General features: G+C 41.3%; 3 protein-coding genes across 6 annotated transcripts in view; 1 reads left to right on the forward strand and 2 right to left on the reverse strand.

The window, feature by feature from the left end:
* Nucleotides 1-6,062: 6,062 nt before the first annotated feature.
* On the forward strand, nt 6,063-7,115 carry LOC311115176 (olfactory receptor 52L1-like; the record flags this gene model as incomplete). Its single annotated transcript, XM_084190382.1, has 1 exon — nt 6,063-7,115. The coding sequence occupies one exon, from the start codon at nt 6,063-6,065 to the stop codon at nt 7,113-7,115; it is 1,053 nt and encodes a 350-aa protein (XP_084046508.1).
* A 5,779-nt stretch (nt 7,116-12,894) lies between these two features.
* On the reverse strand, nt 12,895-105,815 carry LOC311115170 (beta-arrestin-1; the record flags this gene model as incomplete). Its single annotated transcript, XM_084190373.1, has 17 exons — nt 12,895-13,000; nt 47,711-47,759; nt 47,887-47,957; nt 48,184-48,207; nt 48,959-49,042; nt 49,842-49,979; nt 52,376-52,448; nt 52,822-52,906; nt 66,993-67,128; nt 72,557-72,624; nt 72,758-72,817; nt 73,137-73,333; nt 73,701-73,745; nt 75,764-75,824; nt 78,406-78,436; nt 105,316-105,364; nt 105,746-105,815. 17 exons carry the CDS (start codon nt 105,813-105,815, stop codon nt 12,895-12,897), a joined length of 1,347 nt encoding a protein of 448 aa, XP_084046499.1.
* Nucleotides 105,816-125,238: 19,423 nt separating this feature from the next.
* Nucleotides 125,239-144,179, reverse strand: part of LOC311115175 (protein Atg16l2-like) — a 97,494-nt gene continuing 78,553 nt past the window's right edge. For 3 of the 4 annotated variants that reach the window (XM_084190379.1, XM_084190378.1, XM_084190380.1), the window contains 2 exons: nt 131,163-131,264; nt 125,239-129,686 (listed from right to left, as the gene is read on the reverse strand). In XM_084190379.1, the coding sequence (XP_084046505.1) occupies nt 129,593-129,686; nt 131,163-131,264 (196 nt within the window). In that variant the 3' untranslated portion in view covers nt 125,239-129,592. Of the gene's footprint in view, nt 129,687-131,162; nt 131,265-141,610; nt 141,659-144,179 lie in introns of all 4 variants that reach the window. The other variant, XM_084190381.1, reaches the window with a different exon arrangement.

Here is a 144,179-nt window from a genome sequence, read left to right on the forward strand (position 1 = left end):
TCTCTCATCATGTTGGGTTAGGGTCAGGGTTAGGGATGGTCTCCCTACTCTCTCATCATGTTGGGTTAGGGTCAGGGTTAGGGATGGTCTCCCTACTCTCATCATGTTGGGTTAGGGTCAGGGTTAGGGATGGTCTCCCTACTCTCTCATCATGTTGGGTTAGGGTCAGGGTTAGGGATGGTCTCCCTACTCTCATCATGTTGGGTTAGGGTCAGGGTTAGGGATGGTCTCCCTACTCTCATCATGTTGGGTTTGGGTCAGGGTTAGGGATGGTCTCCCTACTCTTATCATGTTGGGTTAGGGATGATCTCCCTACTCTCTCATCATGTTGGGTTAGGGTCAGGGTTAGGGATGGTCTCCCTACTCTCATCATGTTGGGTTTGGGTCAGGGTTAGGGTCAGGGTTAGGGATGGTCTCCCTACTCTCTCATCATGTTGGGTTAGGGTCAGGGTTAGGGATGGTCTCCCTACTCTCTCATCATGTTGGGTTTGGGTCAGGGTTAGGGTCAGGGTTAGGGATGGTCTCCCTACTCTCTCATCATGTTGGGTTTGGGTCAGGGTTAGGGTCAGGGTTAGGGATGGTCTCCCTACTCTCTCATCATGTTGGGTTAGGGTCAGGGTTAGGGATGGTCTCCCTACTCTCTCATCATGTTGGGTTAGGGTCAGGGTTAGGGATGGTCTCCCTACTCTCTCATCATGTTGGGTTAGGGATGGTCTCCCTACTCTCTCATCATGTTGGGTTAGGGTCAGGGTTAGGGATGGTCTCCCTACTCTCTCATCATGTTGGGTTAGGGATGGTCTCCCTACTCTCATCATGTTGGGTTAGGGTCAGGGTTAGGGATGGTCTCCCTACTCTCATCATGTTGGGTTAGGGTCAGGGTTAGGGATGGTCTCCCTACTCTCTCATCATGTTGGGTTAGGGATGGTCTCCCTACTCTCATCATGTTGGGTTAGGGTCAGGGTTAGGGATGGTCTCCCTACTCTCATCATGTTGGGTTAGGGTCAGGGTTAGGGATGGTCTCCCTACTCTCATCATGTTGGGTTAGGGTCAGGGTTAGGGATGGTCTCCCTACTCTCATCATGTTGGGTTAGGGTCAGGGTTAGGGATGGTCTCCCTACTCTCATCATGTTGGGTTAGGGTCAGGTTTAGGGATGGTCTCCCTACTCTCTCATCATGTTGGGTTAGGGTCAGGGTTAGGGATGGTCTCCCTACTCTCTCATCATGTTGGGTTAGGGTCAGGGTTAGGGATGGTCTCCCTACTCTCATCATGTTGGGTTAGGGTCAGGGTTAGGGATGGTCTCCCTACTCTCATCATGTTGGGTTAGGGTCAGGGTTAGGGATGGTCTCCCTACTCTCATCATGTTGGGTTTGGGTCAGGGTTAGGGATGGTCTCCCTACTCTTATCATGTTGGGTTAGGGATGATCTCCCTACTCTCTCATCATGTTGGGTTAGGGTCAGGGTTAGGGATGGTCTCCCTACTCTCATCATGTTGGGTTTGGGTCAGGGTTAGGGTCAGGGTTAGGGATGGTCTCCCTACTCTCTCATCATGTTGGGTTAGGGTCAGGGTTAGGGATGGTCTCCCTACTCTCTCATCATGTTGGGTTTGGGTCAGGGTTAGGGTCAGGGTTAGGGATGGTCTCCCTACTCTCTCATCATGTTGGGTTTGGGTCAGGGTTAGGGTCAGGGTTAGGGATGGTCTCCCTACTCTCTCATCATGTTGGGTTAGGGTCAGGGTTAGGGATGGTCTCCCTACTCTCTCATCATGTTGGGTTAGGGTCAGGGTTAGGGATGGTCTCCCTACTCTCTCATCATGTTGGGTTAGGGTCAGGGTTAGGGATGGTCTCCCTACTCTCATCATGTTGGGTTAGGGTCAGGGTTAGGGATGGTCTCCCTACTCTCATCATGTTGGGTTAGGGTCAGGGTTAGGGATGGTCTCCCTACTCTCATCATGTTGGGTTAGGGTCAGGGTTAGGGATGGTCTCCCTACTCTCATCATGTTGGGTTAGGGTCAGGGTTAGGGATGGTCTCCCTACTCTCATCATGTTGGGTTAGGGTCAGGGTTAGGGATGGTCTCCCTACTCTCATCATGTTGGGTTAGGGTCAGGGTTAGGGATGGTCTCCCTACTCTCTCATCATGTTGGGTTAGGGTCAGGGTTAGGGATGGTCTCCCTACTCTCATCATGTTGGGTTAGGGTCAGGGTTAGGGATGGTCTCCCTACTCTCATCATGTTGGGTTAGGGATGGTCTCCCTACTCTCATCATGTTGGGTTAGGGTCAGGGTTAGGGATGGTCTCCCTACTCTCATCATGTTGGGTTAGGGTCAGGGTTAGGGATGGTCTCCCTACTCTCATCATGTTGGGTTAGGGTCAGGGTTAGGGATGGTCTCCCTACTCTCATCATGTTGGGTTAGGGTCAGGGTTAGGGATGGTCTCCCTACTCTCTCATGTTGGGTTTGGGTCAGGGTTAGGGATGGTCTCCCTACTCTCATCATGTTGGGTTAGGGTCAGGGTTAGGGATGGTCTCCCTACTCTCTCATCATGTTGGGTTAGGGTCAGGGTTAGGGATGGTCTCCCTACTCTCTCATGTTGGGTTTGGGTCAGGGTTAGGGATGGTCTCCCTACACTCATCATGTTGGGTTAGGGTCAGGGTTAGGGATGGTCTCCCTACTCTCTCATGTTGGGTTAGGGTCAGGGTTAGGGATGGTCTCCCTACTCTCTCATCATGTTGGGTTAGGGTCAGGGTTAGGGATGGTCTCCCTACTCTCATCATGTTGGGTTAGGGTCAGGGTTAGGGATGGTCTCCCTACTCTCATCATGTTGGGTTAGGGTCAGGGTTAGGGATGGTCTCCCTACTCTCTCATGTTGGGTTAGGGTCAGGGTTAGGGATGGTCTCCCTACTCTCATCATGTTGGGTTAGGGTCAGGGTTAGGGATGGTCTCCCTACTCTCTCATGTTGGGTTTGGGTCAGGGTTAGGGATGGTCTCCCTACTCTCATCATGTTGGGTTAGGGTCAGGGTTAGGGATGGTCTCCCTACTCTCATCATGTTGGGTTAGGGTCAGGGTTAGGGATGGTCTCCCTACTCTCATCATGTTGGGTTTGGGTCAGGGTTAGGGATGGTCTCCCTACTCTCATCATGTTGGGTTAGGGTCAGGGTTAGGGATGGTCTCCCTACTCTCATCATGTTGGGTTAGGGTCAGGGTTAGGGATGGTCTCCCTACTCTCTCATGTTGGGTTAGGGTCAGGGTTAGGGATGGTCTCCCTACTCTCATCATGTTGGGTTAGGGTCAGGGTTAGGGATGGTCTCCCTACTCTCTCATCATGTTGGGTTAGGGTCAGGGTTAGGGATGGTCTCCCTACTCTCTCATCATGTTGGGTTTGGGTCAGGGTTAGGGATGGTCTCCCTACTCTCATCATGTTGGGTTAGGGTCAGGGTTAGGGATGGTCTCCCTACTCTCATCATGTTGGGTTAGGGTCAGGGTTAGGGATGGTCTCCCTACTCTCATCATGTTGGGTTAGGGTCAGGGTTAGGGATGGTCTCCCTACTCTCATCATGTTGGGTTAGGGTCAGGGTTATGGATGGTCTCCCTACTCTCTCATGTTGGGTTTGGGTCAGGGTTATGGATGGTCTCCCTACTCTCTCATCATGTTGGGTTAGGGATGGTCTCCCTACTCTCATCATGTTGGGTTAGGGTCAGGGTTATGGATGGTCTCCCTACTCTCATCATGTTGGGTTAGGGTCAGGGTTAGGGATGGTCCCCCTACTCTCATCATGTTGGGTTAGGGTCAGAGTTATGGATGGTCTCCCTACTCTCTCATGTTGGGTTTGGGTCAGGGTTAGGGATGGTCTCCCTACTCTCTCATCATGTTGGGTTTGGGTCAGGGTTAGGGATGGTCTCCCTACTCTCTCATGTTGGGTTTGGGTCAGGGTTAGGGTCAGGGTTATGGATGGTCTCCCTACTCTCTCATGTTGGGTTAGGGTCAGGGTTAGGGTCAGGGTTAGGGATGGTCTCCCTACTCTCTCATGTTGGGTTAGGGTCAGGGTTAGGGATGGTCTCCCTACTCTCATCATGTTGGGTTTGGGTCAGGGCTAGGGATGGTCTCCCTACTCTCTCATGTTGGGTTAGGGTCAGGGTTAGGGATGGTCTCCCTACTCTCATCATGTTGGGTTTGGGTCAGGGTTAGGGTCAGGGTTAGGGATAGTCTCCTTTGTGTCTCCTGACCCAAACTGGTCAGACAGGTTTAGGGTTGCAAAGATACCAGTAATTTACCAAAGTTACCGGAATCTTCAGTCATTTTGGAGATTCATATATAGTATTCGTTTTTTTCATAGCTGTGTCCATATTGTCCATTAGGTTGTAGTAGATAGATCATATGGTTCAAGAGAAAATAGCCTGATTATTAATAAAAAAAAGGATCTAATCAACAATGGCAATATTTTCAATTAACCCTTCACTAAGCCCCACCCCAGAATTTTGGGAAACCCATTGCAATGCACCAATGGATAGCAACTGAGTCTGACACCTCAGACAAGCTCACGTTTAAATCGCATGAAAGCCAGTCAGGGCTATGGCAAAAAACAGAGTTTTCTTTTTTTTAAATGTTAAATAATTTAACCGTGCACCAGGAGTAATTTCTACAGTGATTCCTGAAATGCAGAGCGTGTTAGCTGGTTAGCTAACTCTGTCTCATTGACCACCAAACGTTGCTAACGCTAGCTAGCTAGCCAGCCACTTAATATAACTTGTTTTCTCTAAATGTATGTTAGCTAGCTAAGTTAGCAATGTTATGAATACAACTCCCATCTGCTGTCGACATCAGGATACGATTTGAGAGCATTAGTTAGCTCCAAAAGTGGATATAGCTTTCTTTGAATTCATGGCCATTCAGTGGTTAGCTACACTACAAACATAATTTTACCAGGTTCCTGTGAAGCAATTGACAGTCCACCACAACATACCCAAGAGTTTCCTGATTAGTAAGGGGTCATCTGTGTTTTATTTAATTGTGTATTAGAAACACAGTTTGAGATCATTGTGAGGGGATTTCGCCAGTGGTTGAATGGGGAATTGGGCTTCCAACTATTGACTTTTTTCATAACTTCCACCAGTTTGACAACAAAACATTGACAACAAATACATATTGACATAGTAAAATAAATAAAAGTATGTACAAAAATATAAAGGATATTTCATGCAGAAACCCTCATATTAAACACCAATGGTATTCACTAAGTTGATGGTTTTTATTTAGGATAATGTTTTACAGCTTTGTCATTCTATTTTTAAATCATCTTATTTAATTTGTTCATATATTTTCCATGTGATACGGCCTACGCAGACGGCCAGAGATCATTAGACACCTGTGATAATCTGACGTACCCAAAAAAAGACCACTACATGTCATCTTATTAAATTACAAATTAACCTTGAAAGTTACCCAAATTCTGGTAGTTTACTGGTAAACCTAGAAAGTTTCTAGTAATCCCTTTGCAACCCTAGACAGGTTACATCATCCGGCTCAAAGAACCATGATAAAGAACACTACTTAGTGGTGGGTGGAGTCAGAGAGAGGAGCTGGTTAAGGGACAATAATAACAGGTAATAATCAAAACCGTGCAGTAATACATTTACATTTACGTCATTTAGCAGACGCTCTTATCCAGAGCGACTTACAGTTAGTGCATACATTATTCTTATTTTTTTTTCATACTGGCCCCCCATGGGAATCGAACCCACACCCCTGGCGTTGCAAACGCCATGCTCTACCAACTAAGCTACCTCCCTGCCGGCCATTCCCTCCCCTACCCTGGACAACGCTGGGCCAATTGTGCGCCGCCCCATTGGTCTCCCGGTTGCGGCCGGCTACAGCAGAGCCTGGATACAATATATATACACGCTCAATATAAGAAGTCGAAGTTGTGTATGTTGTCTCATGGGATGTCTGGTTTGGGGTATAAAGACCAACGACCAAACAGCAGAAGAAAACAGAACAGCAGCAAGTGGGTTTATTACGGCATTTGTAAACCATTCATACATATCAGAGTATTGAAAATATTGTGTCAATGAAAACGTTGAAGTTTTACATAGTTTTTTTCTTTTCATCTCAATTAATTGGCAATACCCAAAGTGTAATGATTAAAGAATTCCAGGGAATAAATTTTTCACACAGTGAGTTCATCTTTGTGGGATTTCCAGAGATCTACGAGTACAGACATCAACTTTTCTTACCATTTTTCATTATCTACATTTTGGTCTTGGTGGGAAATTCTTTGTTGATCCACGTGATTAGAATTATGGAGAGCCTCCACAGCCCCATGTATATACTAATATGTGGCCTGGCGGCGGTGGACATTGTGGTGGCAACAGTCGTTATCCCCAACATGCTGCTCAGCTTTCTGTTTGACTGGAACGACATCTCCTTGGCCAGCTGTTTGACTCAGATGTTCTTCACTCACTTCCTCTCGTCAGTAGAGTCGACTATCCTCCTGGCCATGGCTCTGGACCGCTATGTGGCCATCTGCTTCCCTCTACGCTACGCTCGCGTCATCAACTCTGCCACGTTAGTCAGACTGTTGCTGTTCACTGTTATAAGGAGTGGTTCCATAATGTCCCTGCTTGTTGCGCTAGCTGGTTCTCTGTCTTTCTGTGGATCCAATGTGATCCACCACTGCTACTGTGACCACATGGCCCTGGTTAGCCTAGCATGTGGTAACACTGACAAGAATCATGCTATGGGATTGGCTGTGATTATCTGTTTTGTGGGAATGGATATTTGTGTCATTGTATTTTCCTACATGAAGATTCTGAATGTAGTGTTGAGGGCAGCAGCAGGGGAGGATAGATGGAAAGCCTTCCATACTTGTGGCACCCACCTTCTTGTAATAATGTGTTTCTATCTGGTGGGTACTGTTACTTTTCTGTCACGCAATCTGAATATTCAAATTCCAACTGATATCAATACTTTGCTAGGGGTGATGTATATTGCTCTACCAGCAAGTGTCAATCCAATTATCTATGGAGTCCGGACAAAGGAAATACGAAACCGCATTTTGAAAATGTTCAACACAAGAGTAAACAAAGTATTGACTGTCCAGGTTGCTACTGTAGAAATGTGATTATTTTCAAAGCTCTACTTTAGTTAGTGTTAGAGTTAGGGTTAGATATTTACGGTGCCTTCAGAAATTATTCACACCCTTGATTTTTTTCCACATTTTGTTGTGTTACAGCCTGAATTAAAAATTTATTAAATTGAGATTTTGTGTCACTGATCTACACACAATACCCCATTATGTAAAAGTGGAAATATGTTTTTAGACATTTGTACAAATTCATAGAAAAATGAAAAGCTGAAATATCTTGGGTCAATATTTACAAAACACTATATCCACTAATTTTTCACATTTGTGTTTTTTCATCAGAAATAATTGCTTATGGGTACGTTCATGTGTGTGTAAAATATTTTTGATGTGTATGAAGTTGTTTTTTTGTTAGTTGCTAAAACACTATACACAGAGTGTACAAAACATTAAGAATACCTTCCTAATATTGAATTTCACCCCACGTTGACTCCAATACTTCCCACAGTTGTATCAAGTTGGCTGAATGATGGACCATTCAGTTGTGTCCTTTGGGTAGTGGACCATTCTTGATACACACAGGAAACTGTTGAGTGTGAAAAACCCAGCAGCGTTGCAGTTCTTGACACAAACCGGTGAGCATCAATAAGGGATCATATCTTTCACCTGGTCAGTCTATTTCAAGGAAAGAGAAGGTGTTCTTAATGTTTTGTACACTCAATACACTCAGTGTTTAGCTGGAATGTTTAGCTGGAATGGTATCCTGTATATTTGACTGTGATATGTGGCTGTCCCACCTAGCTATCTTAAGATGAATGCACTAACTGTAAGTCGCTCTGGATAAGAGCATCTGCTAAAAATGACTAAAATGTGAAATGTAAAATGTTTTACTGTACTATTGAATCATACTTTTTTAACATTTAAATATTGATGTCATAAATGTATCATTTGTACATTTCCTTACTACAAATGTAGTTATTTGTTACATTTCACTGTGTAAAACCTAGCAGTACTACTTATTTCTCTGAGAGTGAGGCAGATATATAGCATTTAGCAAAGAAACATGATTATTTGTCTTTCTGAAATGAAACCATCAAGTGATAGATTTAATACAAATACATGTCTGTTATTGAACAACCTCATCCTATGATCAGATAGTGATCATTTCTTTAAACAATAAAAGCAAAACTACCAACATTTCTGAAAATGGATATATAGCGTTTTGGAATGAAACTCTTGAAGTATTCAACCCCTTTGTTATGGCAAGCCTAAATACGTTCAGGAGAAAAGATTTGCTTAACAAGTCACATAATAAGTTACATGGACTCACTCTGTGTGCAATAATAGTGTTTAACATGATTGTTTTAATGACTACCTCATCTCTGTACCCCACACATACAATTATCTGTAACGTCCCTCAGTCGAGCAGTGAATTTCAAACACAGATTTAACCACAAACACCTGGGAGGTTTTCCAATGCCTCTCAAAGAAGGGCACCTATTGGTAGATAAACAATTAAGAAATAAAAAAAGAAGACGCTGAATATCCCTTTGAGCATGGTGAAATTCATATTTACACTTTGGATGTTGTCTCAATACACCCAGTCACTACAATGATACTGGCGTCCTTCCTAACTCAGTTGCTGGAGAGGATAATGGGCAAATATTGTACAATCCAGGTTTGCAAAGCTCTTAGAGACTTACCCAGAAACACTTACAGCTGTATTCACTGCCTACGGTGATTCTAACATGTATTGACTCCGGCGGTTGAATACTTTATCTAATCAAGATATATTAGTGTTTGATTTCCATAGATTTTTATGTTGTTAAAATGTTCTTTCACTTTCAGAGTATTTTGTGTAGATCGTTGACAAAAAAAAAAAATCACAATTAAATTCATTTCAAGCCCACTTTGTAACACAATAAAATGTGGAAAAAGTAAAGGAGTGTGAATACTTTCTGAAGACACTGAGTACTTTGACATGATATTACAGTATGAAAATGACACAATTATACCTATATGACTAAAATTAACTAACTATCCCCCTTGCATTTGGCTTGTGTTTTGTCAGTTATGCCATGATCACAGTCACAACTCCCAATACTACTCCACCTGTTCCTTAATTAAAGAAACTGAAAGACAACAACAATATATGTTATTATTGTTATTATTATTATTATTATTATTATATGATACAAATGTGTTTACCACATTATACTATATGTGCAGTTAGATAACAAGCCAATTATTCTCACTCGTAAACAACTAAAAACAGGAGTGTACAGTGAACAGAATAAATGAGTGGAGAGTGTTTCTAAAGTCCCTCAGCTACCAGGATGTTCTAATAAGGCCAAAGCTAATGAGAGCAGACTGGCCACCAACGATAGTTTGTTAGCAGTGTGGGGATTATTGGTTACCGAGGGGATTGAACCTACCTTACAGACTGAGCAAGCTAATCTTACTACATACAGTAATTAGCGCCAGGAGTATTTTCCTGACCTCATGACCTGGCCAGGAAAAACTCTGAACCTTCATTATAGCCTGTAATTAGGACCCCAGAGTTTTCCCTGGTCAGGTGACATGGTCAGGAAAAACGTACTGTCTGGAAATATTATTATCAATGTCTGGAAATCTTATTATCGTAGATCATGGAAATCATATTATCGTAGATCGTAGAAATCGTATTATCGTAGATTGTGTAACTCTTATTATCGTAGATCGTGGAAATCGTATTATCATAGATCATGGAAATCATATTATCGTAGATCGTAGAAATCTTATTATCGTAGATCGTAGAAATCTTATTATCGTAGATCGTGGAACTCTTATTATCGTAGATCGTGGAAATCGTATTATCATAGGTCGTGGAAATCTTATTGTCGTAGATCGTGGAAATCTTATTATCGTAGATCATGGAAATCATATTATCGTAGATCGTGGAACTCTTATTATCGTAGATCGTGAAAATCGTATTATCATAGATCGTGGAAATCTTATTGTCGTAGATCGTGGAAATCTTATTATCGTAGATCATGGAAATCGTATTATCGTAGATCGTGGAAATCGTATGATCATAGATTCGTGGAAATCTTATTATCGTAGATCGTGGAAATCTTATTATCGTAGATCATGGAAATCATATTATCGTAGATTGTGGAAATCATAGATCGTGGAAATCTTATTATCATAGATTGTGGAAATCGTAGATCGTGGAAATCTTATTATCATAGATTGTGGAAATCGTAGATCGTGGAAATCTTATTATCGTAAATTGTGGAAATCGTAGATCATGGAAATCGTAGATCGAAAAAAATAAAAATGAGCTATGAGGTATACCAGGTAGCGACAAATATTATTTTATTAAAGATACAGTTGAACATACAGGTTTCTTCCTTCCCACCCTCACAAAAATGTAGTATGTCAATTTATGATAAAATAATAATAATAATAATAATACACATTTCAGGGTGGTTTTGATACCTCAATAAATAAACAATACATTTCTCTGAGGGCAACAAAAGCTTCTTGTGATTTAAAATCTATTTATTTAATAATTGAAAAAGACTGGACCCATCATGTATTGAGCATGGCACATGTTGGCATATTACATTAACTAACTACGGGTTACTAACCCTAACCCATTCAGTATTATCCTATCCTAACTACGGGTTACTAACCCTAACCCCTACAGTATTATCCTATCCTAACTACGGGTTACTAACCCTAACCCCTACAGTATTATCCTATCCTAACTACGGGTTACTAACCCTAACCCCTATCCTACATGTCCAATAAATCTACATTGCATTCTATCTGAACTGTAGATTTGGGGCTAGATTCTATCAGATCCGTGCTAACCGACACCCGCATAGCGGTTGTTTCGGCCGTGTCGGAGGCGGAACCGCATTAGAGCTGTCAAATCAACAAGCGGCTCCTGGCGTTATACCCAAAGCTGACATTGCTATTGGCTGCACGGAGTCGCATTGAGAAATCCCATGCAGCCTTGTTTACAAGTTCAAACACTGGAATGTGAGATAATAATCTACACCTCGATTAGACTGATAAAAATCTTCATTATTTCAATTAATGATTTTCAATGTGAGCATCATTATTTCTATAAAGCAATATACACTTTCTCGTTCGGAACTTCTAACTCGAGTTGGACGGGTGTGGCTTCCTGACAATGATCACAGGAGTAGCTCCTCACTGATTTGACAGCTTCAAAACAGCTCCACGTCCGTCACCGCCAAAACATCAGCTATGCGGGTGTCGGCTATCACCCGTTAACGCTTGATTTGATTGAATCTAGGCCTAACAAGCCATAGTATTTCAAGAGAGACCCGATCAACTTTAAATCGCCATACATTTGTTATAGGGGTAGTACAGTCTTTGCCAGTAGCATGCTAGAAAGAGGGTGGTGGGGCTGGATTCAATCCTTATCGCGGATCTGTTATATCTCGATAGAAATTGAAAGGCAATGTTGCCGCGTTCGAGGAGACTGAGATTCACGGTAAACGCTGCATATATCGTCTCAATCGGAAATGACCGTTCCATTTTAACGCTGATCTTCCGAGATATGGATTGAATCCAGCCCTTAATCTCCAGGTATTTCAACAGCAACAATTTAGCAAGGAGCATGTGTGCATTATGCATGATATTCCCAGCTCTTCAGCTCTCTGCTGGCTATGGGCTATCTGGCTCTTATAGAAAATATCAATTCCAATTGAAGCACATACTATACTATATATGTGATACATTATTATATAAAGTGTACTGTATGAACAACATAAAAAAAAAACAAATAGTAAATGGGCATAAAGTTTGAACTGTGTTTGAAAAGGAAATATATATATTGAAAAAAAAATATTGTCACATACACCAGATAGGTACAGTGTAATGTGTTGTTTTACAGGGTCAGCCATAGTAGTATGATAGGTGCAGTCCTGCTCTTGGGGTGAGGCAGTGGACTGTCCTGCTCTGTGCATTACTGTTATCAAGTCATTGGTTTAGGCAGTAGTTGTAGTCGTTTGTAGCAAATTCCAGTTTTCCTTACATATGAAGGCCAGAACTGTAGTAATTCTACAGTTACATTAAATATAATTTCAATACAAAGATGACTGTTCAATCCTAATGATACCATGTATAACAAAAGTCATTTAATATGCCTGTTCAGTCCTAATGATACCATGTATAACAAAAGTCATTTAATATGCCTGTTCAGTCCTAATGATACCATGTATAACAAAAGTCATTTAATATGCCTGTTCAGTCCTAATGATACCATGTATAACAAAAGTCATTTAATGTGCCTGTTCAGTCCTAATGATACCATGTATAACAAAAGTCATTTAATGTGCCTGTTCAATCCTAATGATACCATGTATAACAAAAGTCATTTAATGTGCCTGTTCAGTCCTAATGATACCATGTATAACAAAAGTCATTTAATGTGCCTGTTCAGTCCTAATGATACCATGTATAACAAAGTCATTAAATGTATGCTACTACTGGAGTGTATTTATCACAACTTTGTGCTGCTTTTAACAAGACCTCCTCCTTCTCCTCCATCCTCAGACCACGCCATGCCTAGGCTGCATTTCCTCTACACTTTTTCTCTCTAACATCTTTGCTGTACGGAGAAGACGAATGTGAACAAGAACAGGACAACGGCACCACTGTGAGTGTGTTTAAAGGGTCTCCCTGGACTCTAAAGGGCCTCTCTCTCTCTCTCTCTCTCTCTCTCTCTCTCTCTCTCTCCCCTCCGGTTACAGTAGCTCCTCTGTACCACAACACAGGAACAACACAGCATCTTCATCCTCTATCTGTGGTTCAGCTTGGGAGAGTCTGTACCCTCCTCATCCTCATCGTCTTTTGCTCCGATCAGCCGCTGCCGCGCAAAGTCCTCAAAGATGATGTCATCATCGCTGGAGAGAGGAAACTCAGTTAGTCAGGATCCTGACAATACTCAGAAGGCATAACTATACTTTAGGTGCATTAATGATTGATGGCAGACAGGGGGGAGACATTTTGATTCATGGCAGACAGGGGGGAGACATTTTGATTCATGGCAGACAGGAGGGAGACATTTTGATTCATGGCAGACATGGGGGAGAAATTTAGATTCATGAAAGACAGGGGGAGACACTTTGGTAGGAATTCTGCAAGAGTTGGTTATGGGCAAGAGGTGTTTAGTATAGCGCATTTGTTCAGAGTTGGTTAGTAAAGTGTTTTAGATCAGAGTTTGTTAGTAAAGTGTATTAGATCAGAGATGGTTAGTAAAGTGTATTAGATCAGAGTTTGTTAGTAAAGTGTATTAGATCAGTTGTTTAGTAAAGTGTATTAAATAAAATGTTTAGTAAAGTGTATTAGATCAGAGTTTGTTAGTAAAGTGTATTAGATCAGAGATGGTTAGTAAAGTGTATTAGATCAGTTGATTAGTAAAGTGTATTAGATCAGAGATAATTAGTAAAGTGTATTAGATCAGAGTTGGTAAGTAAAGTGTATTAGATCAGTTGGTTAGTAAAGTGTATTAGATCAGTTGGTTAGTAAAGTGTATTAGATCAGAGTTGGGTAGTAAAGTGTATTAGATCAGAGTTGGTTAGAAAAGTGTATTAGATCAGAGATGGTTAGAAAAGTGTATTAGATCAGTTGGTTAGTAAAGTGTATTAGATCAGTTGGTTAGTAAAGTGTATTAGATCAGTTGGTTAGTAAAGTGTATTAGATCAGAGTTGGGTAGTAAAGTGTATTAGATCAGAGTTGGTTAGAAAAGTGTATTAGATCAGAGATGGTTAGTAAAGTGTATTAGATCAGAGTTGGTTGGTAAAGTGTATTAGATCAGTTGGTTAGTAAAGTGTATTAGATCAGTTGGTTAGTAAAGTGTATTGATCAGTTGTTTAGTAAAGTGTATTAGATAAAATGTTTAGTAAAGTGTATTAGATCAGAGTTGGTTAGTAAAGTGTATTAGATCAGTTGGTTAGTAAAGTGTATTGATCAGTTGTTTAGTAAAATGTTTTAGATCAGAGATGGTTTGTAAAGTGTATTAGATCAGAGATGGTTAGTAAAGTGTATTAGATCAGTTGGTTAGTAAAGTGTATTGATCAGTTGGTTAGTAAAATGTATTAGATCAGAGTTTGTTAGTAAAGTGTATTATATCAGAGTTGGTTAGTAAAGTGTATTAGATCAGAGTTGGTTAGTAAAGTGTATTAGATCAGAGATGGTTAGTAAAGTGTATTAGATCAGTTGGTTAGTAAAGTGTATTAGATCAGTTGGTTAGTAAAGTATATTAGATCAGAGTTGGTTAGTAAAGTGTATTAGATCAGTTGGTTAGTAAAGTGTATTAGATAAAATGTTTAGTAAAGTGTATTAGATCAGAGATGGTTAGTAAAGTGTATTAGATCAGAGTTGTTTAGTAAAGTGTATTAGATCAGAGATGGTTAGTAAAGTGTATTAGATCAGTTGGTTAGTAAAGTGTATTAGATCAGTTGGTTAGTAAAGTGTTTTAGATAAAATGTTTAGTAAAGTGTATTAGATCAGAGATGGTTAGTAAAGTGTATTAGATCAGAGATGTTAGTAAAGTGTATTAGATCAGAGTTGGTTAGTAAAGTGTATTAGATCAGAGTTGGTTAGTAAAGTGTATTAGATCAGAGATGGTTAGTAAAGTGTATTAGATCAGTTGGTTAGTAAAGTGTATTAGATCAGTTGGTTAGTAAAGTGTATTAGATCAGAGTTGGTTAGTAAAGTGTATTAGATCAGTTGGTTAGTAAAGTGTATTAGATCAGTTGGTTAGTAAAGTGAATTAGATCAGAGATGGTTAGTAAAGTGTATTAGATCAGTTGGTTAGTAAAGTGTATTAGATCAGAGTTTGTTAGTAAAGTGTATTAGATCAGAGTTGGTTGGTAAAGTGTATTAGATCAGTTGGTTAGTAAAGTGTATTAGATCAGTTGGTTAGTAAAGTGTATTAGATCAGAGATGGTTAGTAAAGTGTATTAGATCAGAGTTGGTTAGTAAAGTGTATTAGATCAGAGTTGGTTGGTAAAGTGTATTAGATCAGTTGGTTAGTAAAGTGTATTAGATCAGTTGGTTAGTAAAGTGTATTAGATCAGTTGGTTAATAAAGTGTATTAGATCAGAGATGGTTAGTAAAGTGTATTAAATCAGAGTTGGTTGGTAAAGTGTATTAGATCAGTTGGTTAGTAAAGTGTATTAGATCAGTTGGTTAGTAAAGTGTATTAGATCAGAGATGGTTAGTAAAGTGTATTAGATCAGAGTTGGTTAGTAAAGTGTATTAGATCAGAGTTGGTTGGTAAAGTGTATTAGATCAGTTGGTTAGTAAAGTGTATTAGATCAGTTGGTTAGTAAAGTGTATTAGATCAGAGATGGTTAGTAAAGTGTATTAGATCAGAGTTGGTTAGTAAAGTGTAGTAGATCAGAGTTGGTTAGTAAAGTGTATTAGATCAGTTGGTTAGTAAAGTGTATTAGATCAGATATGGTTAGTAAAGTGTATTAGATCAGTTGGTTAGTAAAGTGTATTAGATCAGAGATGGTTAGTAAAGTGTATTAGATCAGAGATGGTTAGTAAAGTGTATTAGATCAGAGTTGGTTAGTAAAGTGTAGTAGATCAGAGTTGGTTAGTAAAGTGTATTAGATCAGAGATGGTTAGTAAAGTGTATTAGATCAGTTGGTTAGTAAAGTGTTTTAGATAAAATGTTTAGTAAAGTGTATTAGATCAGAGATGGTTAGTAAAGTGTATTAGATCAGAGATGTTAGTAAAGTGTATTAGATCAGAGTTGGTTAGTAAAGTGTATTAGATCAGAGTTGGTTAGTAAAGTGTATTAGATCAGAGATGGTTAGTAAAGTGTATTAGATCAGTTGGTTAGTAAAGTGTATTAGATCAGTTGGTTAGTAAAGTGTATTAGATCAGAGTTGGTTAGTAAAGTGTATTAGATCAGTTGGTTAGTAAAGTGTATTAGATCAGTTGGTTAGTAAAGTGAATTAGATCAGAGATGGTTAGTAAAGTGTATTAGATCAGTTGGTTAGTAAAGTGTATTAGATCAGAGTTTGTTAGTAAAGTGTATTAGATCAGAGTTGGTTGGTAAAGTGTATTAGATCAGTTGGTTAGTAAAGTGTATTAGATCAGTTGGTTAGTAAAGTGTATTAGATCAGAGATGGTTAGTAAAGTGTATTAGATCAGAGTTGGTTAGTAAAGTGTATTAGATCAGAGTTGGTTGGTAAAGTGTATTAGATCAGTTGGTTAGTAAAGTGTATTAGATCAGTTGGTTAGTAAAGTGTATTAGATCAGTTGGTTAATAAAGTGTATTAGATCAGAGATGGTTAGTAAAGTGTATTAAATCAGAGTTGGTTGGTAAAGTGTATTAGATCAGTTGGTTAGTAAAGTGTATTAGATCAGTTGGTTAGTAAAGTGTATTAGATCAGAGATGGTTAGTAAAGTGTATTAGATCAGAGTTGGTTAGTAAAGTGTATTAGATCAGAGTTGGTTGGTAAAGTGTATTAGATCAGTTGGTTAGTAAAGTGTATTAGATCAGTTGGTTAGTAAAGTGTATTAGATCAGAGATGGTTAGTAAAGTGTATTAGATCAGAGTTGGTTAGTAAAGTGCAGTAGATCAGAGTTGGTTAGTAAAGTGTATTAGATCAGTTGGTTAGTAAAGTGTATTAGATCAGATATGGTTAGTAAAGTGTATTAGATCAGTTGGTTAGTAAAGTGTATTAGATCAGAGATGGTTAGTAAAGTGTATTAGATCAGAGATGGTTAGTAAAGTGTATTAGATCAGAGTTGGTTAGTAAAGTGTAGTAGATCAGAGTTGGTTAGTAAAGTGTATTAGATCAGAGATGGTTAGTAAAGTGTATTAGATCAGTTGGGTAGTAAAGTGTATTAGATCAGAGATGGTTAGTAAAGTGTATTAGATCAGTTGGGTAGTAAAGTGTATTAGATCAGAGATGGTTAGTAAAGTGTATTAGATCAGAGTTGGTTAGTAAAGTGTAGTAGATCAGAGTTGGTTAGTAAAGTGTATTAGATCAGTTGGTTAGTAAAGTGTATTATATCAGAGTTGGTTAGTAAAGTGTATTAGATCAGAGATGGTTAGTAAAGTGTATTAGATCAGAGTTGTTTAGTAAAGTGTATTAGATCGGAGATGGTTAGAAAAGTGTATTAGATCAGAGTTGGTTAGTAAAGTGTATTAGATCAGAGATGGTTAGTAAAGTGTATTAGATCAGTTGGTTAGTAAAGTGTATTAGATCAGTTGGGTAGTAAAGTGTATTAGATCAGAGTTGGTTAGTAAAGTGTATTAGATCAGTTGGTTAGTAAAGTGTATTAGATCAGTTGTTTAGTAAAGTGTATTAGATCAGTTGTTTAGTAAAGTGTATTAGATCAGAGATGGTTAGTAAAGTGTATTAGATCAGTTGGGTAGTAAAGTGTATTAGATCAGAGATGGTTAGTAAAGTGTATTAGATCAGTTGGGTAGTAAAGTGTATTAGATCAGAGATGGTTAGTAAAGTATATTAGATCAGAGTTGGTTAGTAAAGTGTAGTAGATCAGAGTTGGTTAGTAAAGTGTATTAGATCAGTTGGTTAGTAAAGTGTATTATATCAGAGTTGGTTAGTAAAGTGTATTAGATCAGAGTTGGTTAGTAAAGTGTATTAGATCAGAGATGGTTAGTAAAGTGTATTAGATCAGAGTTGTTTAGTAAAGTGTATTAGATCAGAGATGGTTAGAAAAGTGTATTAGATCAGAGTTCGTTAGTAAAGTGTATTAGATCAGAGATGGTTAGTAAAGTGTATTAGATCAGTTGGTTAGTAAAGTGTATTAGATCAGTTGGGTAGTAAAGTGTATTAGATCAGAGTTGGTTAGTAAAGTGTATTAGATCAGTTGGTTAGTAAAGTGTATTAGATCAGTTGTTTAGTAAAGTGAATTAGATCAGAGATGGTTAGTAAAGTGTATTAGATCAGAGATGGTTAGTAAAGTGTATTAGATCAGAGTTGATTAGAAAAGTGTATTAGATAAAATGTTTAGTAAAGTGTATTAGATCAGAGATGGTTAGTAAAGTGTATTAGATCAGAGTTGTTTAGTAAAGTGTATTAGATCAGAGTTGGTTAGTAAAGTGTATTAGATCAGAGTTGGTTAGTAAAGTGTATTAGATCAGAGATGGTTAGTAAAGTGTATTAGATCAGTTGGTTAGTAAAGTGTATTAGATCAGTTGGTTAGTAAAGTGTATTAGATCAGAGATGGTTAGTAAAGTGTATTAGATCAGTTGGTTAGTAAAGTGTATTAGATCAGTTGGTTAGTAAAGTGTATTAGATCAGAGATGGTTAGTAAAGTGTATTAGATCAGTTGGTTAGTAAAGTGTATTGATCAGTTGTTTAGTAAAATGTTTTAGATCAGAGATGGTTTGTAAAGTGTATTAGATCAGAGATGGTTAGTAAAGTGTATTAGATCAGAGTTGGTTAGTAAAGTGTATTAGATCAGTTGGTTAGTAAAGTGTATTGATCAGTTGGTTAGTAAAATGTATTAGATCAGAGTTTGTTAGTAAAGTGTATTATATCAGAGTTGGTTAGTAAAGTGTATTAGATCAGAGTTGGTTAGTAAAGTGTATTAGATCAGAGATGGTTAGTAAAGTGTATTAGATCAGTTGGTTAGTAAAGTGTATTAGATCAGTTGGTTAGTAAAGTCTATTAGATCAGAGTTGGTTAGTAAAGTGTATTAGATCAGTTGGTTAGTAAAGTGTATTAGATAAAATGTTTAGTAAAGTGTATTAGATCAGAGATGGTTAGTAAAGTGTATTAGATCAGAGTTGTTTAGTAAAGTGTATTAGATCAGAGATGGTTAGTAAAGTGTATTAGATCAGTTGGTTAGTAAAGTGTATTAGATCAGTTGGTTAGTAAAGTGTTTTAGATAAAATGTTTAGTAAAGTGTATTAGATCAGAGATGGTTAGTAAAGTGTATTAGATCAGAGATGTTAGTAAAGTGTATTAGATCAGAGTTGGTTAGTAAAGTGTATTAGATCAGAGTTGGTTAGTAAAGTGTATTAGATCAGAGATGGTTAGTAAAGTGTATTAGATCAGTTGGTTAGTAAAGTGTATTAGATCAGTTGGTTAGTAAAGTGTATTAGATCAGAGTTGGTTAGTAAAGTGTATTAGATCAGTTGGTTAGTAAAGTGTATTAGATCAGTTGGTTAGTAAAGTGAATTAGATCAGAGATGGTTAGTAAAGTGTATTAGATCAGTTGATTAGTAAAGTGTATTAGATCAGAGTTTGTTAGTAAAGTGTATTAGATCAGAGTTGGTTGGTAAAGTGTATTAGATCAGTTGGTTAGTAAAGTGTATTAGATCAGTTGGTTAGTAAAGTGTATTAGATCAGAGATGGTTAGTAAAGTGTATTAGATCAGAGTTGGTTAGTAAAGTGTATTAGATCAGAGTTGGTTGGTAAAGTGTATTAGATCAGTTGGTTAGTAAAGTGTATTAGATCAGTTGGTTAGTAAAGTGTATTAGATCAGTTGGTTAGTAAAGTGTATTAGATCAGAGATGGTTAGTAAAGTGTATTAGATCAGAGTTGGTTGGTAAAGTGTATTAGATCAGTTGGTTAGTAAAGTGTATTAGATCAGTTGGTTAGTAAAGTGTATTAGATCAGAGATGGTTAGTAAAGTGTATTAGATCAGAGTTGGTTAGTAAAGTGTATTAGATCAGAGTTGGTTGGTAAAGTGTATTAGATCAGTTGGTTAGTAAAGTGTATTAGATCAGTTGGTTAGTAAAGTGTATTAGATCAGAGATGGTTAGTAAAGTGTATTAGATCAGAGTTGGTTAGTAAAGTGTAGTAGATCAGAGTTGGTTAGTAAAGTGTATTAGATCAGTTGGTTAGTAAAGTGTATTAGATCAGAGATGGTTAGTAAAGTGTATTAGATCAGTTGGTTAGTAAAGTGTATTAGATCAGAGATGGTTAGTAAAGTGTATTAGATCAGAGTTGGTTAGTAAAGTGTATTAGATCAGAGTTGGTTAGTAAAGTGTATTAGATCAGTTGGTTAGTAAAGTGTATTAGATCAGTTGGTTAGTAAAGTGTATTAGATCAGAGATGGTTAGTAAAGTGTATTAGATCAGAGTTGGTTAGTAAAGTGTATTAGATCAGTTGGTTAGTAAAGTGTATTAGATCAGAGATGGTTAGTAAAGTGTATTAGATCAGAGTTGGTTAGTAAAGTGTATTAGATCAGAGATGGTTAGTAAAGTGTATTAGATCAGAGATGGTTAGTAAAGTGTATTAGATCAGAGTTGGTTAGTAAAGTGTAGTAGATCAGAGTTGGTTAGTAAAGTGTATTAGATCAGAGATGGTTAGTAAAGTGTATTAGATCAGTTGGGTAGTAAAGTGTATTAGATCAGAGATGGTTAGTAAAGTGTATTAGATCAGTTGGGTAGTAAAGTGTATTAGATCAGAGATGGTTAGTAAAGTGTATTAGATCAGAGTTGGTTAGTAAAGTGTAGTAGATCAGAGTTGGTTAGTAAAGTGTATTAGATCAGTTGGTTAGTAAAGTGTATTATATCAGAGTTGGTTAGTAAAGTGTATTAGATCAGAGTTGGTTAGTAAAGTGTATTAGATCAGAGATGGTTAGTAAAGTGTATTAGATCAGAGTTGTTTAGTAAAGTGTATTAGATCAGAGATGGTTAGAAAAGTGTATTAGATCAGAGTTGGTTAGTAAAGTGTATTAGATCAGAGATGGTTAGTAAAGTGTATTAGATCAGTTGGTTAGTAAAGTGTATTAGATCAGTTGGGTAGTAAAGTGTATTAGATCAGAGTTGGTTAGTAAAGTGTATTAGATCAGTTGGTTAGTAAAGTGTATTAGATCAGTTGTTTAGTAAAGTGTATTAGATCAGTTGTTTAGTAAAGTGTATTAGATCAGAGATGGTTAGTAAAGTGTATTAGATCAGTTGGGTAGTAAAGTGTATTAGATCAGAGATGGTTAGTAAAGTGTATTAGATCAGTTGGGTAGTAAAGTGTATTATATCAGAGATGGTTAGTAAAGTGTATTAGATCAGAGTTGGTTAGTAAAGTGTAGTAGATCAGAGTTGGTTAGTAAAGTGTATTAGATCAGTTGGTTAGTAAAGTGTATTATATCAGAGTTGGTTAGTAAAGTGTATTAGATCAGAGTTGGTTAGTAAAGTGTATTAGATCAGAGATGGTTAGTAAAGTGTATTAGATCAGAGTTGTTTAGTAAAGTGTATTAGATCAGAGATGGTTAGAAAAGTGTATTAGATCAGAGTTCGTTAGTAAAGTGTATTAGATCAGAGATGGTTAGTAAAGTGTATTAGATCAGTTGGTTAGTAAAGTGTATTAGATCAGTTGGGTAGTAAAGTGTATTAGATCAGAGTTGGTTAGTAAAGTGTATTAGATCAGTTGGTTAGTAAAGTGTATTAGATCAGTTGTTTAGTAAAGTGAATTAGATCAGAGATGGTTAGTAAAGTGTATTAGATCAGAGATGGTTAGTAAAGTGTATTAGATCAGAGTTGGTTAGAAAAGTGTATTAGATAAAATGTTTAGTAAAGTGTATTAGATCAGAGATGGTTAGTAAAGTGTATTAGATCAGAGTTGTTTAGTAAAGTGTATTAGATCAGAGTTGGTTAGTAAAGTGTATTAGATCAGAGTTGGTTAGTAAAGTGTATTAGATCAGAGATGGTTAGTAAAGTGTATTAGATCAGTTGGTTAGTAAAGTGTATTAGATCAGTTGGTTAGTAAAGTGTATTAGATCAGAGATGGTTAGTAAAGTGTATTAGATCAGTTGGTTAGTAAAGTGTATTAGATCAGTTGGTTAGTAAAGTGTATTAGATCAGAGATGGTTAGTAAAGTGTATTAGATCAGTTGGTTAGTAAAGTGTATTAGATCAGAGATGGTTAGTAAAGTGTATTAGATCAGTTGGTTAGTAAAGTGTATTAGATCAGTTGGTTAGTAAAGTGTATTAGATCAGAGATGGTTAGTAAAGTGTATTAGATCAGTTGGTTAGTAAAGTGTATTAGATCAGTTGGGTAGTAAAGTGTATTAGATCAGAGATGGTTAGTAAAGTGTATTAGATCAGAGTTGGTTAGTAAAGTGTATTAGATCAGTTGGTTAGTAAAGTGTATTAGATCAGAGTTGGTTAGTAAAGTGTATTAGATCAGAGATGGTTAGTAAAGTGTATTAGATCAGTTGGTTAGTAAAGTGTATTAGATCAGTTGGTTAGTAAAGTCTATTAGATCAGAGTTGGTTAGTAAAGTGTATTAGATCAGTTGGTTAGTAAAGTGTATTAGATAAAATGTTTAGTAAAGTGTATTAGATCAGAGATGGTTAGTAAAGTGTATTAGATCAGAGTTGTTTAGTAAAGTGTATTAGATCAGAGATGGTTAGTAAAGTGTATTAGATCAGTTGGTTAGTAAAGTGTATTAGATCAGTTGGTTAGTAAAGTGTTTTAGATAAAATGTTTAGTAAAGTGTATTAGATCAGAGATGGTTAGTAAAGTGTATTAGATCAGAGATGTTAGTAAAGTGTATTAGATCAGAGTTGGTTAGTAAAGTGTATTAGATCAGAGTTGGTTAGTAAAGTGTATTAGATCAGAGATGGTTAGTAAAGTGTATTAGATCAGTTGGTTAGTAAAGTGTATTAGATCAGTTGGTTAGTAAAGTGTATTAGATCAGAGTTGGTTAGTAAAGTGTATTAGATCAGTTGGTTAGTAAAGTGTATTAGATCAGTTGGTTAGTAAAGTGAATTAGATCAGAGATGGTTAGTAAAGTGTATTAGATCAGTTGGTTAGTAAAGTGTATTAGATCAGTTGGTTAGTAAAGTGTATTAGATCAGAGATGGTTAGTAAAGTGTATTAGATCAGAGTTGGTTAGTAAAGTGTATTAGATCAGAGTTGGTTGGTAAAGTGTATTAGATCAGTTGGTTAGTAAAGTGTATTAGATCAGTTGGTTAGTAAAGTGTATTAGATCAGTTGGTTAGTAAAGTGTATTAGATCAGAGATGGTTAGTAAAGTGTATTAGATCAGAGTTGGTTGGTAAAGTGTATTAGATCAGTTGGTTAGTAAAGTGTATTAGATCAGTTGGTTAGTAAAGTGTATTAGATCAGAGATGGTTAGTAAAGTGTATTAGATCAGAGTTGGTTAGTAAAGTGTATTAGATCAGAGTTGGTTGGTAAAGTGTATTAGATCAGTTGGTTAGTAAAGTGTATTAGATCAGTTGGTTAGTAAAGTGTATTAGATCAGAGATGGTTAGTAAAGTGTATTAGATCAGAGTTGGTTAGTAAAGTGTAGTAGATCAGAGTTGGTTAGTAAAGTGTATTAGATCAGTTGGTTAGTAAAGTGTATTAGATCAGAGATGGTTAGTAAAGTGTATTAGATCAGTTGGTTAGTAAAGTGTATTAGATCAGAGATGGTTAGTAAAGTGTATTAGATCAGAGTTGGTTAGTAAAGTGTATTAGATCAGAGTTGGTTAGTAAAGTGTATTAGATCAGTTGGTTAGTAAAGTGTATTAGATCAGTTGGTTAGTAAAGTGTATTAGATCAGAGATGGTTAGTAAAGTGTATTAGATCAGAGTTGGTTAGTAAAGTGTATTAGATCAGTTGGTTAGTAAAGTGTATTAGATCAGAGATGGTTAGTAAAGTGTATTAGATCAGAGTTGGTTAGTAAAGTGTATTAGATCAGAGATGGTTAGTAAAGTGTATTAGATCAGAGATGGTTAGTAAAGTGTATTAGATCAGAGTTGGTTAGTAAAGTGTAGTAGATCAGAGTTGGTTAGTAAAGTGTATTAGATCAGAGATGGTTAGTAAAGTGTATTAGATCAGTTGGGTAGTAAAGTGTATTAGATCAGAGATGGTTAGTAAAGTGTATTAGATCAGTTGGGTAGTAAAGTGTATTAGATCAGAGATGGTTAGTAAAGTGTATTAGATCAGAGTTGGTTAGTAAAGTGTAGTAGATCAGAGTTGGTTAGTAAAGTGTATTAGATCAGTTGGTTAGTAAAGTGTATTATATCAGAGTTGGTTAGTAAAGTGTATTAGATCAGAGTTGGTTAGTAAAGTGTATTAGATCAGAGATGGTTAGTAAAGTGTATTAGATCAGAGTTGTTTAGTAAAGTGTATTAGATCAGAGATGGTTAGAAAAGTGTATTAGATCAGAGTTCGTTAGTAAAGTGTATTAGATCAGAGATGGTTAGTAAAGTGTATTAGATCAGTTGGTTAGTAAAGTGTATTAGATCAGTTGGGTAGTAAAGTGTATTAGATCAGAGTTGGTTAGTAAAGTGTATTAGATCAGTTGGTTAGTAAAGTGTATTAGATCAGTTGTTTAGTAAAGTGAATTAGATCAGAGATGGTTAGTAAAGTGTATTAGATCAGAGATGGTTAGTAAAGTGTATTAGATCAGAGTTGGTTAGAAAAGTGTATTAGATAAAATGTTTAGTAAAGTGTATTAGATCAGAGATGGTTAGTAAAGTGTATTAGATCAGAGTTGTTTAGTAAAGTGTATTAGATCAGAGTTGGTTAGTAAAGTGTATTAGATCAGAGTTGGTTAGTAAAGTGTATTAGATCAGAGATGGTTAGTAAAGTGTATTAGATCAGTTGGTTAGTAAAGTGTATTAGATCAGTTGGTTAGTAAAGTGTATTAGATCAGAGATGGTTAGTAAAGTGTATTAGATCAGTTGGTTAGTAAAGTGTATTAGATCAGTTGGTTAGTAAAGTGTATTAGATCAGAGATGGTTAGTAAAGTGTATTAGATCAGTTGGTTAGTAAAGTGTATTAGATCAGAGATGGTTAGTAAAGTGTATTAGATCAGTTGGTTAGTAAAGTGTATTAGATCAGTTGGTTAGTAAAGTGTATTAGATCAGAGATGGTTAGTAAAGTGTATTAGATCAGTTGGTTAGTAAAGTGTATTAGATCAGTTGGGTAGTAAAGTGTATTAGATCAGAGATGGTTAGTAAAGTGTATTAGATCAGAGTTGGTTAGTAAAGTGTATTAGATCAGTTGGTTAGTAAAGTGTATTAGATCAGAGATGGTTAGTAAAGTTTATTAGATCAGAGTTGGTTAGTAAAGTGTATTAGATCAGAGATGGTTAGTAAAGTGTATTAGATCAGAGTTGGTTAGTAAAGTGTATTAGATCAGAGATGGTTAGTAAAGTGTATTAGATCAGAGTTGGTTAGTAAAGTGTATTAGATCAGATATGGTTAGTAAAGTGTATTAGATCAGAGTTGGTTAGTAAAGTGTATTAGATCAGAGATGGTTAGTAAAGTGTATTAGATCAGAGTTGGTTAGTAAAGTGTATTAGATCAGAGATGGTTAGTAAAGTGTATTAGATCAGAGTTGGTTAGTAAAGTGTATTAGATCAGAGTTGGTTAGTAAAGTGTAGTAGATCAGAGTTGGTTAGTAAAGTGTATTAGATCAGTTGGTTAGTAAAGTGTATTAGATCAGAGATGGTTAGTAAAGTGTATTAGATCAGAGTTGGTTAGTAAAGTGTAGTAGATCAGAGTTGGTTAGTAAAGTGTATTAGATCAGTTGGTTAGTAAAGTGTATTAGATCAGAGATGGTTAGTAAAGTGTATTAGATCAGAGTTGGTTAGTAAAGTGTAGTAGATCAGAGTTGGTTAGTAAAGTGTATTAGATCAGTTGGTTAGTAAAGTGTATTAGATCAGAGTTGGTTAGTAAAGTGTATTAGATCAGAGTTGGTTAGTAAAGTGTATTAGATCAGAGTTGGTTAGTAAAGTGTATTAGATCAGAGTTGGTTAGTAAAGTGTATTAGATCAGTTGGTTAGTAAAGTGTATTAGATCAGAGTTGGTTAGTAAAGTGTATTAGATCAGAGTTGGTTAGTAAAGTGTATTAGATCAGAGATGGTTAGTAAAGTGTATTAGATCAGAGTTGTTTAGTAAAGTGTATTAGATCAGAGATGGTTAGAAAAGTGTATTAGATCAGAGTTGGTTAGTAAAGTGTATTAGATCAGAGATGGTTAGTAAAGTGTATTAGATCAGTTGGTTAGTAAAGTGTATTAGATCAGTTGGGTAGTAAAGTGTATTAGATCAGAGTTGGTTAGTAAAGTGTATTAGATCAGAGATGGTTAGTAAAGTGTATTAGATCAGTTGGTTAGTAAAGTGTATTAGATCAGTTGTTTAGTAAAGTGAATTAGATCAGAGATGGTTAGTAAAGTGTATTAGATCAGAGATGGTTAGTAAAGTGTATTAGATCAGAGTTGGTTAGAAAAGTGTATTAGATAAAATGTTTAGTAAAGTGTATTAGATCAGAGATGGTTAGTAAAGTGTATTAGATCAGTTGGTTAGTAAAGTGTATTAGATCAGTTGGTTAGTAAAGTGTATTAGATCAGAGTTGGTTAGTAAAGTGTATTAGATCAGAGTTGGTTAGTAAAGTGTATTAGATCAGAGATGGTTAGTAAAGTGTATTAGATCAGTTGGTTAGTAAAGTGTATTAGATCAGTTGGTTAGTAAAGTGTATTAGAACAGAGTTGGTTAGTAAAGTGTATTAGATCAGTTGGTTAGTAAAGTGTATTAGATCAGAGTTGGTTAGTAAAATGTATTAGATCAGTTGGTTAGTAAAGTGTATTAGATCAGTTGGTTAGTAAAGTGTATTAGATCAGAGTTGGTTAGTAAAGTGTATTAGATCAGTTGGTTAGTAAAGTGTATTAGATCAGTTGGTTAGTAAAGTGAATTAGATCAGAGATGGTTAGTAAAGTGTAGTAGATCAGAGATGGTTAGTAAAGTGTATTGATCAGTTGTTTAGTAAAATGTTTTAGATCAGAGATGGTTTGTAAAGTGTATTAGATCAGAGTTTGTTAGTAAAGTGTATTAGATCAGAGTTGGTTAGTAAAGTGTATTAGATCAGAGATGGTTAGTAAAGTGTATTAGATCAGAGTTGTTTAGTAAAGTGTATTAGATCAGAGATGGTTAGAAAAGTGTATTAGATCAGAGTTGGTTAGTAAAGTGTATTAGATCAGAGTTGGTTAGTAAAGTGTATTAGATCAGAGATGGTTAGTAAAGTGTATTAGATCAGTTGGTTAGTAAAGTGTATTAGATCAGTTGGGTAGTAAAGTGTATTAGATCAGAGTTGGTTAGTAAAGTGTATTAGATCAGTTGGTTAGTAAAGTGTAGTAGATCAGAGTTGGTTAGTAAAGTGTATTAGATCAGAGATGGTTAGTAAAGTGTATTAGATCAGTTGGGTAGTAAAGTGTATTAGATCAGAGATGGTTAGTAAAGTGTATTAGATCAGTTGGGTAGTAAAGTGTATTAGATCAGAGATGGTTAGTAAAGTGTATTAGATCAGAGTTGGTTAGTAAAGTGTAGTAGATCAGAGTTGGTTAGTAAAGTGTATTAGATCAGTTGGTTAGTAAAGCGTATTATATCAGAGTTGGCTAGTAAAGTGTATTAGATCAGAGTTGGTTAGTAAAGTGTATTAGATCAGAGATGGTTAGTAAAGTGTATTAGATCAGAGTTGTTTAGTAAAGTGTATTAGATCAGAGATGGTTAGAAAAGTGTATTAGATCAGAGTTGGTTAGTAAAGTGTATTAGATCAGAGATGGTTAGTAAAGTGTATTAGATCAGTTGGTTAGTAAAGTGTATTAGATCAGTTGGGTAGTAAAGTGTATTAGATCAGAGTTGGTTAGTAAAGTGTATTAGATCAGTTGGTTAGTAAAGTGTATTAGATCAGTTGTTTAGTAAAGTGTATTAGATCAGTTGTTTAGTAAAGTGTATTAGATCAGAGATGGTTAGTAAAGTGTATTAGATCAGTTGGGTAGTAAAGTGTATTAGATCAGAGATGGTTAGTAAAGTGTATTAGATCAGAGTTGGTTAGTAAAGTGTATTAGATCAGTTGGTTAGTAAAGTGTATTATATCAGAGTTGGTTAGTAAAGTGTAGTAGATCAGAGTTGGTTAGTAAAGTGTATTAGATCAGTTGGTTAGTAAAGTGTATTATATCAGAGTTGGTTAGTAAAGTGTATTAGATCAGAGTTGGTTAGTAAAGTGTATTAGATCAGAGATGGTTAGTAAAGTGTATTAGATCAGAGTTGTTTAGTAAAGTGTATTAGATCAGAGATGGTTAGAAAAGTGTATTAGATCAGAGTTCGTTAGTAAAGTGTATTAGATCAGAGATGGTTAGTAAAGTGTATTAGATCAGTTGGTTAGTAAAGTGTATTAGATCAGTTGGGTAGTAAAGTGTATTAGATCAGAGTTGGTTAGTAAAGTGTATTAGATCAGTTGGTTAGTAAAGTGTATTAGATCAGTTGTTTAGTAAAGTGAATTAGATCAGAGATGGTTAGTAAAGTGTAATAGATCAGAGATGGTTAGTAAAGTGTATTAGATCAGAGTTGGTTAGAAAAGTGTATTAGATAAAATGTTTAGTAAAGTGTATTAGATCAGAGATGGTTAGTAAAGTGTATTAGATCAGAGTTGTTTAGTAAAGTGTATTAGATCAGAGTTGGTTAGTAAAGTGTATTAGATCAGAGTTGGTTAGTAAAGTGTATTAGATCAGAGATGGTTAGTAAAGTGTATTAGATCAGTTGGTTAGTAAAGTGTATTAGATCAGTTGGTTAGTAAAGTGTATTAGATCAGAGATGGTTAGTAAAGTGTATTAGATCAGTTGGTTAGTAAAGTGTATTAGATCAGTTGGTTAGTAAAGTGTATTAGATTAGAGATGGTTAGTAAAGTGTATTAGATCAGTTGGTTAGTAAAGTGTATTAGATCAGAGATGGTTAGTAAAGTGTATTAGATCAGTTGGTTAGTAAAGTGTATTAGATCAGTTGGTTAGTAAAGTGTATTAGATCAGAGATGGTTAGTAAAGTGTATTAGATCAGTTGGTTAGTAAAGTGTATTAGATCAGTTGGGTAGTAAAGTGTATTAGATCAGAGATGGTTAGTAAAGTGTATTAGATCAGAGTTGGTTAGTAAAGTGTATTAGATCAGTTGGTTAGTAAAGTGTATTAGATCAGAGATGGTTAGTAAAGTGTATTAGATCAGAGTTGGTTAGTAAAGTGTATTAGATCAGAGATGGTTAGTAAAGTGTATTAGATCAGAGTTGGTTAGTAAAGTGTATTAGATCAGAGATGGTTAGTAAAGTGTATTAGATCAGAGTTGGTTAGTAAAGTGTATTAGATCAGAGATGGTTAGTAAAGTGTATTAGATCAGAGTTGGTTAGTAAAGTGTATTAGATCAGAGATGGTTAGTAAAGTGTATTAGATCAGAGTTGGTTAGTAAAGTGTATTAGATCAGAGATGGTTAGTAAAGTGTATTAGATCAGAGTTGGTTAGTAAAGTGTATTAGATCAGAGTTGGTTAGTAAAGTGTAGTAGATCAGAGTTGGTTAGTAAAGTGTATTAGATCAGTTGGTTAGTAAAGTGTATTAGATCAGAGATGGTTAGTAAAGTGTATTAGATCAGAGTTGGTTAGTAAAGTGTAGTAGATCAGAGTTGGTTAGTAAAGTGTATTAGATCAGTTGGTTAGTAAAGTGTATTAGATCAGAGATGGTTAGTAAAGTGTATTAGATCAGAGTTGGTTAGTAAAGTGTAGTAGATCAGAGTTTGTTAGTAAAGTGTATTAGATCAGAGATGGTTAGTAAAGTGTATTAGATCAGAGTTTGTTAGTAAAGTGTATTAGATCAGAGATGGTTAGTAAAGTGTTTTAGATCAGTTGGTTAGTAAAGTGTATTGATCAGTTGTTTAGTAAAGTGTGTTAGATAAAATGTTTAGTAAAGTGTATTAGATCAGAGATAGTTAGTAAAGTGTATTAGATCAGAGTTGTTTAGTAATGTGTATTAGATCAGAGATGGTTAGTAAAGTGTATTAGATCAGTTGTTTAGTAAAGTGAATTAGATCAGAGATGGTTAGTAAAGTGTATTAGATCAGAGTTTGTTAGTAAAGTGTATTAGATCAGAGTTGGTTAGTAAAGTGTATTAGATCAGTTGGTTAGTAAAGTGTATTAGATCAGTTGGTGAGTAAAGTGTATTGATCAGTTGTTTAGTAAAGTGTATTGATCAGTTGTTTAGTAAAATGTTTTAGATCAGATGGTTTGTAAAGTGTATTAGATCAGAGATGGTTAGTAAAGTGTATTAGATCAGAGTTGTTTAGTAATGTGTATTAGATCAGAGATGGTTAGTAAAGTGTATTAGATCAGTTGTTTAGTAAAGTGAATTAGATCAGAGATGGTTAGTAAAGTGTATTAGATCAGAGTTTGTTAGTAAAGTGTATTAGATCAGAGTTGGTTAGTAAAGTGTATTAGATCAGTTGGTTAGTAAAGTGTATTAGATCAGTTGGTTAGTAAAGTGTATTGATCAGTTGTTTAGTAAAGTGTATTAGATAAAATGTTTAGTAAAGTGTATTAGATCAGAGATAGTTAGTAAAGTGTATTAGATCAGAGTTGTTTAGTAATGTGTATTAGATCAGAGATGGTTAGTAAAGTGTATTAGATCAGTTGTTTAGTAAAGTGAATTAGATCAGAGATGGTTAGTAAAGTGTATTAGATCAGAGTTTGTTAGTAAAGTGTATTAGATCAGAGTTGGTTAGTAAAGTGTATTAGATCAGTTGGTTAGTAAAGTGTATTGATCAGTTGTTTAGTAAAGTGTATTAGATAAAATGTTTAGTAAAGTGTATTAGATCAGAGATGGTTAGTAAAGTGTATTAGATCAGAGTTGTTTAGTAATGTGTATTAGATCAGAGATGGTTAGTAAAGTGTATTAGATCAGTTGTTTAGTAAAGTGAATTAGATCAGAGATGGTTAGTAAAGTGTATTAGATCAGAGTTTGTTAGTAAAGTGTATTAGAACAGAGATGGTTAGTAAAGTGTATTAGATCAGAGTTGGTTAGTAAAGTGTATTAGATCAGTTGGTTAGTAAAGTGTATTAGATCAGTTGGTTAGTAAAGTGTATTAGATCGGAGTTGGTTAGTAACATGTATTATTTCAGAGATCATTAGTAAAGTGTATTAGATTAGAGATGGTTAGTAAAGTGTATTAGATCAGAGTTGTTTAGTAATGTGTATTAGATCAGAGATGGTTAGTAAAGTGTTTTCGATCGGAGTTGGTTAGTAAAATGTATTAGATCAGTTGGTTAGTAAAATGTATTAGATCAGAGATGTTAGTAAAGTGTATTAGATCAGAGTTGTTTAGTAAAGTGTATTAGATCAGAGTTGGTTAGTAAAGTGTATTAGATCAGAGATGGTTAGTAAAGTGTATTAGATCAGTTGGTTAGTAAAGTGTATTATATCAGAGTTGGTTAGTAAAATGTATTAGATCAGTTGGTTAGTAAAGTGTATTAGATCAGTTGGTTAGTAAAGTGAATTAGATCAGAGATGGTTAGTAAAGTGTATTAGATCAGAGTTTGTTAGTAAAGTGTATTAGATCAGAGTTGGTTAGTAAAGTGTATTAGATCAGAGTTGTTTAGTAAAGTGTATTAGATCAGAGATGGTTAGAAAAGTGTATTAGATCAGAGTTGGTTAGTAAAGTGTATTAGATCAGAGTTGGTTAGTAAAGTGTATTAGATCAGAGATGGTTAGTAAAGTGTATTAGATCAGTTGGTTAGTAAAGTGTATTAGATCAGTTGGGTAGTAAAGTGTATTAGATCAGAGTTGGTTAGTAAAGTGTATTAGATCAGTTGGTTAGTAAAGTGTATTAGATCAGTTGTTTAGTAAAGTGAATTAGATCAGAGATGGTTAGTAAAGTGTATTAGATCAGAGATGGTTAGTAAAGTGTATTAGATCAGAGTTGGTTAGTAAAGTGTATTAGATCAGAGTTGGTTAGTAAAGCGTATTAGATCAGTTGGTTAGTAAAGTGTATTAGATAAAATGTTTAGTAAAGTGTATTAGATCAGTTGGTTAGTAAAGTGTATTAGATCAGAGTTGGTTAGTAAAGTGTATTAGATCAGTTGGTTAGTAAAGTGTATTAGATCAGTTGGTTAGTAAAGTGAATTAGATCAGAGATGGTTAGTAAAGTGTATTAGATCAGAGTTTGTTAGTAAAGTGTATTAGATCAGAGTTGGTTAGTAAAGTGTATTAGATCAGAGATGGTTAGTAAAGTGTATTAGATCAGAGTTGTTTAGTAAAGTGTATTAGATCAGAGATGGTTAGAAAAGTGTATTAGATCAGAGTTGGTTAGTAAAGTGTATTAGATCAGAGTTGGTTAGTAAAGTGTATTAGATCAGAGATGGTTAGTAAAGTGTATTAGATCAGTTGGTTAGTAAAGTGTATTAGATCAGTTGGGTAGTAAAATTTATTAGATCAGAGTTGGTTAGTAAAGTGTATTAGATCAGTTGGTTAGTAAAGTGTATTAGATCAGTTGTTTAGTAAAGTGAATTAGATCAGAGATGGTTAGTAAAGTGTATTAGATCAGAGTTGGGTAGTAAAGTGTATTAGATCAGAGATGGTTAGTAAAGTGTATTAGATCAGAGATGGTTAGTAAAGTGTATTAGATCAGAGTTGGTTAGTAAAGTGTATTAGATCAAAGTTGGTTATTAAAGTGTATTAGATCAGAGATGGTTAGTAAAGTGTATTAGATCAGTTGGTTAGTAAAGTGTATTAGATCAGTTGGTTAGTAAAGTGTATTAGATCAGAGTTGGTTAGTAAAGTGTATTAGATCAGTTGTTTAGTAAAGTGTATTAGATCAGTTGTTTAGTAAAGTGAATTAGATCAGAGATGGTTAGTAAAGTGTATTAGATCAGTTGGTTAGTAAAGTGTATTGATCAGTTGTTTAGTAAAATGTTTTAGATCAGAGATGGTTTGTAAAGTGTATTAGATCAGAGATGGTTAGTAAAGTGTATTAGATCAGAGTTATTTAGTAAAGTGAATTAGATCAGAGATGGTTAGTAAAGTGTTTTAGATCAGAGTTTGTTAGTAAAGTGTATTAGATCAGAGATGGTTAGTAAAGTGTATTAGATCAGTTGGTTAGTAAAGTGTATTGATCAGTTGTTTAGTAAAGTGTGTTAGATAAAATGTTTAGTAAAGTGTATTAGATCAGAGATAGTTAGTAAAGTGTATTAGATCAGAGTTGTTTAGTAATGTGTATTAGATCAGAGATGGTTAGTAAAGTGTATTAGATCAGTTGTTTAGTAAAGTGAATTAGATCAGAGATGGTTAGTAAAGTGTATTAGATCAGAGTTTGTTAGTAAAGTGTATTATATCAGAGTTGGTTAGTAAAGTGTATTAGATCAGTTGGTTAGTAAAGTGTATTAGATCAGTTGGTGAGTAAAGTGTATTGATCAGTTGTTTAGTAAAGTGTATTGATCAGTTGTTTAGTAAAATGTTTTAGATCAGATGGTTTGTAAAGTGTATTAGATCAGAGATGGTTAGTAAAGTGTATTAGATCAGAGTTGTTTAGTAATGTGTATTAGATCAGAGATGGTTAGTAAAGTGTATTAGATCAGTTGTTTAGTAAAGTGAATTAGATCAGAGATGGTTAGTAAAGTGTATTAGATCAGAGTTTGTTAGTAAAGTGTATTAGATCAGAGTTGGTTAGTAAAGTGTATTAGATCAGTTGGTTAGTAAAGTGTATTAGATCAGTTGGTTAGTAAAGTGTATTGATCAGTTGTTTAGTAAAGTGTATTAGATAAAATGTTTAGTAAAGTGTATTAGATCAGAGATAGTTAGTAAAGTGTATTAGATCAGAGTTGTTTAGTAATGTGTATTAGATCAGAGATGGTTAGTAAAGTGTATTAGATCAGTTGTTTAGTAAAGTGAATTAGATCAGAGATGGTTAGTAAAGTGTATTAGATCAGAGTTTGTTAGTAAAGTGTATTAGATCAGAGTTGGTTAGTAAAGTGTATTAGATCAGTTGGTTAGTAAAGTGTATTGATCAGTTGTTTAGTAAAGTGTATTAGATAAAATGTTTAGTAAAGTGTATTAGATCAGAGATGGTTAGTAAAGTGTATTAGATCAGAGTTGTTTAGTAATGTGTATTAGATCAGAGATGGTTAGTAAAGTGTATTAGATCAGTTGTTTAGTAAAGTTAATTAGATCAGAGATGGTTAGTAAAGTGTATTAGATCAGAGTTTGTTAGTAAAGTGTATTAGATCAGAGATGGTTAGTAAAGTGTATTAGATCAGAGTTGGTTAGTAAAGTGTATTAGATCAGTTGGTTAGTAAAGTGTATTAGATCAGTTGGTTAGTAAAGTGTATTAGATCGGAGTTGGTTAGTAAAATGTATTATTTCAGAGATCATTAGTAAAGTGTATTAGATTAGAGATGGTTAGTAAAGTGTATTAGATCAGAGTTGTTTAGTAATGTGTATTAGATCAGAGATGGTTAGTAAAGTGTTTTCGATCGGAGTTGGTTAGTAAAATGTATTAGATCAGTTGGTTAGTAAAATGTATTAGATCAGAGATGTTAGTAAAGTGTATTAGATCAGAGTTGTTTAGTAAAGTGTATTAGATCAGAGTTGGTTAGTAAAGTGTATTAGATCAGAGTTGGTTAGTAAAGTGTATTAGATCAGTTGGTTAGTAAAGTGTATTATATCAGAGTTGGTTAGTAAAATGTATTAGATCAGTTGGTTAGTAAAGTGTATTAGATCAGTTGTTTAGTAAAGTGAATTAGATCAGAGATGGTTAGTAAAGTGTATTAGATCAGAGTTTGTTAGTAAAGTGTATTAGATCAGTTAGTTAGTAAAGTGTATTAAATCAGTTAGTTAAAAAAGTGTATTAGATCAGAGTTGGTTACTAAAGTGTATTAGATCAGAGTTGGTTAGAAAAGTGTATTAGATCAGTTGGTTAGTAAAGTGGATTATATCAGAGTTGGTTAGTAAAGTGTATTAGATCAGTTGTTTAGTAAAGTGTATTAGATCAGAGTTGGTTAGTAAAGTGTATTAGATCAGAGTTGGTTAGTAAAGTGTATTAGATCAGTTGGTTAGTAAAGTGTATTATATCAGAGTTGGTTAGTAAAATGTATTAGATCAGTTGGTTAGTAAAGTGTATTAGATCAGTTGTTTAGTAAAGTGAATTAGATCAGATATGGTTAGTAAAGTGTATTAGATCAGAGTTTGTTAGTAAAGTGTATTAGATCAGTTGGTTAGTAAAGTGTATTAAATCAGTTAGTTAAAAAAGTGTATTAGATCAGATATGGTTAGTATAGTGTATTAGATCAGAGTTGGTTAGTAAAGTGTATTAGATCAGAGTTGGTTAGAAAAGTGTATTAGATCAGAGATGGTTAGTAAAGTGTATTAGATCAGAGTTGGTTACTAAAGTGTATTAGATCAGAGTTGGTTAGAAAAGTGTATTAGATCAGTTGGTTAGTAAAGTGTATTAGATCAGAGTTGGTTAGTAAAGTGTATTAGATCAGAGTTGGTTAGTAAAGTGTTTTAGATCAGAGACGGTTAGTAAAGTGTATTAGATCAGTTGGTTAGTAAAGTGTATTAGATCAGAGATGATTAGTAAAGTGTATTAGATCCGTTGGTTAGTAAAGTGTATTAGATCAGAGTTGGTTGGTAAAGTGTATTAGATCAGAGTTGGTTAGTAAAGTGTATTAAATCAGAGTTGGTTAGTAAAGTGTATTAGATCAGAGATGGTTAGAAAAGTGGATTAGATCAGTTGGTTAGTAAAGTGGATTATATCAGAGTTGGTTAGTAAAGTGTATTATATCAGAGTTGGTTAGTAAAGTGTATTAGATCAGAGATGGTTAGAAAAGTGGATTAGATCAGTTGGTTAGTAAAGTGTATTAGATCAGAGATGGTTAGAAAAGTGGATTAGATCAGTTGGTTAGTAAAGTGGATTATATCAGAGTTGGTTAGTAAAGTGTATTAGATCAGAGTTGGTTAGTAAAGTGTATTAGATCAGAGTTGGTTAGTAAAGTGTATTAGATCAGAGTTGGTTAGTAAAGTGTATTAGATCAGAGATGGTTAGAAAAGTGTATTAGATCAGTTGGTTAGTAAAGTGGATTATATCAGAGTTGGTTAGTAAAGTGTATTATATCAGAGTTGGTTAGTGAAGTGTATTAGATCGGAGTTGGTTAGTAAAGTGTATTAGATCAGTTGGTTAGTAAAGTCCTCTGTAGCTCAATTGGTAGAGCACGGCGCTCGTAACGCCAGGGTAATATGTTCGATCCCCGGGACCACCCATAAGTAAAAATGTATGCACACATGACTAAGTCGCTTTGGATAAAAGCGTCTGCTAAATGGCATATTATTATTATTATATTATAAAGTGTATTAGATCGGAGTTGGTTAGTAAAGTGTATTAGATCAGATGGTTAGTAAAGTGTATTAACAACTGACTTCCGGCTACTGACAACTGACTTCCGATTGAACACGTGACTTCCGTCTCGCTTCCGCATTGTCTCCGTGCTGTTGTTGCTGTGCTGTCTGTTGCTACTTGGCTACCTGCCAAACTATTCACGTTTTACTTTTAATAAACGTTTAATCAATCTCTGTGTTCAACAAATTTACCAACTTTTTAGTTTTGTCCTCACTCATCTTTTTTCGTTAAACTTTTTCACCCCGGACGTTTATCCCGAGACAGAAGAGTCATTTTCCTGTGCGTTTTAGCTGCCAACTTTACGTTATTTTCCTTTTTTCCATCGCAACTTTTTTCCCTTATTCAACTTTTTCACTCCGGACGCTTTATCTGGACGTGGTTCATCAACATCTTCAACATCTTCAACAGCCGAAGCTAAGTAGTAACATTAACATGATGTCTTCTAATTGCCGTCGCTGTACTCATAATATACAGGAGAATTCTCGCCTTACGGCGAGAATAGCTGTGCTACAAGCCCAGCTTCAGACGCAATCGTTAGGCAAGGGCAATATCAGTGTAGGAAAGGAAGAAACAGCGTCTGTGCCACCAGTAAGTACAGACAGTAACGTTAGTATAAATCCCCCCGCACAGTCCCCGCAGCCGGACAACTTTCTCATGGCTTCTGGAGGGAAATACTGTTGGAATGCTCAACCGGTGTCGCTCATTCAGCCGACAGAAACCTTCAACCGGTTTTCCCCATTATGTAGCGAGTCGGAGTCTGAGTCTGAGTCTTCTCTAGTCTCTACTCCTCCCGTTACGGGGTCTGAGACTCCGAAGGCTCCCACCATTAGCTCTGACAAATTGAAAACCCTAGTCATTGGCGACTCCATTACCCGCAGTATTAGACTTAAAACGAATCACCCAGCGATCATACACTGTTTACCAGGGGGCAGGGCTACCGACGTTAAGGCTAATCTAAAGATGGTGCTGGCTAAAGCTAAAACTGGCGAGTGTAGAGAGTATAGAGATATTGTTATCCACGTCGGCACCAACGATGTTAGGATGAAACAGTCAGAGGTCACCAAGTGCAACATAGCTTCAGCGTGTAAATCAGCTAGAAAGATGTGTCGGCATCGAGTAATTGTCTCTGGCCCCCTCCCAGTTAGGGGAAGTGACGAGCTCTACAGCAGAGTCTCAGCACTTAATCGCTGGTTGAAAACTGTTTTCTGCCCCTCCCAAAAGATAACATTTGTGGATAATTGGCCCTCTTTCTGGGACTCACCCACAAACAGGATCAAGCCTGACCTGCTGAGGAGTGACGGACTCCATCCTAGCTGGAGGGGTGCTCTCCTCTTATCTACCAACATAGATAGGGCTCTAACTCCTCTAGCCCCACAGTGAAATAGGGTGCAGGCCAGGCAGCAGGCTGTTAGCCAACCTGCCAGCTTAGTGGAGTCTGCCAATAGCACAGTCAGTGTAGTCAGCTCAGCCATACCCATTGAGACTGTGTCTGTGCCTCGACCTAGGTTGGGCAAAACTAAACATGGTGGTGTTCACCCTAGCAATCTTATTAGGATAAAGACCTCCTCCATTCCTGCCATTATTGAAAGAGATTGTGATACCTCACATCTCAAAATAGGGTTACTTAATGTTAGATCCCTCACTTCAAAGGCAGTCATAGTCAATGAACTAATCACTGATCATAATCTTGATGTGATTGGCCTGACTGAAACATGGCTTAAGCCTGATGAATTTGCTGTGTTAAATGAGGCCTCACCTCCTGGTTACACTAGTGACCATATTCCCCGTGCATCCCGCAAAGGCGGAGGTGTTGCTAACATTTACGATAGCAAATTTCAATTTACAAAAAAAAAAATGGCGTTTTCATCTTTTGAGCTTCTAGTCATGAAATCTATGCAGCCTACTCAATCACTTTTTATAGCTACTGTTTACAGGCCTCCTGGGCCATATACAGCGTTCCTCTCTGAGTTTCCTGAATTCCTATCAGACCTTGTAGTCATAGCAGATCATATTCTAATTTTTGGTGATTTTAATATTCACATGGAGAAGTCCACAGACCCACTCCAAAAGTCTTTCGGAGCCATTATCGACTCAGTGGGTTTTGTCCAACATGTCTCTGGACCTACTCACTGCCACAGTCATACTCTGGACCTAGTTTTGTCCCATGGAATAAATGTTGTAGATCTTAATGTTTTTCCACAAAATCCTGGACTATCGGACCACCATTTTATTACGTTTGCAATCGCAACAAATAATCTGCTCAGACCCCAACCAAGGAGCATCAAAAGTCGTGCTATAAATTCTCAGACAACACAAAAATTCATTGATGCCCTTCCAGACTCCTTCTGCCTACCCAAGGACGTCAGAGGACAAAAATCAGTTAACCACTTAACTGAGGAACTCAATTTAACCTTGCGCAATACCCTAGATGCAGTTGCACCCCTAAAAACGAAAAACATTTGTCATAAGAAACTAGCTCCCTGGTATACAGAAAATACCCGAGCTTTGAAGCAAGCTTCCAGGAAATTGGAACGGAAATGGCGCCACACCAAACTGGAAGTCTTCCGACTAGCTTGGAAAGACAGTACCGTGCAGTACCGAAGAGCCCTCACTGCTGCTCGATCATCCTACTTTTCCAACTTAATCGAGGAAAATAAGAACAATCCAAAATTTCTTTTTGATACTGTTGCAAAGCTAACTAAAAAGCAGCATTCCCCAAGAGAGGATGGCTTTCACTTCAGCAGTGATAAATTCATGAACTTCTTTGAGGAAAAGATCATGACCATTAGAAAGCAAATTACGGACTCCTCTTTGAATCTGCGTATTCCTCCAGGGCTTAGCTGTCCTGGATCTGCACAGCTCTGCGAGGGCCTGGGATCGGGAGAGACACTTAAGTGTTTTAGTACTATATCTCTTGACACAATGATGAAAATAATCATGGCCTCTAAACCTTCAAGCTGCATACTGGATCCTATTCCTACTAAACTGCTGAAGGAGCTGCTTCCTGTGCTTGGCCCTCCTATGTTGAACATAATAAACAGCTCTCTATCCACCGGATGTGTACCAAACTCACTAAAAGTGGCAGTGATAAAGCCTCTCTTGAAAAAGCCAAACCTTGACCCGGAAAATATAAAAAACTATCGGCCTATATCGAATCTTCCATTCCTCTCAAAAATTTTAGAAAAAGCTGTTGCGCAGCAACTCACTGCCTTTCTGAAGACAAACAATGTATACGAAATGCTTCAGTCTGGTTTTAGACCCCATCATAGCACTGAGACTGCACTTGTGAAGGTGGTAAATGACCTTTTAATGGCGTCAGACCGAGGCTCTGCATCTGTCCTCGTGCTACTAGACCTTAGTGCTGCCTTTGACACCATCGATCACCACATTCTTTTGGAGAGACTGGAAACCCAAATTGGTCTACACGGACAAGTTCTGGCCTGGTTTAGATCCTACCTGTCGGAAAGATATCAGTTTGTCTCTGTGAATGGTCTGTCCTCCGACAAATCAACTGTACATTTCGGTGTTCCTCAAGGTTCCGTTTTAGGACCACTATTGTTTTCACTATATATTTTACCTCTTGGGGATGTTATTCGAAAACATAATGTTAACTTTCACTGCTATGCGGATGACACACAGCTGTACATTTCAATGAAGCATGGTGAAGCCCCAAAATTGCCCTCGCTAGAAGCCTGTGTTTCAGACATAAGGAAGTGGATGGCTGAAAACTTTTTACTTTTAAACTCGGACAAAACAGAGATGCTTGTTCTAGGTCCCAAGAAACAAAGAGATCTTCTGTTAAATCTGACAATTCATCTTGATGGTTGTAAAGTCGTCTCAAATAAAACTGTGAAGGACCTAGGCGTTACTCTTGACCCTGATCTCTCTTTTGACGAACATATCAAGACTGTTTCAAGGACAGCTTTTTTCCATCTACGTAACATTGCAAAAATCAGAAATTTTCTGTCCAAAAATGATGCAGAAAAATTAATCCATGCATTTGTTACTTCTAGGTTAGACTACTGCAATGCTCTATTTTCCGGCTACCCGGATAAAGCACTAAATAAACTTCAGTTAGTGCTAAATACGGCTGCTAGAATCCTGACTAGAACCAAGAAATTTGATCATATTACTCCAGTGCTAGCTTCCCTACACTGGCTTCCTGTTAAGGCAAGGGCTGATTTCAAGGTTTTACTGTTAACCTATAAAGCGTTACATGGGCTTGCTCCTACCTATCTTTCCGAGTTGGTCCTGCCGTACATACCAATACGTACGCTACGGTCACAAGACGCAGGCCTCCTAATTGTCCCTAGAATTTCTAAGCAAACAGCGGGAGGCAGGGCTTTCTCCTATAGATCTCCATTTTTATGGAACAGTCTGCCTACCCATGTGAGAGACGCAGACTCAGTCTCAACCTTTAAGTCTTTACTGAAGACTTATCTCTTCAGTAGGTCATATGATTGAGTGTAGTCTGGCCCAGGAGTGTGAAGGTGAACGGAAAGGCTGGAGCAACGAACAGCCCTTGCTGTCTCTGCCAGGCCGGTTCCCCTCTCCACTGGGGTTCTCTGCCTCTAACCCTGTTGCAGGGGCTGAGTCACTGGCTTGCTGGTGCTCTTTCATGCCGTCCCTGGGAGGGGTGCGTCACTTGAGTGGGTTGAGTTACTGACGTGATCTTCCTGTCTGGGTTGGCGCCCCCCCCTTGGTTTGTGCTGTGGTGGAGACCTCTGTGGGCTATACTCGGCCTTGTCTCAGGATTGTAAGTTGGTGGTTGGGGATATCCCTCTAGTGGTGCGGGGGCTGTGCTTTGGCGGAGTGGGTGGGGTTATATCCTTCCTGTTTGGCCCTGTCCGGGGGTTTCTTCGGATGGGGCCACAGTGTCTCCGGACCGCTCCTGTCTCAGCCTCCAGTATTTATGCTGCAGTAGTTTATGTGTCGGGGGGCTGGGGTTAGTTGGTTATACCTGGAGTACTTCTCCTGTCTTATCCAGTGTCCTGTGTGAATTTAAGTATGCTCTCTCTAATTCTCTCGTTCTCTCTTTCTCTCTGAGAACCTGAGCCCTAGGACCATACGTCAGGACTACCGGGCATGATGACACCTTGCTGTCCCCAGTCCGCCTGGCCTTGCTGCTATTCCAGTTTCAACTGTTCTGCCTGCGGCTACGAAACCCCTACCTGTCCCAGACCTGCTGTTTTCAACTCTTAATGATCGGCTATGAAAAGCCAACTGAGAGACCTGAGCCCTAGGACCATACGTCGGGACTACCGGCCGTGGTGACTCCTTGCTGTCCCCAGTCCGCCTGGCCTTGCTGCTATTCCAGTTTAAACTGTTCTGCCTGCGGTTATGGAACCCCTACCTGTCCCAGACCTGCTGTTTTCAAACTCTTAATGATCGGCTATGAAAAGCCAACTGAGATTTATTCCTGATTATTATTTGACCATGCTTGTCACTTATGAACATTTTTGAACATCTTGGCATGGTTCTGTTATAATCTCCACCCGGCACAGCCAGAAGAGGACTGGCCACCCCTCATAGCCTGGTTCCTCTCTAGGTTTCTTCCTAGGTTTTCGCCTTTCTAGGGAGTTTTTCCTAGCCACCGTGCTTCTACACCTGCATTACTAGCTGTTTGGGGTTTTAGGCTGGGTTTCTGTACAGCACTTCGAGATATTAGCTGATGTAAGAAGGGCTATATAAAATAAAATTGATTGATTGATTGATTAAATCAGTTAGTTAAAAAAGTGTATTAGATCGGAGTTGGTTAGTAAAGTGTATTAGATCAGATATGGTTAATAAAGTGTATTAGATCAGAGATGGTTAGTAAAGTGTATTAGATCAGTTGGTTAGTAAAGTGTATTAGATCAGAGATGGTTAGAAAAGTGTATTAGATCAGTTGGTTAGTAAAGTGTATTAGATCAGGGATGGTTAGTAAAGTGTATTAGATCAGAGTTGGTTAATAAAGTGTATTAGATCAGAGATGGTTAGTAAAGTGTATTAGATCAGAGATGGTTAGTAAAGTGTATTAGATCAGAGATGGTTAGTAAAGTGTATTAGATCAGAGTTGGTTAATAAAGTGTATTAGATCAGAGATGGTTAGTAAAGTGTATTAGATCAGTTGGTTAGTAAAGTGTATTAGATCAGAGATGGTTAGTAAAGTGTATTAGATCAGAGTTGGTTAATAAAGTGTATTAGATCAGAGTTGGTTAGTAAAGTGTATTAGATCAGGGATGGTTAGTAAAGTGTATTAGATCAGGGATGGTTAGTAAAGTGTATTAGATCAGAGTTGGTTAATAAAGTGTATTAGATCAGAGTTGGTTAGTAAAGTGTATTAGATCAGGGATGGTTAGTAAAGTGTATTAGATCAGATTTGGTTAATAAAGTGTATTAGATCAGAGTTGGTTAGTAAAGTGTATTAGATCAGGGATGGTTAGTAAAGTGTATTAGATCAGAGTTGGTTAATAAAGTGTATTAGATCAGAGTTGGTTAGTAAAGTGTATTAGATCAGGGATGGTTAGTAAAGTGTATTAGATCAGTTGGTTAGTAAAGTGTATTAGATCAGGGATGGTTAATAAAGTGTATTAGATCAGAGTTGGTTAGTAAAGTGTATTAGATCAGTTGGTTAGTAAAGTGTATTTAATCAGAGTTGGTTAGTAAAGTGTATTAGATCAGAGTTGGTTAGAAAAGTGTATTAGATCAGAGATGGTTAGAAAAGTGTATTAGATCAGTTGGTTAGTAAAGTGTATTAGATCAGGGATGGTTAGTAAAGTGTATTAGATCAGAGTTGGTTAGTAAAGTGTATTAGATCAGAGTTGGTTAGTAAAGTGTATTAGATCAGAGATGGTTAGTAAAGTGTATTAGATCAGTTGGTTAGTAAAGTGTATTAGATCAGAGATGATTAGTAAAGTGTATTAGATCCGTTGGTTAGTAAAGTGTATTAGATCAGAGTTGGTTGGTAAAGTGTATTAGATCAGAGATGGTTAGTAAAGTGTATTAGATCAGAGATGGTTAGAAAAGTGGATTAGATCAGTTGGTTAGTAAAGTGGATTATATCAGAGTTGGTTAGTAAAGTGTATTATATCAGAGTTGGTTAGTAAAGTGTATTAGATCAGAGTTGGTTAGTAAAGTGTATTAGATCAGAGTTGGTTAGTAAAGTGTATTAGATCAGAGATGGTTAGTAAAGTGTATTAGATCAGAGTTGGGTAGTAAAGTGTATTAGATCAGAGTTGGTTAGTAAAGTGTATTAGATCAGAGATGGTTAGTAAAGTGTATTAGATCAGTTGGTTAGTAAAGTGTATTAGATCAGAGATGGTTAGAAAAGTGTATTAGATCAGAGTTGGTTAGTAAAGTGTTTTAGATCAGAGTTGGTTAGTAAAATGTATTAGATCAGTTGGTTAGTGAAGTGTATTAGATCGGAGTTGGTTAGTAAAGTGTATTAGATCAGTTGGTTAGTAAAGTCCTCTGTAGCTCAATTGGTAGAGCACGGCGCTCGTAACGCCAGGGTAATATGTTCGATCCCCGGGACCACCCATAAGTAAAAATGTATGCACACATGACTAAGTCGCTTTGGATAAAAGCATCTGCTAAATGGCATATTATTATTATTATATTATAAAGTGTATTAGATCGGAGTTGGTTAGTAAAGTGTATTAGATCAGATGGTTAGTAAAGTGTATTAAATCAGTTAGTTAAAAAAGTGTATTAGATCGGAGTTGGTTAGTAAAGTGTATTAGATCAGATATGGTTAATAAAGTGTATTAGATCAGAGATGGTTAGTAAAGTGTATTAGATCAGTTGGTTAGTAAAGTGTATTAGATCAGAGTTGGTTAGTAAAGTGTATTTAATCAGAGTTGGTTAGAAAAGTGTATTAGATCAGAGATGGTTAGAAAAGTGTATTAGATCAGTTGGTTAGTAAAGTGTATTAGATCAGGGATGGTTAGTAAAGTGTATTAGATCAGAGTTGGTTAATAAAGTGTATTAGATCAGAGATGGTTAGTAAAGTGTATTAGATCAGAGATGGTTAGTAAAGTGTATTAGATCAGAGATGGTTAGTAAAGTGTATTAGATCAGAGTTGGTTAATAAAGTGTATTAGATCAGAGATGGTTAGTAAAGTGTATTAGATCAGTTGGTTAGTAAAGTGTATTAGATCAGAGATGGTTAGTAAAGTGTATTAGATCAGAGTTGGTTAATAAAGTGTATTAGATCAGAGTTGGTTAGTAAAGTGTATTAGATCAGGGATGGTTAGTAAAGTGTATTAGATCAGGGATGGTTAGTAAAGTGTATTAGATCAGAGTTGGTTAATAAAGTGTATTAGATCAGAGTTGGTTAGTAAAGTGTATTAGATCAGGGATGGTTAGTAAAGTGTATTAGATCAGATTTGGTTAATAAAGTGTATTAGATCAGAGTTGGTTAGTAAAGTGTATTAGATCAGGGATGGTTAGTAAAGTGTATTAGATCAGAGTTGGTTAATAAAGTGTATTAGATCAGAGTTGGTTAGTAAAGTGTATTAGATCAGGGATGGTTAGTAAAGTGTATTAGATCAGTTGGTTAGTAAAGTGTATTAGATCAGGGATGGTTAATAAAGTGTATTAGATCAGAGTTGGTTAGTAAAGTGTATTAGATCAGTTGGTTAGTAAAGTGTATTTAATCAGAGTTGGTTAGTAAAGTGTATTAGATCAGAGTTGGTTAGAAAAGTGTATTAGATCAGAGATGGTTAGAAAAGTGTATTAGATCAGTTGGTTAGTAAAGTGTATTAGATCAGGGATGGTTAGTAAAGTGTATTAGATCAGAGTTGGTTAGTAAAGTGTATTAGATCAGAGTTGGTTAGTAAAGTGTATTAGATCAGAGATGGTTAGTAAAGTGTATTAGATCAGTTGGTTAGTAAAGTGTATTAGATCAGAGATGATTAGTAAAGTGTATTAGATCCGTTGGTTAGTAAAGTGTATTAGATCAGAGTTGGTTGGTAAAGTGTATTAGATCAGAGATGGTTAGTAAAGTGTATTAGATCAGAGATGGTTAGAAAAGTGGATTAGATCAGTTGGTTAGTAAAGTGGATTATATCAGAGTTGGTTAGTAAAGTGTATTATATCAGAGTTGGTTAGTAAAGTGTATTAGATCAGAGTTGGTTAGTAAAGTGTATTAGATCAGAGTTGGTTAGTAAAGTGTATTAGATCAGAGATGGTTAGTAAAGTGTATTAGATCAGAGTTGGGTAGTAAAGTGTATTAGATCAGAGTTGGTTAGTAAAGTGTATTAGATCAGAGATGGTTAGTAAAGTGTATTAGATCAGTTGGTTAGTAAAGTGTATTAGATCAGAGATGGTTAGAAAAGTGTATTAGATCAGAGTTGGTTAGTAAAGTGTTTTAGATCAGAGTTGGTTAGTAAAATGTATTAGATCAGTTGGTTAGTGAAGTGTATTAGATCGGAGTTGGTTAGTAAAGTGTATTAGATCAGTTGGTTAGTAAAGTCCTCTGTAGCTCAATTGGTAGAGCACGGCGCTCGTAACGCCAGGGTAATATGTTCGATCCCCGGGACCACCCATAAGTAAAAATGTATGCACACATGACTAAGTCGCTTTGGATAAAAGCATCTGCTAAATGGCATATTATTATTATTATATTATAAAGTGTATTAGATCGGAGTTGGTTAGTAAAGTGTATTAGATCAGATGGTTAGTAAAGTGTATTAAATCAGTTAGTTAAAAAAGTGTATTAGATCGGAGTTGGTTAGTAAAGTGTATTAGATCAGATATGGTTAATAAAGTGTATTAGATCAGAGATGGTTAGTAAAGTGTATTAGATCAGTTGGTTAGTAAAGTGTATTAGATCAGAGTTGGTTAGTAAAGTGTATTTAATCAGAGTTGGTTAGAAAAGTGTATTAGATCAGAGATGGTTAGAAAAGTGTATTAGATCAGTTGGTTAGTAAAGTGTATTAGATCAGGGATGGTTAGTAAAGTGTATTAGATCAGAGTTGGTTAGTAAAGTGTATTAGATCAGAGTTGGTTAGTAAAGTGTATTAGATCAGAGATGGTTAAAAAAGTGTATTAGATCAGTTGGTTAGTAAAGTGTATTAGATCAGAGATGGTTAGTAAAGTGTATTTAATCAGAGTTGGTTAGTAAAGTGTATTAGATCAGAGTTGGTTAGTAAAGTGTATTAGATCAGAGATGGATAGAAAAGTGTATTAGATCAGTTGGTTAGTAAAGTGGATTATATCAGAGATGGTTAGAAAAGTGTATTAGATTAGTTGGTTAGTAAAGTGGATTATATCAGAGATGGTTGGTAAAGTGTATTAGATCCGTTGGTTATTAAAATGCATTGATTAGAAACTATACTGTTTAAGCAGTTTTAAAGCTCACAGTTCTTTATAAGTCTTTATAACCCATTCATATTGCATTACACATAGGTGGTTCAAAGAGAGCTGAAATCAAGATTACCACACAAGTATTTTGATTGTTTAATTACTGTAGGCGTATGCTCAGCTCAGTAAACGTCTTAGCTTATTCTGTTGTTGTTGTTTTGTTATTGTTGCTGTTATTTATGCCGGTATTCAATCCGATAGCGGATTTGGACAATGTATTATTTAAAGTGAATTTCCCATTGAACCGACATATAGTATGCAGCGTTTACCGTGAATGTGGTCTCTCCGCGAACGCAGGAACGTTGCCTTTAAAAACGTGCATCGCGGACAAACGCAATTGGATTGAATCCTGGCCATAGTCATTTACAGACAGTACAGGGCGTAGAAACATGTCAGCAACATCAAGTCCGAAACTGTATTATCAGCAGATCATTATGCAGGTCCATCAACCACACTAATGCTTCCAACAGCCTGAGAGCTACAGAAACCTGCCACGGCTACATCTCTTTCCTGCTGTCAGTCATTTAGATGGCTATAAAACAATAAAGAGGCGTGCTGGGAGAGACCACATTACATGAAAGAATATTGAATGTATTATTCATAATTGGGCCTTTCTGCTGGTTAATGTGCTTTGGCCAGAGACGGGCTGTTAGGTTGCATTGGGCCAGAGATGGGCTGTTACGTTGCATTGGCCAGAGACGGGCTGTTATAGAGAGGCAATGAAACAGGAGGAAGTGAAGCCATGTTTTATTGACGAGGACAAGTGGTGCAGCAGGCAGCAAGCAGCAGGCAGTAAGCAGCAGGCAGTAAGCTGAAGGCAGTAAACTGAAGGCAGCAAGCAGCAAGTGGCAGGCAGTAAGTGAAAGGCAGTAAGCTGCAGGCAGCAAGCAGCAGGCAGTAAGCTGAAGGCAGTAAGCAGCAGGCAGTAAGCAGCAGGCAGTAAGCAGCAGGCAGAAGGCAGTAAGCAGCAGGCAGTAAGCAGCAGGCAGAAGGCAGTAAGCAGCAGGCAGTAAGCAACAAGTAAAGGCAGCAACCAGCAAGGGCCAGTATGTTAGAGTGTCAGTCAGACAGACAGACAGACAGACAGACAGACAGACAGACCAGGGTAGAGCTGCTTACTTTGTGTCAAATTCTATCAAGTTTGTGTCTATTGGCTCCTCGTCTGCAGCTGAAATACAAGTAAATGAGCATTATAATTCACCATTTTAGACCAAGAAACGTTTTTGTTGATTGATTGATACAGAACGACATTGAAAACTTGTGAACTGAAAAATACTGTATGTGTAGATACATACCATCTCTGTAGATTGCATCTTCGATTGGTTTGGGATGCATTAGCGTAAAGGGGAGCTCAACATGGACATCACTGGAAAAGAAAATGAAACTACATGTAGATGAATGATGTATGATGAACAAACAAGTTTATGAATTAGCATTTCAATGTAGTATTATGTTACAGCTTGTATTATTACATCACAGTCTGCTCTGTATAACACGGAAATGTACATCTCTTCGGGCAAAACAAATAGCATTACAACTCTAGACAACAACATTGGCATGCAACATGTCATTACAGAAACATCTATGTTTACCTTGTTGCAAGATCTCCTAAGAGTCTGAAATCAATGAAACATTGTCAGTGTTTTTACCTCAGACAGCAATGCAGTCACATAACCATAGAATTAGGAATTAGAATACTAGAATGGATTCAGGGCTTTATTCAATCTGTATTGCTTCGATCACGCTGTAACGCTGAATTTCCACCAAACGGATTGAATAGAGCCATTAGACAAGTTGTAAATGCAACAAGTACTGATTTGTATCATATTATAACACTCACAGCTTTCCAAAAAAAACAACATTGAGTCATTTATGGTCTGTTTACATATATTTTAGAGACTATTTATACAGATTATTATTATTTTTATAAAACCGGTGTAAACTGTGTAAACTTTATAATTATATTATAATATTTTAGGTTGACAATACTAATACTAATATTCTACTACACAATTTTGATATATCAGATGCCTTATTTCTATTTTCCTGCATAAGTTAAATCAGGAAATGCATCACCTACTGTATGCCTGTACTGGCATTGCATTCATTGCAATTAGACTGGTTTGGATTTCTCCCTGACCACAATGGCTGCCATTTTCATACCATTCTAGAACTTTGAGAGTTGATGACGTTTCCCCTCTAGTAATTTAATAGGAGGTCTATGAACATAACCCTAACCCCCAGACACCAATAAAATAGGTTTAGGGTTATTAGGCAAAATGAACATACTGGTTCACAAACACCAAGACGTATGTTTAAACCCTAACCCTAACACTTAACACCAAGATGTATGTTTAAAGTGCATACCCGCCTCGAGACACAACAAGCTTCACTTTGACTTTGTAGGATACGATGATACCCAGGATCTCCTTGTTGGCTCCCTCTCTTAACCTGTTGATGGGACAAACAAAAAAAATCACTGACTGACATCATCTTCTGATTATCACCAAGCCCTTCATTCACCAGCTGGGATTCTGGAAACTGGTGGGATTGTTGGTGGGATTGTGGAAGCTGGTGGGATTGTGGAAGCTGGTGGGATTGTGGAAGCTGGTGGGATTGTGGAAGCTGGTGGGATTGTGGAAACTGGTGGGATTGTTGGTGGGATTGTGGAAGCTGGTGGGATTGTGGAAGCTGGTGGGATTGTGGAAGCTGGTGGGATTGTGGAAGCTGGTGGGATTGTTGGTGGGATTGTGGAAACTGGTGGAATTGTTGTATTCAGATGTGAACTGTATAATAGGAGAAGATATCGGACGACGACATGAAGACAATAATAGAGTCGAGCATATACATGATGTCTGAAGACAGTAAGCCTTAGGGTCAAGCATACACATGATGTCTGAAGACAGTAAGCCTTATTTCAGCTTTATACCTCCACAGTGGGGGAAACCTTAACATGACATAGCAGAGCATAGCATAGTATAGAATAGTATAGCATAGTATAACATATCGAATAAAATAGAATAGTATAACATAGTATAGCATAGTATAACATATCGAATAATATAGAATAGGATAACATAGTATAGCATAGTATAGTATAACATAGTATAGTATAACATAGTATAACATAGTATAGTATAACATAGTATATAATAACATAGTATAGTATAACATAGTATATAATAGTATAACATAGTATAGTATAGCATAGCACAGCATTGCATAAAATAGCATAACACATTGTACTCACAATGTACTAGAAGCCAGGTTTGTGTCCTCGTGCTTCAGTTTCCCATCCAACGCCAGACCACGTTTCTCCCGGTTGTTGTTGAGGAAGGGGGTGAGGGTGTAGACTTTACAAAACGTTGAACTTGGAGCCACCACGTCACTGGAACAACAATGATCAATCGTAATCAATAACACCAGATCAGTTACATGAGGTTGATGTACTGTACATGAAGATGGTTCTTTTCTGTGATGATGACTAATGCTTGGCCTGCTTTGTAATTTGTGTTTATGAAGGTTAACCAGGCATACCATCCAGCAATGTCTCAATCCTAAGAAAAACTATGACAATAATATTGTACAGTGGGGGAAAAAAGTATTTAGTCAGCCACAAATTGTGCAAGTTCTCCCACTTAAAAAGATGAGAGAGGCCTGTAATTTTCATCATAGGTACACGTCAACTATGACAGACAAAATGAGAAAAAAAAATCCAGAAATTCACATTGTAGGATTTTTTATGAATTTATTTGCAACTTATGGTGGAAAATAGTATTTGGTCAATAACAAAAGTTTCTCAATACCTTGTTATATACCCTTTGTTGGCAATGACACAGGTCAAACGTTTTTCTGTAAGTCTTCACAAGGTTTTCACACACTGTTGCTGGTATTTTGGCCCATTCCTCCATGCAGATCTCCTCTAGAGCAGTGATGTTTTGGGGCTGTCGCTGGGCAACACGGACTTTCAACTCCCTCCAAAGATTTTCTATGGGGTTGAGATCTGGAGACTGGCTAGGCCACTCCAGGACCTTGAAATGCTTCTTACGAAGCCACTCCTTCGTTGCCCGGGCGGTGTGTTTGGGATCATTGTCATGCTGAAAGACCCAGCCACGTTTCATCTTCAATGCCCTTGCTGATGGAAGGAGGTTTTCACTCAAAATCTCACGATACATGTCCCCATTCATTCTTTCCTTTACACGGATCAGTCGTCCTGGTCCCTTTGCAGAAAAACAGCCCCAAAGCATGATGTTTCCACCCCCATGCTTCACAGTAGGTATGGTGTTCTTTGGATGCAACTCAGCATTCTTTGTCCTCCAAACACGACGAGTTGAGTTTTTACCAAGAATTTCTATTTTGGTTTCATCTGACCATATGACATTCTCCCAATCCTCTTCTGGATCATCCAAATGCACTCTAGCAAACTTCAGACGGGCCTGGACATGTACTGGCTTAAGCAGGGGGACACGTCTGGCACTGCAGGATTTGAGTCCCTGGCGGCGTAGTGTGTTACTGATGGTAGGCTTTGTTACTTTGGTCCCAGCTCTCTGCAGGTCATTCACTAGGTCCCCCCGTGTGGTTCTGGGATTTTTGCTCACCGTTCTTGTGATCATTTTGACCCCACGGGTGAGATCTTGCGTGGAGCCCCAGATCGAGGGAGATTATCAGTGGTCTTGTATGTCTTCCATTTCCTAATAATTGCTCCCACAGTTGATTTCTTCAAACCAAGCTGCTTACCTATTGCAGATTCAGTCTTCCCAGCCTGGTGCAGGTCTACAATTTTGTTTCTGGTGTCCTTTGACAGCTCTTTGGTCTTGGCCATAGTGGAGTTTGGAGTGTGACTGTTTGAGGTTGTGGACAGGTGTCTTTTATACTGATAACAAGTTCAAACAGGTGCCATTAATACAGGTAACGAGTGGAGGACAGAGGAGCCTCTTAAAGAAGAATTTACAGGTCTGTGAGAGCCAGAAATATTGCTTGTTTGTAGGTGACCAAATACTTATTTTCCACCATAATTTGCAAATAAATTCATTAAAAATCCTACAATGTGATTGTCTGGAGAAATAAAAATCTCAATTTGTCTGTCATAGTTGACGTGTACCTATGATGAAAATTACAGGCCTCTCTCATCTTTTTAAGTGGGAGAACTTGCACAATTGGTGGCTGATAGTCCAGACAGCTTCTACCCCCGAGCCATAAGACTCCTGAACAGCTAATCATGGCTACCCGGACTATTTGCACTGCCCCCCCACCCCATCCTTTTACGCTGCTGCTACTCTGTTAATTATTTATGCATAGTCACTTTAACTCTACCCACATGTACATATTACTTCAACTACCTCAACTAGCCGGTGCCCCCGCACGTTGACTCTGCACCGGTACCCCCCTGTATATATAGCCTCCCTACTGTTATTTTATTTTACTTCTGCTCTTTTTTTCTCAACACTTTTTTTGTTGTTGTTTTATTTTTATGCACTGTTGGTTAAGGGCTGTAAGTAAGCATTTCACTGTAATGTCTGCACCTGTTGTATTCGGCACATGTGGCCAATAACATTTGATTTGATTTGATTTGACTAAATACTTTTTTCCCCCACTGTATCTCTATATCCAAATGTCAGATTAGTTATTGAAGACTGGCCTGGCCTACATGTCAGATGTCACAAGTCATTAGTTATTGAAGACTGGCCTGGCCTACATGTCAGATGTCACAAGTCATTAGTTATTGAAGACTGGCCTGGCCTACATGTCAGATGTCTGTATTATAAAGAAGGTAAAGAAACGTACTCTGTCTCCTCTGTTGCGACCGGGCATTTGTATTGTGCTGTGTTGAATAGGCAGATGTCTGCATACTGACGCACTGTGAATAGAAATTACAATACTTACAGATGTAGTATCTTAATTTGATCACTCTTTTGTTGCTGAGAATTTTCCTGAACCGCAGGAAATGCAGATGAGCTTCATGATTTACATTAATTCACTGAAAACCCACAATAATACATTGTTATATTAACAGTATTGCACTGTTCATGTAGACTACTTTTGTCTAGCTAATAGCCTAACCGCCGATAAGCAACATTATGGACTAAATGTTCAAATCCTATTGTTGCAGGATATTTCTGCTGTGACAATATTGGTCAAATTGAGATCCTACATATGTAGAACCTGTCAATGTTCTGAAAGAAACACACAGGATTACAGTAATTTGATTCTGAATTGTAGGTTGCAATAACCTGAAATCTTCATTTTCTTCACTGTCTTGTTGGTGTTGTTTGTGACGTGAACGTTGACACTGATAGGCTCCCCGTGGTAGTAGATCTGAAAGGAGAGATGCAAAAGACTCAATATTACTGTACCCCAACAAACACCCTCCTCCCCCCGAAAAAACAGTAGGCTGAGTAATGTAGAGTAATGTGGATTAACTCTGTATAATGTAGAGTAATATAGAGTAATATAGAGTAATGTAGAGTAATGTAGAGTAATGTAGAGTAATATAGAGTAATGTAGTATAATGTAGAGTAATGTAATATAATGTAGAGTAATGTAGAGTAATATAGAGTAATGTAGTATAATGTAGAGTAATGTAATATAATGTAGAGTACTGTAGTAAAATGTAGTAAAATGTATTATAATGAAGAGTAATGTGGAGTAATGTGGATTCATGTAGTATAATGTACTGTAATGTAGGGTAATGTCGAGTAATGTAGTATAATGTAGAGTAATGTAATATAATGTAGAGTACTGTAGTAAAATGTAGTAAAATGTATTATAATGAAGAGTAATGTGGAGTAATGTGGATTCATGTAGTATAATTGTCACACCCTGGCTCTGGGACTCTATTTGTTGAGCCAGGGTGTGTTTATTCTATGTGTGATATGTCTATGTTGGGGGTTCTAGGTTGTCTGTTTCTATGTTTGCCTGTGTGACTCCCAATCAGAGGCAACGAGTGTCAGCTGTCGGCTGGTTGTCTCTGGGAGCCATATTTAACTGTCTGTGTTTCACTTTGTGTTTGTGGGTTTTTGTTCCGTGTCGGTATTTGTTTACCGTGGACTTCACGAGTCGTGTTTTGTTTTGTATACTTTAACTAATTAAAGTCATGTTTGTTTCACACGCTGCGCCTTGGTCTACTCACTCCTACGACGATCGTGACAATAATGTACTGTAATGTAGGGTAATGTCGAGTAATGTAGTATAATGTAGAGTAATGTAATATAATGTAGAGTACTGTAGTAAAATGTAGTAAAATGTATTATAATGAAGAGTAATGTAGAGTAATGTGGATTAACGTATTCTAATGTACTGTGAGAAATTGAAAAAGTGTATGGTTGAGAGGGATGAGGCAAAAGGAATGGCAAATAGGTCTGGCTGTACAACCAATAAATAATGTGACTAAACTGAATAAAAAGAAGAAGAAACTACACTATGAAACATGGATAAACGACAAAGAATTACAGTAAAAAGCTTTGGAGCACCTTCAATGAAATTTTGGGGAAAAAGGCAAATTCAGCTCCATCATTCATTGAATCAGATGGCTCATTCATCACAAAACCGACTGATATTGCCAACTACTTTAATGATTTTTTCATTGGCAAAATTTGCAAACTCAGGCATGACATGCCAGCAACAAACGCTGACACTACACATCCAAGTATATCTGACCAAATTATGAAAGACAAGCGTTGTAATTTTGAATTCCGTAAACTGAGTGTGGAAGAGGTGAAATGACAAGCCACCTTGGTCTGACAACATGGATGGAAAATTACTGAGGATAATAGCGGACGATATTGCCACTCCTATTTGCCATATCTTCAATTTAAGCCTACTAGAAAGTGTGTTCCCTCAGGTCTGGAGGGTCATTCAGCTACCTGAGAATAGGAAAGCCCCCTTTACTGGCTCAAATAGCCGACCAATCAGCCTGTTACCAACCCTTAGTAAAGTTTTGGAAAAATGGTGTTTGACCAGATACAAACTTACACTACTGGTCAAAAGTTTTAGAACACCTAGTCATTCAATGATTTTTCTTTATTTTTACAATTTTCTACATCGTAGAATAATTGTGAAGACATCAAAACTATGAAATAACACATATGGAATCATGTAGTAACCAAAAAAAGTGTTAAGCAAATCAAAATATATTTGAGATTTGAGATTCTTCAAATAGCCATGATGACAGCTTTGCACACTCTTGGCATTCTCTCAACCAGCTTCATGAGGTAGTCACCTGGAATTCATTTCAATTAACAGGTGTGCCTTCTTAAAAGTGAATTTGTGGAATTTATTTCCTTCATAATGTGTTTGAGCCAATCAGTTGTGTTGTGACAAGGTAGGGGGGGATATACAGAAGATAGCCCTATTTGGTACAAGACCAAGTCCATATTATGGCAAGAACAGCTCAAACAAGCAAAGAGAAATGACAGTTCTATATCGTGGAGCTCCGCCCCATAGGGGAGCTCTGCTCCTAATGGTTTACCCTCTGCCCTAAGGCAGCAGCAGCCTGAGACAAAATTATGCACACACCTACAGCCAATAGGAGTACAGGTGTCCCTATAAGAGGGGACGCTTCCCCTCAATCAGCCTCCCTTTTTCTTCAGCGACTGGATGACTAGACTGAAGAGCCAAGAAGAGACGAAGCACGAAGACTCAGGACGAAAACGCCGTTGATATTCCAGTCATCAACGTCGTCTAAATGAGCACACCGGGTGATTTTCCCCCCCCAAAAGCTCTTTTCAGAGCTCAGTGCAGATGCACCTCCATGGCGGCCGGTGACCACCACGACTTATGTTTAGTGTGTTTGGGATCCCAGCATGCCAAGGAGGGCGTCTGCAGTCCCCCGAATTGCGCCTCCTGCGCCCTCCTTTCTTTAAAGGAGAGGAAGCAGCGTTGGGCGTTTTTCAGGGAGGACATCCCCCTTGAGGATGTGCTGTCGATACTAGCCTCTGCTTCAGAGGCGTCGTCCGACGGCGCAGACTCGGGGGAAGATGGGGATTTTGAGGAAGGGTCTGGCATTCCAATGGAACAGTCGGACCCCGTCCCTCATACTTTCAAGCCCCCCTTTCCTCTGGAGAGCGAGAGGGCTTGTAGTCCCTATAGCGAAGGGGATACGAGCTCTGAGAGATCAGAAGCTCTCTCTTTCGCTGCAGCCTCTCTGAGAGCGGATTTTCCGTGTCTCATTGAGAGAGCTGCTCAACGGCTGGCAATAAGCCTGCCCCCTCTTCCCTCCGCACCGGAGGTTGATATGATGGAGGGCGGTCCTTATTCCAGGCCGAGGAAGGCGGCAGAGCCAGTGGCTCCTGCCATGCCTTCTTTGGCTAGGTACGTTGGAGGCTCGGGGGAGGCACCTTTAGCGGCGCGTTCGCCTGTAAAAGCGTATCTCCCATTCACGAGAGTGGAAGGAAGGTTCCAGTGTCAGGGGATCCCCAGGTTAGAGAGCGCCATGGCGGCGTATCTCGTACCGGGTTCGAGCCCTTGGCCCTCTTCCAAGAAGGCCACGTTGCCATCCCAGAAGGACCGACTCACAGCGTCGCTGTTGGAGAAGTCTTTTGGGTTGGGAGCCCAAGCTGTAGCAGCAGCTAACAACATTGCCCTCTTGGCGGCCTCTCTGTCCCGTTTAACCACGGGTAAGACAGAGATGGCACCAGAGGAGGTGGAGGAGGCGTCCAGGATTTCTGGCGCCATACTCCACCTTACACAGGCGTCCGCAGTCTGCGCGGGGAGATCCATGGCCACTTCGGTGGTCGGGGAACGACACCTCTGGTTGTCTTTGACTTCCATGAAAGAGGCAGACAGGACGTCTCTCTTGAACGCCCCCCTCTCTGACGACGGCCTCTTTGGGGTCGCAGTCAAAGAGGCGACGGAGCGTTTTTCGAAGTTGGAGGAGGAGAAGAAGCAGTTGGCCAAGCACCTGCCGTTGGCAGGACGACTCGGCCCCCCTCCTCCCCAAAGGCCATCTACCTCCGCCCCTCTAAGTAGACCGGGATCTACGACGAGGCGGCGTAATCGGCATCATCCGGCGGCCACGAGCAGCAAGGGAGCGGGCTCGGCCCTCCCAGCAGCTACGGTAGCCCCACTACAGCCGGCGAGGGAGGTGACGAGGACGCCGACCTGGCCCTCCAAGGGAGGCAAGAGGAGGCGTACGTGACGGGACGCGGGGGAGAGGATGGAGGACGCATCGATGGTGTCGAACGCGCCCACTGTTCCCCCCCACCCTTCGGTTGAAGGGACGGGTGCTGATGTAAATGCTTTTGTTGATGTGTTTAATAAAGAGTTGGCTCCACCTGACTTTGTCAAAAAAGAGCCTCTTTTCCATAATACGTCCGAGAGCGTTCAAATCTCACCCTCTCTTCCTTACCACTCTAAGAGCCGTTCAGCCCACCGAGGGTGCGTTGCTGAACAGGCACTAAGAGTAGGTATCCAGAAGACCTCAATCAGGTCGTCACATCACACTTCACGTATAAGAAGTGCTTTACATAGAAGGCAGCAGTCCCGGTCAGATTCTGACATGAGGACGCAGCCGCTATTTGGGGATGGCGCACTAGTACAGACTAAGGTCTCCACTAGTACGAGCCAGACCCATGCTGCGTTCACGGAGGGCCCGATTACCGCGGTCACCAAGGTGCCCAGAGTATCGGCGCCCCCAGGCATTGTAACACAGCAGCTATCTGGGGACGGCGCATTATCGCAGACCAAGGTCTCGGTTAATGCGATTCAGACCCATGCTACGTTCACGGAGGGCAGGATTACTAGCGTTATGGGTATAACCAAAGTATCAGCTCCCCTGACAGAACGAGCCAGTACTCACCACACTGAGCGTGAATCAACCCACCAGGGGTGCAGAGTTGAACACACACAGAAGGTGAAAGTTAAGAAGGTATCAAGGCGCCGTCTTGTTTTACCTCATAGAGACCTCATACTACAGACTTCTAGGAGTACTGTAGTGAAGGGCTCTGATAGCGAATTGCAGTCACCTAAGATGACGCAATCGCTCGCTGGGGATGGTGCCCTGCCGCAGGCTGTGGCCTCGGTCAGCGCAATTCAGACCCGCGATGCGTTCAAGGAGGGCAGGAATACGACGGTTACGGGTTTAACTGAACGCATTTCCTCTCCCTTTCACGGGAGGCCCACCTTGGGCTGTTCCACCACTTCAATGTCGGGGAACAGTGGCGGTAAGGGCCATAGAGGAATACAGGTCCTTCCTACTGGATGCACCACAGCTTCGCGCCCAGCCACTTTCTCTGCATTGCTGGCAGTGGCGAAGAAGCTGCACCCTCTCACGCTGGCTAGAACAGACGTTGCAGAAGGGTTATGCTCTCCAATTCCACCGGACCCCACCCCCTTCAGGGGAGTGGTGGAGACGGTGATGAAGACGCCAGACAAAGTGGCCGCTCTGATGACAGAGATTACGGAACTTTTGGCGAAGGAGGCGGTGACAGTAGTTCCCCGGGAGCAAAGGAACAAAGGGCTATATTTGCCTTATTTCCTAGTGCCCAAAAAGACGGGAGGAGTGAGGCCGATTTTGGATTCACGCATTCTCAACGAGAGCATAACCAAACGGCCCTTCCGAATGCTAACGACAAAACGCCTGCTGGAATGTGTCCAGAAAGGGGATTTTTGTACGAGCATAGACCTAAAGGACGCGTACTTTCATGTGCCGGTTCAGCCGCGTCACAGGAAGTTTCTGCGGTTCGCCTTTCAAGGGGTGGCGTACGAATACACGAGGATGCCATTTGGGTATGCCCTGGCACCTCGCACATTTTCCAAGTGTGTGGAGGCGGCATTGGAACCGTTGCGTCGTCAGGGAATACGGCTACTAGCCTACCTGGACGACCTACTTGTTCTCGCCCCGTCAGCAGAGCTGGCGATCACTCACACAACACAGACAGTGATGCATCTCACAAGTCTGGGGTTTGCTGTGAATTGGAAAAAGAGCGCGCCCTGGCCCACTCATCAGATTGTCTACCTGGGGATACAGCTAGACACTGTGAGGATGAGGGCTCGAATTTCGGACCCCCGAAGGGTAGCCTTGTTGCTAGCCCTAAGGAAGTGTTGTCCGAATCACACGGTGACGGCGCTGTCGATCATGTCACTTTTGGGTCTCATGTCGTCAGCCCACTCTGTGGTTCCGCTGGGACTCCTGCACATGCGCAGGACGCAGCGATGGTTCGCCCAACTAAGACTAGACCCATTGCGTCAACGTCATCGGTTGGTGGTGGTTCCCCTCTCGCTCAGTGCAGACCTAAACTATTGGAGAAGCTCGCGCGTTCTCACGCACGGAGTCCCGATAGGAAAGGTGTCCTCTCACATCCCAGTATTCACGGATGCGTCCCTGACGGGATGGGGAGGGACATGTCAGACACAAGCGATAGGAGGTGTGTGGCCTCAATCAGGTCGTCACATCAACCTCCTGGAGTTGGAAACGGTTCGACTGGTTCTGACCCACTTCGCGTCTACCCTTCGGGGTCGCGATGTGCTGGTCTGGTCAGACAACCGGACCACAGTAGCCCACATAAATCGCCAGGGAGGAGTCAGGTCTCCTGCTCTCCATCGGGCGGCAGAGGAATTGTGGCTGTGGGCTCACGAGCACCTTCGCTCATTGAGAGCAGCACACATTCCGGGCTACTTGAACGTAGGAGCAGACCTCATGTCAAGAGGGGGTCCTCGAGACGACGAGTGGTGTCTGCATCCAGACATTGTTCTCCAGATTTGGGAACAATTCGGGAGAGCCGAGGTGGACCTATTCGCGTCACGCGTGAACGCGCAATGTCCTCTGTGGTTCTCTCTGAGGGAACAGGACGAACCGCCACTGGGAAGGGACGCCTTTGCGCACCAACCGTGGCCGAGAGTTCTCCTGTATGCATTCCCTCCGCTGTCCTGCATTCTCCCACTGCTAGCCAGGGTGAGGTCAGGGGGGCTGTCAGTGATACCGATAGCGCCCGATCGCCCGGGGGCTCTGTGGTTTGCGGAGATGAGTCAGATGTTGATTGCGCCACCTTGGCCAATTCCACATCGACGGGACGCGTTGTCTCAGGCGGCTGGCACGATAGGGAAATTGCCCATAATCGGCCAACCACTGAAGGCCTGGCTGCTGAGAGGGACAGGCTAGAACGCCGTGGGTTATCTGATGCGGTGATCAGGACCATACAGGGTTCACGTGCCAGTTCCACTTCTAAGATGTATGCCAGTAGATGGAACGTGTTTTCACGATGGTGTGTCACACAAAGTGTGGACCCCATGAGCTGTCAGGTGGAGAGTATTCTCTCTTTTCTGCAGCTCATGTTTGATAAGCAAAAATCGCCTGCCACGATTAGAGTGTTTGCAGCAGCGATTTCAGCTTGTCATGAGGGTTTTGGCAGAGACAATGTCTTTAGTCACCCTCTAGTGAAACGCTTCCTATTAGGAACGCGGCGACTTAGGCCAACACCTAGAGTCACGCTTCCTCAGTGGGATTTGGCTTTGGTACTCGAAGCGCTATGTAAGTCGCCGTTCGAGCCATTGAATCAAATACCCCTCAAGATGCTGTCTATCAAGACAGCACTGTTGCTCGCTTTGACTACAACTAAGCGGGTCAGTGATTTGTGTGCTCTTTCGACGAGACCTGACTGCCTGGCCATCAATGGTGACCTGAGCAGAGCAGTGTTACGTCCTAACCCGGCATTTGTGCCGAAGGTTATTAAGAGTTCATATAGGTCACAGACCGTGGAGCTGTGGGCTTTTTCTCCTCCTCCTCATAGAGAGAGGAGTGAGGAAAAGCTCCATCGCCTGTGCCCGGTACGCGCTTTGGCGTGTTACGTCGAGCGCACAGCAGCGATTAGGTCATCGCCTCAGTTGTTTGTGTGTCACGGTGCGGCTGCACTAGGTAGACCACTTTCAAAACAGAGGCTGTCTCACTGGCTTTGCGAAGGCATTGAGACAGCTTATGAGGTAGCAGGGCGGCAATTGCCTCAGGGTATCAGAGCTCACTCCACTCGTGGAGTAGCGGCTTCTACTGCCCTTTTTAGAGGAACGGGAGTAGAGGATATCTGTAGAGCAGCATCCTGGTCGACGCCGTCTCCATTTATCCGTTTCTATCTCTTAGATATGTCTTCCAATTCTCTGGCTCGATCTGTACTCAGCGTGGCTGAAGGGAGATCTTGAGCAAGAAGGAGAGGAGAAGCAGGACTGTGGACACAGGTTTCCATCAGGTCCGCTTTTGGTTAGGAAGACATGTCTTTAACAGATGTGTTTTCTAACTCTTTGGCTCGGTCTGTACTCAGCATAGCTGAAGGGAGATCTGGAGCTAGGAAGAGAGGGAAAAGCAGGACTATGGACTGGGTTTCCATCAGGTCCGCTTTGGATGAGAAAACATATTTTGTGGCATGAATCCTGACTGACAAGCTCAGTACAGTAGAGGCATGCGTGGATTAACAGAATATGAGGTCATCTATCTGCTCGCTCAGATAGTATGACTCATGTTTTGTTCCTGCCCACTAATCTCTGGGATTCCATTGAGTGAGTGAGGCGGTCTACCGCGTTCATAATGTAGAGTGACATTTGATGTCATTCCATTAGTGGTCGGTAGTGTTTTCACAGGATATTGAGGCACATCTATCTGCTAGTACAGATTAGTATGGCTTCTATTCTGGTGATCTGCCCACTAGTCATTGGCATTGCCATTGGACTAGGTGGGGCGGGTCTTTTAACCGATGACGCGGTATATTGTGACGCCCGTAGGGGTTTTTAGTTGCAGTACTGCGGGACTCGGTTACAGCCATTGCTGGGCCTGACTTTCTCGTTTTGATGGGAAGTGTTAGGTTCGGCAGGGAGTACATTTTGGAGCGCTACGCTCCGCCTTAAACCATTAGGAGCAGAGCTCCCCTATGGGGCGGAGCTCCACAATATAGAACGATTAGTTACCGGAGTGTAACTCCAGTTCTATGAGTGGAGCGGAGCCCCATAGGACTTAAGGCCCTGCCGACCCTCTCTAGTCTCGCTGAAGAAAAATATCTCGGGAGGCTGATTGAGGGGAAGCGTCCCCTCTTATAGGGACACCTGTACTCCTATTGGCTGTAGGTGTGTGCATAATTTTGTCTCAGGCTGCTGCTGCCTTAGGGCAGAGGGTAAACCATTAGGAGCAGAGCTCCCCTATGGGGCTCCGCTCCACTCATAGAACTGGAGTTACACTCCGGTAACTAATCGTCCATCATTACTTTAAGACATGAAGGTCAGTCAATACGGAACATTTCAAGAACTTTGAAAGTTTCTTCAAGTGCAGTCGCAAAAACCATCAAGCGCTATGATGAAACTGGCACTCATGAGGACCGCCACAGGAATGGAAGACCCATATTTACCTCTGCTGCAGAGGATAGGTTAATTAGAGTTTCCAGCCTCAGAAATTGCAACCCAAATAAATGCTTCACAGAGTTCAAGTAACAGACACATCTCACCTTTGAAATGTGGTTACGGGATTTAGGGAATGTAATCCATATGGAAAAGATTCGATACAACACCTCCAATAGAAGTCCATTGTTTTACAAAATATGGCAGCCGATACTGGATAAATGGTCTAGTCCCGCTTCATAACTGGGCTGACGATCTGCTGCTACTCTGTGCTGTACTCCACTCAATATTTATTTTTGGCTGAACTACACTGCTTGTAATGACTATATGCTGTCTTCTTATACACGTACCACCTAATAGGATTTTGTTTTATTTTGTGTATGTGTGAGTTAACTTTTGTTTTGTCCTCTAAACTGGCCATCCCATCCAACAGTACAATGAATGTCATTGTTTGTATTGCTGTCTCTTTTACTTTATTTTTATTGGAAAATAATAAACATATTATAAAAAAAACAAAACAGACACATCTCTACATAAACTGTTCAGAGGAGACTGTGTGAACCAGGCCTTCATGGTCGAATTGCTGCAAAGAAATCACTACTAAAGGACACCAATACAAAGAAGAGACTTCCTTGGGCCAAGAAACACGAGCAATGGACATTTGACTGGTGGAAATGTATCCTTTGGTCTGGAGCCCAAATTGGAGATTTTTGGTTCCAACCGCCGTGTCTTTGTGAGACGTGGTGTGGGGGAACGGATGATCTCCGCATGTGTATTTCTCACCGTAAAGCATGGAGGAGGAGGTATTATGGTGTGGGGGTGCTTTGCTGGTGATACTGTCTGTGATTTATTTAGAATTCAAGGCACACTTAACCAGCATGGCTACCACAGCATTCTGCAGCGATACGCCATTGTCACGGGGGTCTATGTCGTCCAAGTATGACCAAGGCGCAGCGTGTCCAAGAAACATGACTTTATTGTAGAATAAACGACAAAACAAAACAAGAACCGTAACGTCCTCAGTACACCGACTGAACTTGGAACAAAAACCCACAACCCTCATGAGAACACAAATAGTTTAAATATGGCTCCCAATCAGAGATAACGAGCCGACAGCTGACACTCGTTACCTCCGATTGGGAGTCACACGACACCACAATTAACTCACCCAAAACACAACCAACCGAATACACCCTATACAACAAACCCCACAACAAAACCCAACAAAACAAATACACCCTGGCTCAAATACAAAAGTCCCGGAGCCAGAGTGTCACAGCCATCCCATCTGGTTTGGGCTTAGTGGGACTATCATTTGTTTTTCAACAGGACAATGACCCAACACACCTTCAGGCTGTGTAAGGGCTATTTTACCAAGAAGGAGAGTGATGGAGTGCTGCATCAGATGACCTGGCCTCCACAATCCCCCGAACTCAACCAAATTGAGATGGTTTGGGATGAGTCAGACGGCAGAGTGAAGGAAAAGCAGCCAACAAGTGCTCAGCATATGTGGGAACTCCTTCAACAGTTGGAAAAGCATTCCAGGTGAAGCTGGTTGAGAGAATGCCAAGAGTGTGCAAAGCTGTCATCAAGGCAAAGGGTGGCTATTTGCAGAATCTCAAATCTCAAATCTATTTTGATTTGTTTAACACTTTTTTGGTTACTACATCATTCCATATGTGTTATTTCACAGTTTTGATGTCTTCACTATTATTCTACAATGTAGATAATAGTAAAAATAAAGAAAAACCCTTGAATGAGTAGGTGTTCTAAACCTTTTGACCGGTAGTGTATGTGTTATGATTTTACATCCCCTCATGTATTGTGGATAAAGAGTTACCTGTCTAACAGAACACAGAGGGTGTTCTTTAATGGAAGCCTCTCCAACATAATCCAGGTAGAATCAGGAGTTCCCCAGGGCAGCTGTCTAGGCCCCTTACTTTTTTCAATCTTTACTATTGACATGCCACTGGCTTTCAGTTAAGCAAGTGTGTCTACGTATGCGGATGACTCAACACTATACACGTCAGCTACTACAGCGACTAAAATGACTGCAACACTTAACAAAGAGCTGCAGTTAGTTTTGAAATGGGTGGCAATGAATAAGTTAGTACTAAATATTTCAAAAACTAAAATGTTACAGGAGGGGGTCGCAGTTCCGGAGCGTCCCACTAGGTGTCATCCTCCGACAACCTTAGGCACCTCCTCACTCACAGTCGGGACTAATCATCATCCTATTGGTGTCACCTGAGTCTATCGGTTCACCTTTTTATTTATGCCCTCACTTCCCTGTGTTCCCTTGCTCAGTTTTCTCTGCTAGTTTCTCTATGTCCAGCAGTACTACTCAGTGTCTGATCGGAGATCTATGTACAGGTACCAGAAGTGTTCTCTCTGTTACGTTATTTGTTTCAGTCTTAGGTAGTATTTCGTATTTTGGCTGTCAGCCGGTTTTTGGAGACTTATTTGCTCCACCTTTCTTTTATTGTGATAAGTCTGTTATTTTGTATTTTGGCTTCGGGACCACCAGTAAAGATCCTTGTTTCACCATCATGCCTACTGTATGTCCTGCACCGCACCTGGGTCACACCTCACCCCAACCCTTACAGAAAACTGAGCCAATATGGACCCAACGGAGGCAGCACAGTATCGGAGCGCATTGGCAACGCAGGGAGCCATGCTGAACCAGCACGACCGCAGCCTGCAACAGATCACCGAGAATCTCCGCCAGCTGACGATCGCCGTGCAGAGCTGGGTGGACATCCGACCAGCCCCGGCAGCCGGCAGAGCGGAAGCCGCGGAGTCTCCAGTCTCGCTTGCGATATCGCAGGAACCCTGCCTACCACCTCCGGAGAGGTATGACGGACGTCCAGAGGGCTGCAGGGAATTTCTCACCCAGTGTTCCCTGGTATTCAGCCTACAACCCTCCTCCTTCCCGACGGAGCAGGGCCGTGTGGCCTACATCATCACTCTGTTGATGGGTCGGGCCCTTTCCTGGGCTGCCGCGGAGTGGGAGAGCCAAACTCCGGCATGCTCCGACTCCTACCAATTCACCCGGGAGCTACGCAAGGTGTTCGACACCTCTCAGGTGGTGTTGGGGCACGAGGCCGAGAGGCGGCTCACGGCCTGTCGGCAGGGTGACCGTTCGGTGGCGGACTACTCCGTGGAGTTCCGGACCCGGGCTCGAGAGGCAGGATGGGAGGAGGCCGCCCTGGTCCTTTACGGACAATCGGCGTTATGAGAGGGCGCATGAGAGAGGGATGACGCAAGGCGTGCCTCCGCATCTCCCTATCAACCCGGAGGCTATCCGCCGATTCAGGGAGGAGACGCCTCAGGAGGAGGCTATGCAGCTGGGGGCGGCGCACTTGTCCAGGATGGAGAGGCAGAGGCGTCTGTGCCAGGGACGTTGCCTGTACTGCGGCCAGGCAGGTCACCACTGCGACTCATGCCCGGAGAAGACGGGAAGCCAGAACTGAAACCAAAACTCCAGAGACTCCCGGACTTTTCTCCCCGTCAGGGTTCAGTGGGCCCGCGCTGCGCGTCAGGCATATGCATTGGTGGATTCTGGGGCCGCGGGGCAGCAGAAAACCTGATGGACACGGGGCTGGCCCTAGGGTGGAGCGTTCCGTTACTCTCCCTCTCCGAGCCGGTTCCGGTCATGGGCCTGGACAGCCGGCCGTTGGGGTCGGGCTTCATCACCCGGCGCACTGTCCCCGTGCGTGTCCGGGTGGCGGGGGCGCTATGGGAGGATATCCAGTTTTTCATTGTGGACTCTCCGGAGTGTCCCCTCGTCCTCGGGCACCCCTGGCTGGTCGCCCACAAACCCCGGATAGGCTGGTCCACGGGGCGGCTCATCCTGAAGGGAGGCTCTGCCTCCGTCCTGTTCCGGTCTCCACCGACCACTCATCAGCCCAAACCACAGTCCCAGACCACCTACCAGTCCTCACCTCTTCCCCAGGTCCCACACTCCGAACCGTCTACTGCCCTAGCGGTGGTTGCCACCGGGAGGACGGCGGCTACAGACTCCGTCACCTGCCCAGACCTGGTAGGCATTCCCCGAGAGTATTGGGATCTGGGGGAGGTGTTTAGTAAGAGGCGTACCAAGGGCCTACCTCCTCACAGGCCTTACGACTGCGCTATCGATCTCCTGCCGGGCGCCATGCCCACACGAGGGCGATTGTTTGCCATTGTTCTGGCCGGAGACGCTGGCCATGAGGGAGTATATCGACGATGCACTCGTCGAGGGTCACATCCGTCCCTCTACCTTACCCGCCGGCGCGGGCTTCTTCTTCGTGGGGAAAAAGGACGGTGGGCAGCGGCCGTGCATTGATTACCGGGCGCTCAACGACATCACGGTTAAGAACCGCTACCCACTCCCCCTGATGACGACGGCATTCTAGTCATTGCAGGGAGCCCGGGTCTTCACCAAGCTGGACTCACGTAATGCCTACAACCTGGTGAGGATTCAGGAGGGGGATGAGTGGAAGACTGCTTTTAACACACCCAGTGGGCATTACGAGAACCAAGTCATAACGTTCGGTCTAGCCAACGCGCCTGCTGTGTTCTAGGCGTTGGTCAAAAACGTGCTTTGGCAGGAACTAATGGGGATCCATAATAAATACAATACAAAAATGTAATGTAATGTAGAGTAACGTGGATTAACATAGTATAATTTACTGTAATTTAGCGTAATGTAGTATAATGTACTGTAATGTAGGGTAATGTAGAATAATGTGGATTGATGTAGTATAGTGTGGAGCAATGTAGTATAATGTAGAGTAATGTGGACTAACATAGTATAATGTGGAGCAATGTAGTATAATGTAGAGTCATGTGGACTAACATAGTATAATATGGAGTAATGTAGTATAATGTACTGTAATGTAGGGTAATGTAGAGTAATGTGGATTGATGTAGAATAATGTGGAGCAATGTAGGGTAATGTGGAGCAATGTAGGGTAATGTAGAGTAATGTGGACTAACATAGTATAATGTGGAGCAATGTAGTATAATGAAGAGTAATGTAGTATAATGTAGTGTAATGTAGTGTGAAGTAGAGGTGTCCTCTACCGGCAGAAAAAAACATGTCCATCACCTCTTTGTCCAGTGAGGCCTCGAGGTGCAGTGGTTTGTCAGACATCAGGAACTGTCTGGTGGTCTCAGCCATGGGCTGAGGGCCAGGCTTCTCTGGGGCGTACTGGACCTTACGGATTACCAGGCGTACTGAGTTCCTGTTCATACACAAGGGTTAGGGTTAGACACACTGAGTTCCTGTTCAGACACAAGGGTTAGGGTTAGACACACTGAGTTCCTGTTCAGACACAACCACTGGAAATCAGGAAGTCAACTATGGCTATATTAAAACATTCACATTGACATTTATTCAAACGATTCACAAATATGCTTTTAAAATACATATTGAATAAATACTTTTGCTCTAGCCATATGCAATACTATATAGCAATATGCAGTTATTGGGGACCAATGCAATACTATATAGCAATATGCAGTTATTGGGGACCAATGCAATACTATATAGCAATATGCAGTTATTGGGGACCAATGCAATACTATATAGCAATATGCAGTTATTGGGGACCAATGCAATACTATATAGCAATATGCAGTTATTGGGGACCAATGCAATACTATATAGCAATATGCAGTTATTGGGGACCAATGCAATACTATATAGCAATATGCAGTTATTGGGGACCAATGCAATACTATATAGCAATATGGAGTTATTGGGGACCAATGCAATACTATATAGCAATATGCAGTTATTGGGGACCAATGCAATAATATATAGCAATATGCAGTTATTGGGGACCAATGCAATACTATATAGCAATATGCAGTTATTGGGGACCAATGCAATACTATATAGCAATATGCAGTTATTGGGGACCAATGCAATACTATATAGCAATATGCAGTTATTGGGGACCAATGCAATACTATATAGCAATATGGAGTTATTGGGGACCAATGCAATACTATATAGCAATATGCAGTTATTGGGGACCAATGCAATACTATATAGCAATATGCAGTTATTGGGGACTGTCACGAATACCGCCGAGGCTGCTCCTCCTCCTTGTTCGGGCAGGCTTCGGCGTTCGTCGTCCCCGGAGTACTAGCTGCCACCGTTTGATGTTTTCGATGTTTGTTTGGTCATGTCTAGTTTAGTGCACCTGTTTCGTATTCTGTCCTGATTATGTCACCTATAAGTTTCCCTGTGTTATGTTTTGTAGTTGTGTGTTATTGTCCGCCTGTCGTTTGGTGTCAAGGTTCGGTACTTTTGTGTTTAGAGTATTTTACGCATTGCGCGTATTAGTTCGCCTCCGGTGTTTTCGAGACCATTTACTTTGTATTTTGTTCATGAGTCTCAGTAAAGTCGTGTTGACTTATCCTCTGTGTCCTGCGCCTGACTTCACCACCGCATCCACATCAACAACGTGACAGAATAACACACCATTACCGAGTCGCTGGAGGATCGGGTCAGCTGCCAGAACGCCAGGATCCAGCAACTCGGATCCGCCATGCAAGAGGTCATGAACACCCTGCGCCGATGGGAGAGAGGAGGCTTGCCCACACCTCCTCCTGCCTCACCACCACCATCGGCCAGCCCCACCAGACCAGCTCCGGAGTCCAGTGGTATTCGGCTCTCGCTCCCGAGGGCATATGATGGCACCGCAGCCGGGTGTCAGGGGTTCCTCCTTCAAGTGGAACTCTACCTGGCAACCATACACCCGGCGCCCTCGGGATACGAGAGCGTTTCCGCCCTCATCTCCTGTCTCTTCGGCAAGGCGTTGGAGTGGGCCAATGCCGAATGGAGGGGAATAGACGCCGCCACCATCAGCTACGCGGAGTTCTCCCGCCCTGGACTTCCGGACTCTAGCGGTGGATGCTGGGTGGAATGAGAGGGCCCTCATCGACCACTATCGGTGTAGCCTGCGTGAGGACGTTCGACGAGAGTTGGCCTGCAGGGACACCAATCTAACCTTCGACCAGTTGGTGGACATGTCAATCCGTCTGGATACCCTGCTGGCCACCCGCGGACGTCCAGAGTTGGGGCCGTCCATTCCATCCCCCAGCACCTCCGAGCCGAGCCCTATGGAGCTCGGGGGTGCTGGCGCTAGAGAGAGGAGGAGAGAGATTCCGAGGGAGGCCGTCCCCTGCACCAACTGTGGTCGTAGAGGACACACTGCGGCTAGGTGCTGGGGAGGGTCTCCAGGGGTTCGAGGCAACAGGTCGCGCACTGGGGAGTCATTCCAGGTGGGTAGGCGCCCAACTCACCCAGAGCTCTCTGTTGTTCACTTTTGTTTACCTGTAGGATTTCCTCAGGTTGCATCTCAGTCCCAGCATAAGGCGCTAGTCGATTCAGGCGCAGCTGGGAATTTCATTGATCGTAATTTTTGTGTGAGGTTAGGGATTCCCCTCCTGCCCGTTGATGCACCCTTCCCTATCCATGCCCTAGATAGCCGTCCGTTGGGATCTGGGTTGATTAGGGACGTCACAGCGCCACTTAAGATGAGGACGCAGGGGGGTCATGAAGAGATTATTCAGTTGTATCTGATCGACTCTCCTGCGTATCCCGTGGTACTGGGGCTTCCTTGGTTAATCGCCCATGACCCCACCATTTCGTGGCAACAGAGGGCTCTCAAGGAGTGGTCTAACCAGTGTGTCGGGCGATGTTTAGGTGTTTCCGTAGGGGCGACCACGGTGGAGAGTCCGAACCAGGTGCCCGCAATGCACATTCCCTCCGAGTATGAGGATTTGGCACTCGTGTTCAGCAAGACTAGGGCGACGCGATTGCCACCTCATAGACGGGGAGATTGTGCGATAGACCTCCTGGCGGGTGCGGCACTTCCGCGGAGCCATGTGTATCCCTTGTCTCAAGAGGAGACGGCGGCTATGGAGACATACATAGCCGAGTCTCTGAGACAGGGATACATACGGCCCTCCACTTCCCCTGTGTCCTCGAGTTTCTTTTTTGTGAAGAAAAAGGATGGAAGGTTGCGCCCGTGTATTGATTACCGTAATCTCAATCAGATCACTGTCAAATACAGTTATCCTCTTCCTCTGATTGCGAGTATGACGGAATCATTACGCGGAGCGTGTTTCTTCACAAAACTGGATCTCAGGAGCGCTTACAACTTGGTGCGCATTAGGGAGGGAGATGAATGGAAGACAGCATTTAGTACCACCTCGGGTCATTATGAGTATCTCGTCATGCCATACGGGTTAATGAATGCTCCTTCAGTCTTCCAATCCTTTGTGAACGAGATCTTCCGGGACATGCATGGGCAGGGTGTGGTCGTGTACATTGACGACATTCTAGTGTACTCTTCTACACGAGCCGAGCATGTAGCCCTGGTACGCCGAGTGTTGGGTAGGTTGTTGGAGCATGACTTGACAGATCGAGGCTCCTGCGGTGGATGAGTGGTTTCGGCGCTCGGAGGAGACGTGGAACGCTGCACACGTCCATCTGCAGCGGGCTATCCGTAGACAGAAGGCGAGCGCCGATCTCCACCGCAGTGAGGGTCCAGTATACGCACCTGGAGATCGAGTCTGGCTCTCGACTCGAAACCTGCCCCTTCGCCTGCCCTGCCGGAAGCTGGGTCGGCGGTTTGTGGGGCCATTTAAAGTCCTGAGGAGATTGAACGAGGTATGCTACAAGTTACAACTGCCTAATGATTATCACATTAACCCCTCGTTCCATGTGTCTCTCCTCAGGCCGGTGGTAGCTGGTCCACTCCAGGACAGTGAGATAAGAGAGACTCCTCCGCCCCCACTGGACATCGAGGGGGCTGCGGCGTACTCAGTCCGGTCCACCGTGGATTCGAGACGTCGGATGGGGGGTCTACAATATCTCGTGGAGTGGGAGGGGTACGGTCCGGAGGAACGGTGCTGGGTGCCTAGGAGGGACATCTTAGATCCCTCCCTCCTGACGGAGTTCCACCGTAACCATCCCACGCGCCCTGCTCCGCGTCCTCCTGGCCGTCCCCGAGTCAAGGGGGGGGGGGGGGGGGTACTGTCACGAATACTGCCGAGGCTGCTCCTCCTCCTTGTTCGGGCAGGCTTCGGCGTTCGTCATCCCCGGAGTACTAGCTGCCACCGTTTGATGTTTTCGATGTTTGTTTGGTCATGTCTAGTTTAGTGCACCTGTTTCGTATTCTGTCCTGATTATGTCACCTATAAGTTTCCCTGTGTTATGTTTTGTAGTTGTGTGTTATTGTCCGCCTGTCGTTTGGTGTCAAGGTTCGGTACTTTTGTTTTTAGAATATTTTACGCATTGCGCGTATTAGTTCGCCTCCGGTGTTTTCGAGACCATTTACTTTGTATTTTGTTCATGAGTCTCAGTAAAGTCGTGTTGACTTATCCTCTGTGTCCTGCGCCTGACTTCACCACCGCATCCACATCAACAACGTGACAGGGACCAATGCAATACTATATAGCAATATGCAGTTATTGGGGACCAATGCAATACTATATAGCAATATGCAGTTATTGGGGACCAATGCAATACTATATAGTAATATGCAGTTATTGGGGACCAATGCAATACTATATAGCAATATGCAGTTATTGGGGACCAATGCAATACTATATAGCAATATGCAGTTATTGGGGACCAATGCAATACTATATAGCAATATGCAGTTATTGGGGACCAATGCAATACTATATAGCAATATGCAGTTATTGGGGACCAATGCAATACTATATAGCAATATGCAGTTATTGGGGACCAATGCAATACTATATAGCAATATGCAGTTATTGGGGACCAATGCAATACTATATAGCAATATGCAGTTATTGGGGACCAATGCAATACTATATAGCAATATGCAGTTATTGGGGACCAATGCAATACTATATAGCAATATGCAGTTATTGGGGACCAATGCAATACTATATAGCAATATGCAGTTATTGGGGACCAATGCAATACTATATAGCAATATGCAGTTATTGGGGACCAATGCAATACTATATAGCAATATGCAGTTATTGGGGACCAATGCAATACTATATAGCAATATGCAGTTATTGGGGACCAATGCAATACTATATAGCAATATGCAGTTATTGGGGACCAATGCAATACTATATAGCAATATGCAGTTATAGTAATAATTATATCTACATATGCCATTTTGCCGATGCAGTCATTGTGGAGTGGAATGACTCCATTTACCATGCTGGGCATATAGGACCTCCCCACCCAATCATATAGGACCTCCCCACCCAATCATATAGGACCTCCCCACCCAATCATATAGGACCTCCCCACCCAATCATATAGGACCTCCCCACCCAATCATATAGGACCTCCCCACCCAATCATATAGGACCTCCCCACCCAATCATATAGGACCTCCCCACCCAATCATATAGGACCTCCCCACCCAATCATATAGGACCTCCCCACCCAATCAAGTCTGAACTTTATGGTGTGAATTTATGATCGTCTTTAAAATGTCAACATTCTCCTCTGTTCACTGTGCTGGTGTACATCCCTGATACCTTCTGGACTGATTCAAAAGTAGTTTTCCCAACCATCACTCCATAATTTGAACTACATTAATAATTTACGTTTTTATGTGCTTAACATTTTGTATCATGATTATTCTTAAATTGTTTTACCTTTTATGTATTTTGTCTTGGACGTTCTCTGAGCAGAAAGCTTTGACTTCAAAGTCAACCCCGCAGGCCTTCAGAGACAAAATATAGAAACAAGTTTTCACTTTTAAGTTGGATTATTTTTCTGCTTAAATGTCATTATGGATTGTAACTGTTTGAACCTATACAGGTTAAAGTTAGATTTAGGCTGAACCCGAGAAGCACCTTCCCTGTGTCCTCCGGTCCAGGCTGCAGGGTGACTGAGCATGGTAAATTCAGTGGAATCTGTCGACAGAAATATAAAGAAAGTTTCAACCTTAGTACTTAAAACAGCTGACAGGAGGTTGGATGATGTGCTACCTTCATTTAGAAATTAGGATGAGATCATTGATTGATTCATTTTATCTGCCAGTTAAAAAAATAATACATATACACAGTAGAATGGTGTCAGATACTTTTTCCCACTGTGGTCCCTAAAGTGTATGGTGCAAAAACATTACAACATTATACAATTCACATATGACAACAAAAACAACAACACTAACAAAAAAAAAAAAACTCAAAAAAAACTCCTAATAGAGATCACAATGGTGGTGACCATTACCTCGAAGGTGAAAGGGTGAGCATGTTCCCCAAGCTTTTTGATCAGGCGTTCTTGAAGGCGAGTTAAGCTCTTTTTGTCTTCAGGCACTGGAGGGAAGGCCTGGATGTTGGCCACGAAGAGGTCCTTCCGAAACGTCAAGCCCAGAACATCCAAGTCCTCACGGCCATAACGGAAGGCGCATGTCAACGTCACAAACACTGAGGGGAGAAGAGAAGAGTGAAGATAATCAAGTAGCTAATTAGACCTTTTTAAATGCAATATATTGCTGAAACCACAACCAGTCTAATGACGTCATGATAACCAGACTAATGACGTCATGACGACCAGGCTAATTACGTAATGACAACCAGGCTATTGACGTCATGATGACCACTTATGACGTCATGACAAGCAGTTTTGTCCACTGGGTTAATTTAAGCTTCATTTCAAGCTGCCATTAACACAGTAGACAGTCTTTTCACAGTAGACAGTCTCTTTTCACAGTAGACAGTCTCTTTCACAGTAAACAGTCTCTTTTCACAGTAAACAGTTTATTTTCACAGTAGACAGTCTCTTTCACAGTACCTTTTCTCTCTTTCAGGTACTCTGGATCTATCAACACCACGCCGTCTGAAAGCAGAAGGAGATGTAAGAGTTATCTAGGTGTGTGAAATCAAACACCTTTCACCACCAGAAACAGTAGTCTACTGAACAATGCAACGTCTCAAGGAAATACCTGTGATTATATCACACATAACATATTGCTTGAAGTCAAACACACAAAACCCTGCCGACTAAACCATAGTAAGTATATGGAGCGGTGTTTAAAGCTGGGTCTCCCAAGCACCACAAGAAGTGCTTCTGAACCAACTCCATTACAGAAGCATACTATAGGGTGGTGAGTGGGACATACAGTACACAGAGCAGGGTGGTGAGTGGGACATTCAGTACACATAGCAGGGTGGTGAGTGGGACATTCAGTACACATAGCAGGGTGGTGAGTGGGACATATAGTACACAGAGCAGGGTGGTGAGTGGGACATTCAGTACACAGAGCAGGGTGGTGAGTGGGACATTCAGTACACAGAGCAGGGTGGTGAGTGGGACATTCAGTACACAGAGCAGGGTGGTGAGTGGGACATTCAGTACACAGAGCAGGGTGATAGAGTGGGACATTCAGTACACAGAGCAGGGTGGTGAGTGGGACATTCAGTACACAGAGCAGGGTGGTGAGTGGGACATTCAGTACACAGAGCAGGGTGGTGAGTGGGACATTCAGTACACAGAGCAGGGTGATAGAGTGGGACATTCAGTACACAGAGCAGGGTGGTGAGTGGGACATTCAGTACACAGAGCAGGGTGATAGAGTGGGACATTCAGTACACAGAGCAGGGTGGTGAGTGGGACATTCAGTACACAGAGCAGGGTGGTGAGTGGGACATTCAGTACACAGAGCAGGGTGGTGAGTGGGACATTCAGTACACAGAGCAGGGTGGTGAGTGGGACATTCAGTACACAGAGCAGGGTGGTGAGTGGGACATTCAGTACACAGAGCAGGGTGGTGAGTGGGACATTCAGTACACAGAGCAGGGTGGTGAGTGGGACATTCAGTACACAGAGCAGGGTGGTGAGTGGGACATTCAGTACACAGAGCAGGGTGATAGAGTGGGACATTCAGTACACAGAGCAGGGTGGTGAGTGGGACATTCAGTACACAGAGCAGGGTGGTGAGTGGTAGAGTGGCGTTGCAAGCACCATGCTCTACCAACTAAGCTACACAGGGTTATGGTCAGGGTTGTCTTAACTAGAGGGGGTTATGGTTAGTGTTGTCTTAACCAGAGGGTGTTTTGGTTAGAGTTGTCTTAACTAGAGGGGGTTATGGTTAGAGTTGTCTTAACTAGAGGAGGTTATGGTTAGTTGTCTTAACTAGAGGTGGTTATGGTTAGAGTTGTCTTACCTAGAGGTGGTTATGGTTAGTTGTCTTAACTAGATGAGGTTTTGGTTAGAGTTGTCTTAACTAGAGGTGGTTTTGGTTAGAGTTGTCTTAACTAGAGGAGGTTATGGTTAGTGTTGTCTTAACTAGAGGGGGTTATGGTTAGTTGTCTTAACTAGAGGAGGTTATGGTTAGTTGTCTTAACTAGAGGAGGTTATGGTTAGTTGTCTTAACTAGAGGTGGTTATGGTTAGAGTTGTCTTACCTAGAGGTGGTTATGGTTAGTTGTCTTAACTAGATGAGGTTTTGGTTAGAGTTGTCTTAACTAGAGGTGGTTTTGGTTAGAGTTGTCTTAACTAGAGGAGGTTATGGTTAGTGTTGTCTTAACTAGAGGGGGTTATGGTTAGTTGTCTTAACTAGAGGAGGTTATGGTTAGTTGTCTTAACTAGAGGTGGTTATGGTTAGTTGTCTTAACTAGAGGTGGTTATGGTTAGAGTTGTCTTAACTAGAGGTGGTTATGGTTAGAGTTGTCTTAACTAGAGGAGGTTATGGTTAGTTGTCTTAACTAGAGGTGGTTATGGTTAGAGTTGTCTTAACTAGAGGTGATTATGGTTAGAGTTGTCTTAACTAGAGGAGGTTATGGTTAGTTGTCTTAACTAGAGGTGGTTATGGTTAGTTGTCTTAACTAGAGGTGGTTATGGTTAGTGTTGTCTTACCTAGGGGTTCCACCATGTCAACGTGGTCCACAAAGTCCCTCTTCCCCAGGTACACCGTGAGCTGAGGAAGACAATGGTGGGTTTCAGAGAATGGTGTAATGAGATAATGAATATAAGTACCAGATTTCATTGTTCTAAAAACTAAAACATATTTTTTTGACTAAAATATCACATACCCTTGAAAAAATGAATAATTTAAATATACACGCACAACAACGTTTTATGTGTTACAAACGTCTCAACAGTGTAAATATTGATGAAATAAATGTTTTCATAAAGATTATGCATCTTCAGGCTTCTGTAAAAGTATTGCTCTCTATAAACATTAACTCTGTCTGTCTCCAATATCCCATGTTCATCCTGTCGTTGACCAGGAGAACTCTGCTTAGAATCCTGTGTAGAACCCTGAGTAGAACCCTGTTTAGAACACTTTGTATAACCAATCAATCAATCAATCAATTTTATTTTATATAGCCCTTCTTACATCAGCTAATATCTCGAAGTGCTGTACAGAAACCCAGCCTAAAACCCCAAACAGCTAGTAATGCAGGTGTAGAAGCACGGTGGCTAGGAAAAACTCCCTAGAAAGGCAAAACCTAGGAAGAAACCTAGAGAGGAACCAGGCTATGAGGGGTGGCCAGTCCTCTTCTGGCTGTGCCGGGTGGAGATTATAACAGAACCATGCCAAGATGTTCAAAAATGTTCATAAGTGACAAGCATGGTCAAATAATAATCAGGAATAAATCTCAGTTGGCTTTTCATAGCCGATCATTAGAGTTTAAAACAGCAGGTCTGGGACAGGTAGGGGTTCCATGTTTAGAACCCTGTGGAGAACTATATTAAGAACCCTGTGTGGATCCCTGTGAAGCACCCTATGAAGAACCCTGTGTATAACCCTGTTTAGAACACTGTGGAGAACCCTGAGTAGAACCATGTGTGGAACCCTGTTTAGAACCCTGTTTAGAACCCTGTGTTCCAGGAAGCTGCTTCATATTCTTCCCACGGTATCTGCTGCTGCTGCTGTGAGGACCTGTGCCATCTTCTCTGCTGTGGCCTACAGACTACTGGAGACTACTGGAGACACAGGCATGGCCCAGCCAGCACTGCCCAGACAGGAGAATCACAGCTCTTAGCAGAGTCCTCTTGACCCTAACCCTAGTTCCAGCTATCAGATAGGTCGTTATTATAGCTGCTAACTCCAGCTACCAGACAGGTAGTTATTATAGCTGCTAGCTCCAGCTACCAGACAGGTAGTTATTATAGCTGCTAGCTCCAGCTACCAGACAGGTAGTTATTATAGCTGCTAACTCCAGCTACCAGACAGGTCGTTATTATAGCTGCTAGCTCCAGCTACCAGACAGGTAGTTATTATAGCTGCTAACTCCAGCTATCAGATAGGTCGTTATTATAGCTGCTAACTCCAGATACCAGACAGGTAGTTATTATAGCTGCTAGCTCCAGCTACCAGACAGGTAGTTATTATAGCTGCTAACTCCAGCTACCAGACAGGTAGTTATTATAGCTGCTAGCTCCAGCTACCAGACAGGTAGTTATTATAGCTGCTAGCTCCAGCTACCAGACAGGTAGTTATTATAGCTGCTAACTCCAGCTACCAGACAGGTAGTTATTATAGCTGCTAACTCCAGCTACCAGACAGGTAGTTATTATAGCTGCTAACTCCAGCTACCAGACAGGTAGTTATTATAGCTGCTAACTCCAGCTACCAGACAGGTAGTTATTATAGCTGCTAACTCCAGCTACCAGACAGGTAGTTATTATATCTGCTAACTCCAGCTACCAGACAGGTAGTTATTATAGCTGCTAGTTCCAGCTACCAGACAGGTAGTTATTATAGCTGCTAGCTCCAGCTACCAGACAGGTAGTTATTATAGCTGCTAGCTCCAGCTACCAGACAGGTAGTTATTATAGCTGCTAGCTCCAGCTACCAGACAGGTAGTTATTATAGCTGCTAACTCCAGCTACCAGACAGGTAGTTATTATAGCTGCTAACTCCAGCTACCAGACAGGTAGTTATTATAGCTGCTAACTCCAGCTACCAGACAGGTAGTTATTATAGCTGCTAGCTCCAGCTACCAGACAGGTAGTTATTATAGCTGCTAACTCCAGCTACCAGACAGGTAGTTATTATATCTGCTAACTCCAGCTACCAGACAGGTAGTTATTATAGCTGCTAACTCCAGCTACCAGACAGGTAGTTATTATAGCTGCTAACTCCAGCTACCAGACAGGTAGTTATTATAGCTGCTAACTCCAGCTACCAGACAGGTAGTTATTATAGCTGCTAACTCCAGCTACCAGACAGGTAGTTATTATAGCTGCTAACTCCAGCTACCAGACAGGTAGTTATTATAGCTGCTAGCTCCAGCTACCAGACAGGTAGTTATTATAGCTGCTAGCTCCAGCCATCGGATGTGTTTCCTAATGTTCTCTAATTGTAAATGAAACCTTTGAAAATTATTATTACGCTAGAATGGTTACATTGGGATCAGAAACACTTATTAATGCAATTTAAATGGAGATTAGTTGATTATTTTTGGATTGTCTAAGAAATCAGAGGAATGTTGCTCCTTATGCTTTTATTATGTAATAAGTCATTACTAATAACACAAAGTATAACTCACCTTTCCATTGGGACTTGCTTTTTTGAATACCCTGAAAAAGGACACAGAGAGAGAGAGAGAGATAGAAAGAGAGCGATGGGGAGCGAGAGAGATGGAGGGAAAGGGAGAGAGAGAGAGGGGGAGGAGAAAATAAACAGTGAGATTTAGGAGTTGATATCATTATCATTTATAAATCCGTTTCTTCATTCAAATAAAACAAAGAAACCAAACTAGATTGTAACAATGACCAGTCAAACCAACAGAATCTCTTGATGTGGCCATATTTGTCCGGTCCTTAGATTGTAGGTTATATAATGCTGTGCCATACTGGATCACACCAAGTAAACAAAAACTGTAAACAAAAACTGAAAATAAAATTACAACTAAAATTGGAATAACTATCTGAAATAAAAATAAACAACATTTGAAAAACTACAACTATACTGAAACTATTATATTTGACTGCAAAACGAACTAAAATAAAATACCAGCATAAATGATGTTTAGTTTGAGTTGTTTCCCCTTCTAGACTTGGGGTTTTGAAGGATTTCTTTTCTAATGGGGTTTTCGAGATTCTGTTAATGCTGCCAGTAGATGGTGATGTTTCAAATAGGCCTAGCTTCACTATCACTAGCTATCACTAGCTAGCAGGGAAGGAATCAAGAGGAAGAGCTCAGAGCATGAACCAATGGCGGCAGCAAACCCAACACCAGCAGTGGTCAGTCCCGTGTGGGATTATTTGGAGTACATTGAACACTGGAATATTTAGGTTTAGGTGAAAATGTGTCAAGGTGATTGGAATGTTATATGATGGTATTAATAGCTCAGTATCTCTTCCGCATGGAACATCTAAAAGAGTTGACGTGAAGAGAGGAATTCATCAAGGATGTCCCAGCTCACCATTACTGTTAATTGGCTATCAGTCAATTAGCAGATGACACTACTCTATTCCTTAAGAACACAGCACAGATTCCAGCAGTACTAAATGTTTATTTTATTTTTTAAGCTTTCGGTTTACATTTAAATATGAAAATATGAATTAATGGCTCTTCATGATCACCCTCTGACTCCTGTGCATAATATACCAGTTAAAGATTAAGTGAAATATTTAGGTATTGTAATTACAAAGGATTTAAAGTTTAGGGAAAAGTCCAATATACAGAATTATTTACAGAAGAGTCAAACTATTCTCAATAGTAGGCTACAAAGGGAGTTATCCATTTTTTGACATATTTTTGACATATTTTACTTACTAAGATGGAGAGTCTATCAAGACTAACTATTCCTTAGCTATGCCTGACAAGTTATTCAAGTTAATTAACCAAGACAATTTTGGAAAAATCAACATCATTATTTAAGAAAGGGGGATATTGTAAAGTGTATTGAGGAAGGTGGTCTGAATGCAATTGACTTTGATCCAGTGAATGGTACCATCAACTTAAAAATGATTACAATGTTTTATTCAAAAATGTGAACATTTTTGGTTCGAGTTTCCTTCTAAAATCTTTAAGAGTTTTGGTGGTATAGATTTTTTATTAAGATGTGATTTTGAGATTTCTAAACTGCCCATTAAGTTATCTGCATTTCATCAGCAAGTCCTCTGTTATTGGAAACTAATAAATAAACATAACTTCACTCTGCATACTAATCCAATTTGGATCAATAGATACATCCTAGTAATTAAGAGTAAATCCTTATTTTACAATGAACGGATGGATAAAGGTATCTGGTCTATTCAACATTTAATGGATGATAATGGAAATATTTTATTGTATAACGATTTCATAAAAAAATATGACCTTGTTTGACCTCGATAGACAATATACTACAGTGGTTAAGGCAATCCCACAAGCAATTATTATTTTAGTCAAAGGAATGTTGACTTATTCTGCTGCAGTATCACAGATGTTTTCATTAGTTATAGAAGGATACAATTTCTTAGATAAAAAATGTAATAATATATTACATTTTAGTCATTTAGCAGACGCTCTTATCCAGAGCGACTTACAGTTAGTGAGTGCATACATTATTTTTAAAAAAAATCATACTGGCCCCCCGTGGAAATCGAACCCACAACCCTGGCGTCGCAAACGCCATGCTCTACCAACTGAGCTACATCCCTGCCGGCCATTCCCTCCCCTACCCTGGACGACGTTGGGTCTCCCGGGTCGCGGCCGGCTATGACAGAGCCTTCTTAAGAACTACTCTTACTGCAGACGGTTTCTCTTCACCTCTGAAAAGGAAATATATGTTACAAGACTTCGCTAGGTGTTCTACCGTCAGAATAAGAACCAGATACCATTCTTCTCCTTCATCGCCTAAAGCTAAAGAAGTTCATCTCAAAACACTGAAGGATATTTATCCATGTAATGATTTCTTAAGATGAAGATTTAACTCTGACTTGAACCATTGTGTGTTTTTGTAACTCAGATATTGAAACGGCAGAACATGTTTCTTCTTCACGTCAAGCCTACTAAAACCTTTTGGGATTGATTTCAGTACTAGATCACATATGACGATCTATTCATACCAACTTTAACGTTTAATAATATCAGGTTTGGTTTTCTAATGGAGGACAGGAAAGCTGAATGTATGTATAATTTTTTGATCATCATGGCAAAATATTTCATTCACAAATGTAGTTTTTTGAAAAATACCCGTTTATTGTCTTCTCAAATTAGGTAAAGTTATATAAACAATCTTTGAAATTGGTTAAATTCCAAACAAGCCCTTGATCTTTATAAAAATCTCTGTAAATAAAAAACATTTGCTCAGTCTGTTTATTGAAATAAATGCTCTTTCAATATGTGAATTATTGCTGGAAAGGACAGAAGCAAATGTATTGTGTCAGAAGATGGCAGCGTGCATAGAACAGAGATGAAAAACCCAACCAACCTCAAAGTTAATCTGAACCCACAAAGAATTTCAGGATAAAGACAAGGTGAGATATTATTATTATAGATATTATTTTATTTTTTGGAATCCGTCAGGATTCGACTCCTGGTATCATATGAACAGAAATGTGTAGAATTGCAGGAAATTAGCTTTAAAACTGCACATTTTTCTCTCCACCAACAAAAAGGGTGTTAACAGTTTGAACAGTTTGGGGTTGCATGGGTTTGCTACTACGCTGATAAATGACAATATCCATCTGGACCTTTGCCACCTAGGAAATGTGTGTGACCGGACCATCTCAAATAGTACTTGAATATCCCTGCTATAGGCCAACAACACATAAATGTCTCCTAAACTCCCATGCATAAGGCTACTTTCTGTCCCTAACACTAAAACGAAATAGTATAAAAACGAAATAGAAAAATGTTTTTATCAAACTGAAACTGAATTAAAAACTACAGATTTGAGCCAGTTTGCTACAGCAGGAAAATAATCCTGCAGCGTCAGGAAATGTGAATTATTATGTGGATTATAAATAATGGAGGTTTTTGTAGGGGTTGATACATTTTTGGTTAGGGCAAATCAAGTCTGAATATTCAAAGTGGAAATTACAAACATTAGAAGTGTTTTTAAAACTCAAATACACTACAAGTTTGCATTTCCTGCTGTGCAGGAATATTCTCAGCAAAAAAAAAGTGATCAAATTAAGATCCTACATCTGTAGTAAATCAAGTCTGAAAACTAACTGAAACTAAATTGAATTAACCCCCCAAAAAGTAAAACTAATAGATATAAAAAACGAATAGAAAATCATCAAACTAAATAACCTTAGATCACATCACAATGTTGCAATGCCCATTACTTAACGTCTTCCATTCTAGATATCCCTGTGTTAACGTCAGAGCAGCAGGGCTGTTGTACAATACTCTGACTCTCTGAGCTCAGCATAATAACACTATTTGAAGCGTCAGATAATAATAATACTAATCTGCAAAAAAGCACACACACCGGCCATGATGCGTTTACAATACCGCGTTGGTAATACACCATTATTTGTTCGACCAAATGGGAAAACGTCTGTGTGGTGAGCCTTTGAAATAAGATCACGATCAAACCAGCAGGATCAAAATAGCTAGGTAGTCCAACACTCTCCCCGACATGCAACCATCCCAGAGGCGGGGGAGAAAGGATGGAGATCCTGCTGCGTCTGCCAGCCACATCCCAAGCAGGTGCACCTGATTCATCCTAGCTAGTCAAAATACAGAATAATAATCAAGCATTTTTGTCAACATCGATGACAGTTTGGAGACTGGAGGTAGGCCGTCTTCCCTGCTACGTTGACCTCGGTTTGCAGTATGACAAAGTCACTCACAAATGTATCTTTGATACAGGTGTTATCAGCAACTTCTGTGGACAGTGTTGGGTAGCTACTGTAACTAGCTAGCTGTAGCTTGGTACCTAGCATAGCACCAATGCAACTAGACTGAAAACAATGACCAGAAACGGCGATAATTGTCAATATTCTTAGCAATGATTTAGGAATCCACCTGTCTAAGTATTAGCTAGCTAGGCAGCCACTTGTTGGTCTCCTATTTACATTGTACATGAAAAGAAACTATCTAGCTAGCTAGATAGATAGCGAACTAAACAAGTTAGCCAGCTACCTACACCTGTTGCTCCAAGCTAACCATATAAGCAGCTAGCTAGCTTCATCTGGCTAGTGTGGCTTGACCGGGTCTGATCATCAGCAACCAAATACGAAAACTGTCTTATAAATTAGTGGTATTTTAGATGATAGTTAGCTAGCTAACTATAGCTACTGAAAAAGATGATGTCGTTTTGAAAAAGATGATGTCGTTTTGCCATGTTTTTTTGGGGGAGAACATTTGTTTTCATCCATCTGCTAGCAAAAAAATGTCTGACCAGCACAGTGATAGTGTAATCCATGTGTAATAACTCCATAAAAAATGAATGAACATGTCAAATTATTACGTGACGTGCAGTCATAATCAAGTCCTGATTGGTCAACAAGCTTATTTGACGGGTCAAAGTGTTATTTGATGTGTATCTTTTTTGACATGCAAAGACCCAAACAGCATTCCAAACTCAGCAGGCCTATAGTACAACACGGACTGTCTCAGCCTTCTAATACTGCACAACCACGAGGTTTTCTCACCTCACCTGGGGTCAAACAGCATGTGTATTGTTTTTCTAACACTGAGCATTTGATTGAGCCTGGCTGGAGTACCAGATGTGCTTACACGTTTGGGTTCTATTCTATTGGTTGCATTGCTCCAGTCAAGCTTTAATCAAATGCAGTTAAAGTATTTGGAAGATAACAAATAGTAGCTATTTGGATCCAGGTCGGTTTCTCTCAGACTCAGTCAGTCACTCACCCAGTTTACTCAGCCCTGATGGCGCTCTCCTCTCCAGCCTGTTAAATGGTGTCCAATGCAATACTGTGGTGTCCCTCCCTTTCCTCCCTGCCTCCATATCCTCCCTCCCTGCCTCCATATCCTCCCTCCCTGCCTCCATATCCTCCCTCCCTGCCTCCATATCCTCCCTCCCTCCCTCTGTATCCTCCCTCCCTCCCTGTCCTCCCTCCCTCCGTATCCTCCCTCCCTGTCCTCCCTGCCTCCATATCCTCCCTTCCTCCCTCCCTCTGTATCCTCCCTCCCTCCCTGTCCTCCCTCCCTCCCTGTCCTCCCTCCCTCCCTGTCCTCCCTCCCTCTGTATCCTCCCTGTTCTCATTCCCCCTTGCCTCCCTCGCTGACCTCCCTCCCTGTCCTCCCTCTCTCCCTCCGTATCCTCCCTCCCTGTCCTCCCTCTCTCCCTACCTGTCCTCCCTCCATTTACACCCTCCCTCCCTCCCTCTCTCCCTGTCCTCCCTCTCTCCCTCCGTATCCTCTCTCCCCCCCTGTCCTCCCTCTATAGTCTTAATGACTCCAGGAAGACATTATGTCACTGTCCAGAGCAGAGTAGCAGACCCTCCCCTACTTTCTCCTGGAATGACGGTTGTGGGGAATAACTAACTGGAAATACTTCCCAGAAACATAGCATATTCTGTACTGTATGACAGAGGTTTTTTAAAACAAAACAAAAAAATGTATTCAAATGTTAAAAACTAAAACAATGTAAATCTTTCTGATAAACATTGCAGCTCTGACATGATGTAGTGATGATGTTAGGGTTAGGGTTGTGGTTTACACGGCAACAGGATTAGGGTTAGGGTTGTGGTTTAAATGGCAGCAGGATTAAGGTTGTGGTTGTGGTTTACATGGCAACAGGGTTAAGGTTGTGGTTTACATGGCAACAGGGTTAGGGTTGTGGTTTACATGGCAGCAGGGTTAGGGTTGTGGTTGTGGTTTACATGGCAACAGGGTTAAGGTTGTGGTTTACATGGCAACAGGGTTAGGGTTGTGGTTTACATGGCAGCATGGTTAGGGTTATGGTTGTGGTTTACATGGCAACAGGGTTAAGGTTAGGGTTGTGGTTGTGGTTTACATGGCAACAGGGTTAGGGTTAGGGTTGTGGTTTACATGGCAGCATGGTTAGGGTTAGGCTTTACATAGCAGGCAGGGTTAGGGTTGTGGTTTACATGGCAACAGGGTTAGGGTTGTGGTTTACATGGCAACAGGGTTAGGGTTAGGCTTTACATAGCAGGCAGGGTTAGGGTTGTGGTTTACATGGTAACAGGGTTAGGGTTGTGGTTTACATGGTAACAGGGTTAGGGTTGTGGTTTACATGGTAACAGGGTTAGGGTTGTGGTTTACATGGTAACAGGGTTAGGGTTGTGGTTTACATGGTAACAGGGTTAGGGTTGTGGTTTACATGGTAACAGGGTTAGGGTTGTGGTTTACATGGTAACAGGGTTAGGGTTGTGGTTTACATGGTAACAGGGTTAGGGTTGTGGTTTACATGGTAACAGGGTTAGGGTTGTGGTTTACATGGCAACAATAGATGACTGGGGATATTTGACTCTGCTGCTCCTGGACTCATTCAAATATTATCTTTGGTATGCAAAAGATTACACAGTCGTTGTGCAGAAAAACAACACTCAGAAATGGCCTATTGAGACTACTGTAAGGATAACTACACCAAGAGTCGTTTCACTCTCAATAGGACCCCCTCAAAACAAACACAGAAAAACTATGATATTTCACACTACTAGTGTTGCCACAGTATTATTGTACCAGACTAACCCTGACCCTAGCAGACTGAATATCTCTCCTGAAGCAGGACGTCATGGACTCGGATGATTCCCCCATCGTTCCTGTACCCAAGAAAGCGAAGGTAACTGAACTAAAGGACTAGCACTCACCTCTGTCATCATGAAGCGCTTTGAGAGGTTGGTTAAGGACCATATCACTTCCATCTTACCCGACACCCTAGACCCACTACAATTTGCACACCGCCCCCCAACAGATCCATGGACGACGCAATTGCCATTGGCATTGCACTGCCCTATCCCACCTGGACAAGAGAAATACCTATGTATGAATGCTGTTCATCGACTACAGCACACCATAGTCATCACTAATCTAAGGACCCTGGGAACACCTCACGCTGCAACTGGATCCTGGACTTCCTGACGGGCCGACCCCAGGTGGTGAAGGTAGGCAACCAGACATCCGCCACGCTGATCCTCAACACGGGGGGCCCTACATGGGGGCATGCTCAGCCCCCTCCTGTACTCCCTTTTCACCCATGACTGCGCAGCCACGCACGTCTCCAACCTAATCATCAAGTTTGCAGACGACACAACAGTGGTAGGCCTGATTACCAACAACGACGAGACAGCCTACAGGGAGGAGGTGAGTGCCTTGTGGAGTGGTGCCAGGAAAATAACCTCTCCCTCAGAGAGAGCACACCCCCCATCCACATCGACGGGGCCGGAGTCAAGAGGGTCAAAAGCTTCAGGTTTTGTTATATTTGTGTCTTATGATTCTATTATAAAGATAACCTCATTCCCAGATAAATGCCCATGATGAATGTCAAACTATCTTCTGATCGATTCTGAAATGGTCTCTTCACACCGACAAGTGTGGTGAAGAAGGCGCAACAGCTCTGTATCACCGCCTGGTACGGCAATTGCACGGTCCGCAACCGCAGGGCTCTCCAGAGGGTGGTGCGGGGGGCACACTGCCTGCCCTCCAGGACATCTACAGCACCTGGAGTCACAGGAAGGCCAAGGAGATCATCACCCGAGCCACGGCCTGTTCACCCCACTACCATCTAGAAAGTGGAGACAGTACAGGTGCATCAAAGCTGGGATCGAGAGATTGATAAACAGCTTCTATCCCCAGGCCATCAGACTGTTAAATAACCACCGCTAGACAGCCTCCGGCCAGTACCCTGCCCTCCGGCCAGTACCCTGCCCTCCGGCCAGTACCCTGCCCTCTGACCAGTACCCTACTCTGCCCCTCAGTCACAGTCACTAGCTGGCTACCACCGGGTACTCTACCCCAGGGGTTCCCCAACGTTTTAACTTGGGGGCCCCCCTTCCAGCATTGGGGAACATCCTGCACGCGGGCTAGTTGATCTGGACATTTCTGACAAGTTATAAATAGCTCTCTAAGGTCTGCAATGACTGACATGACAAGAGGAACTGATGATCCAATACCCAATTTAGAAATTGTACCTTGTGCATTCTAATATTACAACTTTCAACAGTAAGTTTAAAACCGGACTGAGTTCCTTTCAATTATTTAAAAAAAAAAATTTGGGGGGGGAACCCCGCTCACCCCCTGCCGACCCCTCGCGTCCCACAGTTTGGAAACCACTGCTTTACCCTGCACCTTAGGGACTGCTGCCCTATGTACATAGTCATTGATCACTGGTTGCTTTAATAATGTTTACATATATATATTTATCTACTGCTGTACTAAATGTAAATAAATGTAACATTTTGGATTATGGTGTGCTTGTTGACATTTACTGCATTGATTGATAGGAACTAGGAACATAAGCATTTCGTTGCACCTGCCATTTCGCCATTTAAAAATGATTAAATTCATTCCATTTCAATGTGAGATATTCCTTAACAACATTACGCTTCATTTGAATACATCTCAGCAGCTTTGTGAAGACAGAAACATCCTCCAATTCACACATTTAGATACATAACAAGACAAACAAAGACAGACTTTCTCCTTCTGGTTTTACTACCGTAGGAACAAATCAGATTTAGATGTGCATCTGTCGTGTGTCTGTCTGTTTGTAAAGACTGCATGATGGTGAGGCGCACAGATACTCCCTTATAGGTTAGATCATCCATATAGGGCTGCACATGTTCAATTAGCATCTCTCCTACTGTAGCTCCTCAATAATTCAACTGTTAAGAAACATATGTTACTGTCCTCCTTCCCAGAGCTGCTTCTGTTCTGTTAATATCCTCCTTCACAATGGCCACATAAAAACAATGAGGTCAAAAGTAAATGTTCAACCAATTACGAGACATCATCATTTCATTTTACATGATGACATGATCCTTTCCCCCGACCCAACCCTGCTTCCTGATTCATATCTGTGACAGAGATACTAGATATAATGACGAGATGCTTTTGTGTCCGCCGTAACAATGGGATTCCTTTGTCCACAGAGCGGAACGGCGGGCTGTCAAAAATACTTTTTGAATATTTGATGAGGGGTGTTGACGTCAACCGCCTGTATTCAATGGAGAGTGACATGCTGTCCTCATGAATATGCATAGACCGTCTCGAATTTCAACAGGGGCAACTCTGATATAAAGTGTTTTCTCTCAAAGTTGCCGGGATGTCAAGTGCATCACAAAACTTCATTTTTGTTACAAACTTCTATTAGATCAAATAAGCCTCACGTATCAAAATATCAATTCATGTTTATCTTGACTAAATTCGACATGCTCTCATTGCCCCCATACAAAAATACCTCACTTGCTTAATAATTAATGATCTGCTTAAACGTGGACAGATTTTGGGCGGAGTAAACCCGCTCGCTTCAAATCAAATCAATTTTTATTTTGTCACATGCGCCGAATACAACAGGGATCGAATTCACCTTACCGTGAAATGCTTACTTACAAGCCCTTAACCAACAATGCAGTTCAAGAAATAGAGTTAAGACAGTAAAAAAGTTAATAAAATAACAATAACTAGACTAAAAACAGGGGGTACCGGTACTGAGTCAATGTGCGGGGGTACAGGTTAGTCAAGGTCATTTGTACATGTAGGTAGGGGTAAAGTGACTATTCATAGATAATAAACAGCAAGTAGCAGCAGTGTAAAAACAAAGAGGGGGTTGTCAATGTAAATAGTCCGGGTGGCCATTTGATTAATTGTTCAGCAGTCTTATGGCTTAGGGGTAGAAGCTTTGGGGGTAGAAGCCTCTTGGACCTAGACTTGACGCTCGCGGTAGCAGAGAGAACAGTCTATGACTTGGGTGAGTGGAGTCTTTGATAATTTTTTGGGATGCTGACCTACGCAGAGTTGCAAAGAAAAAGTCCAGTGTCTGTGTTCTTTTGTCCATCTTAATCTTTTATTTTTATTGGCCAGTCTGAGATACAGTTGAAGTCGGAAGTTTACATACACTTAGGTTGGAGTCATTCAAACTTGTTTTTAAACCACTCCACAAATGTCTTGTTAACAAGCTATAGTTTTGGCAAGTCGGTTAGGACATCTACTTTGTGCATGACACAAGTAATTTTTCCAACAATTGTTTACAGACAGATTATTTCACTTATAATTCACTGTATCACAATTCCAGTGGGTCAGAAGTTTACATACACTAAGTTGACTGTGCCTTTAAACAGCTTGGAAAATTCCAGAAAATGATATCATGGCTTTAGAAGCTTCTGATAGGCTAATTGACATTATTTTAGTCAATTGGAGGTGTACCTGTGGATGGATGCCTCTTTGCTTGACATCATGGGAAAATCAAAAGAAATCAGCCAAGACCTCAGAAAAAAAACTGTAGACCTCCACAAGTCTTGTTCATCCCTGGGAGCAATTTCCAAACGCCTGAAGGTACCACGTTCATCTGTACAAACAATAGTACGCAAGTATAAACACCATGGGACCACGCAGCCGTCATACCGCTCAGGAAGGAGACGGGTTCTGTCTCCTAGAGATGAACGTACTTTGGTGCGAAAAGTGCAAATCAATCCCAGAACAACAGCAAAGGACCTTGTGAAGATGTTGGAGGAAACAGGTACTGAAGTATCTATATCCACAGTAAAACGAGTCCTATATCGACGTAACCTGAAAGGCCGCTCAGCAAGGAAGAAGCCACTGCTCCAAAACCGCCATAAAAAAGCCAGACTACGGTTTGCAACTGCACATGGGGACAAAGATCGTACTTTTTGGAGAAATGTCCTCTGGTCTGATGAAACAAAAATAGAACTGTTTGACCATAATGACCGTCGTTTGGAGGAAAAAGGGGAAGGCTTGCAAGCCAAAGAACACCATCCCAACCGTGAAGCACGGGGGTGGCAGCATCATGCTGTGTGGGTGCTTTGCTGCAGGAGGGACTGGTGCACTTCACAAAATAGATAGCATCATGAGGAAGGAAAATTATGTGGATATATTGAAGCAACATCTCAAGACATCAGCCTGGAACTTAAAGCTTGGTCGCAAATGGGTCTTCCAAATGGACAATGACCACAAGCATACTTCCAAAGCTGTGGCAAAATGGCTTAAGGACAACAAAGTCAAGGTATTGGAGTGGCCATCACAAAGCCCTGACCTCAATCCTATAGAAAATGTGTGGGCAGAACTGAAAAAGCGTGTGCGAGCAAGGAGGCCAACAAACCTGACTCAGTTACACCAGCTTTGTCAGGAGGAATGGGCCAAAATTCACCCAACTTATTGTGGGAAGCTTGTGGAAGGCTACCCGAAACATTTGACCCAAGTTAAACAATTTAAAGGCAATGCTACCAAATACTAATTGAGTGTACGTAAACTTCTGACCCACTGGGAATGTGATGAAAGACATAAAAGCTGAAATAAATCATTCTCTCTACTATTATTCTGACATTTCACATTCTTAAAATAAAGTGGTGATCCTAACTGACCTAAGACAGGGAATTTTTACTAGGATTAAATGTCAGGAATTGTGAAAAACGGAGTTTAAATGTATTTGGCTAAGGTGTATGTAAACTTCCGACTTCAACTGTATGGCTTTTTCTTTGCAACTCTGCCTAGAAGGTCAGCATCCCGGAGTCGCCTCTTCACTGTTGACGTTGAGACTGGTGTTTTGCGGATACTATTTAATGAAGCTGCCAGTTGAGGACCTGTGAGGCGTCTGTTTCTCAAACTAGACACTCTAATGTATTTGTCCTCTTGCTCAGTTGTGTACCGGGGCCTCCCACTCCTCTTTCTATTCTGGTTAGAGCCAGTTTGCGCTGTTCTGTGAAGGGTAGTAGTACACAGCGTTGTACGAGATCTTCAGTTTCTTGGCAATTTCTCGCATGGAATAGCCTTCATTTCTCAGAACAAGAATAGACTAACGAGTTTCAGAAGAAAGTTATTTGTTTCTGGCCATTTTGATCCTGTAATCAAACCCACAATTGCTGATGCTCCAGATACTCAACTTGTCTCAAGAAGGCCAGTTTTATTGCTTCTTTAATCAGCACAACAGTTTTCAGCTGTGCTAACATAATTGCAAAAGGGTTTTCTAATGATCAATTAGCCTTTTAAAATGATAAACTTGGATTAGCAAACACAACGTGCCATTGGAACACAGGACTGATGGTTGCTGATAATGGGCCTCGGTACGCCTATGTAGATATTCCATTTTTTAAAAATCAGCCGTTTCCAGCTACAATAGCCATTTACAACATTAACAATGTCTACACTGTATTTCTGATCAATTTTATGTTATTTTAATGGACAAAGAAATTGCTTTTCTTTCGAAAAACAAGGACATTTCTAAGTGACCCCAAAACTTTTGAACGGTACTGTAGGTCCTGGATGGCAGGAAGCTTGGCCCCAGTGATGTACTGGGCCGTAAGTACTACCCTCTGTAGCGCCTTACGGTCAGATGTCGAGCAGTTGCCATACCAGGCGGTGATGCAACTGGTCAGGATGCTCTCGATGGTGCAGCTGTAGAACTTTTTGAGGATCTGGGGCCCTATGCCAAATCTTTTCAGTCTCCTGAGGGGGAAAAGGTGTTGTCACGCCCTCTTCACGACTGTCTTGGTGTGTTTGGACCATGATAGTTTGTTGGTGATGTGGACATCAAGGAACTTGAAGCTCTCGACCCGCTCCACTACAGCCCCATCGATGTGAATGGGGGCGTGTTCGGCCCTCCTTTTCCTGTTGTCCACGATCAGGTCCTTTGTCTTGCTCACGTTGAGGGAGAGGTTGTTGTCCTGGCATCACATTGCCAGGTCTCTGACCTCCTCCCTATAGGCTGTCTCATCGTTGTCTGTGATCAGGCCTAACACTGTTGTGTCGTCAGCAAACTTAATGATGGTGTTAGAGTCGGACTAAGCACGCACCCCTGAGGGGCCCCCGTGTTGAGGATCCGCGTGGCAGATGTGTTGTTGCCTACCCATACCATCTGGGGGCGGCCTGTCAGGAAGTCCAGGATCCAGTTGCAGAGGGAGTTGTTTAGTCCCAGGGGTCTTAGCTTAGTGATGAGCTTTGTGGGCACTATGGTGTTGAAATCTGAGCTGTAGTCAATGAACAGCATTCTCACATAGGTGTTCCTTTTGTCCAGGTGGGAAGGGGCAGTGTGGAATGTGATTGAGATTGTGTCATCTGTGGATCTGTTGGGGCATTATGCGAATCGGAGTGGGTCTAGGGTTTCAGGGATGATGGTGTTGATGTGAGCCTTGACCAGCCTTTCAAAGCACTTCTTGGCTACCGACAGTCTTGAGTGCTACGGGGTGGTAGTAATTTAGGCAGGTTACCTTCGCTTTCATGGGCACAGGGACTATGGTGGTCTGCTTGAAACATGTAGGTATTACAGACATGGTCAGGGAGAGGTTGAACATGTCAGTGAAGACACTTGCCAATTGGTCTGTGCATGCTCTGAGTATGCAGCCTTGTGAATGTTGACCTGTTTAAAGGTCTTGCTCACATTGGCTACGGAGAGCGTGATCACACAGTCATCCGGAACAGCTGGTGCTCTCATGCATGCTTCAGTGTTGCTTGCCTCGAAGCGAGCATAGAAGGCATTTAGCTCGTGTGGTAGGCTCGCATCACTGGGCAGCTCGCGGCTGGGTTTCCCTTTTTACTCCGTAATAGTTTGCAAGCCCTGCAACATCCGACGAGTGTCAGAGCCGGTGTAGGAGGATTCAATCTTAGTCCTGTATTGACTCTTTGCCTGTTTGTTGGTTTGTCTGAGGGCATAGCGGGATTTCTTATAAGCTCAGTTGGTAGAGCATGGCGCTTGCAACGCCAGGGTTGTGGGTTCGATTCCCACTGGGGCCCAGGGGGGCCAGTATGAAAATGTATGCACTCACTAACTGTAAGTCGCTCTGGATAAGAGCGTCTGCTAAAATGACTAAAAATGTTTAAAAAATGATTAGTGTCCCGCTCCTTGAAAGCGGCAGCTCTAGCTTTTAGCTCAGTGCGGATGTTTCCTGTAATCCATGGCATCTGGTTGGGATATGTACGTGCGGTCACTGTGGGGACGACGTCGTCGATGCACTTATTGATGAAGCCGGTGACTGAGGTGGTATACTCCTCAATGCCATTGGATGAATCCAGGAACATATTCCAGTCTGAGCTAGCAAAACAGTCCTGTAGCGTAGCATCTGCGTCATCTGACCACTTCCGTATTGAGCGAGTCACTCCTAGTGGCCTAATTCTATCCTCCTGAATCCTGCTTTGGTTTTTGCTTGTAAGCAGGATTCAGGAGGATAGAATTAGGCCACTAGGAGCGCCGCTTCTGGATGAGCATTTTCTTGTTTGCTTATGGCCTTATACAGCTTGTTGAGTGCGGTCTTAGTGCCAGCATCGGTTTGTGGTGGTAAATAGACGGCTACGAAAAATATAGATCTCTTGGTAGATAGTGTGGTCGGCAGCTTATCATGAGGTACTCTACCTCAGGTGAGCAATACCTTGAGACTTCTTAATATTAGACATCGCGCACCAGCTGTTATTGACAAATAGACACACACCCCCACCCCTCGTCTTACCAGACGTAGCTGTTCTGTCCTGCCGATGCACGGAAAACCCAGCTAACTGTATATTATCTGTGTCGTCATTCAGCCACGACTCGGTGAAACATAAGATAATACAGTTTTTAATGTCCCGTTGGTAGGATAGTCTCGAACGGAGATCATCCAGTTTTTTCTCCAGTGATTGCACGTTGGCCAATAGAACGGATGGTAGAGTCGGGTTACCTACTCGCCGACGAGTTCTCACCAGGCACCCCAATCTCCGCCCCCTGTATTTATTTTCTTCACGTGAATGACGGGGACTTTGGGCCTGGTCTCGGAGAAGCAGTATATCCTTCGCGTCGGACTCATTCAAGAAAAGATCTTTGTCCAGTTCGAGGTGAGTAATCGCTGTTCTGATATCCAGAAGCTCTTTTCGGTCATAAAAGATGGTAGCAGCAACATTATGTACAAAAGAAGTTACAAACAATGCGAAAAAACACACAAAATAGCACAGTTGGTTAGGAGCCCGTAAAACGGCAGCCATCACCTCCGGCGCCTCATCTTCTCTGTCTGTGATCAATTGCTGCTTCTTCTATTTGCTTTCTAGACCCTGTCAATCAATCAATCATCTCTTACTGCGCCGATCTGCTTTCTAGACCCTATCAATCAACCATCTCCTGCTGCTCCGATCTGCTTTCTAGACCCTATCAATCAATCATTCTCTATTGGCAACATAGCCTGCTGAAACTCAATTGAGATGGAGAGAGAGAGAGAAAGAGAGCGAGAGAGGTCCAGAAAGGCAGAGCAGGGGGTGGGAGGCAGATAAGTGGATGAGTAGAGAGAGAGGGAGGGAGGAAGAGAGAGAGAGAGAGAGGGAGGGATGACAGTCTCTCCCTGTTTAACACACAGGCCACGACAGACATCGCTGCCTTCAGTAGGGAGATGCAAACAAGCTTTCACTTTTCCCCCAAATGCATTTCAGTGTCCACCATGATGGCTAACAGGATCCCTGCAGATGTACACAGCCCATCTGTAATTAGCCCACCCAACTACCTCATCCCCATATTGTTATTTACGTTGTTATTTATTTTGCTCATTTGCACCCCAGTATCTCTATTTGCACATCATCTTCTGCACATCTATCACTCCAGTGTTAATACTAAATTGTAATTATTTTGCACTATGGCCTATTTATTGCCTTACCTCCATAACTTACTACATTTGCACACACTGTATATATATTTTCTATTGTGTTATTGACTGTACATTTTGTTTACCCCATATGTAACTCTGTGTTTGTTGTTTTTATCGCACTGCTTTTGCTTTATCTTGACCAGGTCGCAGTTGTAAATGAGAACTTGTTCTCAACTGGCCTACCTGGTTAAATAAAATAAAAGAGCACAGAGTCAGAGAGACAGACAGCTAGCTAGTATCTATCCATGAGCAGAGAGACAGACAGCTAGCTAGTATCTATCCATGAGCAGAGAGACAGACAGCTAGCTAGTAGTTATCCATGAACACAGAGACAGAGAGACAGACAGCTAGCTAGTATTTATCCATGAACACAGAGACAGAGAGACAGACAGCTAGCTAGTATCTATCCATGAGCAGAGAGACAGACAGCTAGCTAGTATCTATCCATGAGCAGAGAGACAGACAGCTAGCTAGTATCTAACCATGAGCAGAGAGACAGACAGCTAGCTAGTATCTATCCATGAGCAGAGAGACAGACAGCTAGCTAGTATCTATCCATGAGCAGAGAGACAGACAGCTAGCTAGTATCTAACCATGAGCAGAGAGACAGACAGCTAGCTAGTAGTTATCCATGAACACAGAGACAGAGAGACAGACAGCTAGCTAGTATCTATCCATGAGCAGAGAGACAGACAGCTAGCTAGTATCTATCCATGAGCAGAGAGACAGACAGCTAGCTAGTATCTATCCATGAGCAGAGAGACAGACAGCTAGCTAGTAGTTATCCATGAACACAGAGACAGAGAGACAGACAGCTAGCTAGTATTTATCCATGAAAACAGAGACAGAGAGAGACAGCTAGCATCTATACATGAACACTGAGAAAGAGAGAGACAGCTAGCTGGTAGTTATCCATGAACACTGAGAAAGAGAGAGACAGCTAGCTGGTAGTTATCCATGAACACTGAGAAAGAGAGAGACAGCTAGCTAGTAGTTATCCATGAAAACAGAGACAGAGAGAGACAGCTAGCATCTATACATGAACACTGAGAAAGAGAGAGACAGCTAGCTGGTAGTTATCCATGAACACTGAGAAAGAGAGAGACAGCTAGCTAGTAGTTATCCATGAAAACAGAGACAGAGAGAGACAGCTAGCATCTATACATGAACACTGAGAAAGAGAGAGACAGCTAGCTAGTAGTTATCCATGAGCAGAGAGACAGACAGCTAGCTAGTAGTTATCCATGAAAACAGAGACAGAGAGAGACAGCTAGCATCTATACATGAACACTGAGAAAGAGAGAGACAGCTAGCTGGTAGTTATCCATGAACACTGAGAAAGAGAGAGACAGCTAGCTGGTAGTTATCCATGAACACTGAGAAAGAGAGAGACAGCTAGCTAGTAGTTATCCATGAAAACAGAGACAGAGAGAGACAGCTAGCATCTATACATGAACACTGAGAAAGAGAGAGACAGCTAGCTAGTAGTTATCCATGAAAACAGAGACAGAGAGAGACAGCTAGCTGGTAGTTATCCATGAACACTGAGAAAGAGAGAGACAGCTAGCTGGTAGTTATCCATGAACACTGAGAAAGAGAGAGACAGCTAGCTGGTAGTTATCCATGAACACTGAGAAAGAGAGAGACAGCTAGCTGGTAGTTATCCATGAACACTGAGAAAGAGAGAGACAGCTAGCTGGTAGTTATCCATGAACACTGAGAAAGAGAGAGACAGCTAGCTGGTAGTTATCCATGAACACTGAGAAAGAGAGAGACAGCTAGCTGGTAGTTATCCATGAACACTGAGAAAGAGAGAGACAGCTAGCTGGTAGTTATCCATGAACACTGAGAAAGAGAGAGACAGCTAGCTGGTAGTTATCCATGAACAGTTTCCAAGTTATGTTTTGAAGTTTGGAGTTGGTGGTGGTGCTGTTCAGGGAAGGTAAAGCCCCATCATAAGCTGTGTACTTGGGAAAAGCCGCTTCCACTCTGGCCAGCACCCTTCTCCAGAAGGACATGATGCAATGAGACACAGGGGAAACAAGAAGGCCAATTTATTGTGAATGGCTGGAGACGATCCTTCTGGAGGGGGATAGCGTGGATTCCCCTAGCAGCTCCAGTATGTCAGATGCTTTCAGCCCCAATCCATAAATGAATCAAGAGCTCTTAACAAGGAGCCATTTAAGGCAAGATACTGTACACCCTGCCCCAGCCTCCCATTCACCCCTAGCCAAGACAAATACACACATGCAGCCCAGTGATGGAGTGGGAAGGAAACGGGTGGATAAACATTGATCTTTGTTGGCAGTGAGTAAAGTAATGATCCCTATACTTTCAATGCATTTTTCAGAAAAAGTTGGGTAAATGCTCACGCAAATCTCGCTCTCTCTCCCACACACACACACACACACAGTGATTCCCCCCACAGCAAAATACTGAACAGTATGCTTCACATCACCACCCAACACCACAGGACTGAAATAAGTGTAACACAGGTGTTTAATATTCATACTTCATGTGTTCCTTGTTTTGACTCAGCTTTGTAACATGACTGTGACACTCACAGCAGCACACAGACAGACAGACAGACAGACAGACAGACAGACAGGAGGGTAGTGCAGAGTCTGTCAGTCCTCTGTAGAAGTTACAGTGCTGCATCTGGGTCTCTGTCTGTCAGTCCTCTGTAGAAGGAGACCCTCATATAGATTGAGAGAGCAGGAGTCCCCAGGGCTGTCTATCAGAGAGATGTCAGACAGGTTGGTCAGGTTGTGTGTCTGTGTGTGTGTGTATCTGTGTGAATAGGGTATTTGGGGGCCTCTGTCACCCTGCTCATTTCTGTTGCCACATGACAAGTCACATGGGTTCAGCTCAATATCAAGGTCAAGTTTCACTGCTGTGTCAGTCTGTGTCCGACCTGGGTTCAAATACATGGGTCCCCTGTAGCTCAGTTGGTAGAGCATGGCGCTTGCAACGCCAGGGTTGTGGGTTCGTTTCCCACGGGGGGCCAGTATGAAAAATGTATGCACTCACTAACTGTAAGTCGCTCTGGATAAGAGCGTCTGCTAAATGACTAAAATGTAAATGTAAAATGTATTGGATTATTTGTTATTCAAATACTATTTTCAAATACCTTAGTTAAATGCCTGGGTTAAATACCTTGGTTAAATGCATGTGTTAAATGCATGGGTTAAATGCATGTGTTAAATGCATGGGTTAAATACCTGGGTTAAATGCATGGGTGTGTATTTGAGTCAGTGTATTTGAGTATTTTCAGATACTTTCCAAGTGAATTTCAAAATACATTCCCAATATTCAACTACTTGTTTTTAAAAATAAAAAACATTAAATAATTACTTCCAAATGTACTTTAAAGTAATTGAAATACCCTAAATAGTATTTGAACCCAGTTCTGGTTAGGGTTAGGACAGTCTGGGTTAGAGTCAGGACAGTCTGGGTTAGAGTCAGGACAGTCTGTTAGAGTCAGGACAGTCTGTTAGGGTTAGGACAGTCTGTTAGGGTTAGGACAGTCTGGGTTAGAGCCAGGACAGTCTGGGTTAGAGTCAGGACAGTCTGGGTTAGAGTCAGGACAGTCTGGGTTAGAGTCAGGACAGTCTGGGTTAGAGTCAGGACAGTCTGGGTTAGAGTCAGGACAGTCTGTTAGAGTCAGGACAGTCTGTTAGGGTTAGGACAGTCTGTTAGAGTCAGGACAGTCTGGGTTAGAGCCAGGACAGTCTGGGTTAGAGTCAGGACAGTCTGGGTTAGAGCCAGGACAGTCTGGGTTAGAGTCAGGACAGTCTGTTAGAGTCAGGACAGTCTGGGTTAGAGCCAGGACAGTCTGTTAGAGTCAGGACAGTCTGTTAGGGTTAGGACAGTCTGGGTTAGAGTCAGGACAGTCTGTTAGAGTCAGGACAGTCTGTTAGAGTCAGGACAGTCTGTTAGAGCCAGGACAGTCTGGGTTAGAGTCAGGACAGTCTGGGTTAGAGTCAGGACAGTCTGTTAGAGCCAGGACAGTCTGGGTTAGAGTCAGGACCGTCTGGGTTAGAGTCAGGACAGTCTGGGTTAGAGTCAAGACAGTCTGTTAGAGTCAGGACAGTCTGGGTTAGAGCCAGGACAGTCTGGGTTAGAGCCAGGACAGTCTGTTAGAGCCAGGACAGTCTGGGTTAGAGTCAGGACAGTCTGGGTTAGAGCCAGGACAGTCTGGGTTAGAGCCAGGACAGTCTGGGTTAGAGCCAGGACAGTCTGTTAGAGTCAGGACAGTCTGGGTTAGAGTCAAGACAGTCTGTTAGAGTCAGGACAGTCTGGGTTAGAGTCAAGACAGTCTGTTAGAGTCAGGACAGTCTGGGTTAGAGCCAGGACAGTCTGGGTTAGAGTCAGGACAGTCTGTTAGGGTTAGGACAGTCTGGGTTAGAGCCAGGACAGTCTGGGTTAGAGCCAGGACAGTCTGTTAGAGTCAGGACAGTCTGGGTTAGAGCCAGGACAGTCTGTTAGAGTCAGGACAGTCTGGGTTAGAGCCAGGACAGTCTGGGTTAGAGCCAGGACAGTCTGTTAGAGTCAGGACAGTCTGGGTTAGAGCCAGGACAGTCTGGGTTAGAGCCAGGACAGTCTGTTAGAGTCAGGACAGTCTGGGTTAGAGTCAGGACAGTCTGGGTTAGAGCCAGGACAGTCTGGGTTAGAGCCAGGACAGTCTGGGTTAGAGTCAGGACAGTCTGGGTTAGAGCCAGGACAGTCTGGGTTAGAGTCAGGACAGTCTGGGTTAGAGCCAGGACAGTCTGTTAGAGTCAGGACAGTCTGTTAGAGTAAGGACAGTCTGGGTTAGAGTCAGGACAGTCTGGGTTAGAGCCAGGACAGTCTGTTAGAGTCAGGACAGTCTGGGTTAGAGTCAGGACAGTCTGGGTTAGAGCCAGGACAGTCTGGGTTAGAGTCAGGACAGTCTGGGTTAGAGCCAGGACAGTCTGTTAGAGTCAGGACAGTCTGTTAGAGTAAGGACAGTCTGGGTTAGAGTCAGGACAGTCTGGGTTAGAGCCAGGACAGTCTGGGTTAGAGCCAGGACAGTCTGGGTTAGAGTCAGGACAGTCTGGGTTAGAGTCAGGACAGTCTGGGTTAGAGTCAGGACAGTCTGGGTTAGAGCCAGGACAGTCTGGGTTAGAGCCAGGACAGTCTGGGTTAGAGCCAGGACAGTCTGGGTTAGAGCCAGGACAGTCTGTTAGAGTCAGGACAGTCTGGGTTAGAGCCAGGACAGTCTGTTAGAGTCAGGACAGTCTGTTAGAGTCAGGACAGTCTGGGTTAGAGCCAGGACAGTCTGGGTTAGAGTCAGGACAGTCTGGGTTAGAGCCAGGACAGTCTGTTAGTATTTGTCTATACCTAATAGTGGGAGACACACTATATAAACAGAAGTATGTGGACACCCCTTCAAATTAGTGGATTCAGCTATTCATTTTAATTTAATTTTTTTAACCTTTATTTAACTAGGCAAGTCAGTTAAGAACAAATTATTATTTACAATGACGGCCTACACCGGCCAAACCCGGACGACGCTGGGCCAATTGTGCGCCGCCCAATCACGGCCGGATTGTGATACAGCCTGGAATTTAACCAGGGTCTGTAGTGACGCCTCTAGCACTGAGATGCAGTGCCTTAGACCGCTGCGCCACTCGGGAGCCCGTTGCCCGTTGCTGACAAGTGTATAAAATCAAGCACACAGCTATGCAATCGCCATAGACAAACATTGGCAGTAGAATGGCCTTACTGAAGAGCTCAGTGACTTTCAACATGGCACCGTCATAGGATGCCACCTTTCCAACAAGTCAGTTCGTCAAATTTCTGCCCTGCTAGAGCTGCCCCGGTCAACTATAAGTGCTGTTATTGTGAAGTGGAAACGTTTAGGAGCAACAACGGCTCAGCCGCGAAGTGGTAGGCCACACAAGCTCACAGAACGGGACCGCCGAGTGCTGAAGCATGTAGCGCGCAAAAAGTGTCTGTCCCCGGTTGTAACACTCACTACAGAGTTCCAAACTGCCTCTGAAAGCAACGTCAGCACAAGAACTGTTCGTCGGGAGCTTCATGAAATGCGTTTCCATGGCCGAGTGGCCGCACACAAGCCTAAGATCACCATGCGCAATGCCAAGCGTCGGCTGGAGTGGTGTAAAGCTTGCCGCCATTGGACTCTGGAGCAGTGGAAACACGTTCTCTGGAGTGATGAATCACGCTTCACAATCTGGCAGTCTGATGGACAAATCTGGGTTTGGCGGATGCCATGAGAATGCTCCCTGCCCCAATGCATAGTGCCAACTGTAAAGTTTGGTGGAGGAGGAATAATGGTCTGGGGCTGTTTTTCATGTTTCGGGCTAGGCCCCTTAGTTCCAGTGAAGGGAAATCTTAACACTACAGCATACAATGACATTCTAGATGATTCTGTGCTTCCAACTTTGTGGCAACAGTTTGGGGAAGGCCCTTTCCTGTTTCAGCATGACAATGCCCCCGTGCACAAAGCGAGGTCCATACAGAAATGGTTTGTCGAGATCGGTGTGGCAGAACTTGACTGGTCTGCACAGAGCCCTGACCTCAACCCCATTGAACACCTTTGAAATGAATTGGAACGCCAACTGCGAGCCAGACCTAATCGCCCAACATCAGTGCCCGACCTCACTAATGCTCTTGTGGCTGAATGGAAGCAAGTCTCCCCGCAGCAATGTTCCATCATCTAGCGGAAAGCCTTCCCAGAAGAGTGGAGGCTGTTACGTCAGTAAAGTTGGGGGACCAACTCCATATTAATGCCCATGATTTTGGAATGAGATGTTCGACGAGCAGGTGTCCACATACTTTTTGGTCATGTAGTGGATTTATCTAACTCGGTTCATGTGGGGGTGTGGTTCCAGTAGATGTGATTGACAGCTCTTGGCCCCACAGTAACATACCACAGCCTCTTCCATTAGAGCCATCCTCTCCACGGTATGACGTAACAATGGACAGGAAGCACAATCCACACACACCAAAATCAATCTCTCACTTCCTCTGAAAAGAATCAGGTGGTTGGGGAGCCTAGGCTGTAGACCTCAGCTCCTCTGAGGATTCTACTGAGGGCTACTTGAGGCAGTCTGGCAGGCCCAGACACTGAGATAAGTTAACCCTGTCCCCCTCAGCAGCTTCCCCAGAAAAAGGAGTCTGAGGCTGGGTAGAGAGAGGAGAGAGGCTGGCTAGAGAGGGGAGAGAGGCTGGGTAGAGAGAGGCTGGCTAGAGAGAGGAGAGAGGCTGGGTAGAGAGAGGCTGGGTAGAGAGAGGCTGGGTAGAGAGAGGCTGGGTAGAGAGAGGGGCTGGGTAGAGAGAGGAGAGAGCCTGGGTAGAGAGAGGAGAGAGGCTGGGTAGAGAGAGGAGAGAGGCTGGGTAGAGAGAGGCTGGGTAGAGAGAGGAGAGAGGCTGGGTAGAGAGAGGAGAGAGGCTGGCTAGAGAGAGGAGAGAGGCTGGGTAGAGAGAGGAGAGAGGCTGGGTAGAGAGAGGAGAGAGGCTGGCTAGAGAGAGGAGAGAGGCTGGCTAGAGAGAGGAGAGAGGCTGGGTAGAGAGAGGAGAGAGGCTGGCTAGAGAGAGGAGAGAGGCTGGCTAGAGAGAGGAGAGAAGCTGGGTAGAGAGAGGAGAGAGACTGGGTAGAGAGAGGAGAGAGGCAGGGTAGAGAGAGGAGAGAGGCTGGGTAGAGAGAGGAGAGAGGCTGGGTAGAGAGAGGAGAGAGGCTGGGTAGAGAGAGGAGAGAGGCTGGGTAGAGAGAGGCTGGGTAGAGAGAGGAGAGAGGGGCTGGGTAGAGAGAGGCTGGGTAGAGAGAGGCGAGAGGGGCTGGGTAGAGAGAGGAGAGAGAGGCTGGGTAGAGAGAGGAGAGAGGCTGGGTAGAGAGAGGAGAGAGGGGCTGGGTAGAGAGAGGAGAGAGGGGCTGGGTAGAGAGAGGAGAGAGGGGCTGGGTAGAGAGAGGAGAGAGGGGCTGGGTAGAGAGAGGAGAGAGGCTGGGTAGAGAGAGGCTGGGTAGAGAGAGGAGAGAGAGGCTGGGTAGAGAGAGGAGAGAGGGGCTGGGTAGAGAGAGGAGAGAGGGGCTGGGTAGAGAGGGTCTGGGTAGAGAGAGGCTGGGTAGAGAGAGGCTGGGTAGAGAGAGGAGAGAGAGGCTGGGTAGAGAGAGGAGAGAGGGGCTGGGTAGAGAGAGGAGAGAGGGGCTGGGTAGAGAGGGTCTGGGTAGAGAGAGGCTGGGTAGAGAGAGGAGAGAGGGGCTGGGTAGAGAGAGGAGAGAGGGGCTGGGTAGAGAGAGGAGAGAGGGGCTGGGTAGAGAGGGGCTGGGTAGAGAGGGGCTGGGTAGAGAGAGGAGAGAGGGGCTGGGTAGAGAGAGGCTGGGTAGAGAGAGGAGAGAGGGGCTGGGTAGAGAGAGGAGAGAGGCTGGGTAGAGAGAGGAGAGAGGCTGGCTAGAGAGAGGAGAGAGGCTGGGTAGAGAGAGGAGAGAGGCTGGGTAGAGAGAGGAGAGAGGCTGGCTAGAGAGAGGAGAGAGGCTGGCTAGAGAGAGGAGAGAGGCTGGGTAGAGAGAGGAGAGAGGCTGGCTAGAGAGAGGAGAGAGGCTGGCTAGAGAGAGGAGAGAAGCTGGGTAGAGAGAGGAGAGAGACTGGGTAGAGAGAGGAGAGAGGCAGGGTAGAGAGAGGAGAGAGGCTGGGTAGAGAGAGGAGAGAGGCTGGGTAGAGAGAGGAGAGAGGCTGGGTAGAGAGAGGAGAGAGGCTGGGTAGAGAGAGGCTGGGTAGAGAGAGGAGAGAGGGGCTGGGTAGAGAGAGGCTGGGTAGAGAGAGGCGAGAGGGGCTGGGTAGAGAGAGGAGAGAGAGGCTGGGTAGAGAGAGGAGAGAGGCTGGGTAGAGAGAGGAGAGAGGGGCTGGGTAGAGAGAGGAGAGAGGGGCTGGGTAGAGAGAGGAGAGAGGGGCTGGGTAGAGAGAGGAGAGAGGGGCTGGGTAGAGAGAGGAGAGAGGCTGGGTAGAGAGAGGCTGGGTAGAGAGAGGAGAGAGAGGCTGGGTAGAGAGAGGAGAGAGGGGCTGGGTAGAGAGGGTCTGGGTAGAGAGAGGCTGGGTAGAGAGAGGCTGGGTAGAGAGAGGAGAGAGAGGCTGGGTAGAGAGAGGAGAGAGGGGCTGGGTAGAGAGAGGAGAGAGGGGCTGGGTAGAGAGGGTCTGGGTAGAGAGAGGCTGGGTAGAGAGAGGAGAGAGGGGCTGGGTAGAGAGAGGAGAGAGGGGCTGGGTAGAGAGAGGAGAGAGGGGCTGGGTAGAGAGGGGCTGGGTAGAGAGAGGAGAGAGGGGCTGGGTAGAGAGAGGCTGGGTAGAGAGAGGAGAGAGGGGCTGGGTAGAGAGAGGAGAGAGGGGCTGGGTAGAGAGGGGCTGGGTAGAGAGAGGAGAGAGGGGCTGGGTAGAGAGAGGAGAGAGGGGCTGGGTAGAGAGAGGAGAGAGGGGCTGGGTAGAGAGAGGAGAGAGGGGCTGGGTAGAGAGAGGCTGGGTAGAGAGGCTGGGTAGAGAGAGGCTGGGTAGAGAGAGGCTGGGTAGAGAGAGGAGAGATGCTGGGTAGAGAGAGGAGAGAGGCTGGGTAGAGAGAGGAGAGAGGCTGGGTAGAGAGAGGCTGGGTAGAGAGAGGCTGGGTAGAGAGAGGAGAGAGGGGCTGGGTAGAGAGAGGCTGGGTAGAGAGAGGAGAGAGGCTGGGTAGAGAGAGGAGAGAGGCTGGATAGAGAGAGGAGAGAGGCTAGGTAGAGAGAGGAGAGAGGCTGGGTAGAGAGAGGAGAGAGGCTGGGTAGAGAGAGGAGAGAGGCTGGGTAGAGAGAGGAGAGAGGGGCTGGGTAGAGAGAGGCTGGGTAGAGAGAGGAGAGAGGCTGGGTAGAGAGAGAAGAGAGGCTGGGTAGAGCGAGGAGAGAGGGGCTGGGTAGAGAGAGGAGAGAGGCTGGGTAGAGAGAGGAGAGAGGCTGGGTAGAGAGAGAAGAGAGGCTGGGTAGAGCGAGGAGAGAGGGGCTGGGTAGAGAGAGGAGAGAGGCTGGGTAGAGAGAGAAGAGAGGCTGGGTAGAGAGAGGAGAGAGGGGCTGGGTAGAGAGAGGAGAGAGGGGCTGGGTAGAGAGAGACTGGGTAGAGAGAGGAGAGAGGCTGGGTAGAGAGAGGAGAGAGGCTGGATAGAGAGAGGAGAGAGGCTGGTAGAGAGAGGAGAGAGGCTGGGTAGAGAGAGGAGAGAGGCTGGGTAGAGAGAGGAGAGAGGGGCTGGGTAGAGAGAGGAGAGAGGCTGGGTAGAGAGAGGAGAGAGGCTGGGTAGAGAGAGGAGAGAGGGGCTGGGTAGAGAGAGGGGCTGGGTAGAGAGAGGCTGGGTAGAGAGAGGAGAGAGGGGCTGGGTAGAGAGAGGAGAGAGGATGGGCTGTTTAGCCTGCTGGCTGGGCAGGGAGCTACATGGCTGGTGACTCAAAAACACAACAGATAACTACCTTTGACACTACATTTACTGGGGAAATTATACAGAGAGAACTAACACGAACACACGTTGAACACTCGTTGAACATACCAAGCAACACACACACACGAGTACAGATGCACACAAATGCGTGTCTGCGCACACACACAAAATGATGAAATAACAAAGGGACACAGCATGGGGATCCTATGGCAGATAACCTCCTACACAGAGTGAAGAGAAGCAGCCATGGTGTCAGAATACAGCAGTCATAGATGTTATTATCTCCACCCTCCACAGCAACATGAAAAACCCAGACGGTATTTCCTGCTTACCTTGTGCCTTTATCTCCCATGGCGAGGATTGTTGGGTGGTAGAATCCCCCTTTTCACCCTCAGTAAATAGACCGTAATAACGTTGTGCAGAAAGGCAGAGAGAGAGAGAGAGAGAGAGAGAGAGAGAAAGAGAGGGAGGGGTGAGAAGAATGTTCTGATGTACAGACTGTGGTTGTGCAGTTCAGGGTGGGTGGGTGGGTGGGTGAATTGAAGAGGGGCTCTTCTCAGTTGGATGTCTCTGTCTGTGCCTTCTGTTCTCAGCTCTCTGTCTCCAGCTCAATGCACTTAAAAGGGCATCTCCAGCGATGCCTGAGAAATTGCCTTAATAAGAAGAAACAGGTGATTCATCCATACAGCACAGTGGGTCTGGTTTCTTCCTTTCCCTGGGTAGTCAAGTGTAGAGCTGAACGGGTCAAACTGCAGTCAGAACATCCAGCGCTCAGCTCAGTGGGAGAGAATGATCCAGCAGACTGGCAGGAGGAATCTTCCTCTTCTTCCATCTAGGTTCTGTTCACATTCAGAAGCTCTGACTGCTTCTATCACTCTTCTATGGCTCTCTCTCTCTCTCTCTCTCTCTGCCAAGCACACTCTCTCCCTCTCTCTCTCTCTCTCTCTCTCTCTCTCTCCCCCTCTCTCTCTCTCTCTCTCTCTCTCTCGCTCTCTCCCTCTCCCTCTCTCTCTCTCTCTCTCTGCCAAGCACGCTCTCTCCCTCTCTCTCTCTCTCTCTCTCTCTCTCTCTCCCCCTCTCTCTCTCTCTCTCTCTCTCTCTCTCTCCCTCCCTCTCCCTCTCTCTCTCTCTCTCTCTGCCAAGCACGCTCTCTCTCCCTCTCTCCCTGCCAAGCACGCTCTCTCTCTCTCTCTCTCTCTCTCCCTGCTAAGCACTCTCTCACTCTCTCTCCCTCTCTCCAGCACACACTCTCTCTCTCTCCCTGCTAAGCACTCTCTCACTCTCTCTCTCCCTGCCGCACACTCTCGCTCTCCCTCCCTCCCTCCAGCACACACGCTCTCTCTCTCTCTCTCTCTCGCCCCCTGCCGCACACTCTCGCTCTCCCTCCCTCCCTCTCTCCAGCACACACTCTCTCTCTCTCACACACTCTCCTCCCTCCCTTTCCTCTCTGTTGCTCACTCAATCTGTGAGAGCGCGGATGTGTGGATGGATTAGGGAACAGGGAATGGCTCTCTCGTCTGCCAAACTAATAAGATGAGAAATGCATTAAAATCAGAGAAAGACCCTCAGCTGCTCTGCTGCAGGAGGCAGGCATGTCATTAGTATGCTGCATTCAAGACAACTGGGAACTGGGGGGAAAATGAGGTCAAATCATGACGTCATATCGGAGTTCTAGAAAGATGCCAGAGTTTCCGACTTGGAATTCCGAGTTGGTCATAAGTTGTCTTGAATGCACTGAAGTCGGAGATTTCCATGTTCCCAGTTGTTCTGAACGCGGCATTGTCTTTGCATTGACGTCATTTCTGCTGCTTTGTTGTGTCATGTATCTATTGTTACTATGCATTTAAATAGACCATTCCACCATCCGTACAACACACTGATATGCACAGAGGATGATGTGAATAGACTATAGAGGATGATGTGTATAGACTATAGAGGATGATGTGAATAGACTATAGAGGATGATGTGAATAGACTATAGAGGAGGATGTGAATAGACCATAGAGGATGATGGATATAGACCATAGAGGATGATGTGAATAGACTATAGAGGATGATGTGAATAGACTATAGAGGATGATGTGAATAGACTATAGAGGATGATGGATATAGACTATAGAGGATGATGGATATAGACTATAGAGGATGATGTGAATAGACTATAGAGGATGATGTGAATAGACTATAGAGGATGATGACTATAGAGGATGATGGATATAGACTATAGAGGATGATGTGAATAGACTATAGAGGATGATGTGAATAGACTATAGAGGATGATGTGAATAGACTATAGAGGATGATATGAATAGACTATAGAGGAGGATGTGAATAGACTATAGAGGATGATGTGAATAGACTATAGAGGATGATGTGAATAGAGGATGATGTGAATAGACTAGAGGATGATGTGAATAGACTACAGAGGATGATGTGAATAGAGGATGATGTGAATATACTATGATGTGAATAGACTATAGAGGATGATGTGAATAGACTATAGAGGATGATGTGAATAGACTATAGAGGAGGATGTGAATAGACTATAGAGGAGGATGTGAATAGACTATAGAGGATGATAGATATAGACTATAGAGGATGATGTGTATAGACTATAGAGGATGATAGATATAGACTATAGAGGATGATGTGAATAGACTATAGAGGATGATGTGAATAGACTGTAGAGGATGATATGAATAGACTGTAGAGGATGATATGAATATACTATATAGGATGATGGATATAGACTATAGAGGATGATGTGAATAGACTATAGAGGATGATGTGAATAGACTATAGAGGAGGATGTGAATAGACTATAGAGGATGATATGAATAGACTATAGAGGATGATGTGAATAGACTATAGAGGATGATGTGAATAGACTATAGAGGATGATGTGAATAGACTATAGAGGATGATGTGAATAGACTATAGAGGATGATGTGTATAGACTATAGAGGATGATGTGTATAGACTATAGAGGATGATATGAATAGACTATAGAGGATGATGTGAATAGACTATAGAGGATGATGTGAATAGACTATAGAGGATGATGTGAATAGACTATAGAGGATGATGTGAATAGACTATAGAGGATGATGTGTATAGACTATAGAGGATGATGGGTATATACTATAGAGGATTATGTGAATAGACTATAGAGGATGATGTGAATAGACTATAGAGGATGATATGAATAGACTATAGAGGATGATGTGAATAGACTATAGAGGATGATGTGAATAGACTATAGAGGATGATGTGAATAGACTATAGAGGATGATGTGAATAGACTATAGAGGATGATGTGAATAGACTATAGAGGATGATGTGAATAGACTATAGAGGAGGATGTGAATAGACTATAGAGGAGGATGTGAATAGACTATAGAGGATGATGTGAATAGACTATAGAGGATGATGTGAATAGACTATAGAGGATGATATGAATAGACTATAGAGGATGATATGTATAGACTATAGAGGATGATGTGTATAGACTATAGAGGATGATGTGTATAGACTATAGAGGAGGATGTGAATAGACCATAGAGGATGATGTGAATAGACTATAGAGGATGATATGAATAGACTATAGAGGATGATGTGTATAGACTATAGAGGATGATGTGAATAGACTATAGAGGATGATGTGAATAGACTATAGAGGATGATGGATATAGACTATAGAGGAAGATGTGTATAGACTATAGAGGATGATGTGAATAGACTATAGAGGATGATGGATATAGACTATAGAGGATGATGTGAATAGACTATAGAGGATGATGTGAATAGACTATAGAGGATGATGTGAATAGACTATAGAGGGTGATGTGAATAGACTATAGAGGATGATGTGAATAGACTATAGAGAATGATGTGAATAGACTATAGAGGATGATGGATATAGACTATAGAGGATGATGTGTATAGACTATAGAGGATGATGTGAATAGACTATAGAGGATGATGTGTATAGACTATAGAGGATGATGTGTATAGACTATAGAGGATGATATGAATAGACTATAGAGGATGATGTGAATAGACTATAGAGGATGATGTGAATAGACTATAGAGGATGATGTGAATAGACTATAGAGGATGATGTGAATAGACTATAGAGGATGATGTGTATAGACTATAGAGGATGATGGGTATATACTATAAAGGATGATGTGAATAGACTATAGAGGATGATATGAATAGACTATAGAGGATGATGTGAATAGACTATAGAGGATGATGTGAATAGACTATAGAGGATGATGTGAATAGACTATAGAGGATGATGTGAATAGACTATAGAGGATGATGTGAATAGACTATAGAGGAGGATGTGAATAGACTATAGAGGAGGATGTGAATAGACTATAGAGGATGATATGAATAGACTATAGAGGATGATGGATATAGACTATAGAGGATGATGTGAATAGACTATAGAGGATGATGTGAATAGACTATAGAGGATGATATGAATAGACTATAGAGGATGATATGTATAGACTATAGAGGATGATGTGTATAGACTATAGAGGATGATGTGTATAGACTATAGAGGAGGATGTGAATAGACCATAGAGGATGATGTGAATAGACTATAGAGGATGATATGAATAGACTATAGAGGATGATGTGTATAGACTATAGAGGATGATGTGAATAGACTATAGAGGATGATGTGAATAGACTATAGAGGATGATGGATATAGACTATAGAGGAAGATGTGTATAGACTATAGAGGATGATGTGAATAGACTATAGAGGATGATGGATATAGACTATAGAGGATGATGTGAATAGACTATAGAGGATGATGTGAATAGACTATAGAGGGTGATGTGAATAGACTATAGAGGATGATGTGAATAGACTATAGAGAATGATGTGAATAGACTATAGAGGATGATGGATATAGACTATAGAGGATGATGTGTATAGACTATAGAGGATGATGTATATAGACTATAGAGGATGATGTGTATAGACTATAGAGGATTATGTGTATAGACTATAGAGGATGATGTGAATAGACTATAGAGGATGATGTGAATAGACTATAGAGGAGGATGTGAATAGACCATAGAGGATGATGGATATAGACCATAGAGGATGATGTGAATAGACTATAGAGGATGATGTGAATAGACTATAGAGGATGATGTGAATAGACTATAGAGGATGATGTGAATAGACTATAGAGGATGATGTGAATAGACTATAGAGGATGATGGATATAGACTATAGAGGATGATGGATATAGACTATAGAGGATGATGTGAATAGACTATAGAGGATGATGTGAATAGACTATAGAGGATGATGACTATAGAGGATGATGGATATAGACTATAGAGGATGATGTGAATAGACTATAGAGGATGATGTGAATAGACTATAGAGGATGATATGAATAGACTATAGAGGAGGATGTGAATAGACTATAGAGGATGATGTGAATAGACTATAGAGGATGATGTGAATAGAGGATGATGTGAATAGACTAGAGGATGATGTGAATAGACTACAGAGGATGATGTAAATAGAGGATGATGTGAATATACTATGATGTGAATAGACTATAGAGGATGATGTGAATAGACTATAGAGGATGATGTGAATAGACTATAGAGGAGGATGTGAATAGACTATAGAGGAGGATGTGAATAGACTATAGAGGATGATAGATATAGACTATAGAGGATGATGTGTATAGACTATAGATGATGATAGATATAGACTATAGAGGATGATGTGAATAGACTATAGAGGATGAGGTGAATAGACTATAGAGGATGATGTGAATAGACTGTAGAGGATGATATGAATAGACTGTAGAGGATGATATGAATATACTATATAGGATGATGGATATAGACTATAGAGGATGATGTGAATAGACTATAGAGGATGATGTGAATAGACTATAGAGGAGGATGTGAATAGACTATAGAGGATGATATGAATAGACTATAGAGGATGATGTGAATAGACTATAGAGGATGATGTGAATAGACTATAGAGGATGATGTGAATAGACTATAGAGGATGATGTGAATAGACTATAGAGGATGATGTGTATAGACTATAGAGGATGATGTGTATAGACTATAGAGGATGATATGAATAGACTATAGAGGATGATGTGAATAGACTATAGAGGATGATGTGAATAGACTATAGAGGATGATGTGAATAGACTATAGAGGATGATGTGAATAGACTATAGAGGATGATGTGTATAGACTATAGAGGATGATGGGTATATACTATAGAGGATTATGTGAATAGACTATAGAGGATGATGTGAATAGACTATAGAGGATGATGTGAATAGACTATAGAGGATGATATGAATAGACTATAGAGGATGATGTGAATAGACTATAGAGGATGATGTGAATAGACTATAGAGGAGGATGTGAATAGACTATAGAGGAGGATGTGAATAGACTATAGAGGATGATGTGAATAGACTATAGAGGATGATGTGAATAGACTATAGAGGATGATATGAATAGACTATAGAGGATGATATGTATAGACTATAGAGGATGATGTGTATAGACTATAGAGGATGATGTGTATAGACTATAGAGGAGGATGTGAATAGACCATAGAGGATGATGTGAATAGACTATAGAGGATGATATGAATAGACTATAGAGGATGATGTGTATAGACTATAGAGGATGATGTGAATAGACTATAGAGGATGATGTGAATAGACTATAGAGGATGATGGATATAGACTATAGAGGAAGATGTGTATAGACTATAGAGGATGATGTGAATAGACTATAGAGGATGATGGATATAGACTATAGAGGATGATGTGAATAGACTATAGAGGATGATGTGAATAGACTATAGAGGATGATGTGAATAGACTATAGAGGGTGATGTGAATAGACTATAGAGGATGATGTGAATAGACTATAGAGAATGATGTGAATAGACTATAGAGGATGATGGATATAGACTATAGAGGATGATGTGTATAGACTATAGAGGATGATGTATATAGACTATAGAGGATGATGTGTATAGACTATAGAGGATTATGTGTATAGACTATAGAGGATGATGTGAATAGACTATAGAGGATGATGGATATAGACTATATAGGATGATGTGAATAGACTATAGAGGATGATGGATATAGACTATAGAGGATGATGTGTATAGACTATAGAGGATGATGTGAATAGACTATAGAGGATGATGTGAATAGACTATAGAGGATGATGTGTATAGACCATAGAGGATGATGTGAATAGACTATAGAGGATGATGTGAATAGACTATAGAGGATGATGTGAATAGGCTATAGAGGATGATGTGAATAGGCTATAGAGGATGATGTGAATAGGCTATAGAGGATGATGTGTATAGACTATAGAGGATGATGTATATAGACTATAGAGGATGATGTGTATAGACTATAGAGGATGATGTGAATAGACTATAGAGGATGATGTGAATAGACTATAGAGGATGATGTGAATAGACTATAGAGGATGATGGATATAGACTATAGAGGATGATGATATAGACTATAGAGGATGATGTGAATAGACTATAGAGGATGATGTGAATAGACTATAGAGGATGATGTGAATAGACTATAGAGGATGATGGATATAGACTATAGAGGATGATGTGAATAGAGGATGATGTGAATAGACTATAGAGGATGATGTGAATAGAGGATGATGTGAATAGACTATGATGTGAATAGACTATAGAGGATGATGTGAATAGACTATAGAGGATGATGTGAATAGACTATAGAGGAGGATGTGAATAGACTATAGAGAATGATGTGAATAGACTATAGAGGATGATGTCAATAGACTATAGAGGATGATGTGAATAGACTATAGAGGATGATGTGAATAGACTATAGAGGATGATGTGAATAGACTATAGAGGATGATGTGAATAGACTATAGAGGATGATGTGTATAGACTATAGAGGATGATGTGAATAGACTATAGAGGATGATGGATATAGACTATAGTGGATGATGTGTATAGACTATAGAGGATGATGTGAATAGACTATAGAGGATGATGTGAATAGACTATAGAGGATGATGGATATAGACTATAGAGGATGATGTGAGTAGACTATAGAGGATGATGTGAATAGACTATAGAGGATGATGTGAATAGACTATAGAGGATGATGGATATAGACTATAGAGGATGATGTGTTTAGACTATAGAGGATGATGTGAATAGACTATAGAGGATGATGTGAACAGACTATAGAGGATGATGTGTATAGACTATAGAGGATGATGTGTATAGACTATAGAGGATGATGTGTATAGACTATAGAGGAGGATGTGAATAGACTATAGAGGATGATGTGGATAGACTATAGAGGATGATGTGAATAGACTATAGAGGATGATGTGTATAGACTATAGAGGATGATGTGTATAGACCATAGAGGATGATGTGAATAGACTATAGAGGATGATGTGAATAGACTATAGAGGATGATGTGAATAGACTATAGAGGATGATGTGAATAGACTGTAGAGGATGATGTGAATGACTATAGAGGATGATGGATATAGACTATAGAGGATGATGTGTATAGACTATAGAGGATGATGTGAATAGACTATAGAGGATGATGTGTATAGACTATAGAGGATGATGTGAATAGACTGTAGAGGATGATGTGACTAGACTATAGAGGATGATGTGAATAGACTATAGAGGATGATGGATATAGACTATAGAGGATGATGTGTATAGACTATAGAGGATGATGTGAATAGACTGTAGAGGATGATGTGAATAGACTATAGAGGATGATGTGAATAGACTATAGAGGTTGATGTGAATAGACTATAGAGGATGATGTGAATAGACTGTAGAGGATGATGTGAATAGACTATAGAGGATGATGTGAATAGACTATAGAGGATGATGTGAATAGACTATAGAGGATGATGTGTATAGACTATAGAGGATGATGTTTATAGACTGTAGAGGATGATGTGAATAGACTATAGAGGATGATGGATATAGACTATAGAGGATGATGTGAATAGACTATAGAGGATGATGTGAATAGACTATAGAGGATGATGTGTATAGACCATAGAGGATGATGTGTATAGACCATAGAGGATGATGGATATAGACTATAGAGGATGATGTGTATAGACTATAGAGGATGATGTGAATAGACTGTAGAGGATGATGTGAATAGACTATAGAGGATGATGGATATAGACTATAGAGGATGATGGATATAGACTATAGAGGATGATGTGAATAGACTATAGATGATGATGTGAATAGACTATAGAGGATGATGTGAATAGACTGTAGAGGATGATGTGAATAGACTATAGAGGATGATGTGAATAGACTATAGAGGATGATGTGTATAGACTATAGAGGATGATGGGTATATACTATAGAGGATTATGTGAATAGACTATAGAGGATGATGTGAATAGACTATAGAGGATGATGTGAATAGACTATAGAGGATGATATGAATAGACTATAGAGGATGATGTGAATAGACTATAGAGGATGATGTGAATAGACTATAGAGGAGGATGTGAATAGACTATAGAGGAGGATGTGAATAGACTATAGAGGATGATGTGAATAGACTATAGAGGATGATGTGAATAGACTATAGAGGATGATATGAATAGACTATAGAGGATGATATGTATAGACTATAGAGGATGATGTGTATAGACTATAGAGGATGATGTGTATAGACTATAGAGGAGGATGTGAATAGACCATAGAGGATGATGTGAATAGACTATAGAGGATGATATGAATAGACTATAGAGGATGATGTGTATAGACTATAGAGGATGATGTGAATAGACTATAGAGGATGATGTGAATAGACTATAGAGGATGATGGATATAGACTATAGAGGAAGATGTGTATAGACTATAGAGGATGATGTGAATAGACTATAGAGGATGATGGATATAGACTATAGAGGATGATGTGAATAGACTATAGAGGATGATGTGAATAGACTATAGAGGATGATGTGAATAGACTATAGAGGGTGATGTGAATAGACTATAGAGGATGATGTGAATAGACTATAGAGAATTATGTGAATAGACTATAGAGGATGATGGATATAGACTATAGAGGATGATGTGTATAGACTATAGAGGATGATGTATATAGACTATAGAGGATGATGTGTATAGACTATAGAGGATTATGTGTATAGACTATAGAGGATGATGTGAATAGACTATAGAGGATGATGGATATAGACTATATAGGATGATGTGAATAGACTATAGAGGATGATGGATATAGACTATAGAGGATGATGTGTATAGACTATAGAGGATGATGTGAATAGACTATAGAGGATGATGTGAATAGACTATAGAGGATGATGTGTATAGACCATAGAGGATGATGTGAATAGACTATAGAGGATGATGTGAATAGACTATAGAGGATGATGTGAATAGGCTATAGAGGATGATGTGAATAGGCTATAGAGGATGATGTGAATAGGCTATAGAGGATGATGTGTATAGACTATAGAGGATGATGTATATAGACTATAGAGGATGATGTGTATAGACTATAGAGGATGATGTGAATAGACTATAGAGGATGATGTGAATAGACTATAGAGGATGATGTGAATAGACTATAGAGGATGATGTGAATAGACTATAGAGGATGATGGATATAGACTATAGAGGATGATGATATAGACTATAGAGGATGATGTGAATAGACTATAGAGGATGATGTGAATAGACTATAGAGGATGATGTGAATAGACTATAGAGGATGATGGATATAGACTATAGAGGATGATGTGAATAGAGGATGATGTGAATAGACTATAGAGGATGATGTGAATAGAGGATGATGTGAATAGACTATGATGTGAATAGACTATAGAGGATGATGTGAATAGACTATAGAGGATGATGTGAATAGACTATAGAGGAGGATGTGAATAGACTATAGAGAATGATGTGAATAGACTATAGAGGATGATGTGAATAGACTATAGAGGATGATGTGAATAGACTATAGAGGATGATGTGAATAGACTATAGAGGATGATGTGTATAGACTATAGAGGATGATGTGAATAGACTATAGAGGATGATGGATATAGACTATAGTGGATGATGTGTATAGACTATAGAGGATGATGTGAATAGACTATAGAGGATGATGTGAATAGACTATAGAGGATGATGGATATAGACTATAGAGGATGATGTGAGTAGACTATAGAGGATGATGTGAATAGACTATAGAGGATGATGTGAATAGACTATAGAGGATGATGGATATAGACTATAGAGGATGATGTGTTTAGACTATAGAGGATGATGTGAATAGACTATAGAGGATGATGTGAACAGACTATAGAGGATGATGTGTATAGACTATAGAGGATGATGTGTATAGACTATAGAGGATGATGTGTATAGACTATAGAGGAGGATGTGAATAGACTATAGAGGATGATGTGGATAGACTATAGAGGATGATGTGAATAGACTATAGAGGATGATGTGTATAGACTATAGAGGATGATGTGTATAGACCATAGAGGATGATGTGAATAGACTATAGAGGATGATGTGAATAGACTATAGAGGATGATGTGAATAGACTATAGAGGATGATGTGAATAGACTGTAGAGGATGATGTGAATGACTATAGAGGATGATGGATATAGACTATAGAGGATGATGTGTATAGACTATAGAGGATGATGTGAATAGACTATAGAGGATGATGTGTATAGACTATAGAGGATGATGTGAATAGACTGTAGAGGATGATGTGACTAGACTATAGAGGATGATGTGAATAGACTATAGAGGATGATGGATATAGACTATAGAGGATGATGTGTATAGACTATAGAGGATGATGTGAATAGACTGTAGAGGATGATGTGAATAGACTATAGAGGATGATGTGAATAGACTATAGAGGTTGATGTGAATAGACTATAGAGGATGATGTGAATAGACTGTAGAGGATGATGTGAATAGACTATAGAGGATGATGTGAATAGACTATAGAGGATGATGTGAATAGACTATAGAGGATGATGTGTATAGACTATAGAGGATGATGTTTATAGACTGTAGAGGATGATGTGAATAGACTATAGAGGATGATGGATATAGACTATAGAGGATGATGTGAATAGACTATAGAGGATGATGTGAATAGACTATAGAGGATGATGTGTATAGACCATAGAGGATGATGTGTATAGACCATAGAGGATGATGGATATAGACTATAGAGGATGATGTGTATAGACTATAGAGGATGATGTGAATAGACTGTAGAGGATGATGTGAATAGACTATAGAGGATGATGGATATAGACTATAGAGGATGATGGATATAGACTATAGAGGATGATGTGAATAGACTATAGATGATGATGTGAATAGACTATAGAGGATGATGTGAATAGACTGTAGAGGATGATGTGAATAGACTATAGAGGATGATGTGAATAGACTATAGAGGATGATGTGAATAGACTATAGAGGATGATGTGTATAGACTATAGAGGATGATGTGTATAGACTATAGAGGATGATGTGAATATACTATAGAGGATGATGGATATAGACTATAGAGGATGATGTGAATAGACTATAGAGGATGATGTGTATAGACTATAGAGGATGATGTGTATAGACTATAGAGGATGATGTGAATAGACTATAGAGGATGATGTGTATAGACTATAGAGGATGATGTGAATAGACTATAGAGGATGATGTGAATAGACAAGAGGTTGATGTGAATAGACTATAGAGGATGATGTGAACAGACTGTAGAGGATGATGTGAATAGACTATAGAGGATGATGACTATAGAGGATGATGGATATAGACTATAGAGGATGATGTGTATAGACTATAGAGGATGATGTGTATAGACTGTAGAGGATGATGTGAATAGACTATAGAGGATGATGGATATAGACTATAGAGGATGATGGATATAGACTATAGAGGATGATGTGAATAGACTATAGAGGATGATGTGAATAGACTATAGAGGATGATGTGAATACACTATAGAGGATGATGTGAATAGACTATAGAGGATGATGGATATAGACTATAGAGGATGATGTGAATAGACTATAGAGGATGATGTGAATAGACTATAGAGGATGATGTGAATAGACTGTAGAGGATGATATGAATAGACTGTAGAGGATGATATGAATATACTATATAGGATGATGGATATAGACTATAGAGGATGATGTGAATAGACTATAGAGGATGATGTGAATAGACTATAGAGGAGGATGTGAATAGACTATAGAGGATGATATGAATAGACTATAGAGGATGATGTGAATAGACTATAGAGGATGATGTGAATAGACTATAGAGGATGATGTGAATAGACTATAGAGGATGATGTGAATAGACTATAGAGGATGATGTGTATAGACTATAGAGGATGATGTGTATAGACTATAGAGGATGATATGAATAGACTATAGAGGATGATGTGAATAGACTATAGAGGATGATGTGAATAGACTATAGAGGATGATGTGAATAGACTATAGAGGATGATGTGTATAGACTATAGAGGATGATGTGAATAGACTATAGAGGATGATGTGTATAGACTATAGAGGATGATGTGAATAGACTATAGAGGATGATGTGAATAGACAAGAGGTTGATGTGAATAGACTATAGAGGATGATGTGAACAGACTGTAGAGGATGATGTGAATAGACTATAGAGGATGATGACTATAGAGGATGATGGATATAGACTATAGAGGATGATGTGTATAGACTATAGAGGATGATGTGTATAGACTGTAGAGGATGATGTGAATAGACTATAGAGGATGATGGATATAGACTATAGAGGATGATGTGAATAGACTATAGAGGATGATGTGAATAGACTATAGAGGATGATGTGAATACACTATAGAGGATGATGTGAATAGACTATAGAGGATGATGGATATAGACTATAGAGGATGATGTGAATAGACTATAGAGGATGATGTGAATAGACTATAGAGGATGATGTGAATAGACTGTAGAGGATGATATGAATAGACTGTAGAGGATGATATGAATATACTATATAGGATGATGGATATAGACTATAGAGGATGATGTGAATAGACTATAGAGGATGATGTGAATAGACTATAGAGGAGGATGTGAATAGACTATAGAGGATGATATGAATAGACTATAGAGGATGATGTGAATAGACTATAGAGGATGATGTGAATAGACTATAGAGGATGATGTGAATAGACTATAGAGGATGATGTGAATAGACTATAGAGGATGATGTGTATAGACTATAGAGGATGATGTGTATAGACTATAGAGGATGATATGAATAGACTATAGAGGATGATGTGAATAGACTATAGAGGATGATGTGAATAGACTATAGAGGATGATGTGAATAGACTATAGAGGATGATGTGAATAGACTATAGAGGATGATGTGTATAGACTATAGAGGATGATGGGTATATACTATAGAGGATTATGTGAATAGACTATAGAGGATGATGTGAATAGACTATAGAGGATGATGTGAATAGACTATAGAGGATGATATGAATAGACTATAGAGGATGATGTGAATAGACTATAGAGGATGATGTGAATAGACTATAGAGGAGGATGTGAATAGACTATAGAGGAGGATGTGAATAGACTATAGAGGATGATGTGAATAGACTATAGAGGATGATGTGAATAGACTATAGAGGATGATATGAATAGACTATAGAGGATGATATGTATAGACTATAGAGGATGATGTGTATAGACTATAGAGGATGATGTGTATAGACTATAGAGGAGGATGTGAATAGACCATAGAGGATGATGTGAATAGACTATAGAGGATGATATGAATAGACTATAGAGGATGATGTGTATAGACTATAGAGGATGATGTGAATAGACTATAGAGGATGATGTGAATAGACTATAGAGGATGATGGATATAGACTATAGAGGAAGATGTGTATAGACTATAGAGGATGATGTGAATAGACTATAGAGGATGATGGATATAGACTATAGAGGATGATGTGAATAGACTATAGAGGATGATGTGAATAGACTATAGAGGATGATGTGAATAGACTATAGAGGGTGATGTGAATAGACTATAGAGGATGATGTGAATAGACTATAGAGAATGATGTGAATAGACTATAGAGGATGATGGATATAGACTATAGAGGATGATGTGTATAGACTATAGAGGATGATGTATATAGACTATAGAGGATGATGTGTATAGACTATAGAGGATTATGTGTATAGACTATAGAGGATGATGTGAATAGACTATAGAGGATGATGGATATAGACTATATAGGATGATGTGAATAGACTATAGAGGATGATGGATATAGACTATAGAGGATGATGTGTATAGACTATAGAGGATGATGTGAATAGACTATAGAGGATGATGTGAATAGACTATAGAGGATGATGTGTATAGACCATAGAGGATGATGTGAATAGACTATAGAGGATGATGTGAATAGACTATAGAGGATGATGTGAATAGGCTATAGAGGATGATGTGAATAGGCTATAGAGGATGATGTGAATAGGCTATAGAGGATGATGTGTATAGACTATAGAGGATGATGTATATAGACTATAGAGGATGATGTGTATAGACTATAGAGGATGATGTGAATAGACTATAGAGGATGATGTGAATAGACTATAGAGGATGATGTGAATAGACTATAGAGGATGATGTGAATAGACTATAGAGGATGATGGATATAGACTATAGAGGATGATGATATAGACTATAGAGGATGATGTGAATAGACTATAGAGGATGATGTGAATAGACTATAGAGGATGATGTGAATAGACTATAGAGGATGATGGATATAGACTATAGAGGATGATGTGAATAGAGGATGATGTGAATAGACTATAGAGGATGATGTGAATAGAGGATGATGTGAATAGACTATGATGTGAATAGACTATAGAGGATGATGTGAATAGACTATAGAGGATGATGTGAATAGACTATAGAGGAGGATGTGAATAGACTATAGAGAATGATGTGAATAGACTATAGAGGATGATGTCAATAGACTATAGAGGATGATGTGAATAGACTATAGAGGATGATGTGAATAGACTATAGAGGATGATGTGAATAGACTATAGAGGATGATGTGAATAGACTATAGAGGATGATGTGTATAGACTATAGAGGATGATGTGAATAGACTATAGAGGATGATGGATATAGACTATAGTGGATGATGTGTATAGACTATAGAGGATGATGTGAATAGACTATAGAGGATGATGTGAATAGACTATAGAGGATGATGGATATAGACTATAGAGGATGATGTGAGTAGACTATAGAGGATGATGTGAATAGACTATAGAGGATGATGTGAATAGACTATAGAGGATGATGGATATAGACTATAGAGGATGATGTGTTTAGACTATAGAGGATGATGTGAATAGACTATAGAGGATGATGTGAACAGACTATAGAGGATGATGTGTATAGACTATAGAGGATGATGTGTATAGACTATAGAGGATGATGTGTATAGACTATAGAGGAGGATGTGAATAGACTATAGAGGATGATGTGGATAGACTATAGAGGATGATGTGAATAGACTATAGAGGATGATGTGTATAGACTATAGAGGATGATGTGTATAGACCATAGAGGATGATGTGAATAGACTATAGAGGATGATGTGAATAGACTATAGAGGATGATGTGAATAGACTATAGAGGATGATGTGAATAGACTGTAGAGGATGATGTGAATGACTATAGAGGATGATGGATATAGACTATAGAGGATGATGTGTATAGACTATAGAGGATGATGTGAATAGACTATAGAGGATGATGTGTATAGACTATAGAGGATGATGTGAATAGACTGTAGAGGATGATGTGACTAGACTATAGAGGATGATGTGAATAGACTATAGAGGATGATGGATATAGACTATAGAGGATGATGTGTATAGACTATAGAGGATGATGTGAATAGACTGTAGAGGATGATGTGAATAGACTATAGAGGATGATGTGAATAGACTATAGAGGTTGATGTGAATAGACTATAGAGGATGATGTGAATAGACTGTAGAGGATGATGTGAATAGACTATAGAGGATGATGTGAATAGACTATAGAGGATGATGTGAATAGACTATAGAGGATGATGTGTATAGACTATAGAGGATGATGTTTATAGACTGTAGAGGATGATGTGAATAGACTATAGAGGATGATGGATATAGACTATAGAGGATGATGTGAATAGACTATAGAGGATGATGTGAATAGACTATAGAGGATGATGTGTATAGACCATAGAGGATGATGTGTATAGACCATAGAGGATGATGGATATAGACTATAGAGGATGATGTGTATAGACTATAGAGGATGATGTGAATAGACTGTAGAGGATGATGTGAATAGACTATAGAGGATGATGGATATAGACTATAGAGGATGATGGATATAGACTATAGAGGATGATGTGAATAGACTATAGATGATGATGTGAATAGACTATAGAGGATGATGTGAATAGACTGTAGAGGATGATGTGAATAGACTATAGAGGATGATGTGAATAGACTATAGAGGATGATGTGAATAGACTATAGAGGATGATGTGTATAGACTATAGAGGATGATGTGTGTAGACTATAGAGGATGATGTGAATATACTATAGAGGATGATGGATATAGACTATAGAGGATGATGTGAATAGACTATAGAGGATGATGTGTATAGACTATAGAGGATGATGTGTATAGACTATAGAGGATGATGTGAATAGACTATAGAGGATGATGTGTATAGACTATAGAGGATGATGTGAATAGACTATAGAGGATGATGTGAATAGACAAGAGGTTGATGTGAATAGACTATAGAGGATGATGTGAACAGACTGTAGAGGATGATGTGAATAGACTATAGAGGATGATGACTATAGAGGATGATGGATATAGACTATAGAGGATGATGTGTATAGACTATAGAGGATGATGTGTATAGACTGTAGAGGATGATGTGAATAGACTATAGAGGATGATGGATATAGACTATAGAGGATGATGGATATAGACTATAGAGGATGATGTGAATAGACTATAGAGGATGATGTGAATAGACTATAGAGGATGATGTGAATACACTATAGAGGATGATGTGAATAGACTATAGAGGATGATGGATATAGACTATAGAGGATGATGTGAATAGACTATAGAGGATGATGTGAATAGACTATAGAGGATGATGTGAATAGACTATAGAGGATGATGTGAATAGACTATAGAGGATGATGTGTATAGACTATAGAGGATGATGTGTATAGACTATAGAGGATGATGTGTATAGACTATAGAGGATGATGTGAATAGACTATAGAGGATGATGTGAATAGACTATAGAGGATGATGTGAATAGACTATAGAGGATGATGGATATAGACTATAGAGGATGATGTGAATAGACTATAGAGGATGATGTGTATAGACTATAGAAGATGATGTGAATCTAATAGACTTCATACATAATTGACACTAAGTCTCTCATCACATTAAGTAATATAATTTAAAACATGTAGCAACATTTCACCATAAATATTGAAAGATATAAAAACAGGAAAGATTTAACAGAGATCAAATTAGTTGTTCAATTTTATTATTTGTAAAATGAAGAAATTTAGACCTTTCCCAACAGTTGTTTAGCGCAACAAATAAAAATACGATGACTAATTCATACTGCCATTAGATTATCCCTTAGAGCTGTTCTGTTAAAACACCAATAGCAGCACAGTTTACAATAGTCAAATAGGAATAATATACACTATATAATATGGCATATATCCCATACCCTATAGGAATACAGAGCATATACAGCCAGGTCCAAAACGATTGGCACCCTTGATAAAGATGAGCACAAAATAATACAAATAATGAGCAATATTGTATTGCTCAATTAAAACATCTACAGCTAACCAGCTTCACCTGGAATGCTTTTCCAACAGTCTTGAAGGAGTTCCCACATATGCTGAGCACTTGTTGGCTGCTTTTCCTTCACTCTGTCGTCCGACTCATCCCAAACCATCTCAACTGGGTTGAGGTCGGGGGATTGTGGAGGCCAGGTCATCTGATGCAGCACTCCATCACTCTCCTTCTTGGTAAAATAGCCCTTACACAGCCTGGAGGTGTGTTGGGTCATTGTCCTGTTGAAAAACAAATGATAGTCCCACTAAGCCCAAACCAAATGGGATGCTGTATCACTGCAGAATGCTGTGGTAGCCATGCTGGTTAAGTGTGCCTTGAATTCTAAATAAATCACAGACAGTGTCACCAGCAAAGCACCCTCACACCATAACGCCTCCTCTTCCATGCTTTACGGTGGGAACTACACATGCGGAGATCATCCGTTCACCCACACCGCATCTCACAAAGACACTGCGGTTGGAACCAAAAATCTCAAATTTGGACTCGTCAGACCAGATTGCTCGTGTTTCTTGCACCAAGCAGGTCTCTTCTTCTTATTGGTGTCCTTTAGTAGTGGTTTCTTTGCAGCAATTCGACCATGAATGCTTGATTCACACAGTCCCCTCTGAACAGTTGATGTTGAGATGTGTCTGTGACGAACTCTGTGAAGCATTTATTTGGGCTGCAATTTCTGAGGCTGGTAACTCTAATGAACTTATCCTCTGCAGCAGAGGTAACTCTGGGTCTTCCATTCCTGTGGCGGTCCTCATGAGAGCCAGTTTCATCATAGCGCTTGATGGTTTTTGCAACTGCACTTGAAGAAACTTTCAACGTTTTTGACATTTTCCAGATTGACTGACTTTCATGTCTTAAAGTAATGATGGACTTGGTCTTTTACCAAATAGGGCTATCTTCTGTATACCCCCCTACCTTGTCACAACACAACTGATTGGCTCAAAAGCATTAAGAAGGAAAGAAATTCCACAAATTAACTTTTAAGAAGGCACACCTGTTAATTGAAATGCATTCCAGGTGACTACCTCATGAAGCTGGTTGAGAAAATGCCAAGAGTGTACAAAGCTGTCATCAAGGCAAAGGGTGGCTAATTGAAGAATCTCAAATATAACATATATTTTGATTTGTTTAACACTGTTTTTGGTTACTACATGATTCCATATGTGTTATTTCATAGTTTTGATGTCTTCACTATTATTCTACAATGTAAAAAATAGTAAAAATAAAGAAAAACCCTTGAATGAGTAGGTGTCCAAACTTTTGACTGGTAGTGTATATATATATATATATATATACATACAGTGGCAAGAAAAAGTATGTGAACCCTTTGGAATTACCTGGATTTCTGCATAAATTGGTCATACAATCTGATCTGATCTTCATCTAAGTCACAACAACAGACAAGCACAGTCTGCTTAAACTCATAAATTATTGAATTTTTCTTGTCTATATTGAATACATCATTTAAACATTCATAGTGTAGGTTGGAAAAAATATGTGAACCCCCGTAGGCTAATGACTTCTCCAAAGCTGATTGGAGTCAGGAGTCAGCTGACCTGGAGTCCAACCAATCAGACGAGATTGGAGATGTTGGTTAGAGCTGCCCTATAAAAAAACACTCACAGAATTTGAGTTCGCTATTCACAAGAAGCACTGCCTGATGGGAACCATGCCTCGAACAAAATAGATCTCAGAAGAATTGTTGACTTGCATAAAGCTGGAAAGGGTTACAAAATTATAACATTTTACATTTACATTTTAGTCATTTAGCAGACGTTCTTATCCAGAGCGACTTACAGTTAGTGAATACGTATATATTTTTTTATACTGGCCCCCCGTGGGAATCAAACCCACAACCCTGGCGTTGCAAACGCCATGCTCTATCAACTGAGCTACATCCCTGCCGGCCATTCCCTCCCCTACCCTGGACGATGCTGGGCCAATTGTGCGCCGCCCATGAGTCTCCCGGTCGCGGCCGGCTGCGACAGAGCCTGGATTCGAACCAGGATCTCTAGTGGCACAGTTAGCACTGCGATGCAGTGCCTTAGACCACTGCGCCACTCAGGAGTCTTGATGTTCATCAGTCAACGGTAAGACAAATTGTCTATAAATGGAGAAAGTTCAGCACTGTTGCTAGTCTCCCTAGGAGTGGCCGTCCTGCAGAGATGACTGCAAGAGCACAGCGCAGAACGCTCAACGAGGTTAAGAAGAATCCTAGAGTGCCAGCTAAAGACTTACAGAAATCTCTGGAACACGCTAACATCTCTGTTGACGAGTCTACGATACGTAAAACACTAAACAAGAATGGTGGTCATGGGAGGACACCACGGAAGAAACCACTGCTGTCCAAAAAAAAAACATTGCTGCACGTCTGAAGTTCGCAAAAGAGCACCTGGATGTTCCACAGCGCTACTGGCAAAATATTCTGTGGACAGATGAAACTAAAGTTGAGTTGTTTGGAAGGAAGGAACACACAACACTATGTGTGGAGAAAAAAAAGGCACAGCACACCAACATCAAAACCTGATCCCAACTGTAAAGTATGGTGGAGGGAGCGTCATGGTTTGGGGCTGCTTTGCTGCCTCAGGGCCTGGACAGCTTGCTATCATCGACGGAAAAATGAATTCCCACGTTTATGAAGACATTCTGCAGGAGAATGTAAGGCTTTCTGTCCGCCAATTGAAGCTCAACAGGACAACGACCCAAAACACAGAAGTAAACCAACAACAGAATAGCTTCAGAAGAACCAGTTATTAAATCCAAGGGTTCACATACTTTTCCCACCCTGCACTGTGAATGTTTACCCGGTGTGTTCAATAAAGACATGGAAATGTATAATTGTTTGTGTGTTACCAGTTTAAGCAGACTGTGCTTGTCTGTTGTTGTGACTTAGATGAAGATCAGATCAGATTGTATGACCAATTTATGCAGAAATCCAGGTAATTCCAAAGGGTTCACATACTTTTTCTTGCCACTGTATATATATTATCTTATACAATTGGAATTTCTGAGAGAAATAGATTTTGTTTAACAAGTAATATAACGTTTTCTCAAAAAGATAGGGGTCAAAATTGTTGGCACCCGTTTTCAATACCTTTCAATACCTCACCTTGTGAGAATAACGGCAATGAGCCTTTTTCTAAAATGTTTTATGAAATTGGAGAACACATTGGGAGGGCTCTTAGACCATTCATCCACACAGAATCTTTCTGGCTCAGTGCCGTTATCCTCCCAAGGTGAGGTATTGAAAGGTTTATGAAAACAGGCTTAGCAATAATCTTGACCCGTTTCTTTTTGTTGGAAAAAAAAAAGTATTACTTGTTAAACAAATCTCTTTCTCTGAGAAATTGTATTAGTATTATTTATTGTATTATAATTTTTTGCTCATCTTTATCAAGGGGGACAATAGTTTTGGACCTGGCTGTATGGCATAAAAAATTTTAGTGATTCAATTGACATTTTTAGTCATTTAGCAGATGCTCTTATCCAGAGCGACTTCCAATTAGTGAGTTCATACTGGCCCCCCATACCCTATATAATACAGCATTTACATGGCATATCCCATACCCTCCCTGATTCCCTTCCCATAGACACACACACAAGGATATCCCTTTAGTTAATCCAAAACATTTGAAACATAACCACTAACTGTGCTTAACTGACCATCTGTTAGTTAAAAGACGTTATCACCACATCATTATAAAATGCAGAGTGAACTGTATATACTGAAGACAATATTAATGTTTTACATGGTTTACACAACATCTATATGTGAATGAGTAACACGGTTTACACAACGTATATGTGAATGAGTAACACGGAGGAATTAGAGAAGTAAAATGGTGTCTATCTCAGCTTTACATGAAGAGTGTGTTAGACTGAGGACTGAAGCTGAGAGGCCAAACGGCTGCTGAATGCAACTCAGCATTTTAATCTGAATCACTGAGTATAACTGCATAGAGGCACACACGAGAGAGAGAGAGAGAGAGAGAGACAGAGAGACAGAGAGACAGAGAGAGAGGAGAGAGAGAGAGAGAGAGAGAGAGGCAGGTTTATTGCTCTCATCAGTAACACCTCAATATGATTTTATGACTAAATGCTAAATGTTGTCCAGCTGTATTACTGAATGTGGACAAAAGCCAAGCAAATACCCCCGTGAGGAATGGTAAAGTTGTAATGTTCTCAATAACAGACCAGCAACAGCTGGTTATTCCCTTTAGAACCCTCTAGATAACCCTATTCCCTTTAGAACCCTCTAGATAACCCTATTCCCTTTAGAACCCTCTAGATAACCCTATTCCCTTTAGAACCCTCTAGATAACCCTATTCCCTTTAGAACCCTCTAGATAACCCTATTCCCTTTAGAACCCTCTAGATAACCCTATTCCCTTTAGAACCCTCTAGATAACCCTATTCCCTTTAGAACCCTCTAGATAACCCTATTCCCGTTAGAACCCTCTAGATAACCCTATTCCGTTCAGCCCTCTACATGTGTCATGTAGCTTAGACTAAAACCCTCCATCATTTAATAACAGGAACACCTATTAGACCAGCAGACCAGTGTAACCCTAACTGTAAGCCAGCAATGGGCATGAAGCTTTACCTCCAATTGTTTCAAGCAGAGGATATGAATCCTTATCCCTGAATAACTAGCGTATTAGTTTCACGCTTTTCATTCCCCAATACCAATGGTTAGACGCCACATTATTTTGAACCACTAAGTAAGAAACGTTGTTTTGACAGAACAAATGCTTGTTTACAAAAAGGCAAAGCAACATTATGGAGTTGTGTTGGCACCATTAGGACTCCATACAATGTTTTCTACCCATTTACCTCGGGAAAGACATCATGGAGAGAATAAAATGAACGCTAGCACATTTTCAGCATAATAACATGTAATGAAACTATTGACTTTTTGACAGACAGATATTGTATCTATGATTTTCTGCCAGTTTCCCTTAGAAAAGTTAAATACAAAAGGAAAATAGCAGAATGTGTCAGATCTGACGACTGAATTGAATTCTGCTGCTCTATCGATCGCGCCGCACATCAGTCTGAACCTGCCATCCTAGAAGTCGTTTGTGCTGACATCAAAATTACATAATTCATGAATCATGTGGGCTCTGGTCCAACCCATTGGGTTCTGGGACCAATCAGAACAGTTTGAATCTGTTGGCATTCGAGAAGTCTTCGGGGAGGAAGCCAATCCAGCCTCATGGTGGAGGAGAAACGTTAGTGGGCGTGGCGTTTGGCCTGAGTGATGTGGATCGGCAGCCAGGCAACAGTTGGATACCATCCCCATCCGTTCTGTCTGACTGGTATCAGGAGTGAGACAAACATCCAATGTGTTCTGTGTTCTGTGTTCTGTGTTCTGTGTTCTCTCAGCCAATGTTCAGATGGGCCAGTCTAACCCTAACCCCAGACTGATGTTCAAATGGGTCTGAGGCTGGCCAGTCGACCAGACTGTTTAAATGTCGCTCCAGAGGACGGCACGCCGGCTCTTGTCCACACTGACCACGTACTCCCCAGACCCAGACCAGGCCACGGCGTTGATGGAGGAACTGCCGAGGAGAAGGAGGACAGTCAATAATGGTTGATCTGAAATGACAACCTATTCTTCTTAGCCAAAACATTTATTTTATTTTAAAGTAATTTAGCAGAGGCTCTTATCCAGAGCGACTTACAGGAGCAAATTAGGGTTAAGTGCCTTGCTCAAGGGCACGTCGACAGATTTTTCCACCTAGTCGGCTTGGGGATTAGAACCAGCGACCTTTCGGTTACTGGCACTACGCTCTTAACCACTAAGCTACCTGCCGCCATCATAGGGCTCTGGCCAAAAGTAGTGCACGGCATTGGGAGGAGGGTGCCATAGGGCTCTGGACGTCGCCTAAATCTCAATCACTTCAATGTGCGTCCACCAGACAGACAGTGGAACAGCTTTGACTCACTCAGTGTTTTTCTAGAAGTGACAGAGCAGATGGACTGTTGGATTCACTGGGAACCAAACAGAGCAGATGGACTGTTGGATTCACTGGGAACCAAACAGAGCAGATGGACTGTTGGATTCACTGGGAACCAAACAGAGCAGATGGACTGTTGGATTCACTGGGAACCAAACAGAGCAGATGGACTGTTGGATTCACTGGGAACCAAACAGAGCAGATGGACTGTTGGATTCACTGGGAACCAAACAGAGCAGATGGACTGTTGGATTCACTGGGAACCAAACAGAGCAGATGGACTGTTGGATTCACTGGGAACCAAACAGAGCAGAGCCACAAACAACACTAAGAACAGACACGGCCAACATTCAGGCAGCTCCACAGACACCATGGACACGGCCAACATTCAGGCAGCTCCACAGACACCATGGACACGGCCAACGTTCAGTACATGCTCTGCCCTGCTCTCCCCTCCTGCTGACAGAACCCTGCTCTGCCCTCCTGCTGACAGAACCCTGCTCTCCCCTCCTGCGGACAGAACCCTGCTCTCTCCCCTTCTGCTGACAGAACCCTGCTCTGCCCTCCTGCTGACAGAACCCTGCTCTGCCCTCCCGCTGACAGAACCCTGCTCTGCCCTCCTGCTGACAGAACCCTGCTCTGCCCTCCTGCTGACAGAACCCTGCTCTGCCCTCCTGCTGACAGAACCCTGCTCTCCCCTCCTGCGGACAGAACCCTGCTCTGCCTTCCTGCTGACAGAACCATGCTCTCTCCTCCTGCGGACAGAACCATGCTCTCTCCTCCTGCGGACAGAACCCTGCTCTCTCCCCTTCTGCTGACAGAACCCTGCTCTCTCCCCTTCTGCTAATGTAAACACTATCTAATAGCCTGTAACATTCTCTAGTCCACTAATAGCCTCTACAACACACTGCAAAGAGGAAGTGTCATAAACCTAATTGATGCTGTGTTGGCCAGAGCCCAGTAGGGCTGAGGATAGCTGCTAAAAGCTAAGGTCCTCAGAGGCTGGGTGGGGTTCAGAGGACAGACAGGCAGACTGTGGACCGTCCAGTCCAGTCTAGTCTAGTCCAGTTGTCTTACCTGTGCATGTCCGGTAGTCGTGTCTCCAGGTTGCCAGAGTTGACGTTCCAGATATAGACGGCTCCGTCTGCTGATCCTGCTGCCAGGTAGCTCCCATCAGGACTAGAGAGAGAGAGAGAGAGAGAGAGAGAGAGAGAGAGAGAGAGAGAGAGAGAGAGAGAGAGAGAGAGAGAGAGAGAGAGAGAGAGAGAGAGAGAGAGAGAGAGAGAGAGAGAGAGAGAGAGAGAGAGAGAGAGAGAGAGAGAGAGAGAGAGAGAGAGAGAGAGAGAGAGAGAGGAGAGAGAGAGAGAGAGAGAGAGAGAGAGAGAGAGAGAGAGAGAGAGAGAGAGAGAGAGAGAGAGAGAGAGAGAGGAGAGAGAGAGAGAGAGAGAGAGAGAGAGAGAGAGAGAGAGAGAGAGAGAGAGAGAGAGAGAGAAAGAGAGGAGAAGAGAGAGAGAGAAAGAGAGGAGACGAGAAGAGAGAGAGAGAGAAAGAGAGGAGACGAGATGAGATGAGAGAGAGAGAGAGGAGAGGAGAAGAGAGAGAGAAAGAGAGCGAAGAGAGGAGAGGAAAGAAGAGAGGAGAGAAGAGTTATCTATCCAAACGGAGATGTATGGATAAACCACTTCTCCAATCTTTTTGGCTCTATAACAAAGAATAAACAGCAAAAACATATAAATGATCAAATACAAATCTTAGAATCAACTACTAAAGACTACCAGAACCCACTGGACTTCTCCAATTACATTGAATGAACTACAGGACAAAATACAAACCCTCCAACCCAAAAAGGCCTGTGGTGTTGATGGTATCCTAAAATGAAATGATAAAATATACAGACCACAAATTCCAAATATCTATAGTTAAACTCTTTAACATCATCCTTAGCTCTGGCATTTCCCCCAATATTTGGAACCAAGGACTGATCACCCCAATCCACAAAAGTGGAGACAAATTTGACCCCGATAACTACCGTGGGATATGCGTCAACAGCAACCTTGGGAAAATCCACTTTTGCATAACTATTAACACCCCCAAAGTCAATACTTTGTAGAGCCACCCTTTTGCAGCAATTACTGCTGCAAGTCTCTTGGGGTATGTCTCTACGAGCTTGTTTTCGAAAGAAAAACAATTTTTTTGTCTATTAAAATAACATCAAATTGATCAGAAATAGACATTGTTAATGTAGACATTGTTAATGTTGTAAATGACTATTGTAGCTGGAAACGGCTGATTTTTAATGGAATATCTACATAGGTGTACAGAGGCCCATTATCAGCAACCATCAGTTGAAGATCTCGAACAATGCTGTGTACTACTCCCTTCACAGAACAGCGCAAACTGGCTCTAACCAGAATAGAAAGAGGAGTGGGAGGCCCCAGTGCACAACTGAGCAAGAGGACAAATACATTAGCGTGTCTAGTTTGAGAAACTCCCTTTAAGAGTGTGCTCCTAATCTCAGCTCGCTACCTGTATAAAAGACACCTGGGAGCCAGAAATCTTTCTGATTGAGAGGGGGGGTCAAATACTTATTTCCCTCATTAAAATGCTAATCAATTTATAACATTTTTGACATGCGTTTTTCTGGATTTTTTTGTTGTTATTCTGTCTCTCACTGTTCAAATAAACCTACCATTAAAATTATAGACTGATCATGTATTTGTCAGTGGGCAAACATACAAAATCAGCAGGGGATCAAATACTTTTTTCCCTCACTGTACATGAAATCCAAATAAAAATCCATTTAAATTACAGGTTGTAATGCAACAAAATAGCAAAAACGCCAAGGGGGATGAATACTTTTGCAAGGCACTGTATATATCAATGAATTGGCGAGGGCACTAGAACAGTCTGCAGCACCCGGCCTCACCCTACTACAATCTGAAGTCAAATGTCTACTGTTTGCTGATGATCTGGTGCTTCTGTCACCAACCAAGGAGGGCCTACAGCAGCACCTAGATCTTCTGCACATATTCTGTCAGACCTGGGCCCTGACAGTAAATCTCAGTAAGACAAAAATAATGGTGTTCCAAAAAAGGTCCAGTTGCCAGGACCACAAATACAAATTCCATCTAGACACCGTTGCCCTAGAACACACAAGAAACGATACATACCTCGGCCTAAACATCAGAGCAAAAGGGAACTTCCACAAAGCTGTGAACGATCTGAGAGACAAGGCAAGAAGGGCCTTCTAGGGCATCAAAATGAAGTTAAAATTTGATATACCAAATAGGATCTGGCTAAAAATACTTGAATCAGTTATAGAACCCATTGCCCTTTATGGTTGTGAGGTCTGGGGTCACCAACCAAGAATTCACCAAATGGAGATTCTGCATGCAGAATTCTGCAAAAATATCCTCTGTGTACAACGTAAAACACCAAATAATGCATGCAGAGCAGAATTAGGCCGATACCCACTAATTATCAAAATCCAGAAAAGAGCCGTTAAATTCTATAACCACATAAAAGGAAGCGATTCCCAAACCTTCCATAACAAAGCCATCCCCTACAGAGAGATGAACCTGGAGAAGAGTCCCCTAAGTAAGCTGGTCCTGGGGCTCTGTTCACGTTCACAAACACAAACAGACCCCACAGAGCCCCAGGACAACAACACAATTAGACCCAACCAAATCATGAGAAAACAAAAAGAGAATTACTTGACACATTGGAAAGAATTAACAAAAAACAGAGCAAACTAGAATGCTATTTGGCCCTAAACAGAGAGTACACAGTGGCAGAATACCTGACTACTGTGACTGACCCAAACTTAAGGAAAGCTTTGACTATGGACAGACTAAGTGAGCATAGCCTTGCTATTGAGAAAGGCCGCCGTAGGCAGACCTGGCTCTCAAGAGAAGGCAGGCTATGAACACTGCCAACAAAATGAGGTGGAAACTGAGCTGCACTTCCTAACCTCCTGCCAAATGTATGACCATATTAGAGACACATATTTCCCTCAGTTTACGCAGACCCACACAGAATTTGAAAACAAACCCAATTTTGATAAACTCCCCTATCTATTAGGTGAAATACCACAGTGTGCCATCACAGCAGCAAGATTTGTGACCTGTTGCCACAAGAAAAGGGCAACCAGTGAAGAACAAACACCATTGTAAATACAACCCATATTTATATTGATTTCTTTTCCCTTTTGAACTTTAACTATTTGCAAATCATTACAACACTGTATATAGACATAATATTACATTTGAAATGTCTTTATTCTTTTGGAACTTTTGTGAGTGTAATGTTTAATTTTTGTATTGTTTAATTCACTTTTGTTTATTATCTACTTCACTTGCTTTGGCAATGTTAACATGTTTCCCATGCCAATAATGCCCCTTAAATTGAATTGAAATTGAATTGAGAGAGAGAGAGGGGGGGGGGGGGGGAAGAGAGAAGAGATCGATAGAGATAGATAGATACAGTGAGGGAAAAAAGTATTTGATCCCCTGCTGATTTTGTACATTTGCCCACTGACAAAGACATGATCAGTCTATAATTTTAATGGTAGGTTTATTTGAACAGTGAGAGACAGAATAACAACAAAAAAATCCAGGAAAACGCACGTCAAAAATGTTAAAAATTGATTGGCATTTTAATGAGAGAAATAAGTATTTGACCCCTCTGCAAAACATGACTTAGTATTTGGTTGCAAAACCCTTGTTGGCAATCACAGAGGTCAGACGTTTCTTGTAGTTGGCCACAAGGTTTGCACAAATCTCAGGAGGGATTTTGTCCCACTCCTCTTTGCAGATCTTCTCCAAGTCATTAAGGTTTCGAGGCTGACGTTTGGCAACTCAAACCTTCAGCTCCCTCCACAGATTTTCTATGGGATTAAGGTCTGGAGACTGGCTAGGCCACTCCAGGACCTTAATGTGCTTCTTCTTGAGCCACTACTTTGTTGCCTTGGCCGTGTGTTTTGGGTCATTGTCATGCTGGAATACCCATCCACGACCCATTTTCAATGCACTGGCTGAGGGAAGGAGGTTCTCACCCAAGATTTGACGGTACATGGCCCCGTCCATCGTCCCTTTGATGCGGTGAAGTTGTCCTGTCCCCTTAGCAGAAAAACACCCCATAGCATAATGTTTCCACCTCCATGTTTGACGGTGGGGATGGTGTTCTTGGGGTCATAGGCAGCATTCCTCCTCCTCCAAACACGGCAAGTTGAGTTGACGCCAAAGAGCTCCATTTTGGTCTCATCTGACCACAACACTTTTACCCAGTTCTCCTCTGAATCATTCAGATGTTAATTGGCAAACTTCAGACGGGCCTGTATATGTGCTTTCTTGAGCAGGGGGAACTTGCGGGCGCTGCAGGATTTCAGTCCTTCACGGCGTAGTGTGTTACCAATTGTTTTCTTGGTGACGATGGTCCCAGCTGCCTTGAGATCATTGACAAGATCCTCCCGTGTAGTTCTGGGCTGATTCCTCACTGTTCTCATGATCATTGCAACTCCACGAGGTGAGATCTTGCATGGAGCCCCAGGCCGAGGGAGATTGACAGTTCTTTTGTGTTTCTTCCATTTGCGAATAATCGCACCAACTGTTGTCACCTTCTCACCAAGCTGCTTGGCGATGGTCTTGTAGCCCATTCCAGCCTTGTGTAGGTCTACAATCTTGTCCCTGACATCCTTGGAGAGCTCTTTGGTCTTGGCCATGGTGGAGAGTTTGGAATCTGATTGATTGATTGCTTCTGTGGACAGGTGTCTTTTATACAGGTAACAAACTGAGATTAGGAGCACTCCCTTTAAGAGTGTGCTCCTAATCTCAGCTCGTTACCTGTATAAAAGACACCTGGGAGCCAGAAATCTTTCTGATTGAGAGGGGGTCAAATACTTATTTCCCTCATTAAAATGCAAATCAATTGATAACTTTTTTGTCATGAGTTTTTCTGGATTTTTGTGTTGTTATTCTGTCTCTCACTGTTCAAATAAACCTACCATTAAAATTATAGACTGATCATTTCTTTGTCAGTGGGCAAACGTACAAAATCAGCAGGGGATCAAATACTTTTTCCCCTCACTGTATATAGATAGATAAGGAACAATTAGTTAGTTAAAGGCTGATATATCAATACCATACAATACTAGGCTGATATCTGGCCACTACACTACATTACTAGAGTACCATGTCCTGACTCCTGCCTGGCCCTCAACAACACCACACCACAAAGCATTCTGGTCCGTCCATCTGTTGTCATGGCAACAGTAAAAATGCATTCAGCGGAAACCGGTTAGTAAATCAGCACGCATCAAAAGAAAAAGAAAAAAACTCGCCCTCTCCCTCTCTCTCTCTCTTTATCTCTCTCCCTCTCTCTTTCTATTTCTCTGTCTCTCTCAGATCCAACATCACATGTGGCCTTTACAGGGGAGAGAGAGGAACATGTAGAGCAGGGGGTCAAGCTCATTCCATGGAGGGCCGAGTGTCTGCTGGTTGTTGGTTTTTCCTTTCAATTAAGACCTGGACAACCAGGTGAGGGGAGTTCCTTACTAATTAGTGACCTTAATTCATAAATCAAGTACAAGGGTGGAGCGAAAACCTGCAGACACCCGGCCCTCCGTGGAATGAGTTTGACATGTGTGAGGTAACGGAAGGAGGCGGATATGTCAGCTGAAGGTTGCTCACAGCCCTAACGCTCTCTTCTATTTCCTTTGACCTTTATAACTGAATATCTAGCGGCTCAAAACATTCAAGTCAACAGCCAGTCTGGTCACACAGATGCAATATACATTAATTCACATCACTCTTCTAAAACCAACTAGTCTAGTGTTGTGAGATGTTTGACTTCTGTCATACATCTATAAATTCCTCATCCAGTACGCTCTCACTAATATTACTCACTACTATTACTCACTAATATTACTCACTACTATTACTCACTAATATTACACACTACTATTACACACTACTATTACTCACTACTATTACTCACTAATATTACTCACTAATATTACTCACTACTATTACTCACTAATATTACACACTAATATTACACACTACTATTACTCACTAATATTACTCACTACTATTACTCACTAATATTACACACTAATATTACTCACTACTATTACTCACTACTATTACTCACTAATAGTACTCACTACTATTACTCACTAATATTACTCACTAATATTACTCACTACTATTACTCACTAATATTACACACTAATATTACACACTAATATTACACACTACTATTACTCACTAATATTACACACTAATATTACACACTAATATTACTCACTACTATTACTCACTAATATTACTCACTACTATTACTCACTAATATTACACACTAATATTACTCACTACTATTACTCACTAATATTACTCACTAATATTACTCACTACTATTACTCACTAATATTACACACTAATATTACTCACTGCTATTACTCACTACTATTACTCACTAATATTACACACTACTATTACACACTAATATTACACACTACTATTACACACTAATATTACACACTACTATTACTCACTACTATTACTCACTAATATTACTCACTACTATTACTCACTACTATTACTCACTAATATTACACACTACTATTACTCACTACTATTACTCACTAATATTACTCACTACTATTACTCACTACTATTACTCACTAATATTACTCACTAATATTACTCACTAATATTACTCACTAATATTACACACTAATATTACTCACTACTATTACACACTACTATTACTCACTAATATTACTCACTACTATTACTCACTAATATTACACACTACTATTACTCACTACTATTACTCACTACTATTACTCACTAATATTACTCACTAATATTACTCACTACTATTACACACTACTATTACTCACTACTATTACTCACTACTATTACTCACTACTATTACTCACTAATATTACTCACTACTGTTACTCACTACTATTACACACTAATATTACACACTAATATTACTCACTACTATTACTCACTAATATTGCTCACTACTATTACTCACTACTATTACGCACTAATATTACTCACTACTATTACTCACTAATATTACACACTACTATTACTCACTACTATTACTCACTAATATTACTCACTAATATTACTCACTAATATTACTCACTACTATTACTCACTACTATTACTCACTACTATTACACACTAATATTACTCACTACTATTACTCACTACTATTACTCACTACTGTTACTCACTACTATTACTCACTAATATTACACACTAATATTACTCACTACTATTACTCACTACTATTACTCACTGATATTACTCACTACTATTACACACTAATATTACTCACTACTATTACTCACTAATATTACTCACTAATATTACACACTAATATTACTCACTACTATTACTCACTACTATTACTCACTACTATTACACACTAATATTACACACTAATATTACACACTAATATTACTCACTAATATTACTCACTAATATTACACACTACTATTACACACTACTATTACACACTAATATTACTCACTAATATTACTCACTAATATTACACACTACTATTACACACTAATATTACACACTAATATTACTCACTACTATTACTCACTAATATTACACACTACTATTACACACTAATATTACACACTACTATTACACACTAATATTACACACTACTATTACACACTAATATTACACACTACTATTACACTAATATTACTCACTACTATTACTCACTAATATTACACACTACTATTACACACTAATATTACACACTAATATTACTCACTAATATTACTCACTACTATTACACACTAATATTACACACTAATATTACACACTAATATTACACACTACTATTACACACTAATATTACTCACTACTATTACACACTACTATTACACACTAATATTACACACTAATATTACTCACTAATATTACTCACTAATATTACACACTAATATTACACACTAATATTACTCACTACTATTACTCACTAATATTACACACTACTATTACACACTAATATTACACACTAATATTACTCACTACTATTACTCACTACTATTACTCACTAATATTACACACTACTATTACACACTAATATTACACACTACTATTACTCACTACTATTACTCACTACTATTACTCACTAATATTACTCACTAATATTACTCACTAATATTACACACTACTATTACTCACTACTATTACACACTAATATTACACACTAATATTACACACAGAGAATGTGCCGGTTAAAGTCATGCAGTCCACTTTTGCTAAGTCAGCGACAGTGTGCAGACTACAGTCGTGGTTAGCTAACAGACAGGCAGAGTAGAGTCCCATTGGAAGTGATTAGGGAGGAAAGAGGACTGGATATGGAGCCAAGCAGGTTTCTACTTCTTTCTCTAGTTCAGCTTCAACAGAATACAAGTCACTTCATGGGTGAGGAGGCAGCCAGCTTCAACAGAATACAAGTCACCTCATGGGTGAGGAGGCAGCCAGCTTCAACAGAATACAAGTCACCTCATGGGTGAGGAGGCAGCCAGCTTCAACAGAATACAAGTCACTTCATGGGTGAGGAGGCAGCCAGCTTCAACAGAATACAAGTCATTTCATGGGTGAGGAGGCAGCCAGCTTCAACAGAATACAAGTCACTTCATGGGTGAGGAGGCAGCCAGCTTCAACAGAATACAAGTCACTTCATGGGTGAGGAGGCAGCCAGCTTCAACAAAATACAAGTCATTTCATGGGTGAGGAGGCAGCCAGCTTCAACAGAATACAAGTCATTTCATGTGTGAGGAGGCAGCCAGCTTCAACATAATACAAATCAGTTCATGGGTGAGGAGGCAGTCAGCTTCAACAGAATACAAGTCATTTCATGGGTGAGGAGGCAGCCAGCTTCAACAGAATACAAGTCATTTCATGGGTGAGGAGGCAGCCAGCTTCAACAGAATACAAGTAATTTCATGGGTGAGGAGGCAGCCAGCTTCAACAGAATACAAGTCACTTCATGGGTGAGGAGGCAGCCAGCTTCAACAGAATACAAGTCACTTCATGGGTGAGGAGGCAGCCAGCTTCAACAGAATACAAGTCACTTCATGGGTGAGGAGGCAGCCAGCTTCAACAAAATACAAGTCATTTCATGGGTGTGGAGGCAGCCAGCTTCAACAGAATACAAGTCATTTCATGTGTGAGGAGGCAGCCAGCTTCAACATAATACAAATCAGTTCATGGGTGAGGAGGCAGTCAGCTTCAACAGAATACAAGTCATTTCATGGGTGAGGAGGCAGCCAGCTTCAACAGAATACAAGTCATTTCATGGGTGAGGAGGCAGCCAGCTTCAACAGAATACAAGTCATTTCATGGGTGAGGAGGCAGCCAGCTTCAACAGAATACAAGTCACTTCATGGGTGAGGAGGCAGCCAGCTTCAACAGAATACAAGTCACTTCATGGGTGAGGAGGCAGCCAGCAAATAATGTGCTACTTACTCAAATATATACACACTATGGCTTCTGTGTGTTATTAAAATATGTGGATCTATCAGGTATGGCCGTTAGAATCACATGAATATTTGGATGCATTATTTATATCTATCAGTCTCTAGATAAGGAGGCTGGGTTGGTTGGACCAAACTCTGCTCTGACACGTTGGTCTGGCATGGTGCTATTGATATCTGTAGCCAGCTGACCTTGGAGAGAGACAATGAAATAAGGAGTGACTGTTACACTCCCCTAGGACATTATAAAACCTCAGCTGGCAAATGAAGCATGTTGTAGACTGTCTTATACCCCGGGGTCCTGTGCCCTCCCTAACCCTCATACACATTCATTAAGCAGTATTATACCCCTGTACCATCCTACAGACTGTGTTGAACCCCAGGCCCCTGTACCATCCTACAGACTGTGTTGAACCCCAGGCCCCTGTACCATCCTACAGACTGTGTTGAATCCCAGGCCCCTGTACCATCCTACAGACTGTGTTGTAGCCCAGGCCCCTGTACCATCCTACAGACTGTGTTGTAGCCCAGGCCCCTGTACCATCCTACAGACTGTGTTGAACCCCAGGCCCCTGTACCATCCTACAGACTGTGTTGAATCCCAGGCCCCTGTACCATCCTACAGACTGTGTTGAATCCCAGGCCCCTGTACCATCCTACAGACTGTGTTGAATCCCAGGCCCCTGTACCATCCTACAGACTGTGTTGTAGCCCAGGCCCCTGTACCATCCTACAGACTGTGTTGAAGCCCAGGCCCCTGTACCATCCTACAGACTGTGTTGAACCCCAGGCCCCTGTACCATCCTACAGACTGTGTTGAACCCCAGGCCCCTGTACCATCCTACAGACTGTGTTGAAGCCCAGGCCCCTGTACCATCCTACAGACTGTGTTGAACCCCAGGCCCCTGTACCATCCTACAGACTGTATTGTAGCCCAGGCCCCTGTACCATCCTACACAATCATTAACATTGTATATATAGAGTTAGTGTAAATGCTCACCTAAATATAGCCTTGGTGCTGTCACAGCCACATTTGAAGCCCTCAGCTCTGAAATGAGAGACAAAGGACAATTATCAGACACATTAACACACAGGGTTAGCTCTATAGTGGAGGAGAGCCACGTCAGGGACAGACCAGGGTTAGCTCTATAGTGGAGGAGCGCCACGTCAGGGACAGACCAGGGTTAGCTCTATAGTGGAGGAGCGCCACGTCAGGGACAGACCAGGGTTAGCTCTATAGTGGAGGAGAGCCACGTCAGGGACAGACCAGGGTTAGCTCTATAGTGGAGGAGAGCCACGTCAGGGACAGACCAGGGTTAGCTCTATAGTGGAGGAGAGCCACGTCAGGGACAGACCAGGGTTAGCTCTATAGTGGAGGAGAGCCACGTCAGGGACAGACCAGGGTTAGCTCTATAGTGGAGGAGAGCCACGTCAGGGACAGACCAGGGTTAGCTCTATAGTGGAGGAGAGCCACGTCAGGGACAGACCAGGGTTAGCTCTATAGTGGAGGAGCGCCACGTCAGGGACAGACCAGGGTTAGCTCTATAGTGGAGGAGCGCCACGTCAGGGACAGACCAGGGTTAGCTCTATAGTGGAGGAGCACCACGTCAGGGACAGACCAGGGTTAGCTCTATAGTGGAGGAGAGCCACGTCAGGGACAGACCAGGGTTAGCTCTATAGTGGAGGAGCGCCACGTCAGGGACAGACCAGGGTTAGCTCTATAGTGGAGGAGAGCCACGTCAGGGACAGACCAGGGTTAGCTCTATAGTGGAGGAGAGCCACGTCAGGGACAGACCAGGGTTAGCTCTATAGTGGAGGAGCGCCACGTCAGGGACAGACCAGGGTTAGCGCTATAGTGGAGGAGCGCCACGTCAGGGACAGACCAGGGTTAGCTCTATAGTGGAGGAGAGCCACGTCAGGGGACAGACCAGGGTTAGCTCTATAGTGGAGGAGAGCCACGTCAGGGACAGACCAGGGTTAGCTCTATAGTGGAGGAGCGCCACGTCAGGGACAGACCAGGGTTAGCTCTATAGTGGAGGAGAGCAAATGGATCCTGAAAGGAAGGGACCAACATAGGCCAAAGGCCGGCAGATGGCGATATTGAGTCGTTTCCATCTTACCGTCCAAACGCATTGTATGCAGCTGGCAATACACTGGTGTCCCCCGTGGACCGGTTCGTACCTAAAACATTATCCATTCAGGCTGCAAAGGCGTCGATTTCTTCCTTAACTAGATTTAATGGCGAGAAGGTGGAAAATAACTGGTAAAATGTGCGTACTTTCTTTACGAAACACCATTTTCCAACACCATGCTAAAGTGGCTAATACCTAGGAACGCTAGTCCCGGATGTTGCGTATTGCTTTCAGCCAATCAGGATGCAGCAGTCAGCCAGTTTACCCCTGGCTGAACGCAGGGCGTAACATTAGGAAGTTGTATTAGCCACTTTAGCATGGTGTTGGAAAATGGTGTTTCGTAAATAAAGTACGCATATTTTCCCAGTTATTTTCCACCTTCTCGCCATTAAATCTAGTTAAGGAGGAAATTGACGCCTTTGCAGCCTGAATGAATCATGTTTTAGGTACGAACTGGTCCACGGGGGGACACCAGTATATTGCCAGCTGCATACGATGCGTTTGGACGGTAAGATGGAACCATCAATACCAGATCAATATCGCCACCTGCCGGCCCACTGGGCTAGGATCAACACAGAGTATTACAGCGCCACGCTGCGCCGGTCTGGCTACCTGAAGCAGACCCTGGAGTTGGTCATGCGGAGGTCGACCACCTGCAGACTCTCGTCTCTGGAGCAGCTGAGGAGCTGGCGGTGGTCAGTAGAGATGTCCAGAGACGTTACCTTCCCCTGGAGAGGAACCTCCTGGGTACAGCTGGCAGCCCTGGGGGGAGGGGAAGGGAGGGAGGGGAGAGAGGGGAGAGAGGGGAGAGAGGGGAGAGAGGCAGTGAGTCACAGCTCAACATGGTCTAGTAGAGTTGTACCGTAGCAGGTCGCTAACTGTAATACAATAGTGAAAAGAATTATCAACATCATAGACCTGTAAACTACAGAGTTATTAAATGTTTGAATTATTAAAGAGTAGCAGGTTCTACTGAGGGAGAAACAGAAATCCCCCTGCATGTCTTGGAACACCTTACAAAATAATTTTAAACTGGAAGAACTTGTCCCGATTGGTGTTTTTAAATCTCTGATGAAGGATTTTGAGGCTGATTCCCTGACCTGTCAATGTCTTTAATTTGCTGTTTTTGATATTGTTATACTCTTGTGAATTCATGAATGGTTTTTACTAGATTACTTGTAGTTTTTCATGTTGTCTGTCTGTAATTTTTTGTAATGACTTGGTGCTGCCTATCTTGGCCAGGACGCTCTTGAAAAAGAGATTTTAAATCTCAATGAGCCCTTCCTGGTTAAATAAAGGTTAAATAAAAAAAAATAAAAAAAATGTCGTTTATAGGGTTATTAGGGTGTAAGGTTAGGGTTATACCCTGCAGGTCTGTTATTAGGGCGTAAGGTTAGGGTTATACCCTGCAGGTCTGTTATTAGGGTGTAAGGTTAG

Source organism: Coregonus lavaretus (genome assembly GCF_964263955.1).
Source record: "Coregonus lavaretus genome assembly, contig: HAP1_SCAFFOLD_268, whole genome shotgun sequence".
NCBI lineage: Eukaryota > Metazoa > Chordata > Actinopteri > Salmoniformes > Salmonidae > Coregonus > Coregonus lavaretus.